This window comes from Necator americanus, chromosome III, assembly GCF_031761385.1.
Source record: "Necator americanus strain Aroian chromosome III, whole genome shotgun sequence".
NCBI classification, from domain to species: Eukaryota; Metazoa; Nematoda; class Chromadorea; order Rhabditida; family Ancylostomatidae; genus Necator; species Necator americanus.
The window spans coordinates 21,802,006-21,923,901 of record NC_087373.1 but is presented as its reverse complement, the minus strand read 5'-3'; the positions used below and the strand labels follow the sequence as shown (position 1 = coordinate 21,923,901).

The 121,896-nt window shown below is 42.5% G+C and overlaps 14 protein-coding genes across 20 annotated transcripts; 5 read left to right on the top strand and 9 right to left on the bottom strand.

The window, feature by feature from the left end:
* Positions 1-5,031: 5,031 nt before the first annotated feature.
* RB195_010442 (uncharacterized protein) lies at positions 5,032-9,849 on the top strand (the record flags this gene model as incomplete). 2 transcript variants are annotated; one of them, XM_064191444.1, is made up of 12 exons in its annotated part: positions 5,032-5,193; positions 5,641-5,812; positions 5,870-6,049; positions 6,165-6,295; positions 7,693-7,794; positions 7,966-8,193; positions 8,257-8,340; positions 8,487-8,699; positions 8,774-8,967; positions 9,034-9,307; positions 9,373-9,560; positions 9,777-9,849. In XM_064191444.1, the coding sequence occupies 12 exons, from the start codon at positions 5,032-5,034 to the stop codon at positions 9,847-9,849; spliced, it is 2,001 nt and encodes a 666-aa protein (XP_064049027.1). The 2 variants fall into 2 exon arrangements, with proteins under 2 accessions (XP_064049027.1, XP_064049028.1); XM_064191445.1 differs by having other exon boundaries at positions 9,031-9,307.
* Positions 9,850-10,310: 461 nt separating this feature from the next.
* RB195_010440 (uncharacterized protein) lies at positions 10,311-64,274 on the bottom strand (the record flags this gene model as incomplete). Of its 2 annotated transcripts, XM_064191442.1 has the most annotated exons (26): positions 10,311-10,538; positions 10,733-10,920; positions 11,093-11,216; positions 11,271-11,357; positions 13,182-13,307; positions 13,369-13,567; positions 13,640-13,767; positions 19,076-19,159; positions 25,376-25,486; positions 26,122-26,211; positions 29,306-29,392; positions 29,455-29,553; positions 29,628-29,738; positions 31,351-31,453; positions 44,003-44,107; positions 44,171-44,329; positions 44,498-44,679; positions 44,818-44,978; positions 45,110-45,231; positions 45,288-45,499; positions 45,556-45,654; positions 54,267-54,407; positions 56,536-56,670; positions 56,740-56,928; positions 62,794-62,909; positions 64,199-64,274. In XM_064191442.1, 26 exons carry the CDS (start codon positions 64,272-64,274, stop codon positions 10,311-10,313), a joined length of 3,462 nt encoding a protein of 1,153 aa, XP_064049024.1. The 2 variants fall into 2 exon arrangements, with proteins under 2 accessions (XP_064049024.1, XP_064049025.1); XM_064191441.1 differs by lacking the exon at positions 64,199-64,274 and having other exon boundaries at positions 62,794-62,895.
* On the top strand, positions 32,498-32,899 carry RB195_010441 (uncharacterized protein; the record flags this gene model as incomplete). The annotated part of the gene is made up of 1 exon (XM_064191443.1): positions 32,498-32,899. One exon carries the CDS (start codon positions 32,498-32,500, stop codon positions 32,897-32,899), a length of 402 nt encoding a protein of 133 aa, XP_064049026.1.
* A 3,877-nt stretch (positions 64,275-68,151) lies between the features above and the next one.
* On the top strand, positions 68,152-87,128 carry RB195_010439 (uncharacterized protein; the record flags this gene model as incomplete). 2 transcript variants are annotated; one of them, XM_064191439.1, is made up of 12 exons in its annotated part: positions 68,152-68,284; positions 71,733-71,794; positions 71,877-71,972; positions 73,799-73,918; positions 77,311-77,499; positions 77,559-77,737; positions 77,834-77,936; positions 80,689-80,790; positions 85,932-86,096; positions 86,358-86,440; positions 86,538-86,651; positions 87,089-87,128. In XM_064191439.1, the coding sequence occupies 12 exons, from the start codon at positions 68,152-68,154 to the stop codon at positions 87,126-87,128; spliced, it is 1,386 nt and encodes a 461-aa protein (XP_064049022.1). The 2 variants fall into 2 exon arrangements, with proteins under 2 accessions (XP_064049022.1, XP_064049023.1); XM_064191440.1 differs by lacking the exon at positions 68,152-68,284 and having other exon boundaries at positions 71,741-71,794.
* A 33-nt stretch (positions 87,129-87,161) lies between these two features.
* On the bottom strand, positions 87,162-112,835 carry RB195_010431 (uncharacterized protein; the record flags this gene model as incomplete). Of its 3 annotated transcripts, XM_064191430.1 has the most annotated exons (10): positions 87,162-87,387; positions 87,445-87,554; positions 87,609-87,711; positions 88,137-88,260; positions 99,025-99,158; positions 99,310-99,458; positions 99,523-99,692; positions 99,794-99,936; positions 106,901-106,975; positions 112,744-112,835. In XM_064191430.1, the coding sequence occupies 10 exons, from the start codon at positions 112,833-112,835 to the stop codon at positions 87,162-87,164; spliced, it is 1,326 nt and encodes a 441-aa protein (XP_064049013.1). The 3 variants fall into 3 exon arrangements, with proteins under 3 accessions (XP_064049013.1, XP_013307538.2, XP_013307537.2); XM_013452083.2 differs by lacking the exons at positions 87,162-87,387; positions 87,445-87,554; positions 87,609-87,711; positions 88,137-88,260 and adding an exon at positions 98,670-98,698; XM_013452084.2 differs by lacking the exons at positions 99,025-99,158; positions 99,310-99,458; positions 99,523-99,692; ... (1 more) ...; positions 106,901-106,975; positions 112,744-112,835 and adding an exon at positions 89,604-89,667.
* On the top strand, positions 92,116-92,349 carry RB195_010438 (uncharacterized protein; the record flags this gene model as incomplete). The annotated part of the gene is made up of 1 exon (XM_064191438.1): positions 92,116-92,349. One exon carries the CDS (start codon positions 92,116-92,118, stop codon positions 92,347-92,349), a length of 234 nt encoding a protein of 77 aa, XP_064049021.1.
* RB195_010437 (uncharacterized protein) lies at positions 92,469-92,939 on the bottom strand (the record flags this gene model as incomplete). The annotated part of the gene is made up of 1 exon (XM_064191437.1): positions 92,469-92,939. The coding sequence occupies one exon, from the start codon at positions 92,937-92,939 to the stop codon at positions 92,469-92,471; it is 471 nt and encodes a 156-aa protein (XP_064049020.1).
* On the top strand, positions 93,989-94,303 carry RB195_010436 (uncharacterized protein; the record flags this gene model as incomplete). The annotated part of the gene is made up of 1 exon (XM_064191436.1): positions 93,989-94,303. The coding sequence occupies one exon, from the start codon at positions 93,989-93,991 to the stop codon at positions 94,301-94,303; it is 315 nt and encodes a 104-aa protein (XP_064049019.1).
* RB195_010435 (uncharacterized protein) lies at positions 95,813-96,181 on the bottom strand (the record flags this gene model as incomplete). Its single annotated transcript, XM_064191435.1, has 1 exon — positions 95,813-96,181. One exon carries the CDS (start codon positions 96,179-96,181, stop codon positions 95,813-95,815), a length of 369 nt encoding a protein of 122 aa, XP_064049018.1.
* RB195_010434 (uncharacterized protein) lies at positions 95,813-97,345 on the bottom strand (the record flags this gene model as incomplete). 2 transcript variants are annotated; one of them, XM_064191434.1, is made up of 3 exons in its annotated part: positions 95,813-96,240; positions 96,671-96,861; positions 97,110-97,345. In XM_064191434.1, the coding sequence occupies 3 exons, from the start codon at positions 97,343-97,345 to the stop codon at positions 95,813-95,815; spliced, it is 855 nt and encodes a 284-aa protein (XP_064049016.1). The 2 variants fall into 2 exon arrangements, with proteins under 2 accessions (XP_064049016.1, XP_064049017.1); XM_064191433.1 differs by lacking the exon at positions 95,813-96,240 and having other exon boundaries at positions 96,591-96,861.
* RB195_010433 (uncharacterized protein) lies at positions 109,013-109,648 on the bottom strand (the record flags this gene model as incomplete). The annotated part of the gene is made up of 1 exon (XM_064191432.1): positions 109,013-109,648. The coding sequence occupies one exon, from the start codon at positions 109,646-109,648 to the stop codon at positions 109,013-109,015; it is 636 nt and encodes a 211-aa protein (XP_064049015.1).
* RB195_010432 (uncharacterized protein) lies at positions 109,981-110,211 on the bottom strand (the record flags this gene model as incomplete). Its single annotated transcript, XM_064191431.1, has 1 exon — positions 109,981-110,211. One exon carries the CDS (start codon positions 110,209-110,211, stop codon positions 109,981-109,983), a length of 231 nt encoding a protein of 76 aa, XP_064049014.1.
* A 3,401-nt stretch (positions 112,836-116,236) lies between the features above and the next one.
* On the bottom strand, positions 116,237-116,584 carry RB195_010430 (uncharacterized protein; the record flags this gene model as incomplete). The annotated part of the gene is made up of 1 exon (XM_064191429.1): positions 116,237-116,584. The coding sequence occupies one exon, from the start codon at positions 116,582-116,584 to the stop codon at positions 116,237-116,239; it is 348 nt and encodes a 115-aa protein (XP_064049012.1).
* Positions 116,585-117,785: 1,201 nt separating this feature from the next.
* Positions 117,786-118,037, bottom strand: RB195_010429 (uncharacterized protein; the record flags this gene model as incomplete). Its single annotated transcript, XM_064191428.1, has 1 exon — positions 117,786-118,037. One exon carries the CDS (start codon positions 118,035-118,037, stop codon positions 117,786-117,788), a length of 252 nt encoding a protein of 83 aa, XP_064049011.1.
* Between the last annotated feature and the right edge of the window lie 3,859 nt (positions 118,038-121,896).

Sequence of the window (121,896 nt, the reverse complement as noted above, 5' to 3'; positions counted from 1 at the left end):
ATCACTAGCAACCGATTGCTTCACTGGGCTGCTCAGCAACTGCATCAGGTTTCAGGTCGTCATGACACGATTATGATCATGGGAGAGGTCTTGTTAATCAATTTGCTCGGAAGACAATTCGCTATCACAACTCGTTGTTCCGTCATATTTAATTAGGTATTGATTTAAAATCCACAGCCGACATCCCGGATTTCCCTCCTTCCATGATTACAAGGTGCCCTCAATCAGATCTCTTTAAAAATTTTAAGAATTTGATGCTCTGCACTCTCACTTTTTAGCACCTAAACTACGTTACTCCGTGTTTCCAACAAAGTGTTTTGTTTTCTTTCAAAGGTGAAGGGAACCTAAGTAGAAAGTTGGGTGAGGTACAGTGCGGTCTAAACCCTTTGATTTCTGGTGCTACATCGCGCCAACCATTAACTTCCACGTACTCGAATTTGCAGATTTTGAATGATGCAGTACTGTAACTGAATAACCACTAGATTTTTTACTCCAAACTCAATAGGTGCCATCCCAGATTTTTGGTATGCTGCCTTTAACTTGATTTAACAATGAAGGATGCATGGACTGGATAACACTGGCAAGTACTAGGTAAGCTCGTATTCGTTGCGCGAAAAACCTCTCTTCGTAGCGAAACGTAGCAGTACTTAATATTATTAACAGCATTAATTGACAACAATATTCAATTCCATTTGATTGTTCACGTCTTCTGAACTTCACATTAAAAGGAGGACTCGTATCCTTTTACCTGGCATTTGATATTTATTTCGTGAGGAATGTTTTTTTTTTTGTTTGTGCATGTATCTGTTTGCTGCATAGCTCAGTCTCCGAGTCGAATGAAACACTAGACATTTTGAACAAGACGGATATTACAGCTTACTTTCCACACAACAGCATTGGTCTTTTTATCGACTGACTTCAACACGCTTCCTGCACGCCACATAAGGTTTTACCACTCTTCAATTAAAAACATTCAGCGGCCAATTAAAGCATGTTGGGATCTCTCCACAAGTAGATAGAATAGTGATGTACATAGCTAAGGACTATGATCACGCTAACTCCAAATTCGACCTAGTAATGCAAAAGAAAAGATGTAAGAAATAGCAAAACACGTGGTTGCACCGGTTCTACGCCGCTCCCCAGTGCCCACAATTCCACTAGTGTAACTCACTCAAATAAGGTGAAGAAGCTGTCCCCGCATTCGCAAAATTGTAGAAGCCAAGGGACTCACGTCGTGCTAGAACTGCTGAAAGGTGATACTGCTGGAAGGTGGTGCAAGTAAGGCGGTTTCAGACGCCTTTTTCTTGATTACAAGAAAGAAATGGGCGTGCTAATGATCATACTTGTAAAATACACCTAAACACCCCTATCTATTCGTGATTAAATCCCGACATCGTCAAATTTGTTGTACGCTGCCCTTAAAGGCATCACCCCGCGAATCTGAGGTGGTGCAGATTTCAGGTGGAGTATTCGTATACGGGATGGGAGACTACGGAGAGGGAGGTGATTCCGTCCATTTCTTGCTAATTGGCGTAAAAAACGGCCCGGAAGATGCGGCGCGGCACAAGACTGGCGCGCTCCAATCGAACCTTTTGTACAAAATGGTGCGCCAAAACGAATGAAGCCGTATCTTCCGGGCCGTTTTTTAAGGCAATTAGGAAGAAATGGACGGAATCACCCCCTCTCTCCGTAGTCTCCCATCCTGTATGCGAATACTCCACCTGAAATCTGCACCACCTCAGATTCGTGGGGTGATGCCTTTAACCACTTCGGACGAAAACATCACTCTTATTGATATCGACTTTTGAGCATTATAGTCCCACCTTCAATAAAAACTTGCTGTCAGGTTTCTGTGGAAGCTGATTACGAATAACATTTTAGCCGAGATAGAGGTTTGCTAAAATGTGGAGAATAATAAATCTATTATAGATTACATTAATCTATTATAGATTACAAATGAATTGTGGTAATCCGATCGATTTGAGCAAATGTGCAGGGAATAAGGTAGCTAGTAAATGGTAATATAACAACGAAGTAGACTGGCGGATAATACAAAAGAGATGCGTGCACAAAAAAAAAAAACTAGTTAGCTCATAGCACCGACGAATATGATCACCTCACCAATTTTTAACTTTTTTCTGAACTCGACATCAATGTCTCCTCTCCTCTGCAGAAAGGAATCATTAAAAAAAAAACTTTAACTAACAGCATCAACACGGTTCGAACCACAACAAAAAAGGTTTTGTTAAGCATAGGGAGCATGTGCAGCAACAACACCAAGCAATAAGCAGCTTGCAATTACAGCAACAACTCCAACAAGAATAGCAATGAAAAACATATTTTGTGACTAAATCCAGCATGATGTTTTGTAGAAGTTTTACACGTATTTTGCAAATGGTATGCTCCGACGAGGAGAGAAGTATTTATTAATCCGTGCGCCACCGAATCGAGTCGAGTTTAAAAGCGTTCAAAAAAGCCGTCTTTTTAGGTAACTCGCTCCCCCAATTACTTGCAAAAGAGTAGAGGATATTTTGTGGGCAGATCCACTAGAAGATCAATATGACGCTTCGTGAAACGTTCACAGTTATTCGATTAGCCTCCTCCTTCCAAGTAACTGGCTAAGTTCCAACTAGAAGGATAATGCTCTCCATGAACCACGTCTTGATCTAAACTGCAAAGAATTTTGTACTCCTTGTTAATGAAGTTTTGTTTAAAAAATGCAAAAGTAAAATCAGAAAGTGGTTAAAGCAGTTAAAGGAACGCAATGTGAAGGATGTAAACCAAGAGACACTAATGAAAACGAAAACAACAACGGCTTGAATGAAGTTATAAGCGACCTTTTGAACACCTTAGAGCGGTGCTCACTTCCCAATAGTCAATGTCGATTTTTAAATATATATGTATAAAGTAGCAAGAAACTAAAAATTTCATTTTAACGGAGTGTTCTCTGCAGTTCCAATTTTGTTAAAGGCATCACCCCAAGAATCTGAGGTGGTGTAGATTTCAGGTGGAGTATTCGTATACGGGATGGGAGACTACGGAGAGGGAGGCGATTCCGTCTATTTCTTGCTATACAAAATGGTGCGCCAAAACGAATAAAGCCGTATCTTCCGAGCCGTTTTTTACGGCAATTAGCAAGAAATGGACGGAATCACCTCCCTCTGCGTAGTCTCCCATCCTGTATACGAATACTCCAACTGAAATCTGCACCACCTCAGATTCGTGGGGTGATGCCTTTAATTCTGTTAAAAAAAACTCGGTTTGAGAAAAGGAACGGACCGTGTAGTACCAGTGCAAAGTGGTAAGATTGTGCAACACCAATAAATAAGAAATCATACTGTAATACAGGGCAGTAACTTCTGTAAATCGCGACTTTTTGATTTTTTAATTTTAGTATAAAAAAGAAAATGGAATTCGAGTAAAAAAAATCTGATTAAGAAGTTAAGAGACGAGTAAAGAAATCAAAGTTTTTCAAAATTCAACATTAAAATTATATTTCGAAATCTACCATAGTTCAACACAGCTGTTCCTCGTATTTATAAATTTAAAGAATGATAGTACCAAATCATTACTGCGGGGTTCTAAGCTTCCCTGCTAAACACTACGTAAGCGAGTTGAATTATGGAGCATAAGCTTCTGCGCAATTACTTATCATCGTTCCCTGCCACTCTCTCTATAACGAAAAGTTGTCGCAGGTGTGAGTTCGTAACGATACGCAACCTTGGTAGCTCAGTGCCTGGAGGCGATTGTGAATGCTGATGGTAATAGTAATGTCTCGACTATCTGTATCTATCCATTTGCAAAAATTTCCGAATGTAAACGTGCATAGAGTACAGACTTTTCAGAGACAAGTCGTGGCTAGTGGGCGATCAATTACCATTTTTCAGTAGAATGACCTTAACCAGACACTACTTACGATGATATCGATGAAACAATAATATTAAATATAGAAATGTTGAAAAAACATGCATCATCTATAAAAGTATATTGTCAATTTCGAGACTCGATTTGTGCTTAGGCAGCGAGTCTAAGGTCCGCAAAAAAGGATCAACTCTCAACTACAATACAGAGTTATCATCGTCAATGTAATTGCTCCAACATGTTTCATGCTGTGATGTTGTTCAAAATACTTTAGTGTCAATGTAATTGATTATGGATTTTTTGATGAATTTGACAGAGCAGGCTAAGGAACAAGTCCTGAGAAAGGAAAAGAAGGTAAAAGAAGAAATGAGTGGCGATCGAGTCAGAACTGCGAGCTTTTGCATAGTTAATTTGTCGTTTAATCTTAACTCTAAGACTGTCTTCATGCATATTTCCAAGAGTTCTTCAGTAGAACAATAATTGAATGGATTCAAAACAATGCCATCAAAGAAATCCAGAAAATCGGTCAAACAAGGTATACTCGCCGTCATAACCACAACTTCCAAATCCGGTTTTTCCAAACCTATATACATAGGAATAATCAAATATTTATTAATGTAATAAAGAGCGCTCTTTAGTGAACGACCTTCAGAAATAGAAGGTAAGACATTCTGGGAGCTACCACAAGGTAGAACATTAAATTGGTTTCGAATCAGTGCGCAGAAGGGAACCATATGAAGCCCCAATCTGCTTCTTTTTCCGAGTTTCCTAGTGACGCCTAAGGTCGGAAGAGAGCTAATGAAGAAGTGAGTGAGAGAGGATGCGAGTGATTGAGGGTGGCAACTTTGGTTGTCAGACCAACAGATGGGTCAGGTGGGCGCACGCGGACGCGTCGCGGAAAGACACCTCCCGCCGCGCGGCTGCGATGCGTGTCCGGCGTGCCTACGTGGCTGGCCGCAGCCGCAGCAAGACCTAGTCGATAGTTGGCTAGGCGCCCTCCCCTGTCTGCTGCTGCACCGGCGTCCTGCCCTCAGGATCTCACACTTCTCCTATTCTCACATGGACGCCGTAGACGGCGGATGATTCCCGTTCGTTCATTCTACTGCTCTAGGACGCGCGGCGGAAGAGCCGCACGCTATCTCCGTAGTTACATTGCGGGAGTACACGAAGATGGCCGCCACGTCGAAGTTGTCGTTCCGCGCCAGGAACCTCGACGCCAACAAGGCGATGTGTGTGTTCTTCGCTTCAGAACTCCCAGATCTGTCCGAATGTGCTCCGATCGCTCGAGCCGTCGCGCAGATGCCGACGGGCATGGAGAAGGAGGAGGAGATGGTGAGTCCGCAGCATGGCTGCCTTCACGCAATATCGATTCTCTTTTACACGGCGACCTATCTTTCGACGCTAAACTTTGCTCTGCTGATTTCCACTGACTAGAATGTTTCGTGGTGTTCTTTCTCTCGTTGTATTGCACGTGTAGATATCCATCCCTACACTCAACTAGAACATTTTGCGTCAAAGTGCCGGTGGTCTTTCTTTCTGGAAAGAGGAACAAGCATTTCTTAGGATTACACAATGTTTCACTGTATTTTGAAAGTAGATTGTGCTTGATGCGAAAATGCATCCGGTTTGAAGCATTTCTTAGGATTTCACGTTGAGGCAGTAGCGTAAACAATTCTGAACTTGCGCCGCGCCGTATATCGATCCGTCTAGTAAAGATTGCTTTTGGCGCTATGAGTGAAATGGAAGAGGAAGGCAAGGAGCCTAAAAGTTCATTTCTAGGAGTCTCACCTCCAAGATGCAATTCTGGCCCAACAAGCGAGCACTTCTGGTGTTCGAGTCGACAACCACGTAATTCCAACCCCCAAAGTTTTTCCAGTAGATGCAAACCGTTATGATGAGATCTATCCTGTGCAACCTCCTCCACCGAAGAACCACCTAATAAAAGTTCAAGGTGAGGCAATGCAATGCACATGTTTGGGACTTACGGTAATATTAAAATCGTTTTCAGCTTGGTTGGCTTTGGATAGAGAAGAAGCAGAGTACGATGTCGATTCTGAGGACGAGTGTTGGTTGGCTGGAAGACAGCACATTGATCCGCGTGCACTTGAACGGATATTTGATACTCTTGAAGCGAAGTCCTCGGACAACAATATTTGCCTGCCGGATACTGCTCGATCTGCTCTCTTAGGTTTGTACTCAGCAGGCGATTCTATTTATTTCTGTAAGATTGTTGTAGGAGGATTTCTTTAATATTTTTTTTGAAAGTTGCGGTTTATATGGTTATGTTTTTATGGTTTTTATAGCATTCGATGAAGCAATTGTCGATGATGTTTATGACTACTGGCTAACGAAACGTGAAAAAAGTACGACAGTAAGATCACTTCAGCTGGGAGTTGGAGGTTTAATACCTCGTGTGCGGACAGAATGTAGGAAAGTAGGTTTTTGATATCTTGTGTCTCATACGGTGAAATGCCTGAGTGATACGTCTTTGCATTTCTGGAGGAGCGGCTGCCAGGAGTCATCGCTAACTATGCTGTGCAATTTAAAGGCATCACTCCACGAATCTGAGGTGGTACGGATTTCACGTGGAGTATTCGTATACGGGGTAGTAGATTATGGAGAGGGGACGATTCCGTCCATTTCTTCCTAATTGCCGTAGAAACGGCCAAGAAGATACGGCTTCGAGCGTCCTGGCGCACTATTCCCCACAAGGAGTTCGACTGGAGCGCGCCAGCTTTGCGCATCTTCCGTTTTTTTTACGACAATTAGGAAGAAATGGATGGAATCACGCCCTCTCCATAATCTACTGTCCCGTATACGAATACTCCACCTGAAATCCGTACCACCTCAGATTCGTGGGATAATGCCTTTAAAGCAGCGCAGTTGCTGGCGCAGTATCCTCATTTAGTCCTGTATTACATCTATCACATACATTTTGATCCAGTGTGGTTTTTATGCTGGGTTGCGTGAAACATGTACTTGTCCTCGATAGTTCAATTACTTTGGAGTTTTGAAAATAAAAGAAGTGTGGTTCAAAATTATGGATGGTATTGCCTTTGTGATCAGGGCTGGTGTGGCGCGGTCGATTAGAGGTCCGTTGTAGCCACACGATCGAGGATTCGAAACCGCTCTAGTGCAAACCAAGCCTTTCATCCCTCCGGGGTCGATAAATTGGTGCCAGTTTTGTCTGGGAGGATAAAAACACTGACTTGATCATCGATTGGTCTCCGCAAGTCATTGTATAGGCAAGTACGCGTTCTGAAACCTCAACCATTACGAATTCCAGTAAAACGCGTTGGCGCATCCCAAGCGGATTGATACGCCAATGACTTTATCCTTTTTTATTGTCTTTGTGAGAGGTTCTATTTAAAAGCATCACCCCACAAATCTGGGGTGGTACGGATTTCCGGTGGAGTATTTGTATACGGGATTGTAGATTACTGAGAGATTGGTTCCGTTCATTTCTTCCTAATTCCCGTAGAAACGGCCCAGAAGATACGGCTTCGAGCGTTCCGGCGCAGTATTTTCTACAATGAGTTCGATTGGAGCCTTGTGCACGCGCCGCATCTTCCGGGCCGTTTTTAACGGCAATTAGAAAGAAATGGACGGAATCACACCCCTCTCCATAATCTACTATCCCGTATACGAATTCTCCACCTGAAATCCGTACCAACTCAGATTCATGGGGTGATGCCTTTAAAAGTAACCCACTATATGTACACTTTTCTTCAACAGCGTTCACTCTAATTAGCTGGTATTTCCTCCCGTATTTTTTTATTCTTCTTGCAGTACAATTCTGTATCTAGCTTATTGTCATATGATTTGCTTCAGGATCAACAAAGTGGAGTGAACCCCTATGTTGCATTCAGAAGACGTGCTGAGAAGATGCAGACGCGGAAGAACAGGAAAAATGATGAAGATTCATATGAAAAGGTATAGACTTGTTTAACTGCTATTTTCTGTTTTTTCTTTTTTTTTCTTGAATTTCCTGCAAAAATCATAATCATATTCATATTTGTTAGGGTGGAGGCGAGATTTTAGGGATAGCTTGCTTATTCTAGTTTTGTTCCTGGTACTACTACTCTACTGTACAGACTGTTTCAGGTTCTAAAACTTGGACATGATCTACGAAAGACCGTGACTTTGTTTGATATGGTGAAGAGACGGGAGAAAACTAAAATCGCTCTGATAGATCTAGATTCGGAAATTCTCGCTCATCGGATGGGGTTGCTCGACTTTGGTTCAAATATCTACAATCAGTTTGTTGCCAAAATTCGAGAATCTGGAAAGCACGTTGCCACGGGTGCGACAAACGGTGTTGCAAAATCTGAAGTCAGTTCTCTTCAAAAACATTTCTTCGACTTTAGTGTACTCTGTTAACCTTTTTGTTTCTAGGAGGACGTTGTCCTCCGAAAGAAAGCGAAGCGACGAAAAATCAGGACAGTAACCACGAGTGTTGACCGCGAGGTTCCTAGCAAGGTATTGATAAAATCCAGTACTTCTTTTTTAATATGAATTTCCTTCGTAGTTTCCGTTTGTGAGTAGTATTACGTCGATTTCCTTTTTTTTTCTGGTTTTCAGTGTCTTCCTCAAATAACTTAGTGATAAGGATCATATGTTTTTAGGCATGGCTGAAAAAAAATGCGGAAGTGTGGAATCGTCCTCCATCCGTTTTCGCACCTTCTGGGATATCACCCGTAGTGGAAGTGGATCAGTCTGCTCAAGCGGCGTGCGACGCGAATCTCGACGGAAAGTATGTGTTTAAAAGGAGACGAGGATGTGTGTATCGCAGTCCGCTAACCTCTAACAACGCACCCGAAGACCAATTGATAACAAAGGTATTTTCATACGATTGGATTCAAGTCTATTTAACGCATGACTTATAGCATTATACAAGTTTTTTTTTTGCCAGATTCCAAGGTCACATCACCTCTACGAGACGTATCTGCCTTGTCAAAATGGAACGATTCGTCAGTTTGGGCTCGCACGTCGTAGATTAGGAAGAGGTGGGCGTGTGGTGTTCGACCGATTTTCGTGCCGCGATGCTCCTCGTTTGCCAAACCCGTATGACCCATACATCGATGACTTCCTTCAGGATAACTCAGTGTTGGTGAAGTTGGGATCAAGTTGAGAATTTCCTTGTGTGCATAATCTACTGTCTTTCATTAGCAGGTGTTTTCGTGCTCGTCTTCGTCCTGCGGGTGAAAGTGATGCACAACGAAAAACGCTTCCAAGCTGGAATCGTGTCACGGAAGATTTTTGTGAACGGCGTTGGTTAACGAGCAGAACCTGCTCACATACCAACAAAAGTCCTTCACAGGACTTCCCCAGCCCGGACAGTCAACCTGTGCTTCCAGTGAGCATATCGTCTGATCCGTCACCCGTCACTCAGTCGGGAAACGGATTAGCGGGCAGAGTGGACCCATCCACCCTCATGTCGACTAAGGTAGCAATTCTTGTCAGTTGTAATTTGGTGGTTTTCGAAAAAAAAAAAACAAAGGAATTTTGCAGGAGTATGAAGCCGTATCAGTGTCGGATGAGTGGCGGGAAGCTAGCGGGTCGCCATCGGAGTCAAACTCCTCCTCGGAGTGGGTTACCCCGACAATAGGCGCACAAATGTACCCCGTGCTGTCAAGCGAGGAGGAAGCGCGAACTGGTGATCATCCAGTTGCGAAGCAGCCACCCGTTAATGTCAAAGGGTGTGTGTTTCTCTTTACATTGTGGTTACTCTTCCTCACCATTCTAGTTTCGGAACGAAGTGAAGCAGAAACAGTAAATAAATAGTGTTACCAATGATTTACGCTATAGAGGAAATTTTCGATGTACAGTGACTCAACCAGGGACGAGTAAGAATTGACTACAGATTTTTTTTAAATGAAAAAAGTTTTGTTTCATAGCGAAAGAGAGGTATTCAGGTCCGTGGTCGGTGCAACCGAGATCGAGTACCGCAGTTCATTCCTCCTAGCGCCGCCTACGGTTGGCAGCTAGGTCTCCGCTCTGCCCGAGCACCTTGTACAGCTACTTTCCCTCTCAGTCTTGTAAATGATCTTCGCTTTCCTCATTCAGTGTTTTACGAGGTCTCCATTGTGTTTTAGAATCTATAAGGTCGTTATCATGTGTCCGTTTTTTTTCAAGGTTTTGCGATGTTCGTTTTAATTCATCTGTATCGTTTCTTCATTTTTACCGCTCCATGTTGACTGGTATCCGAAAATCGTGTTGTTGAATTTAGATTTTGTTCTATCGACTTCCACATGTCTGTGATGAAACACACTAAAAATAATTTTTAAAAAAATCATTAAAACAGCTGGTGTTCGATGGCTTGGTATATAATTTTATCTTTAGGTATCACAAATCTTCTCATATGTCACAGCAATATCTTATGCGCGATACAACCCTACTTGTTACATCTGACTTACACTTTCTTCTCAATGCTTTACACACACTGGAGCTCATTTCAGTACCATGTCAAGGTTGCTCTGTTGGAATGAAGATGAGTTGAGTCGCGGTGGGGCTATCGATGGGCCGGGAGTTTGTTCTCTGGGAGCAACAGGCAGGTGTGGAGCTGTACTGGCCGATTCCGACTCACTCTCCAAGAAACGAATAAATTGTTCGGCTATCGATATATCGCCACCACTCTGTCCTCGATTCGAACTTTTACCGTTGACGGCTTGACGAACCTGAAGTTTTGAATGGAAAATGAAAAGGATGTAGATTCAATTCATTGTTAGAAGATTGTTGATGAATGTTTAAAAAAATGGCCCAGTATTTCTTAAGACTCAAACGGAAGTATGAGGTCTTTCCTAATGAGACATCGCAAAGAACATCTATGAAACAGGAGCTAAAAAGCAGAACACTATGACTGTATGCGAACCTTGTGCATGTCCTCAGCAGGATATTCAAGAACGCTTGCTAGTAAAAGCGCTATATCTGCGCGCTTGTCCACTGGAGCAGTAAAGTAACTCAAAAACAGTTGTCGCAAGGTCGCATCGTCCACGCGATAATTTTCAGCTGAAAGTCGAGAAGACGCCCTCAACTCTTCCAGCTGAACTTCGAGATCTTCTGAAGCTCAAAAAGTTAACAAGTTAAGTTATATATATATATATATATATATATATATATATATATATATATATATATATATATATATATATATATATATATATATATAAATCACCTTCTTGTCACGGCATTCTATACTGATTCAATAGCTCTAATTTCTAGTAAACCTCACCGACAACCTTCTGCCGACTAGTGATCGTACTTTTAGCTGACTCCAGAAGATCTTCGACAGTTTGCTTGTCTAGTGATAGGCGTTCCATCTCACCACGTATATTTTCAATGATCGAAGTTAACTCCTGAGAAATTTCTGCCTCGTAAACATTTTCATAAACGTCGGAAAAGAAACAAACTCGAATTTCATTCTGAAGTTGCGCATTTTTAAGGGAAGCATCAGCCAATTCTCGCTCATGATCCGCCGAAAGCTCTCTCACAACAACCTGAACCGAAATCAGAAGTTCGAGAAAGTTAGTGTAAACAATAAGTTATACAGTAAAACACAAAGTCTGAAGTCTTTGAACAAGTACAACATCAAATATTTGAAAAATCGCCATGATACCACGAATGATATCAGCAGCGTAAGTGCAAATTCAATTTTTTTAAATGCAGAACTTATGGATTTATGGAGTTAAACAGAACTTGCTGCCGAGGTTCTTCACTGGTTTTTCCTCGAGTTTGTGCGCCCTACCAGACTTCAACAGATTTTCGAAAGTCTGCATGTCTATTTGGACTATTATGGACCACCTAGGAGGAGAAATTCCGTCGGAAGCTTCATAGATCTTAGAAGGCAAACTTTAATTTCTTCTTGAAGTTGGTATAATCTTAACAGTTGGACTAGAACAACTGACTTTTCAAAAGATTTTTTTTTCTGATCATGGTCGCTATCAGCAGAGTACCCGTGTAAAATCAAGTTTGAATACTCCTTAAATGTAGCACTGAGCATCTTAAGAAGTGAAATCCGACGTCAGCGGGAGTCGGACTGGTACATATGTGCACATCACATATGTACATGTCTGGAAATATTTCATGAAGAGAAGTAAGGTCAACTCTGGTTGAGTGCTTTTTTCTGGAGATGAATCCTGTTCACATTTGTGCTCCATCGTCGTCAGAATGCGGTAAGATTGCCTGAGATGGGTCCCACGAAGTCGAAAAGCCGTAAGAGTGATGCGACTGTGCCAGAAAACAGAAAGAAGAACCGGTTCCACTACGTCAGTATTGTGCGTCGGCGGCGAAGAACAGTCTGACGTCGTGAGATTGTTCTAACGGTGTCAGATCGGCGGCCAAGCCTAGAAAGTAGAACCGTGGAGTTGTTTGGGCACGACATCTCGCAATAATTCCAAGCGGATTTGTCAAAAAGTACATGAAACATCAAAACTGTTTCTATGTCTGTGATAAGTGCAGGCGTAGGGTTTGAAGTTAAGGTGTACTCCGTTCATATACTCCTCTAGGCTTTCCTCCCATCGTGCTTGTCAAATTCTTGCAATTTAGACGCACGCAAACAGATGTTTAAACAAAAGCTGACACTTTACGTGATCTAAAGACTATATCAGTTTAATGATGATGTTCACGTCATTTTGTGTTACTGCAATATTCCATATCAGTTGCTGTAAACATCAAGAAAGGGTTTTGTTCTATACTTCGAATAATGTTCAAATCATGGCATCAAAAGAACATCAAATCTGGACATTTGTTAATATGATGTACGAACACCTTTAGGAAGGAAACTGCAAAATATTCCCTTTATAAGATCTCTTTTAAAAACCAGTAAGGAACACTCGATAACAAGAACAGTTTTGACCTCAGCAGCCTTACATTAGATTTTTACACAATAAGAACGAAGAACGGAAATTCTTTTGATTTCTTAAGAGTAAGGACCATGCTCGCAACAAAAAAAAAAAAGGAAAGAAAAATGGCACAATAAACTATCTTTCGATTTTGTCTTTATTCTCTCGTCTTTATGACTGCTTTCAGGTACGTCTTCCTCATAACGAGATCATACTATCCGTCAGTTTTTTTTTATTGCTGAGCACGGTTCTTTCAATCTATTATCAAATAAATTCATCTATAATACTCACTTCCACCTCTCCTGTGTTGCTTCGGTGAGAAAAAAAGAAATGAAAGCTCGAATGAGAAACGCAAATAACTATCAGAAGCTAGAAATGATCAGAAAAGTGGAGATAGAATTACGTAGAAGAGTAAAGTAAGGTATCTTTTCCGTTAAAATGCACAACTTTCAAATAGTAGGGAACATCGACACCGAATACCTGCAGGCTCGTCAGCGCTTCACTTGCTTCAGAACGTAGATGTTTCTCTGCTTCAAAACGAGATTTCCACTCCTCAGCCGACTCTTCTGCTATTACAACTCGTTCTTGTAATGCCGACAGCTCTGCCTAGAACCCCCGATAATCGCTATCTGCTCCAGTCACAAAGAATTACGAAAAAAAAAGATACCTTCATATTGTGAGTAGTTTTGGCCGCATCTGAATCAGCGGCTGTAAATGAGTCTTGCAAAAGACGAATCTGCTCTCTGAGTTCCGTCTCTCTTTTCTCTGCTTCCACTGCTTCAGTTGTCGAAGTCTCCTCAATGAGAAGTAAATGTTCTTTGAGCCGCTGAAGCTCACGGGACAACTTCTCTCGCGACTCTTGTTCGCTAAATTTACACCAACTGTGAATTAAGGCAGTGTCTCGCTAGAAATTACCTGCCAACATTTGATTTTCTCACCTAGTTAGCACTTCCTTGGCCTGTCGCTCCTTATCGTATATGTTTTGTTCCAAAGCAGCAACCTGAGCTAAAGCTGACTCTAGACGAGAAAAATATTCCATACTTTCCGCATGCTTCTGTGTTGCCACCTTGAAGATTATTTAGGAATTAGGTATGGAAGAGGAATCAACAATGCGAAAGATCTATTGAATAGTGCCGATTTTAGGAAATTCTGTATCTTTCAAATTTTCATCACAAACTACTTCAGCCTCTATGGATGATTATTATCACCTAGGCACGTCGACCCATCAGACACCTTAGGTCACACAGTGAGCTAAGGTGTCTGATGGTCTGACGGTGCCTGTTACCGCACTGATTACTTCATGTGAAAAGAATAGAATAACTACAGAGAAGAATGTTATACCTGCAGAGTGATAACTTCAGAATAGTCTGGTTCATTTCTGTTTTATTCACTTCATTTCTTTTTGTTTTACCTGCCTTCTTCGCTCTTTGAAATTAAAGTAAAGACGTCAAGTCAAAGAAATAATTATGTTTAAACGAATCTTTCTACGATTACTGGAATGGAGCAAAGGAGTGACGAAGAAAAATGAAGAATCACTGGAGTCCAAATCTGAATAGAAGTATCAAAGTGTGGATTCAGAATTATGTCAAGGATTAGCAGCTCAGGAAGACAGAGCCCCACCCTCACTATCAGAATCTTCAATCTCAAGGGTTTCCAAGGGTTTAAAACAGACAACTCTAAAGCAATTCGCTCTGCAGGTATAATATTCTTCTCTGTAGCTATTCTATTCTAATCAAATGAAGTAATCAATGCGGTTACACAGCCGTAGCTCAATGTGTGCGTGATGAAAATTTGAAAGATACAGAATTTCTTAAAATCAACACCATTCAACAGATCTCTTCCTGAAAAAAACATATCCACTTGATGTTCGGAGAAACTTCCAATAAATTGCAAGAAATAAGCTTCTTGTAAAAACACATGAAATGTTTTATATTTTTGTAGGTTCAAAACTGACCTTAGCTGAGGCATATTTTAGAAAAAATCGGAACAAATCATACATGTACAGAGACTGCTCTCTATTGTGTTGCGCCGACAGATGGCAAATTTACTTTGTTAGCGATTTACGAACCGCCAAAAATAAGAGTAAGAAATGCAAGACACTGAAGTCGTAACTTTAGCTGCAAAAAACACAAAGTCCTTTTGAATTAGAAAATCAAGAGACAAGGCCATTCTACAAGAAATAGTTTCCTTGCAGATTTTGTAAGAAAATAATTTTTAAGCTGGTAATATCGGTCGTTAGTGGAGCTGAAACATGTCACTTCAATCAAATTTACAAAACCTTCAGAGTCATTGAATTATAGTTGCGTGATATCAAATTGTTCGCGATAGTATGTAGATTACGAATGTGTAGCTATCATTTCACTTTTCGGAAAATGTATTCACGTCAAAAATCATATATTCTTGGGGCGCAATTATCTCGGACTCACCCTTGTTAATGTGTAGCCGCAGGTAGTTTTTTCAAAGTGTTTTCTTGATAGGTCTCGAAAGTTCTAATTACATTCAATAGGTAGAGCTTAGGCTCACAAGTGTGTTGATGTATTGGTCTTGTAATAAAGATCAAATTGAAGCGAGTTATGAAGAAAAGACGAAAAGGATATATATATATATATATTGATTTTTCTTCGGTTAAGTCTAGTTCATAGAATGGAGAGTGACGTAAAAAGTGCAAATCCTTTCAAAAGAGAGAAAAAAAACGCTGGTCGTGTCCTCGTTGACAGTTTGGTAAGAGACGGTGTAGGGAGCTGATGGTTTTCGTGAAGAATAGGATGGACATAGTAACATTTGTACAAGCCGCACTTTGCATTAAATGGATCAGGACTGGGCACTTAAACCATTCAGTGATGTGTCGAAGTTTCCTCTTAATCTCAAGCTCAAAATCAGTGAGGTTTTGCCAGCAACCATATTCAAGTAAAACCAATGAATAGGCTAAGGGAACCAACACATACACAAATATACCACTATAAGGTGTCTCGTAGGGAAATTCGTACATGGAGGCCGTTTCCCGCGCCACTTTGCAGGAGTAATAGGGAAAATTGAGCTTGAACACACTTATAACTAAAAACCTACACTTATCTTCTCTTGGGGAGATCTCAAAGGCCTCAACTTTGTGGTATGGTGTCGTTAAGTCAATGGAAGTAAAGCACGACCGGCACCTCGTATTTTCGCGATATTTCTGAGTTTTGAAACGGTGGGTTGGTCAGCCGTGCTAAACTCTTCAGAATCTGCTATTTGTTGTTTCACTCGTTTAGGGTAACTGGTGTGTAGAACGTGTAGATGAAAGATAATAAGCAGATTGTACGATGGTTGTTGATGTCATGTGGATAACCTTTCTTATACGATAAGATGGTCTTGTTAGTCTTCAACTGCTCAGGAACCTTGTATTCTGCCTGATAAAACACGTTAATCCTTTGTTGAAAACGACTGGCGGTAAGTCGTCCAGGTGTTCAGACTCTGTCGGGAACGGATGAAGTACGGTTCTTCACCGGCATGACTTCAGAAATAAGAACCTGTGGGATGACACACCCTTCTTCCTTCAGATGCTCACAAGGGAAGTGGAAGTGGCTGTCAAAGAGGTCCGCGTAAGAGTTGTGAGTGACCTTCCCTTTCTCGATTTGGTAATTGTTCCATCTGGGTTTCAGAGGAAGGTCATCCTCGTTTTACAATTGGCAGGGTTCCGACGGACGTAGCGAATGCACCTTTGCTGCGGTATCAGTGCCAGTATTTTTATCTTCTTAATGCCTTCTTACCAGATTAAGCAGATGCATGCAGAAACAAAAAAAAACATTCTTCATGAAATAAATATTAAACGCCAGGTAAGAGGCTACGGGTCCTCCTTTTAATGTGAAGTTCAGAAGACGTGAACAATCAAATGGAATTGAATATTGTTGTCAGTTAATGTTGCTAATAATATTAAGTACTGCTACGTTTCGCTACGAAGATAAGTTTTTTGCGCAACGAATACGAGCTTACCTAGCACTTGCCAGTGTTATCCAGTCCATGCATCCTTCATTGTTAAATCAAGTTAAAGGCAGCATACCATAAATCTGGGATGGTACGGATTTCAGGTGGAGTATTCCTATACGGGGTCGTAGATTATGGAGACCAGGGTGGTTCCGCTCATCTCTCCCTAAATCACTGCAAGCAGCCGGCCCCTGAATGCCTTCTATTGCAGCGTGCCACTCTTGCACGCGTAGCGTCCCTTACTGCCCATCGGGGAAGTACGAATTGATTTTCGACGAATCGTAGGGCGGAGGCGGCCCAAGGATGGCGTCGTACAAAGCAGCATTCTGGAGACTGCTGTTTGCAGTGATGCAGGGAGAGATGGGCGGAACTACCCCCGTCTGCATAATCTACGACCCCGTATACGGATACTCCACCTGAAATCCGCACCACCTCTTATTCGTGGTGTGCTGCCTTTAACTGAGAGTTACAATTCGTTAATCGGTATTGTTCCGAGAATTGAACGCACAGTTCTCGTAATCATTAAAATTTAGAGAGCTCTCATTCTGAACGTTTAAATTCCCAAGTTAACTCTCTCTCTCTCTCTGTTTCATTTTTTCATTTAAAGACAGCTCTCCACTTGCAAACCTTCTTTTCCCTAGAGAGCTTGTGCTGACTGCTGCATCACTTGTATACTCAGCTTGAAATGAACCATACCAACAGTTTTGAAACTCTTTGAAAGTTAAGCGCATTCGTCACTTCACCACTTGTGCGCATAATCCATAAAGTGAAGCACATAGTGAGTTATCATCGTTCTTTTGTATTCTTCAAACACATGACCATCAACGCCTCCTGTGCTAACACGAACTCCTTTTGGACGGGTAGTTGAATTTTGATAAGGATAAAGGATGAAGTGTTTGGCGTTGATCAATCCGCTTGGTGTGCGCCCCCACGTTCACTTCAACGCTGAATCGTTTGTGGTTTACGAACGTGTAACTGGCCTATACAATGCTTGCGGTGGCTAGCCGATGTGTCAAGTCAGTGTTTCTATCCTCCCAGACAAGTCTGGTACCAATTAATTTACCCCAGAGGGATGAAAGGCTTGGTGAGTACTAGCGGATTCGAACCTCCAATCGATCGCGCAGGAAGCGGAACCGTACAAATCGCACGGATCAAATGGAAAATCAAAATCAAACGGAACCGCTACACTACACTCGCTGACATTTTCTCCTCCTTGTCAGTTGAAAATAGACAAAAATGAAGCTCATAATAACACTATCAAGGAAACCACAGAAATCGCTTACAACAGTTTGCATACTGTCTGCTCGATGTACCCTTGCTTATGCTGAACGCTATCAGGCGTTGCACTCTTTGGAAACCTACGGGCTACGGATTGAGGAACAAATCGTGTATGTTAAATACTATTTAATAGAAAATTTTCTATTAAATACAACTCTACAGAACAATAACGTCTTGAGTTTTTAAAATTATTAAACTGGAGCGCCAAGAGAACAAAATCGACAATTTTCGACACCGTTCAATTTTTGCATTTAATCGGTGACAACGCTGTTGTACCAGATTCGTGTTGGGGGTGATTTGTACCCTCGTAACCAACGATCCCTTCCTATCGACTATCAATAGGTTCTCGTATTCCTCATAATGTTCTTATTGTATTCCTTTTTTAATTTCTTCCTGTTCTTCTTCACGTTTTCACTCCTCATTCAATGTTCTTTAGTGATGGAATTACGATTAAATGCAAGAAGCAACTGGTGCCAGAAACGCTTTGTCCGCTTGATTTTGAAGTAAAAATAGAGCGTAAAAATCAATAAGATAAAAAGCCAATACAGAACGTCCTGTGGAGCAGAAAAATCCTCTTCAAAAAACCCGGCTTAAGTTTCTTTACTTCTGTCTGGATTTTTAAATAGAAACAAAAAACCTCGCATTAGTTCTGAACCGGCACAGTTACATTTTGGAAAGCCACTAAAGTGTACCAAGAGAGTGTCGTAAGCAAAATCAAGTATGTAAAATGTCGAGAAGGAGCATGGAATATTTTATGTCAGACGTCAATTTTTGCAGAAGATAAAACAGCGACAAACAAATGAGGTCTGGACGAGACTTTGCTGTAGATTGGGAAGGTTAGAGAAGATTATCTTTAAGGACGATATATCTGGGTTAAGATGAGTGCAATTGCATCAGGGTGTTGATATTACCGCACCGATCAAGTAATAAGTCAAATATCCGGAAATAAAAATACAGTAGCAGACAAAAAAGTTGTTCTGAACGCCACTTTCTTCGAATGAAATTTGGTTAATAAATGAAGACTATCAAGTAGTAAGTAATCTAATTTAATGTAATGAAATATCCACAAATCTTAGAGAATGATGCAAATTGAGGAGGAATGTGTTAATTTCAACACCACAAATGGTGTAACTAACCTGTCGAAGCTGTTCATTCTCTAGAAGGAGCGATTCCATCACAATTTTCTTTTGATCCAACTTACTCCGGAGATCTACAATCGCCTGTAATGCATTTTTGAAGACTAGTTGAGCATAATTGTCTTAGTTGCAGACATGACTCTTCTTTCTGAACTCCAACAATCACATTGTACTGTAAAATAAGGAACTAAGTTGTCCGATGTACACCTACTAATATCTCACCGACGATATCTTCCAGCAATGATAAGCTCTATCAATATTTTTTTGCATTGCGACCGAGGCAATTCATTCATTCTCCTTCACTAAAAAGCTTTCCAAATTTTTAAAGTAATTTATGGAATTCTTCTTTGATGCGTATACGGGGTCGTAGATTATGGGGAGGAGGGTGATCTGGTCCATTTCTTCCTAATTGCCGTAAAAAACGGCCCGGAAGATGTGGACAAGGCTGGAGCGCTCCAATCGAACTTGTTTTAGAAAAGAGCGCCCCGGAACGCTCGAAGCCGCATTTTCCTGGCCGTTTTTTACGGCAATTAGGAAGAAATGGACGGAATCACCCTCCTCCCCACAGTCTACGACATTACTGAGTTGGCAAACTTGCGCACATTGATTATTACTCTGGTAATAACGTCCTTTTGCTAAGCGTAAGCGTATAGGCATAACCCACCTGAAACCCGCACCACTCCAGATTCGTGGGGTGATGCCTTTAAGTGATGAAGACACTACTAAATAGAAAACGTGCTTACGCTTAGCAAAAGGACGATATTGCCAGAGTAATAACCAATATGTGCAAGTTTGCCAACTCAGTAATTGCTTGTATCATTCTCCGTTATAACAAACTATAGGACATGTTGCAAAGAACTACCAAAACATTCCACGCCGTCTCGTTAACGGAGGTGTTCGAGAAAAAGCTTCTGCACTTCTTACCCTAGATTGTAGGAAATATCATATTGAGGATGATAGACAGTTGAAACAACTTCAGGATTTTCAATCTGATGAAAATGCGAGATTAGTAAACCGATGTTCATGCTATCGGGAGTATCGACTGCACTGACAGTAGTATCTTTTAGGTGAAATGGATGTTCCCCCACTGAAGGGATCACACCGCATGGCTACGTGCAGCGTTCGCAGGTGGCGGATAGGAAGCTAACACCTGACCAAAAGTGACGCTGTACCTGCCCTTGAGAAGCAGGGGACGGACTCCCTGTTTCTGATATGCCAGGATTGACGCAGAACACAAGTCTATCTCGAACACTGGTGTGGCCTAAAGCATGCAATTAGGTGATTAGGAGGTGCAAATGAGACAAAAAAGGAGTCACACAGAGCAAACAAGCTTCATTGATCTGCCACGGAAGGACACGACGCCTTCCAACAAAATCCATGGGACTAGAAACCTACAACCTGGTGATGTGGGTTTTCAAATTATGCGCAAAGACAAAGACATGGCAACAAGAAAGAGTCTCCTGACTCTGGAAGAAAGCCTGGTAAGGTAGCGCCAGGAAGGAGGGGATTGCGGTAGTCATCTAGGCTGCAGAAATGAAAAAAGGACTAAGATGACCATCTGTATGATATATATGCCATACATGAAAATAGAGAACTGTTATTAGGAGCATGCGGCAGTAGAGTAAGTTGATGGAGTTCTTATCCTGAGGCACGGTAAAAAAAGCACCCGTAGAATTCTGGGCGAATGCCTCCGAGACAATACGTCTGCCCTATGGCTATGCTAGCGGTGGGGGAAAACGCAGACATGCCTCAAAGAAGCCACGCTTCAGTTGTTCACCGAGAAGCAGACAACCGTCTTACATGCTGTTTTGGTCATAGAGAAGCGAAGAGCAACACAGTTGAGGAAATATCTAAAGGAGAATGGTAACAGTTGTAATTAACGAGTAAATTTGAAACAATGTACTTAATAATACATAATATTCTGGGTAGTGCCCTACCCTACTAGGCGAAATATGAGCGAATTTTGTCTATATATTCTCCTGAGCAAGTTTAGAAATCTTATCAAATGAACTCTTTTTCTTCGGAGAGGTTAGTTATACGGAAGGTCCCTCCATTATGCATCTACCTTCAATTCAAACGACTAGTTTTTTTTTCTTCTTGCAATGCAGCTTTCTTCTGTTCCGATTTATTCGTCTGTTTCGTGAGTATCATTATTGTACGTAATTTTCGAATGGGAACAAATTAGGCTACAAAAATTTCGAGACATACATGACATCGATAGTCCTCGTTCCTGTTCCTTTGGAGGCTGTAATATTCCTCTTTCAACCAGAATTTTTACATACTTAATTTCCAACTCTTAAATGCATCTTTCTTCATATTTCACGTGAGGATTTGTCTTGTTTCCGGTACGGCAACAAATTTGAGGTCACCTCAGATCACAAAATTTTCCCTCAAAATTTTCATTAGGGAATTCAAGTGGCATATCTGCTTCCCCAAAGCAATTTGTGAAGGTTTCCTACACGTACACTAATCTTAGCAGTTTTAAAATGGTAAAGAAATAAGTGAAGTGGTAGACTTCTGATATTGAACAGAAAGTAAGCACATGGAGCGGAACAATAGACATAAATGATAGGAAAAATTAGGGAAGGAACAAACGAACTCTTTGCAGAGCGTTGAAGAAAGGTAAAAGCGTTTTAATGGAAGAATGGAGGGCGTACTAAACATACTAAACATACTAAACAATAATAATACTAAACACGCCGTTCGCTTCCTCATTTATCCATAGATGATCTTATGGATGCGATCACTTCTAGTCCTTTCTGTTCAAGTAATGCTAAGATCGAACGTTTAAGAAAGAGATTCTTCGCACTAGATTCTTCTTTTCTTTCCATGTTTAAATTGAGTCCTCTAACATTGTCATATCTCTTTGGAACCCCATTTCTTTTGGAATTCATTTCTTTGGAACCAAAACCATGATTAAAGGTAACAGTAAAACCTGGAATAAAATCGTCACAAAAAATAATGTCTAGGAAATATATAATGTTGGAAATGCAGGAATAAATATTTCAATCTATTGCACTTTTTCCACATTTTTCTGTTTTTGTTGTGCTTCCACAGCAGTACCGATCCAGGTGCTGTTCTGGAATTGTCATATAATGCGTAAGTAGGAAGCCTACTAATCAATCAAACACTTCTGTACACTCATTCACGTTTTCTTAAAAAAGGAACTGCGGTTGTGGGGACTTAGTTAATAACGTAAAAAAATGGTTAGTTAACGATAGTTCGGTTAATAAAATTCAAAAGAAACTTCCAACCTGTCTCTATAATCGTAGGACTAATCATTTACACTGTTTTGGAAATTTAGAATTAAACATTCATGTACAGTATACATAAGGTTTATTTACCCTCACTAGCATATGGGAGAAACTAACTTGCCTTATCAAAGTCAACATACATTGCTACATAGCTTTGCACAATGGTGAAAAGGTAGAGTGCTCACCCACCAGGTGCATGGCGATGGTTCGGCACCTCATCGTTGAGGAGTTTCGCATCATTATGGAGTATTTTCATGACACACAGACAAACAAAAACACACACGTGACAGAATAAGCCCGTTATTATATACCAGGCTGAACGTCCAGTTAAAGCCGGACTTCAAACTTTCTATGGTGTTCTCTTCGCTCGCCTTCATTGATCAGTGAAAATTAATTGTAGTGGCATTTTCCGTAAAACTAGAATTGCGTTCTTCTAACAAAGCTTCCTTTTTTTTATAAATATAGGTGAAAGATTTCATAATTTCTTTCTAAACGCTTCAGTTCCACATTTGAAGATTACTCAAACTTCACCTTCCAACACTTCTTCGATTCCAATATAATATAAACACAGTTTGAAAGTATTACTCAAAGTACAGGTTTTTCTTCTGGTTTCTCCCAAGAGTTACCACAGTATGATATTCTAACATACAATGACGTAACGACATCATCGTACTGATAAATATAACGTTCGACGTCAGATCGTGTAAACTGTTGGCTACTATTTAGCCGTTTCCACTTTGTGAAGAGACATATTACCAACGTGAGCCAAACATGGAAGGATATAGATAGCGCGGAGGAGCTATAGAGGTGTAACGCAACGGTGCAGTAGCCATGGGTATGGAACGGTTCACAAAGTTTCATTCACGTTTTGCAACATGCACATGAAGTTGTTGCGCCGTACTACTGCAGCGCGGCGTTCCGATTCCACGGGACCCATGTCGCTCCATTCTACTGCTTTACGACGCAGACGCACCAATTCCACGCCATGAGACCCAAGTTACCTTACGACTCCCTTCCCTTTCTACCCCACGCCACGATAGGAAAATCCCATCACATGCTTGATCTTGGGCCCAGGACTCAAACTACCGGCGGGTGGCGCAGCGAAGTGCCGTTTTCATTGAAACGGTCAGGGATCAATTCCCGACATAAGTGAACTGTCTGCATTTACCGTTACAAAGAGAGGATTCAGTTTTACTTTTTTCGAGTTCCTTTTCATTCCCTTAAACGTTAGTTAGGAAAACTTGAAAAATTTGCCGTAAAGTCTCAACTAACTATCGAAAAAGAATCCAGAGTATCCCAGGTGATATAACGTTTTTACAGAGCAAACCTTCCTCTACAAGAAGCACACTTAAGTATCCTTCTAGGGTTTTTTTTTGCGAAAAGTTATAAATGTTTATTTCAACCTAACAAAATCCGACCTGTCCAGCAGTCCAATCAGGGTCAGCAATGTATCGACCTCGTAGGGATGAAAAGCTAGGTTTGCACTAGGGCGTTTTCGAACCATCCACCGTATGGCTACAGAGGACCTCTAACCGACTGCCGCACCCACCTCAGTGTATAATAACTGAATATAAGACTATAAATTTTCAGCCTTCAAAGTCGTAGCTCAGCTTCGAGGCAAAAATTTGATCGCGATCTAGATAGAAACAGTTTTAAAGACATAGCTTTTCTTATTGATTTGCTTGAGCTGTGGCCAGGATTGGTAATTATATTAATTAACAGCTAAGGTTTCGGCGTTTTCGCCTTCGGTCCGCCCCGTAGATCAAAACCCGCACACATTTTGGGGCTAGTTCGTTAGTGATCGCAATGCGCTCATCCTTCTGTTCATTTTTGGACTTTTGGACGTGATCCAAAATGCCTCTAGTGTTCTGTGTGCTATGATCTCGGACTCGAACGATAGTATAGTAACCTCTACCTCTATTTTGGAGTTTTGATGGCTTATTCTACGGTGAGCTCCGAGAGGGGTGGAGAGTTTAGATTTCGCGAGTCCATCTAGATGTTCCTTGACCCGAACACACAGTGGGCGTCCCGTTTCCCCTATATAATCGTCACCCCACAACCTGCACGTGATACGATACGCTAATCCTGAAACCATGCAATCACCCTCTCTGCCATAGGGCAAAGCACGCAACTGCGAGTTGTGCAGAGTCGGTCATACGCACGATTACGCACCAGCTGGCACTTGAGGTTTGCTGGTGGTCTTTCCACAACCCTCACGTCGTTGTGAAGATCTGCTGTTCGCAGAGAGCTCCGTACCGTGCTGCTCATATCATCAGATATGTAAGGTAAACAGAACGGGATCTTTTCTGGGTCACTACGTTGGATCTTCGAGAAGGTTGTCGTGCTTGTCGAGCAAAACAGTCTTCAGCTGGGATATTGCCACTTTAATAAATAAATATCAATACCAATCTTGGCCACAGCTCAAGCAAATCAATAAAAAAGCTACGTATTCAACATGCCAAGATTCAAGGACAGTCGAACATGGGCAATTTTAAAGACATCAAACTGAAGGCGAGTCTTTTGCTTTGGTAAACACTAATAAGAAAGCAATATCTGGTTTACAAAGATACAAATAATTCTATCCAAGCTGTTCCAGAAATGAGAATTATCTACTGCTATTAGTAAAACTCATAGTTGAAACGGGTCTTTTTTCTTGGAAGATCTTAATGGAGCCTAACTCAATTATATTTGCCCAAAGGGTATTTTTTCGTTTTGAACAACTATTAGAGGCAGCGCCAAAACGTATGACCACCAGTTGACAAAAAAGAGGGAATTTTTACGACTCTTCAAGGTTCAAAACTTGTTCCGCCTTGAACTCCTGAACTTCTCCAAAATAGGAATAATAGGTTTTTTTAGAGGAAAGTTTCAAAGATTTCGAGCACTCGCATGAAGTATATATGTAAGTGTCCCAGACGTTTTACTTTCGGCGAATTGTAAAAATGACTACAAATGTAACTCATGGAAGCGTGAGGTACATGTGACCTTCTCACTAACTCAAACACAACATAAGGCATTTAGTTCAGCTTGAAAAAGAGTAGAGAATTACCTCCTGTGATGGCGAATTTTCCAACTCAAGACGTCCCATTTGGTCAACTTGTTGTTTGGTCTGGACATTCTCAGCATTTGTTGAAGAACCTTGCATATCACGAGAACAACACTGAATCAAAAATACCTTAATTGTGTGCTCTCTTAAAAGGAAATGCTTATATTGAGTTGGTAAATAAGTCGTGATGTTCTTTCAAGTGAAAATTTTATGTGAAAAATAAAATGCGTTGGCTACGCGTCTCATATTATTCGGTAGAAAATAATGTGCTCTACAAAACAATGTATTTAGTTTTTTTGTTGCAGACAAACTTTCTATTCTTAAACTGATGAAATTTTTAGTCTTCTATTAAAATGGAGTATCAAGTCCAAAACAGTATTATCTGCAGATATGGATTTGAACAAGCTTTAAATACTTTCCAGTACTGCCGCAACCTATTTGGTACGTACGTTGTACTTTGTTGCAATACCGTGCTGCTAACCGTACAAAAAGTAGCTAACTTTACGTTATATTAAGCAAAACTATCACAATCGTAATTTTTCCCAATCGACTTCAGTTTGTGAACTGATTGGTTGTCGCCGTTTACGTGCACTTGAAAAAACGTCGGCAATATCTTGCGCGGTATAGTAGGAGGACAAAATGTAGACGATATCATTAAAAACGTTGGAGTGGAGGCAAAACAAAGAAAATACACATCCACTCCCTTTCGTCTCATAGCAACATTAAAATAATGGAAACGCAAAGTTTACCAAAACCAGGTCAGAAGGATCTCCACGCGGATGTACGGATAATTGTTCCGCTTTTACGAGTTTGCTTTCTTCACGATCTGACAAGGTCTCCTGAAAGCGAAGTCACAGCGTCGACAACGTATGTAAAAAGTCTAAATTTTTAACGCTCTCTTTTGGTTGTCGCCTTGTAACGTAGCGTTGTAACGTATCCTCCAGTACGCCTCTTCCAGTTCAAGTTATCACACCATAAGAATTCACTTCTCCAACCGACCAGAAAAGGGCTAAAATTGCTGCGCTTAGCACGGCAGCCGTATCACCATGACATTATTCTGATGAATAAGACCATGTGATGAAATTATCATAATAACACTAGGATGCAGCTCTCATAACTCGTATATCTCGAAGAGAACCGTCTTCGTCGAAAGAAAGCGTTTCCTGCTGGATACAGAGTCACCTCGCTGGTCACGTCATGTGCTCTTTCCTTCTATACGTTTGTGGATTCTTAGCAGTTATCCAAACTCCTGCGAGCAGCAATTTCGATCTCGTACGATAGGATAGTGATCGCTATGCTAAAACGAGCATTTTTAATGTCATTGTCTCGATGAAATCCAAGAACGGTCACGGTTCTCGGACAAATTGACAATATTTTTATTTACTTTACAATTTTTTAAACGATAACTGTAAATCATTTGAAGTATGCCCCATTGGCATCGATGGTCTTCTGCCAACGTTTAGGCAGATCGTAGATGCCCTTGCTCCAGAACGCTGGGGACTGCTCCTTGAAGAACCGCTCGAGTGCCTATTTGATGTCGTCGCGGGTTTGGAAGTCTTGACCATCCAGATAACGTTGGAGATAGGAAAAAAGGTGGTAATCCGAAGGAGCCAGGCCTGAGGGATACACTACCCTGGGTGTGGTAAAATGGTCCAGCCGAATTTCATCAGTTTGGCCTTGGTCGTTCTTGCAATGTGCGGCTGAGCGTTGTCGTGCTGGAAGTAGACTTCGCGCTGCTGTGGGCGTGCATTTTCGAGATTTGTCTTCAAATTCTTCAGTTGTTCAATGTAGACGTCTGCGGTCACTGTACATCCCTGAGCGAGCAACTGTGGTTTGACTCCTCCCAAGAGCGATTGTCAGTTCGCGAGTGGTTTGATACGGATCGGCTTCCATCTGTCTACGCAGCAGGTCCAAATCCAACTCCACCTGGCATCCCGAACGATCTTCATCTTCGATGGAATAGTCGCCCGACGCGAGCTTTGAGTGTCACTTGTAGGCTGTACTTCTTACTGGGGCGTGCGCCTTGTAAACTTCCTTCACATTTCTATCGATATCCGCGGGTTCTTGGCCAGATAGATGGAGAAAGAGTATGACGTTGCGGTTATAGAGTGACGACGGCTTGAAATTGCGCAGCATGGTGGCAAGAAAAGATCTAGCCCAGTGTAACTGTTAACCTACGCTTTGAAGAGCCTTTTACAGTCTATCAAACAGTAGCTAACACATCCATTTTTGTCGGCTCTTTGCTGAGTGATGATCTCTAGAAATCATCACTACCACATTGTCTGAGAACTTTCGACTAATAATAACCTAATAACCTGATATTAACCTAATAACCTAATATTATGCAAACACAAAGCGATCGCCCCTTTGGCTCCATGAAGCGCTCCGTACGCGTTTTCCGTGGGATATTATGTAAACTACGCCAGGATCCTTAAGAGTCGCCTTCCTCCTTGAATAGACATATCACGCAGTTCGAAGTGAAGTGGAAGTGATCGTTTACTCTACTGCGAATTATGCTTGAAGTTCGCATACGATAGTTCACCAAACCCCTCTTTGGTCCTCGAGGCCTAACCTCGTATAAGACGTTGTGTGCGCGGTAAATTGGCAGTGAACCCTGTTGGAATTGGCGACCTATTGCGCTATATTTAACGGATTAACACGCTTACCCTCACAGCTGTACTAATCATGTTAATAATGACTGATTTTTTAGTAGTCGAAGGTTGAGCGAAAAAGCAATAGGCTACTTTGGTCTTAACACTGGGTTTTCGGAAACATCTTGCACTCATCGCAGGACCAATGTATTGCTATGTTAAGAAGGGAAGGCCATCTTTCCCTGGATTTGTTGCGTATGTAAAAGTGCCGTTGGTTTATGAATTCAAAGCAAGTGTTCATTACGTCTTGAGTGGGACATATAATGCAATAGTTATCGATATAACTACAGCATCGGAAAAGAATTCTATTAAAGCGTAAGTGCTTCGACCTTCAGCACCGACGGAATAGTTAGTGCTCCACGTTCCAGCCCACGGAATATGGAGCACTTTACGCACTTTTGAAAAAATCATCACTTTCAACTAAAAAAAAAAAACTGGTGTGAAGAGTGTTCCGGTGTTTGGTGAATGGTTCGAACATAGCTTTCTTAGCAACACCGAATGGGATGTTAGCATAAAGGGAACTGGCAAAGAAAGATCAAATGCGCCGCTGACGCGAGACTTACTGCGTAGCGTGAAAATAGAACAGTGGAAAATTTAAAAAAAAAATCTGTCTGCTTTTCATACCAAATGAAGTAAAGTAATACAAGCTAATTTGGCAAGGCGCGTCTCTGTCAGCACAATTCTATCTCGAAAACAACTGTGAGTCACAAAAACATAAATGCAGCTAAAGCCGTTCTGGATAACTGCTAAAAATCCAAAAATGAAAAGAAAGCAAGAGTACATGGTCGTGACCAGTATCTTAGACCCGTATCAAGCAATTTTTCGCGGTTTTCGATCTACGGGGTCGTATGGAAGTCGCATCCCAAATAATATCAGCAGAGGAATTCTATCAAATGATGGTCCAGTGACATCGCACCAACACAACAGCCACAACGATTTAACTTCTTTTCTTTTTGATTCAGAACGTGATTTCTTATGGGATGGTAACTTGTACAGGATGAGACAATTGAGAAAATACGTTACAGATGTGACTGACTTTCCACGCTGCGGCGAAGGCGACGACACCGAAAAGTTAGCCGTAATAAAGAGTGTTAACAGTCTTGGCTCTTGCTTTACATCATTAACAAGACAAGTCATGCAGAATTAAAACAAGGTCGAACCTTCACTTTTCAGAACGCATAACATATCTAGATCAAATATGTCACATGTTGATCATCAACTAATTGAAACTGGCTCATAATTTAGTTTACAGTTTCTGTACTAAAAAATCCAAAGAACAAACATTTTCTGGATCTGAAACAGCTGCATCAGGTTGTTTTCGATTTAGCTCATGGTTCAGCGTATTTATAGACCGGTCCTTTTCCAAAATCTGAAGCAGAACGAAAATTACAGAAGACAATAGCATACAAAAAAGAGAGTATTGCGGAAAACCTGCTGTTTCAACTGCATGTTGGTTTCAGCGGCGAGCTGAAGTTGCACCTGTAAGACATTTGTCTGTGCTATCATTTCATCTATGCAAGATTGCCGTACCTGAAAAAGTAGCATCCGTTAAAAAGCAGCTACGAGACACGTTAATGTAATTTAAGAAGAAGGAAAGAAAGTACCGTCACTTCTTTCTCCAAGTCGTCGGTTTGCTGTCTGAGCTTTTCGCATTCCTCTGTCTTCTCTGCATTAGCAGCAAGGGCTTCTCGAAGTTGTGCAGTGAGAGCGGTCACCTTATGCCACTTTTGAGTTTTACAATGACAAAACAAATAATTTTGGACCCGGGTAAAAAAGAACAGAAAAGGAAGAAGAACAGAAAAATGAGTTGTTAAATTAATTGAAAAAAAATTAGTTGAAAAATGAGATACATGGCTCCAACATGAGCAATCGGTACTTCCTCTCTTCCCGCGATCATAATGCGTCAGTCAGCTGGACATTACAGTGCTGGACCTCCTAACATCTCCGGACTAGGACGACTTCTTCTCTTCAACACAAATATCAATGTGTTGGAAAAGGCAGAGTTTGGAGAAATGTGAACTGTCGCTTGTACAGTGCGTGACAAAAGGATAACTTGACCCAAACACAGAATTTCGCCATTGGGGAAGAGAGGATGCGAAAAAGATATAAAAATCCGAACGTGGCCAAAAACTTACTGCAGGGCATGCGTGGACATTAATTTTCCTACTGCCGAAAGCCTTTGACAGCAGGGATAAGCGCGTTATTATGTACATTATTATATCATATACATATACAAGCAGAATCAAATTCCATCAATGGTACAAGAATGATTCGCAGAGACGATATCTTCAATGCTTCAGACATGACAGTCTAGAAGAGCTTATCAGATTTCAAACTCTAATCAACAAACGATAAAATTACTCCCTGCCTTAAATAATTCCATGTCCCATGTCCATGAATGGGTTCAAATCGCAGACGATCAACATGTCGACTAATGATTTTAAAAGGTAGCATTCTCAGAGACGAAAAAAAAACTGACAAGGTAGACGTATTTGGAATGATGACACAAGCACAGGATTTTCAAATGGAACATCGAGAATGGATCTATAGTGGATCTGGGCTCTTCCCACCAGGATCACAACACGTAACCTTACTGATACAAAGATGAACTATCGAAAATGCTAAATGCCTATTTGCTACCATTCTTCTAATAACCCAACAAAGCCTTCCTAACACTTATGGACGATACCACACTTTTAAACTTCGACTCAATTTTTTTAGAATCTTGTTGTTTCTGTAGCTCTCTTTCGTCATGTAATGCTTCGCTTATCTGTTTCTGTCAGCACTTATGGACAGTCGATGACATACGCAAAATTCTTGGCCACACTTGGATTTTGACTGAACTCTTTTGCAGTCTTACCGTCTTCAATGCATTTCCCTTGCTTCGCATTTTTTTCATAACCACTGACCTGTCGATTTTACTCCATTTTTAATGCGAAATAAATAAGAGTCATTTAAGGGAGTAGTGAGGCAAGGAAAGCAGAAGATCAACCGTAGACTATGTGGTGAAGATTGTATTAAGGCGATTTTTTCGATAAGCTTGGAAAATGGTTCAAGCAACAGAAAAACTTTCCTGCTGTAAAATTGAAATTGATATAAAAGTGTGCTCCCAGGCCTACAGGGATGCAGAATAGGTTGGATAACTGTCTTGGGCTACTCGGTGACTTGAGAGTAAGGAGTTTTTGTTACGCACTATACTGACTTATCCAGAAGGAGAAGCACGTTACCACATATTGCAAGAAAGTGCAACCATTAAAAAAAAATAAACAGAAGTATAGAACGGAATAAATGCACGATCCCGAGACGTAGGAAAGCACAACCTACTACCTCTTCGTTAGAAAAAGTGCTCTGATTGGAGTGATTTCGGTCAACTTTCTCTTGAAGGTCGCGTAGTGAAGCTTGCAATTCTTCTCTGTGCTCTTCTAGGAGCCTTAACAAGTCGTATATGAAACAATATAAGAAACAGAAATTACTCAACTGATTAAATTCGCTATCAGAAAGCAACTGAGGAGAAAAAAAAAACAAATAAGCAAGGTGAATAAAGATGCAAAAAAAAAACATAGAATACATAGAATATAACGCCCATTACAAAAGTTTCGCAAATAAGACATCATTTCTGTCTGCTTACCATACTTTGCTTAGAAGGAATTATGAAACGAAAGCATCTTCACGAGAGCAATATAATGAAGGATGGGTTTTTCTGTGGGACAAAATGATCCACATAACTATAGCTTTTCAGCTCATCTACTCAAAATTGCACTTCAAGGATTTATATGTATTGAGAATAAAAAAAACAAAATCCAATCACTAGATTCAAAAATATCCTTCCAATTCCCATTTCTATGAAACTTCTGATTTAGAACGGAGGAATTCTAGCAGGTTATTCAAGAGTCGGATGGGTACCCAAAAAAATACCTTTTTCTTACCAATTAGTGTTATTAGGTTGAACGAGAATCAGTAATTGGTCAGTACCAAAACTTAGAAGTTAATATGTCCAGACAAGACATTTTTCAACAAATCTTCTTCAACGAGCTCAAGCTGGGAAGTCTAAAGCAGAGACAGCTCGGAATATCAACGCTGTTTGGGGTGAGGGAAGCCCCACCGAATCCACAGTACGGGCGTTTTTTCCAAAGGTTTTGTTGTGGCCTTGACGATAAGGAAGGTCGTGGCAGCCCTTCTGAAGTTGACGGCTACCTACTGAAGGCACTCACCAAAGACGATCCGCTTAAAACAACACGAGAAGTGGCCTAAGAACTGGGCGATGATCATTCAACAGTCGCCCGCCATTTGGAAAAAAATTGGAAAAGTGGAAAATTGAACAATTGGGTGCCGCATGAACTGAGCGAGTCCCAAAGAAACCGCTGTTTTGAGATCGCTTCTATTACGCAACAAGAACGATCCATTTCTCGATCGTCTTGTTACGTGCGATGAGAAGTGGATCCCTTACGACAACAGGAAGCGTCCTGCTCAAAGTATGGACAAGGATGAAGCTCCCAAGCACTTCCCAAAGCCGAAAATACAGCCGAAAAAGATAATAAGGACTGCGTGGCGTTGGGCTACAGGTGTAATTCAGTACAGCTTTATGAAACCTAGCGAGACCATCACTACTGAGAAGTACTGCAAAGAACTGGACGAAATCCACCGCAAACCCGAGCTTCTTCGCCCCACGTTAGTGAAGAGAAAGGAAACGATTTTCGTGCACAAGACCCTGAAACACATTACAAAGGTGACGCTGCTGATGTTGAACGAGCTAGGCGACGAGGCTCCTCCTCACCCACCATATTCACTGGACCTTTCGCCAACCGACTATCACTTTTTCAAACATTTGGACAACTGCATGAGAGGTAAGATTTTCCAAACCAACATGATGAACTGAAAAGAACTTCCGGAACTTCGTGGACTCCAAAAGCTCGGAATCTCATGCAGCGGGAATAAGCAAACTTGTGTGTGGCAAAGATGCGTGGACAATGTTCTCTTATTTCGAACCTAAATTTTTGATCCTTTTAAGAAATCAACCTGCTGTGAAAATCATTAGATTTGAGGGCTGCAAAATTGTGGGGTATTATTTGATACAAAGGATAAGGTCATTTACTAATTAGCTAATATGTACTTGAAGGGGTCCAGTGACAGCTATTGAGTGCTTTCAGCCGATGGCGTAGTGCTTCGTAAAATTAGTGCAAAGTAGGGTCCACGAATAATAATAAGTTGCTGAATAACGACGCTCACAGTAAATTTTTTGCAATGTATTTTTGCCTGGTTGCACACGCACCATTTGTCTGTATTTGAGCAAAATTTGGTCTTTATAACTTTTTTTTAGAAGTTATTATGAGAACTTTGGCAGCTAGGAGAACAATGGCAACGCTCTCCTTTTTTTCTCGGCTTAGCTTTTGAGAAAACCAGGATAACTGCAATGGTCAAAATGAACAGTCAGGAAAATTTGCAGGATATTCCTTGATGTTCTATCAAAATATGGCACCGGATTTTCGAATCGCATCACCATTCTTTTAGAGAAAAAGTGCAAGATTTCAGATTTTCGGCTGCGCATCAAAATATGTATTAGTTCGAACAAAGTCCAGTAATTCACCTCGTCGTTTACAAAAACAATTCGGTTTGGAGTATGCTGTAAAGGGCTCTAGCTACCAGAATTTTTCACAGCTTTCGTTCCTTCTAAAGTCAGTTGAAAAAAGTTTGCTAAAATTCTCTCAACTCTTTCTCAATTAGCTTTAAAAAAGGAAAAAAAGAGGGTCTCAAAAAAGGTAGTTTGAATGTTTCACAATTATTCCTCTACAAAAAGTGCACTTTTTTGTCCTTTTTCTCTTCTGCAGTCCCTTAGTCCCTTGTTTACTTCAACCTGAAAAAATCCGACAGCAGTTTCCAATCAGGACCGATGTTAATCGCTGAAGTTACCCCTAAATCACATCTAAACGCAGGAAATGGTGCTTTCAATACAATATCAGAAAAATTACAGGTAAAATCTTATACTCGGTAATTTTTTTTTCCGTTTTGCAGACCAAGAATCACGGGGGACAATGAACTACTTGTTACGAACTTGTTTCGGAGAAGCAGACATATCCACTTGAATTTCCCGATGAAAATTTTGAGGGGAAATTTTGTGATGTGAGGTGATCTCGAATATGTACTCGTAATAAAAACAAGAGAAACTCTCACGTGAAATATAAATTAACACGATTTGTTGAAGATATAAGAACAATATGTTGTCAATATAGCATAGTGCTCTTTCATCTTTTAACAAACATTGAACAATTCAACAGCGGTAGAAAATTCAGAACCGTTATTTTTCTTTCCTAGACCTCCTGGAATAATTTTGACCTTCCCGACATTCAACCCTGCAATCAGCAGCACCGCGTGGAAATATAGTGGGGTCAAAACGGAATGAACCACCGTGCAGATGCGTAGGCGGCTGCACTCGAAGCCGCGAGGTCAGCGCCGTGGTTGGGATCGTGGTGGAACCCCTGGTAGCATCACCGACTGCTGCAGTTCGCGATGGTCCCAACTCGATTCTAATCTCTGTCTCACTGTGCCTCTTCGAGTGCAGCCGCTTGTGCAACTGCACCGCACTTCAATTCGCATTGACCCAACTATACGCAAGACCTACGTTGTCATGTTACCACTTTATACCTCGAGTTTGTTTCATTTTGTCTTGATCATCATGTGCTAATTTTACCTACTGCCTCATTCTCCGTTCCTCTACACTATCAAGCATGCTTACCGCCTGACCCAAGCAATACTCTGATCCAAACATTGTTTCTAGTTCGGCGTCAAAAGCTTTGATTATGAATGTGTAGGACTTCTTCTTGCATCTTACTTATTTCCTCTAACTCTTACTAAAATTCCCCCAATTTGGACCCATCGACTGCTGAAGTTGAGCAGTAGTTATTGATGGATTTTTTTTGGCACAGTGATGTGAGACAAGGAATGGCTAGACGAGGTGACAGTTCTCGTCACCTGACAATCAACGAGATGGACGACAGATATGTGAGTGCACAACCTTACCAACGCCCTTCACTTCGTGACGAGATTTTTCCTCTGAAAGTGACGAATGCACAGTCATTCATCGCTCCCCCTGCGCTTGGTTTCCTACGGGGCATTTTATGCGCTGCAGCTTCAAGATGGGCACGTTATGGGCATCTGACAATACCTTGGTTCAAAATCAAAACAACGTGAGCAATCCGAAAGTCCCCGTCATACCGTCTATCAGGATCCAGGGTGCGGGATAGTGAAGAAGAACGAGAGTCAAGTAAGTATTTTTTTACAATTAGCGGTCCCAAGGATCATCTTCATTAGAGGGGATTATAGTTGGTTAGGTGCGAGACCATGTGGCACGCCCCAGGTGCCGGATAGGGTCTAATCGCGGACCAAAAGTACCTGCCCTTGAGAAGCAGGTGCATCCAGGTGACGGACTCTCTGTTTCTGATGTGCCAGGACTGACCCACAACACATGTCTATCCTGCATACTGGTGTGGCCTAAAGCATGCAATTAGGTGATTAGGAGGTGCAAAGGAGACAAAAATGAGTCACCTTCAGCAAATAACCTTCATTGATCTGCTACGAAAGGACACGATGTCGTCCAACAAAATCCATGGGACTAAAAACCCACAACCTGGCCATGGTGATGTGGTTTTTCAAATTATATGCAAAGACAAAGACATGGCAACAAGAAAGAGTCTCCTGACTCTGGAGGAAAGTCTAGTAAGGTAGCGCCAGGAAGGAGGGGATTTCGGTAGTCATCAAGGCTGCAGAAATGGAAGAGGAGTAGGATGAGGATCAGCATGATCAAATCACGTGCACTTGTATCGGAAGCGGCAACTGAATGTCTGGTGATGCAAGCCATGAAAGTTAACTACAATGTCAATCGGACTGACTGAGACGAGATGGCCACACAATAACGAAGCCATACATGAAACTAGAGAACTGTTCTTAGGAGCAAGCGACAGAAGAGGAGCTGAGGGAGTTCGTATCCTAAGGCACGGTAAAAAAAAGCACTCGTAGAATTTTCGGTGAATGCCTCCGAGAGGCTATGCTGGGGGGAGGGGAGGGGGAACGCAGACATTACAACCGTCTTAGATGCTGTTCTGGTCATAGAGAAGCGAAGAGCAACACAGTTGAGGAAATATCTAAAGGAGAATGGTAAGAGTTGTAATTAACGAATAAATTTGAAACAATGTACTTAATAATACATGATGTTTTGGGTAGTGTCCTCCCCTACTAGGCGAGAAATGAGCGAATTTTGTCTAGACATTACTCTGAGCAAGTCTAGAGATCTTATCAAATGAACTCTTTCTTCCAAGAGGTCAGATACACAGAAGGTTCCTCCATTATGCATCTATCTTCAATTCAAACGACTAGTTTTTTTTCTTGCAATACAACTTTCTTCTGTTCCGATTTATTCGTCTGTTTCGCGAGTACCATTATTGTACGTAATTTTCAAATGGATCGATAGTCCTCATTCCCGTTTCTTTTGGAGGCTGTAATATTCCTTTTTCAATGAGAATTTTTACACACGTGATTTCCAGCTCTTGAATGCATCTTTCTTCATATTTCACGTGAGGATTTGTCTTGTTTCCGGTACAGCAACAAATTTGAGGTCACCTCACATCACAAGATTTTCATTAGGGAATTAAATTGGTATATCTGCTTCCCGAAACAATTTAGTAGCTCGTGAATTATATCCTATCAGCTATTTACGAAACAATGACGATGGATCTCCACAGGACGCGCTCACGCCAGGCAGGGCATACTCGAAAATCTACGAGAACCTCTTTACGCGCTCCCTATGAATTCATTGTATCCAAAAATGCAACCGAAATAGTCCCACCTAGAAGTGAAAGGTCAGAATTACGACAAAAACTGACAATATGGCGTTCACCTCTCTTAAAAAGGACTATTTTCTAACTTTTGGAAATGTTCCTCACTTATCGCTTAACCTACAGCAGTGCTGGCTCTTATCAGCGTTATGGCACTTTCGCATTTTTACATGTACACTGCACTGGTGTCCTCGTCAACAGATATGAGTATGGCAAAGAACATCAGCTCTTTCTAGCAACTTACGATCCGAATCGGACGTCTGTGGATGAGAAAATGTGGAAAACGAAAAAACTCACAAAAACTCGCCATTCCATGAGTCTTATTCTTTATGCCAGACGTAGGAGTCACCCAGCTGAGGGTACATAACAAAATAGACCACGTCATTGTCAGAAAAAGGTTGGACGGATGTTGCAATTGTACCAAAGTTCTATACGGGACTGATGATGATCGACTTGTAAAACATCTTCACGACTGTACAAGGAAAGCAAAGAGTTTTAAAACAAGCAAGAGAAGCCAGTCTCCGAGAATTCTAAGAGCTAACGCTATCAAGCTATCGTGGAACAGCACGAGCCGCAGACAACCAAGAAGTCACGTCCTAGCTCGCAACCCTTTGCAGAGACCTTGATGAAAAAACAGCAGCAGTTAGCTTAGTTAGCTGAAGCTAGAGGAGTGAGAAAGAACACTCCCTATGCCCGTCGAGACTTCGCGAATCGCAAAACGAAAATGAGAGCTTTCTGGAACCCAATAGGTATAACCACTGCATCCAGAAGGGAAATGGAGGAAATCTTCGACTACTTCTACTCTGCCCTCTTCGACAGTCATGCCCACTTGCCTCGTCACCATTTGAGGGAAGACGGACATGCCAATCCGGAGATTCTCCTGTCCGAAATACGACAGGTAATCATGTTAGAAGGAAATAGAACGCACCCAGTCCTGATAGGGTAAAATCTGCGCATCCGAAGAATCTTTCGCTAGTTCTTATAAACAGTCTGGCGAGGCTCTTAACACGTAACCTACCGTAATCCAAAGTTTCTAAACAGTGGAAGACCAGCATGATTGTGTTGTTGTATTTGAAGGGAGATCAACATGACATCGGGAATTATCGCCCAATCTGCCTACTATCCGTCACCTACGAGGTCTTTACAAGAGTGATCCCTAATAGAATTGAAAAAGTGTTAGATGAAGGACAGCCATGCGAGCACACAGGATTTCTAAAGGATTTCAGCACGAGTGGCCACGTCCAAACTGTTTCAAAACTCATCGAGGTATCGCTGGAGTACAAGGTGCCGCTCTGTCACACCTGCATCTAGTTGAAGAAGGTCTTCGACTTAGTTGAGATGGAAGCGGTCGCGGAAGCCTTGGATAACCAAGGCGTCTCTGCTCAGTATATAAATGTAGTGGGGGAGTTGTACAGTAACATCACCACCAGAACTTCACCATTCTACAAGAATATTATCATGACCAACGTGAAGGATCCAGCGAGGTAACACAATTTCACCTAAAACATCCACGGCCACTCTCAAGAACGCAATGCGAAAGCTGGAATGAAAAGACATGGTAGCCGAAGGTTGATGATCGGCAGGTACACCATCTGCGCTTTGATGACATCGTTCTGATAACATCTAGCATTAGCCAAGCGGAACAAATGTTGACTGAATTCGACCAAACATGCGAACATTGGTGTTCATCCGAATCTGTGAAAGACTATGTTCATGAGAAACGGATGGGCCTCGTTTACGTTCAATGGAGTGAACATATCCGATTGCACCCATTAGCCAATATATTTATTGCAGTTTGGAAATGATCAAGAAGAAAGACCTGACCGCCGCGCTAGCAGGAGGAAATGAACGGCTTGGGTATTGTATAATGGGACCGAAAAAATGGTGCAAAGTTTTTGAGAAGCCGTCAAATTTGACAAGGAGAACGAAGGTCCGCCAGACACGTGATGTATTTCATCGACAACCGTTGGAAAAAAGTCGTGAGCATCTGGAAACGGCTGGCAACGGCGTTCGTTAACTGCGCTGCGTTTGCCTTATGCTCCGCCCATCACGTCGTCCATCTTCGGTCTTCATCGTCTAATGAGGTGCGAAACATGCCCCGCGGAGACACGCTATCTCTGGTATTGCTGCTGTACGGAGTATCGGTCGCTTACGTATAGAGGTACATCGAAAGACTGCACACGAAGTCCCAGAAATAGAAAATAATGGTGTTTCATTTGTGTAGAATAAACAAATCGAAACTTTTACAAACTACTGCAGTATCTTACGTACATACATACTCTGTATAAATAGAGGTATATCTATATTTGCTATATAGTTTTTTTCCAATCAAATCTATGTTTTCCAACGACCAGGTTCTCGTTTCACACTTTTCAGCCTTTGTTTTGGAACGTTTTAAGCTTCATTTATGTTTTCTGATGTTGTTTTGTTTTTGTACAAGTCTTCTACGCTTTTTCCCACGTTCGTACGCTACTTAGTTTCCTTTGTGTACGTAGTTGTCTTTTTGTTCTTTGAATCTTCCTAGAAGTCGATTCTATCACGTTATTGCAATTCAAACACGAGACATGACCTCAATGATGTGGTGATGGATGGACGCGGCTTTGTGATCAAAGCTAGCCTAAGATATGCCTGCTCTGCCCTACCGGCAGCCTCTTCTGCGGGCACTTGTGAGGCTGCAGATAATCGGTTGCGGGTGCCTAACGACCGCCCCCAAATCTGGCCTACCGACAGCCCCTTCTGCAGGCACTTGTGCGGCTGCAGATAATCGGTTGCGGGTGCCTAACGACCGTCGAAAACTTTGTTCCTGCTAGATACGTTAGAACGCGACATTCTTAAGAAACGCTCCGGCTCCTTCAGCAACCTATTCAATGGTTTAACTCGAATGAGTTGTTGAGGAGACCTCTTGAAAAGCTCGCTCGAGGGTAAGGCGCATGCACAGGAGCGGTGCGTTTTCACGTAGCTCGTAGCTGTTTCAGCATAGCCTCATCAGTACTCGTAATTTACATCCCGAACTCTATAATTGCCAACGGAGACCACAACGTCAGTTTTGCGACGCCAACGAGATGGGGTGATGTGTTCGCATCACGGATGGAACAAAGAGGATACTACTCAAGCATCTCTTCTGAACGTCACTCATGGAACTTGTGAGCATTATGGATGACGATTCCAAGGAAAAGGAACGGCTGGAAACCAAGATGCCAGGCAAACACGATCGAACGTGATGCGTTTGCGTTTCAGTGACAATTGCTGGACAAAAACAGTGAGCAACTAAGCCTATGAGATAAAAACACACTATAAGGAAGGTCACAGATCCGGTGGTCAAATCTGCTCAGGAAATTTTTTAAAGGAAAATTTGATGTTCCGTACCAAGTGAAGGGGAAGCCACTGCGCATCTCATCCATGCGTAGATTATGGGCTGAAATGAAGTACTGCATGTCCCTCAATTCGAAACTGAAGATCTCACCTCGAATAAATGGAATGTGGAACTTGATGGCGACGGAATTGCTCGCTTTATCGCGTAGTCAATTGCATCGTAGAAGGGACCGGAGTAACCAAGCCTATTTTTCACGCTTTTTTTTGTACGACTATGCGGAACGACATGGTCATGCTAATAGTCGTGAAGTTCACCAATCGTTGTCTATTCGTGGAGAAATCTCAGCAACGTCAATTTCGTGGTCTGTTTCCTTTAAGGTAGAAAAACATTTAAGAGCAAGCGCTTGATAAAATTGAAAAATGCTTTCCAATGTACTGCTACGCCAATCAGAGTTAAGTATGATTAGGCATTTATATTATCGAGTTTGATAAGCTGTACACGAGGTTGTTAAACAAATTTATTGGCTAACGTTTCGGCTATATCGCCTTCTTCAGAGCCTGAAAAGGGCGGTATTCAATCTACAATTCAAACGACCAACCTCTCCACAACTAAACTGATAGACTCCACGTCTACTTTCAATCACAAATTTAGCGACTACACTGAATGCTCACCTTATATCGGAGACGCCTAGCGTGGACCGCTGACTGATCGATCACGAGGGCGAATGGTTCGAATGTCACATTCGGATCGGACAAACCATACGAGATATGGCGCGAGTTCCCGCGTTATCGACAGGCATTCACCCTTGCGGTTCATTTTAGGGTTTTTGGCTCGGATCCAAAATGCCTCCAGCGATTTTCGAGCCAACGTTTTAGTTTCGTGCGTTAAGATTTGGACCCTAATTTCAAAATCGGCTCCGTCCTGTTTTTGTGTTCTATGGGCACCTAAAGGTGTCCATCCTCGTAACCTATTCTTGCCGCTCACGTGCTCTTTGATGCGGACATACAGCGGTCGTGCCGTTTCACCGATATACTCGTCGCCACAGTTCGTGCAAGAAATCAGGTAGACTACCCCGGATCTCAAGCAGTCTCCTGATCTACCTGTGGGACAAATAATACAGTTCGGTGTTGTACAGATGGTATCGTATAAACGATTCCAAACTAATTGACGTTTCAAATTGTTCGGTGGTATTTCAACGACCGAAACGGAGCTATCCAAGTCTGCTCTCCTCAGACACCGCCTAATGGCAGCGCTCACTTCATCGGAGGTGTAAGGAAAGCAGAGAGGTGTCTTATCTGTGGTGGGGTTTTCCACTTGCCGTGCTCGTTCACTTCGGTATCGTCTCGTTTCAGACGTTCGGACTTCATAACTATTCGAAACAGCAATTTCGTGAGCTAAAGTTAATGATTCCTTTCTCTCCTCAGGTCCACTACAAACGGTTCTTGCCGTGCGAAACATGTTGTTAAGCACAGCTTTCTTCCTATGAAATGGATGAGCAGAAAGAAAATGAACCAAGATGTTTTTGTTACTGGGCTTACGATACCATTTCGTTTGGTACGTACCGTTTGAGATGCAAACCTGGATGTTCAGAAAAGGAAGCCAGTTGCCCTGTGGTTTCTCTCTAGCAAGTTTTATGTGTTCGGACTGTCGGTTCAACAAGCCAAAACATTTGTCCATCTCCGCTTGGGTGGCGCAAATGACAAAACAATCGTCAATGTACCGGGAGTAGAACAATGGACGTAGTTCTAGAACAGGTGCTTCAATTTTGGCCATAAATGAAATAGCTAAGGTGGAAGCCAATCTCTGCCCCATAGCTAAACCTCTAAGCTGTGCAAAGTAATTCCCGGACCATCTAAAGATATTGCAGTCGAGGCACGCCTTGAGAAGAACCATCAATTGGGAGATTGACAATCCGTGTAAATTGATGGTTCTTATGTTTTCATTCAGCAGTTCGAACATAGCCTGTATCGCAGAGTCATTAGATACATTCGTATACAGGGCTTCGACGTCAAAAGACTCCATGACACAGTCTCTTGTCAGGTGTGCTGTGCGTAAGTGGTCTAGGAACATACGGGTATTTGTCAAATGGGCAGGTATATGGCTCAATACTTGTGCAAATATTGTGTTTAGGAACCACCCTATCCTATCCGTAGGACTCCCTACACTACTAATTATAGGTCTTACTTTGAATGTAGCAGGGTCAGTGGAAGCCAGATCGCTGCTGGACTGGAGTTTGTGCGTCTTGATAAGGAGATAGAGCACTGGACAGGTCGGCAGGTCAATCTTAAGGCGAGCAATTAAAGAAGGATTTTGCTACCCTAACCCATTGCTCGTTTAAAAAACGAGATTTCTTCATGAACTCACTAACGGAGGATAAACGATATAGTGAGATATCTTGCAAGTGTCTTTCTGTTATTGCAATATCCAGCTGGTGTGGAATGACCACAAACTCCCCACCTTTATCACTTGTGGATAACCTTATTTGTTTAGAACTAATCAACTCTCGAACTTCCTTAATACCTTGCTTTTGTGCAAGAGAAATGTTAGACTTAGTTCTGTTCTCACGAAATCGAGCTACCGTTTTATATATATCGTTTGCAAAGAGCCGGAATTTCGCATCTACAGCTGAGTTAGCGACTTGTTGTTTGAAGAACACAGACGGGAAAGGTATCGCGAGACTTTCTCTGAGTGATCTTTGGTCTCTTTCCCTGTTGCTAAAATTAGCTTTTCTGCGGAGCCTACCTTGAACTTCAGAGAGCAGACTTGGATAGCTCCGTTTCGGTCGTTGAAATACCACCGAACAATTTGAAACGTCAATTAGTTCGGAATCGTTTATACGATACTATCTGTACAACACCGAACTGTATTATTTGTCCCACAGGTAGATCAGGAGATGCTTGAGATCCGGGGTAATCTACCTGATTTCTCGCACGAACTGTGGCGACGAGTATATCGGTGAAACGGCACGACCGCTGTATGTCCGCATCAAAGAGCACGTGAGCGGCAAGAATAGGTTACGAGGATGGACACCTTTAGGTGCCCATAGAACACAAAAACAGGACGGAGCCGATTTTGAAATTAGGGTCCAAATCTTGGCGCACGAAACTAAAAAGTTGGCTCGAAAATCGCGGAGCCATTTTGGATCCAAGCCAAAAACCCTAAAATGAACCGCAAGGGTGAATGCCTGTCGATAACGCGGGAACTCGCGCCATATCTCGTATGGTTTGTCCGATCCGAATGTGACATTCGAACCATTCGCCCTCGTGATCGATCAGTCAGCGGTCCACGCTAGGCGTCTCCGATATAAGGTGAGCATTCAGTGTAGTCGCTAAATTTGTGATTGAAAGTAGGCGTGGAGTCTATCAGTTTGTGGAGAGGTTGGTCGTTCGAATTGTGGATTGAATACCGCCCTTTTCAGGCTCTGAAGAAGGCGATATAGCCGAAACGTTAGCCAATAAATTTGTTTAACAACCTCGTGTACAGCTTATCAAACTCGATAATATAAATCCAACTGTGCCGAGGTTCATTGAAAGTCGAACTTTTCAACTGCTATGATTAGGCAGTATAGACAGCGCTGTACCCAGGAATTCCACTTTCTTTTTTTTTCAAGAAAGTTTACATACAATTACGAAGATGGATTTAAAGTTACTGCTCTGAACAAATACCCTTGAAAACTCAAGATAATGCAAAATTCATCGATAATCACAAAATAGGTAGGGATCATCTGGATTATTTCATAATCCTTCCACTAAATTAACGCTATCCCAAATAATAACATTGCCTACACTCAGCAGAAAATCCAAACACGGTTATGCGACATAACATAAATGAAATAACATACGAAATCTTCTCTTCAAGCAATCGCGTTCTTTTGGAATCTGTTTCCTCCTGTTTTTTCATGTGAGCGTTTACTTCAGCAAGCAATCTTGACTCCTCCGAAAGTAATCTGAAACGAGAAATACGGGGGAGTGTTCCATTTCACACTATGCATGTTGTCAAGATAAGATACCTATTCCGTTCCTGTAACATAGCTATCTCTTCACGTAATTCTTTGTTCAAGTTCTCAAACGCAACAGAGTGCATCTCAGTTAATGGCTGAATCTCTAAACCTGGATCTTCTACTCGGCTTCCATGGTGAGTACTAGAACTTTCGAGCGCGTTGTTGTAACTAAAATTGATACCATAGTGACCCTACAAAAAGGAAGAATGCTCTGACAAAAACAATAATTCGATAGTTCTCCTCAATAGTTCGACTCAGTTCCGTGGAATCTGATAACATTACAGGAAACAACATCGAACTATCGAGTAAATACTTCATCATTTGTTAAAGTTTTACCGCTCGATTACAGCTGCCATTCTATCGTTTTCTTGAGAAAGGCGCTGATTTGACGCACGAAGAGCATCTAATTCCGCATCGATTCCTTCAATTGTAGCGCGAAATTTGTCAACATCAGCACGGAGGCGATCTCTATCTTCTTTCGCTTGTTCCAAAGCGTTGCGGAGGCGATCAACTTCGACCTGAAACTAACATATTTCTTGAAAACGCCTAGAAATGAACTTCTGACACTGAGTGTTATCGAAAATACCAACCTGAAACGAAGAATGACAACGATTGGATGAACGAATAATTGACAATGAAAAAAAAAACATACTCACACACATGTCTGAGTCTTTCTGATCACGTACGTCTGCAAAACCTGACTTTAGCCGCTCAAACTCTCCAGAAAGCCGTTCAAGTTGGGCTACTGTTTCGAGATTTTCTCGTTTACACATTTCATAACGCTCTTCATACTCGATCAAATTAGCTTTCAAGAGATCTGAAATAATCTAGTAGGAAGCGAATGCATAAGAAAGCATCTCATAAAAAAAAAAGAAAAATACAACAAACATGCCCAAGAAAAATGAAAATCTATAGATTTGCCTCGTAATAAAAAAAAATCAGTCACACCTATTCGTCGGGTCAGGTCTTGATTGTTGTTGTCTTGACTATTCGTAGCCGTAATTTCTTTGTATTTCTCGAATTCCTCGTTGAGATCGTTGTATGCTTGAGCTAATTCTTTGTGTTGAATCCTTAACAAAAATAACCTTCCTAGCTGTTGTAGAGAGGAAGGAGCCAAAGACAGTACTTTAACATCTCTGATTCGGCAACTTTCATCTCTAATTCATGTGCATTAGATTGAAGCTGCGCAATGACGGACTGAGCGTCTCGAAGCTTCTCTTCCAAATCAGAAACATCCACTGTCGTCCTCTCAACTAAGTCAAGAACAACTAGTCGATCATCTGCGGCCGTAACTGAAGCATCTGCAGTCGACGGACAAGCGCTTTCCCGTTGTTTTACCTAGGTACAATATTCGGCTGCAAAATAGTGGAGGAAAACCTGTCACTGTTGCTCACCATTTCCTCTAATTTTCTTTTTGTTTCTAATAGCTCCTCTTTTTCCAGTAGCACAGCGTCTAGCAAATCCGTATTGCTGGTTGACGAAGATGCCACCCCCTGAAACATTCGAAAGTTATTCTTTTTTTTCCTGTTCGCATATAGAAGAGCGGTCACGAACATCAACGAGGCGTGGAGCGAGAACACCACTACCCTACTGCATATTGGGTCCCCGAAACATTCAGCTGTTGCGGCAGCTACAACCGAATAAATACCAGCTGAAGGTCCTCCTCTCCTGCATCTGGGACACGTAGAGAATGCTGTGGTGGGAGTTGCTGATCGAAAACCAGACGCTCGACGGCTGGACTACAGGCTACAGCTCCGCGAGTTGGTCGCCGCAATCCAAGAAAAGCGACAGAGACGTCCCAACGTTCACCTCCTCCACAACAACGCGAGCCTGCATTTTGCTACGGTGGTTCGCGCCCACTTCAAGACCTATCTAATTACTAATAAACACGTTATATAACTTGACCGTTATTTTGCAGATTCATTTGCAGGTTAGTCTTTTCTCATCCTTCGTCGTCAAAAATCAGCCAGTATTCCATTCGTTCTTCTTGGGTTGCGCTTACTGTTATATAATGACCCTATCAGCAGAGAATGCGTGAGTGCCAATCACCTATATTCACACCATGCTACTGCAATTTTTGCATTAAATACATGAGTTAAGATGAAATCATACCGAAGCCCTCTCTTCGCCTCGATGATGACAGCGTAGAACATAGGAATTGTCATAGTGAAGTAGCCGCTTTACTCAATAAAGATCCTAACAGGTTGAGCAAAACATCGTGGTCTAGTTTCAGGAGGAAAGAAGTCGTATACAACGACTGCGTACTTGAGGACTCTTTGTTCCAAGGTGACCGGCACATCGAGGAGGACCTAAACGTGGACTACGAGCTGCTGCTCAGAGGCAGCCTGTGCCGAACGTGCCTCGGAGCCGCGCACGACCAACTTGGATCGAATCACAAAGATGACAAGGGAATTGTTGGAAAGAAGGACTTTGAGTCTTGATCCGAATGCATCGCACATTGAGTGGTTAGTAGCAAACACTAGCTGCAGAAACGCGTTGCAAGAGGATCTTTTGAAATACAGGCAGAAGAAGATTCTCGAAACAGCACAAAGAAGAACGAGTCTAAAGAAGTGCCGCAGGGACCTCCGCAAATACAATATTCCGCTAGCAGCTTTGCTGAGCGAAAACGAGACTCACACTTCTTCTAGTTGTGAGAGGGAAATCATAACGGTGAGGTTCTACTCGAACTTTTTCCATTCACCAACTCCTGTGTCAAGCCTGATCATCCCCACTGGTGAAGCTCCACCACGGATTCTCCCTTCGGAAGTACGAGTCGCTATCAAGAGCATGAAACCTGGCACAGCCCCCTGATTTTATATCACCAGAATTTCTTTGGACCGGTGGCCATCCATTTCATGTAATCTTAGCGGCGCACATGACGTCCCAACTTCACAAAGAAAGGATCCCGACCAGTGGAAGACCATGCGAACGGTTCTTATTCATGAAAAAGGTGACTGAGAAGACCTTTGAAACTACCGTCCGATATGCTACTGAGAGTGTAATATGAAATATTCACTAAAACATGTAGGACGCATATCTAGGACGCAGGATGAAGTCCACCCTCAAGAAAAAGTTGGATTCCGTCACGGGTTCAGCTGCTTCAGAAAGGACAAGGCGATGCTACATCCCAGAAGCTGTTCACGGCTGCATTACAATGGATAATAAAATCACTTGCCTAGGAAGAAAGGGGCATACGTGTTGATGGAAAATCGAAAGGAATTTCTCTCGAACATTCGTTTTGCGGACGACGTCGTTCTCTTTTCGAGAACTACTAGTGAAGCAGAAACGATGCTCAACGAATTTAACGAAGCAGGGAAGAGAATAGGACTGCTTGAAATTGACTTCCCAAATTGTGGGAACGTCGTCATACGTCTACCCGGGACGTTCTATGAGTATGGAAAACGACTTGAAGGAAGAGTTGAATAGAAGGATGAGAGCAGTATGGGCAGCATTTGCACCCGTCAGGGAAGCCACGGATCAACTGGCAGACCAAAATCTCCGAGCCCATTTGTTTGACTCGACAGTTTTTCCAGCACTTTGCTAGGCAGCATAGACGCGGGCAGATACCGCTGCACTTTTAGGAAACTACTCACTATCCACAGAGCCCTTGACAGATGACTTCTAAAGTATGATCAGAGCACACAACACCCAGGAAGGGTTTTTCACCTTCGACATAAGAGCAATGAACCTTCTTCGCGACCCAGCGGAATATATATCGAACGCGAAATATACATGGCCCAGTCACATGCGAGCAATCGACGACAAATGGACCAAAAGAACGCTAGAGTAGATCCCAAGAGATGCTAAACGCCCTCGAGGGAGACCGCCAACGAAATGGGGTGACTTGTTCGCTACACGGATGAACCAGCTGAGAGCTCAGCTGGATACGGCTCAATGACCTCGTCAACGTCACTCACGAAAGTTGAAAACATTTCGGATGACAATGGCGAGAGAACGAAACGAGTGGAAGAGATGCAGGGCCCCGCACATCCAGTGAAGACCGGTCATCTAAGCATCTAAGTGTTATTTACTTTAATAAGTATTTATAGATACTTCGTTGATTTTAGAAGTGGAAATATTTCGACACCAACATTTTAACAGCATTTCAACAAATTTGCTTCTACAAACTGGTGTTTCTTCGCCTTTGTCAGTTACCGAATTTCACATTTGGCATTCGTTCCTCACGTAACATTCGACGTTGTTTTCGGAACAATGAAAATTTCGAAAATATTGAATTTACTGAATAGGCAATAACGGATAACTGCCGTAGTAACGTTGGATGTAGGAAGAGTAGAGGAACGGTCAGTCGTTTTTTTTTTACGACGATTAGGGAGAAATCAGCGGAACTACTCCGGATCCTGCTATCTACAACCCCATCTCTAGCCCAAGGTCAAGCGTGTAGTTGGGAAAAAATCCTCCTGATAACGACCTCCTCCATAGAAGACCCTCCAGATAACGAACTCTTCTTCCTCATTCTTTCTAGTATAGCCGCTCATATAGCAATGAAAAATTAGTTACAATAAACAGAATTAAACAAACAAATTGGACGCTTAATAAATAAATCAAATAATATAATAGAGCAAATATTAGTAAATAGTGCTATAATGGCTATTAGTATAAAGTGCGGCAAGTAAAATAAAAATATGATGGTCATAATCATGATGTATAATAACGAGTTTAGTCCGTGTGTGTGTTCTCAACTTTTCTTAACTAGTTTTTGAGAGAACGAAAACTATCTGGAAGAAAGTAAAAATTAATCAAGATACCAAAAATCTTCCTCTACAATATACTTCAAACCGAATTTGTCTTTATAAACTACGAGCTGAGTTACTGCACTTTGTTTGAAGTCACACAGACTTTGACGTGCTACCGAAAATATGAGATTTCGCACTTTTTCCGTTGCGCTATCACGGTAGCACGGTTGAAAAATTCGATGCCATATTTTGATATGGACATAGAGAAAAACTCATAACTGCAAATTTTGGTCTCTGTGGGTGTTATGGTTCTCTCAAAAGCTATTGGGTTGTTCTGAAAGTAATTGGAATTTTTGAAAATAATTTCTTAAGCGCTTGTTTCTACATGTTTTTGCCATTATTATTTGTTCTTATTAGATATATATTACAAGTATGTACTTGTAGTTCTTTTAAAAAAAGGTACTTCATTTCCATTTGTATTTTCAGGAACAATTTAAACATGGACTGTCAGAAAGAGCATTTTCGGCATTTTTACTTTCACTTCCGTGGTGGCAAAAGAGCTGCTGTTCCTTTTCACGATATATGTAAAACATATCGTGTTAATGCCTTATCACAGAGCACATGTGAAAATTCATTCACAAAATTTCGTTCATGTAATTTTTCACTTCAAGATGGGCAACGTTCTGGCAGACCAGTACCAGTAAGCGATGATGATGATCATTTGATGACATTTATCGAAGCTGACCGTCATGTAACCGCACGAGAATCTGCTGAGAAGACCAAAGTATCTATTGGAACTGTTCACGAGCATCTCAAAAAAAAAAAAAAAAAAAAACCTGGACTAGTAAAAAGCCAGATGTTAGCTAGGCGAAAAATAGACTGTTTACAATAATGTTACTCAACTAAACTATCATGGTCAAAAGCGGATGAACCTGCTCAAACGATCTCCAAAGCAGATCTCCATCAAAAGAAGGTCATGCTATCAGTTTGGGTGAGGTGCTTCCAAGGAACCAAAATGTCAATTCGGAACTTTACTGTCAACCACTGATGGAAATAGATGCAGCAATTAGAAAAAAACCGGCCAGAATTAGCGAGCGTGTTCCAGTGTTCGACCAAGACATGCTACGCTAGACAGCATACATCTTTGGTGACTCGGCAAAAATTATTGGAGTTTGGTTGGGAATTGGTGTTGCGTCCACTATATAGCTCTGATCATGCGCCACCCAACGCCAACCCTATTTCGATCGTTGCAGAACTCCTTGAATGGAAAAAAAACCAAAAAATCCCAATTACTTTCCGAACAACACAATAGTTGAGAAAACCTAAAAATTTGGGGCGAAATTTAGAATTTTTCTCAACTATGTTTCAAAAAAAAAATCTAGGAAAACAAGAAGGAGCAGACTTTGTAGAAATATAGAAGAAATCTCTTTACAAATCTGCGACAGCATTATTGCGTGCAATTTTCAGAAACTCGTGGAGCGTGAGAGTTTGCACTAATTTTATTTCTAATTGCGCCTGTAGATGTCTTTTTTCGCATAGTAACAGCATCGAAATTGCTTTTCAAAGTAAATAATAAATTCGTCACTGTCGGATGAGAAACGTGCTCTTTTAATTCTCGTACACTAAATGCAAAAATCCCACTTCCCTCAGGGATAACCCCTCATAGTCGCAATAAAAGCTTCAACAGATCACGTGCGCCATCGAGTGTTTTACATCAGTAGCCTAAATCGACCTCAATCTTCATTTTATTTTTTTTTATTTAGTACCAGTCTGAACGTCCGGCTAAAGCCGGACTTCAGACTTTTTCTAGTGTTCACTTCGCTCGCCTTCACCGATCAATAGGAAATAACAGTAGCGACTTTCTTTTGCGAAATTACTACTGTTTTTTCTTATCAACCCTTTCTTCTATTTTTCCTTCAAAAATTTAGGCACAGATGGGAGATTTCATGATTTTCTTCCTAAACGCGTCACTACTATATTTGGAGAACAATCAAACTTGATTTTACATCTATATTTTTCTGAAATCTCCGGAAATTGGAAACATTAGTCGAAGTATGAGTTTCCTCCGCTCTCGAAAATTAGCACAGAATGATGTGCTAACATGAAATGAGGTGAATATCATCATCATAGTGATGAAGATAAAACTCTACGTCAGACCACTTGAGCGTGTGCTGGCTTGTGTTGTATCTAAGCAGCCGTTTGAAAGTGTGTTTCCACTTTAGGAAGAAAGGATGTTAGCAGCATCAGGGAAATATGCTTGGAAATAGATACGCGAATGAGTCACAGAAACCCATTCTACCGTTGGGGCTCCCGCGCACCAATCCGAGGCAGTGGGAGCCGTCTCACCCAATCCCATGGTTTTCTGGGTCAGGGGCACGAATTCGACATCGTAGGACCCGTCCCACCTAATATTACCTCGCTGGGGCTCCAGCTCACCAAACTGACGCCATGATGATCCTCTCCCTCTTTTTAGAATTTCGTGACTGAGACACACGCATACACAGACGCACACACGTGACAAAATAGGTCAGTTATTACATAGCATGATAGTTTGCAAATTTAGAAGTGTACATTCACATAAAAGTTTTTTTACCCTCACGAACGTATGACGGAAACTAACTTGGCCTATCAAACCCAACAAACATGAAAATACACCTCTGGACAATGGTGGAAAGGTAGAGTTCTCCTCTATCAGGTGTACGGCCATGGTTCGGCACCCCACCGGGGCAGAGTTTTGCATCATTATGAAGTATTTTCGTGACACACAGACAAAAAAAAAAAAAAAAAAAAAAAAAAAAAAAAAAAAAAAAAAAAAAAAAAAAAAAAAAAAAAAAAAACACACACACACACACACACACACACACACACACACACACACACACACACACACACACACACACACACACACACACACACACACACACGGACTAGGCGCGTTATTATATAGCATGATTAGGCTGGACAGAAAGTCTTGTCACCATTTGTCACTTTTTCTGCTTTATTTTTTTTACTCAGCTTACAATAAGAATTAATCAATAATGTAATCACCATTATTTACAGCAATGTCCCACCTAATGTGTAGGCCAGCAATACCTTTCTCCCAGAACTGGGGAGACTGGGAGTCGAAGAAGTCGCTGATTGCCCGTTCGACGTCTTCAAACTTGGTGAAAATAGATGGGATGATGCATCGTGTCCCAGCCTAACTCCAGCTTTTCAGGGGTCTCCTTAGTTACATGGGGCCTAGCGTTATCGAGGAGGAGGTGCACCGAAGCTCGTCACAGCCGTTTTTCTCGAACGGCCGATGCGATCTTCTAGAGCTGACTACCTCATATAGAACCAGTGTGGCCTTGAGGAAGCAGCTCACAAAACAGCATCCCCCTCGAATCCCAGAAGCAACAAAGGTGACACTTCTTGGGGTGGAGGTCCAATTTGGCTTGCATCGGCGGGTCTTCTCGGGAGAGTCACACGACACGGTGCGCGTCAGAGTTGTAGAGGATCCAACTCTCATCTCCAGTAATAATATCATCAGGAAGCTCCTTTCGATGCGGGTGAAGGACAGATTGACAGATAGATACCCGAGTAAACCGGTGCCATCCGTCAGGGTCTGAGGGATCCAGTGAACTAGCACTTTTCTGTGGCCGAGGGCTTGGAGGCGACTGACGACTGTTGAGTGGCTACACCCGAGTCTTGTCGCAAAACTGCGAGCGTTGATCTCCGGATCCTCTTTCGAATGGCGGAGTCTTCGACAGTGTGGGAGCGTCCCGAGCGGGACTTCTCTTCGAAGTCGGTGTCTCCGCTTGCGAAGCGAGTGAACCAGCGCTTGACAGTCCTGATGGTAGTGGTGCCGTCGCCCAATCCGCTGTTGATGTTGCCAGCTGCTGCCGTTGCTCCAATGCCGCCACGCCATTCATAGAAGATGATAGGTAGAAGTTGATCTTGCGTAACTGACATCGTGATTAAAGTTAAGGAAGGCCTCGGCTATGTATACCTATTGTGGAAAAGCTTCGAGAATGTTCTACAACTACAACAAGAGTTTCTGTCCAACCTAATGTTTTCCCAAACGAATCCCGGACCAAAAGGTGTGAAATTACACTAGCAAAATATTCAAAAAATACTTCACGCCATTTATTTTTCTAACATTTTTTAAATTTTTTCTGCTCTGCTAACAAGCCTTACGACCCTCTCCTTCTCCAACACCTCTTTTGAGAAATTCTCAACGCATGCCTGACCCTGAAAGGGGGGTCGCAACTGGAGAAGGTCGTGAACCATCACCACCCTTGACCCTGCAGATTCGTTCCATTTTGAGTGAGTCCAAACGCAAAGTCGTGGAAGCATTATTCGGTGGTAATCTTGGCGCTGAATTAATTAAAAACGTCTTATTCGATGGTCTGGCTCTTTTTGTGAAACTTCAAAAGGCCATGAATAGCGCCTGCAGTTCCGGCAGAGCAGATCAAAAGCCATCATTCTATTCATTTCGTTAATATTTCTTCAATCTTAGTTACTGGACGATCTTAACATTTAGTGTTCAAATGAAATACTGGGCGAATTCAGAACTATCCTCGTCTTCCAAGATACTAAAAATCTTATTTTCACTGTTTTTGCACCCTTCACAGTTGATATAAACAAATTTTCAGGGGCTTACTACTTAGTTGGGGTAGGTGTAGCTCAGCTGAGCAAGAGCAACGGCTATTCACTTTTTTCGTTCACAAACCTCAGACGATTTTGAGCTGCAATCGAACGCGTTGACGCTTCCTAAAGAGACTGATCGACGCCCTGCACTTCATCTTTTTCCCTTCATTAATTACGTAATCCTTATCCAGGACTACCAATGGGTGTCAAGAGAACCACATAGATGTCCTAACGGAAGAATAAAAGAACGAAACGATGTGCCTAACCCGACAATCCATTTTCTATTCTATGCACAGTACGCAGCACGCTATCTCATACGAATATCCAAAACTAAACATGAATTTCTAGGTCACTACCTTTGATAATACGAAAACTCCATCAGTCTGTTTTACACAACTGAAAATGAGGAAAATCGCAGTTTAACAAAACAAAACAAACAACATCAACGTCCCACATCGTTTTTCACTGAAAATGCTAACACAAGACTTTCCTACCGCTCTGCAAAAATCTTCCCCACTTGCTGGAACGAACACTAAACGAGGTTTATAAAAAAGAGGTGATGTTTGAAGAACAACAAATTTTATGAGGAACGTTTGCACAGCGCTGCAACCCGCGTCTCTTTGGCCGTAAGGTTTGAATATAAACTGCTATAGCTCTCGCCTCCACGATCACCAATGCCGTGTTGCTGGCACTTCTAAGCGTGATCAGACTTCAATTTTGCGTTTTGATCAAGAACACTTTTGGGTGTACAAAACTAATACGTCAATCGTGATTAAGCAAACCTCTAGGGCGCAGATGCGTTCTTCATACATCTCCTTCATTTCATTCATGTTTCGAGTGTGCATCTCAACCAAAGACGCAATTTCTTGTTCTTTTCGTCTTCGTTCTTCCTCAAGACGTTCCTCCATTTCCGCAAAAGAGACCTACAAAGAAAGGTAAATCTACCACGAGAGGAAGAGATGTTCGAATCTCAACTTAAAACTTATAGTAATGAAAGACGGAAAGATCGTTACCTTTTTGTTCTTGCTAAGATCTCAATAGCATACGAAGAAGCGCACAATGTCTAGTCAGTAAGAAAGCATCTATACTTAGGGTGATTAGTGATTTCGAATAACTCCATCCTATGAAACAAAATGGGAGCCCATCCTCACTCACTCGCAAAAAATAAAAAGAACTGGAAAAAAAACCAGGGAAGCCAGGAAACACAAAATGTCATCTGCTCCCTACTATGAGAAAATGTGAGCGTAAAACGACTTCTAAAATGAGGCAACAACACATGAGATTCGCAGTCAAGTGCTGTTGGATTGTTCACTGACACAGTTGCATGTCGAAGTACGAACGCGAGCAGCTCTTGGACGACATGTCTATCTTCAGTCAGATGGTTTGTCATCATCCCAATCGCTTTTTTCTTAGCTTCGCCGTGCCAATTCGAGCGCAACGGTGTAAACACCTGGTCTCTGTTTCAACCTAGCTATTCATAATGGGTACAGTTGTGATATACTAGCTAAGCGGTTGTCGAGTGTACATATCGGTTCCTGCAATTGTTGTCTGCACTTATGTATTTTTCGACACGTTTATAATTTCGTAAAAAGAACATTTTTTGTGTGCCAAGCTGCTGTTGATAGCCATTCATACTGACCCTAATCTTCTAACCGGTAATAGAGGTCGCCTAGTCAGATGAAATGGAAATCGAGTGGGTGCGTATCGTTAGGTAACCGCAGCCTCACCGACAATCTATCCTTCGGGGAAACGACTGGCAACGGCGATCTTTTATAACGCTGCACAGGAGTTAATAGCCTCAGCAGAGCATTGCGCTGCGTTTGCCTTATGCCCCGTATAAACACTGTATAAATACAAATATATCTTTATCTTCTGTATAATTTTTCAATCACAAATCTAAATCCTGCAACTACCAGGTTCTCGTTTTACACATTTTACTTTTATTCTGTTTCTGTTTTCAGCTTCATTAATGTTTTCTGATGTTTTATTCTTGTACAAATCTTCTACGTTTCTGTTTCATTTTCTGCATTTTCATTTTCCATGTTTTTTTTTCGCTTTCTATGTCGCTACTTTGTTGCCTTTATGTTCTTTGAACCTTTCTCGAAGTGAATTCCATCACGTTATTGCAATACAAACGCGACACGTGACCTCATTGACATGGAGATGGATGGGCATGGCTTAATGATCACAGGTAGCCTAAGATGTGCCTGCTCTGGCCTACCGACAACCTCTTCTGCAGGCACTTATTCGGCTGCAGATAATTGGCTGCGGGTGCCTAACCACCGCCCCCAAATCTGGCCTACCGACAGATCCTTCTGCAGGCACTTGTGCGGCTGCAGATAATCGGCTGCGGGTACCTAACGATACGCACCCCGGACTCTCGGCACTTCTCCTAGGCTCCGTATTGCTGTCCCTCCTTCGCACCCTTTTCACGCTTATATAGAATTCTCAAATCAAATTGGAGGTACAAACTAAGAATACACTCAATTCTTGTTAATCGACATAACAGCAGTGTCACCGAGAGCTGTTAAATTAAATAAGTAACGAGCATAACGATCCACACTACCCTCTTTCACGGACATTTTAACAATTATGAACATATAAACAATAAATGACAGAACCTTTAAGTAGAGATGGAGTAAAAGAACGAATTCCTATCATTTAATTTGTTAGGAATCATAGAAATGGGATATTCAGTATTAGGAAAGGTGGAAAAGTCCCCTCAAATTTGGAAAGATTTAGAATTACAAGTCTGTCTGTCTCTAACTAGAATTAGTCGACTCAAAACACGCCTGAAACCTGGCTCAGTTACGTAATCGCCTACGCTAATGTGACACGGCGAAGCCAATTAGGTGGCACTTTTGGTAGCTCCTAATCCTAGTCCCACTTCAATCTCAACAGTTGGCTCCACCGCTTCGCCGTAGCCACTGCTGGAGCAGGGATCAAGACGCTGTGACCAAGCTACAGTACCTTCATTGCATTAACTATTCTGATCAATTCGAAAAGATATTGGAGTTTTTTTTTTAAATAATGAGAAGCAAATACCACCACCTTTCTAGAGCCTGTTTCCACAACTGACTTCCAGTGAGCCACTTCCTTTTGCAAGTCCGCTACCGTTTGCTCCAGGCTGCCCGTGTCAACGTCTGTAGACGACCATGCACTGAGCTGCTTACGCTCTAATTCAGTCTATAATTTTTCAACAAAAATTTCACGCAATCAACGACATATCTGTTAAATGGACACATATTTCCCAACCTTTAGCTTCTTGATTTCGTCATCCCTTGATAATAACATCGTTTTGTACTGTTCCGTAACCATATCAATTTCAACTTGATAAGCTGACAGGTGCTGCTCCTGCTCAACTACTTTCTCTTCCAATTTACCGACTTTCGATTGCTCTACGAGAAGATTGCGTTCCGCTTCTGCAAGTTTTTTCTTGGCAACCTGAAAGTTTTTTCCAGCCGTAACTATGGGATCAATTCAGGTGCTACGATAGAGTGTTGGCTAAAATAATTTGCAGGTGATGAAATTTGCATGAAGCACCGAAGCGTTATAACACCACATATGAGGGTTAAAGGCACCACCCCACGAATCTGGGGTGGTGCGGGTTTCGTTTTAGGTTTTGGTGTGGGTTATGCCTGTATGGAGTCGTAGATTATGCAGAGACGGGTGATTCCGTCTATTTCTTCTTAATTGCCGTAAAAAACGGCCCAGAAGATACGGCTTCATGCATTCCGGCGCGCTATTTTCTACAGCGAGTTCGATTGGTACGCGCCAGCCTTGTGCACGCGCCGCATCTTCCTTGCCGTTTTTTACGGCAATTAGGAAATAGACGGAATCACCTTCCTCTTCATAATCTACGACCCCGTATAGGAACTCTCAACCTGAAATCCGTACCACTCCAGATTTGGCGTGGTGTGATGGCTTTAAATTGTTATACTAGCGAAGGAAAAGGTACAGCGAAAAAACAGTTATCATGAGTTACTTATTTGAAAGTCCATATTTTCACGTAGGAAGTGGTTAGAAACAACTGCAAGGGAATTAGAGAATATTCACAGTAATTTGCCTTAAAAAAAACTGGAAAAATGACTACTGAAGGAAGACAAAGGCAGCTGAATAAGCCAATCCTGGAAACTTGCTACTTTTCTCCGCTACATTTCTATTTCTAAGAAGAGAGCTACCAAGCACAGTGTACACTCCACTTCACGTTTACCTACACCTACATGCATACCTCATACTAAACTGGATTTACATCTTGCAGTTGTAATAGGATAAGGCTGTTACAATTTGTAATTTTAACTCTTTTCAATTTCAGTTTTCACAAGTTTCTACCAAAACGATTGGGTGCAGCAGTATGATTTGCAAGATTATTTATCCTTTGCTGCTACTTTAGCATTTTAGTGCGATTCATACTTGAAACAGAAACAGATGCTGGTTTAAATGATATTCTTTAAAAAACGAAGCCCCCATCGGTCTTTTTTCAAAGCTCAAGTACTAACATGAGAAAGCATTGCGAGGTTACAAAAGGTCTAATGATGAAGTCAGTGAGTAAGAATGTTCATGAATTACTATTAGCTTGAGACAAAATTTCTCGGACAAATTGACAATATTTTTATCTATCTTACAATTTTTAACTATAATTATGAATTAAAGGATAAAGTGTCTAGCGTTAATCAATCCGCTCTGGATGCGCCACGACGTTCACTTCAATTCAGAATCGTTCGAGGTTTAGGAACATGTAACTGAGCTATACCATAACAACTATAGAACTATAACTGAACTGCGGGGGCTAGCCGGTGTGTCAGGTCATGTGGTTTTATCCTCCCAGACAAGTCTAGTACCAATTTATCGGCCCCGGAGGGGTGAAAGTCTTGGTGAGCACTATGGCGGTTTCGAACCTCTGATCGATCGCGCAGGCAGCGGAAACTCTAACCAACTGCACTACACCCGCCCTAGCGCAAACTACTTACGCTAACAGACTTATTTGGGAGGAGTCTCGGGCGCAGTCTGTAAGAGATTCCCCTATGACTGTGCGATCGATCGGCGGTTCGAAACCAGCTCAGTGCCAACCAAGCTTTTCATCTCTTCAGGGTCGATTAATTGGTGCCAAACTTCTCTGGAAGGACAGAAACACTGACTAGACTCCTCGGCAAGCCACCACAAGTCATTGTAAAGGTGCACGCGCGTTCTTAAACCTCAAACGAAGTCTGAGTTGAAGCCCAACGCATAGGCGCATTCCCATAGGAATAGATTGACGCCGTGCACTTTTCTTTTAACTGTGAATTATCTAAAGTATCTCTCTCACTCACTCTCTCTCTCTCTCTCTCTCTCTCTCTCTCTCTCTCTATACGAGTACTTCTTTGATGTTGTCGCGGGTTTGGAAGCCTCGACAATCCAGATGACGTTGGGGATAGGAAGAAATGGTAATCCGAGGGAGGGGGTAATGGTAAAGAGGCTCCTGGACGATTCACAACGATTGCCTCCGAGACATTTTCGGTGGGTATGCCAGGAGGTAGGCGAAAACACCTCGGCGAAACCACGCTCGAGTCGTTTATGGATGTAGATCACCGTCTTAGATCTTCTGGACAGAGAGACGCAAAGAACCATATAGTTATAAGGAAACCAATCTGAACGTCAGGCTAAAGCCGAACTTCAGACTTTCTGTAGTGTTTGCTTCGCTCGCTTCACTGACCAACGAAAATTAATACTAGTGCCGTTTTCTATAAAATTGGACTCGTGTATCTCCATAATCTTCCTTCTTTTTTTGTACTATAACTGAAAGCGAAAGATTTCATCTTTCTAAAAGCGTCAGTTCTACATTTGGAGAACATTCGAACTTCAGCTTCAAACACTTCTTATCAATATATTATAGAAAAAAATAATATTATTATTCGAAATATAGGGTTTCCTCCTGTTTCCCCCGAACAGTTCTCAAACAATGAAACGTGAAACACAATATCCTACTGATAAAGATAACATTCTACGTCAGATCACGTAAACTGTTTGCTACCATTTAACATTCTACGTCAGATCATGTAAACTGCTTGCTACTATTTAAGCAGCCGTTTGCATGCGCTTTTCCACTTTCTGAAAACGGGATGCTACCAACTTGAGGCGAACGAAGAAGGGAATAGACATGCGGAGAAGGCATAAAGGTGAAAAGCAACGCGCCCAGTGGCCACGGCTATGAAACGGCTGCAACCATTCATCTTTTGCGACATGTACATGAAGTTATTGCGCACCATTTCGACACTGCGGGAGCCGTTCCACCCAATTTTGTAGTTATCTGGCGCCGGTCGCCGGTGGACCCGTCGCACCCCATTTTATAGCTATCTGGCACCGGCGCACCTATCCAACGCAGTGGGACCCGTCGCACCCCTTTCTTCGAGTTTCGTGACACACACACACACACACACAGACACACACACACACACAAACACACACAGACACACATACAAACACACGCGCGCGCATACACACACGGACTAAGCTCGTTATTATGTATCATGATATGTAAAGAAGAATGGTGAGTGTGACTTGCAGTTTGCTGCTGTAGTTGTAATTGCTTAATTTACTCGATAAAACGTGTGAGTTGTATCGAATAAATTAAGGATTAGTGTAGCTAGAAAGGCATATCATTTTGTATGATGTTTTAAAAGAGAACGGGAGCGCATTTTGCCCAGATACTACCTTCAGAAAGTTTTATCAGATAAACTTTTTTTCTTTTCTGAAGTTAGAGACACAGAAGGTCCCCCTGTTCGGGAATAAATTATGCTACAAAAAAGCTTTAGACTTGCAGGATTACGATAGTCTTCATTTCCGTCACTTTGAAAGCTGTAGTGGTTCCTGTTTTCAACGAAAATTTTTATATACGGAACAAAATTCCAGTGGATGTGCCTGATTTTGCAAAACAATTTAGTAGCCAGTGAATTATATCTCAGCCAGTGATGCAGCGTCTGATTAGCGATAGATATGCAGAGTTAGCTAATTAGGTAGCAACAAATGTGAATATCCTTACAGGATACGCTCATCGCTGGTTGCTCAGCCGAGCCATGATCGAAAATCCGATGGGACCCTATTTACACGCACAACTTCTGCAGGAGTTTCATCCCGACCCATGCAGTTAAGGATACTGGGATGAGGAAATACCGGAGCTTAAAGGCAGCGTATCACGATTTTGAAGTGGTGCAGAACTTACAGCCTGTGCCTTACGCGCCACCCTTCTGCACGCGTCTCATTCAATACGAGCAGTCAAAGATTAGTTAATTCTTTTCACCAGCCTATTCAAGTGAGACAAATTACTAGCCTGCCGAGGGACCAGAACGTGTACATAGAAGCGTATTTTAGCGCACTTCATAGGAACTAAAGCGATTCTCACGCCACTTTTTTTCATAAACGACGATTGGGGAAAGATGAGCGGGCGCACGCACGCAGACGCAGACGCGCGCGCACACACACACACATGTATGCATAGAAGTCCGCGTAGTCCTGACTGTCCTTCCTGCGGTGAGCTCCGGTTTAATTGTCTAATCCTGAGGTTCACTAGCTGCACAGCTTGCATGTTTACCTTCATCCCTTCTCCAGTTATCTTGATACATTGAGAGAAAAGTTGGTACATCTACGCGGACAGTGATCGTGCACAAGTAAAGTCAGCGCAGCCACTAATATAGCTTTGAGCAGAACAATTTTTCCAATATGTACAACCTTACGATTCCCTCTTAGCCATAACGGGATTAAGCACCAGTCACCACGTAGTAAGATTTCGAACACAGTATACGATGAAGCTGTGTTGGAAGGCCAGTTTCCACAGTTTTTCCACAGTTTTGTGATTTCTTTAAATTATTTATGGACTTCTTTTGTCTCTTGATTGTGGAGTATTTTCTTTGTTGCCTCTAAATAGTATTTATCCTAAAATATTTTGCCAGTAGGTAGGTTTATTAGTTGGTTGCGGGGGATGATAAAAAAAAATCTTCCTCTTCAAAAAAGCACAACCTCAAGCGGGGGAAACCTTAACTATGTATTCAAATGCTTTTGGCAAACTGTACTGTGAGTAAGGACATTCTTTTAAAACTCACATTGTACTCCTCGTTGTAAACACAACAAATCTATGGTGCTGAAGAAGTTCAAATTTACACTGCGCGTTTTTATTCAACAGTATCCGTGCTACGAATAGCAGTTGAAATAAAGAGGAGAGAAAATGTAAAAGGACGAGAGGTAGATGAAGGAAGGCGGAGAAATTATCAAGCTGCATGATATGTATGAATTTTACTCTTTTTAGCATACAATGCGCAAAACACCTTTAATACATAGATAAAACCAGTGGGAACAGAAAACTTTGACGCAGGATGAAAGTACAGCGAGCGACATACCTGGGAAAGTTCCCGGAAGATTGTGCCAGCTGCGCGCAGCGACCAACTAACGAAAATAAAAACATGCCTACGGCTATTCTCATCAGTTTAGAGCAGAATGCCACTATTCAGTTAAAGGCAGCGTATCGCGAAACTGACGATGTTGGAGTCTCTGTGGGCAAAGATGGAGTACGGACTACAGATTGGGAAAAGAAATTAGCGTGGCCCTACTCAATTGCTCCTGATCGTCCTGAAAAAGGCGTTAGAGAACGGTGTATACTACGAAGTGCGTTTGGACGCGCCCTTGAACACACTCTAGTCTCCCCAGCAGCTTATTCATTGGTTTTACGTGAATAGTCTGTCGAGGAGACCTTATTGATCTTTGACCGCTCCTTTGTGGATGCTGTGCGTGCGTAAGGATACCGCGTTTTTACATACTTCGTGGGAACAAACGCCGGTTCCCACGTCGTTTTTGTGGATCACCAGAGGAATTGGGCAGGGATGCGCTCATACTCGTAATCTATGCTACGATCTCTATAGTCAGGTCCAAACGACATGAAGCACGGTGCAGTTGCGAAAACGGTTGCACTGGAAGCGGCGTGTTAGAGCTGGCGGTTGAAATCAAGGTGGGACCATCGCAAATGCAGCAATGAACGATGGTAGCAGGGGTCCTCACTCGATCCTAACCGCTGCTGTTCACCGCACCGCTTCGAGCGCAACCGCTCACGCAACCGTGCTGGCTTCATATCGTTTTGACTTATAACATATTCTCCCATAAATACCACAACATTGTCAGTTACGCGATATGCTGCCTTTAAGAGTCGTGTACCTATGAAAAAAGCTTTGTAAATTAAAGAACTCAATGAAATTATGCTGATGTAGCGTCTCACTGGTAGTCTAATATATACTATCCTGATATTTCAGAAAAAAAAAGAAAAAAAAAAGAAAAAGGAAGCACTACCTGTAATTCGGACTCAGGATCAGGGACTTCATCTGTCGCTTCGCTGAGGACTTCACTGGCTAGCTCAGAAAGTTGCCCTTGCAGATTCCTTAGCCAACTCATATATTTGCAGAAGCCTGGAACGTGTTGATCTACATTCGATTTTCGTGCTGTAATATGACGCAATCGACCAGTCACGAGCAACGCGGTTTTCAACCGTTTGTGGGTGACTGCAAGAGTCTCACAGCAGCGCAGCTAGTGAGTGGCCTCCACACCGAAGTTGAAGTTAAGCGACGATCACGTCATACAAGGCTACTGCAGGTTTGCCAATGGATGGACAGGAGATCGTGGGTTTTTGATTGAAGGAGCTACCACTGGATACGCGACGAATGGCTTTAATTTTCGAAAATACGTAGACTCGTTCTTCCCTGGGTGACTTGTAGAATGTTACAGCGCACGGCTTTAGTGCGCATTACTAGCATCCTTATTGGATAATGATAACGCATCGTTATTTATTTCTTGATGCGGAGAATCGCACAGTACGGAGAAAAATCACTAAGCACGCAATAAACAAGCATTTCAAACAAAAAAAAAATCTGCCAACTTCTCCGTAAGAGCTTCTGCGGGCAGTGCACGATTGATGGTTCGTAATCGCTCTAGAGCCAACCAAGTCCTCCATTCATCTGGGACTACAAATACTCCCAGACTTCTCTGGGAAGTTAAAAACACTGACTTCATACATGGACAACAGGTCATAGTATAGGTTGCACACACGTTCATAAACCCCAAACCTTTCTGAGTTGAAGTAGAACATACAGGCACATCGCCAGAGGATTGATTAACGCCATACGTTTTAACCTCCTTTATCCTTCAGATGCATAATGCAAATTTTCGAGAGGCATTTTACGAGCATTGTTCCAAAATCTGCTTCGATATTATGCAGTCCAAACAAAGGCTAATCGCACATCTTAACTTGGTGTAAGCGGCTTCATATACATGAAACGATAAGAAAAAATGAAAACAATTTTTCGGAGTGTGAAGCTTTTGTCTTATGCAATCAGTAAGGATATACTAATACAAGAGACTAGTAAGGGTTCGCTAGAAGTCGCGATAAAACTACACCTACAACAAGAAACAACAGATTCAGCTACGAAATCAAAGAAAGACTCTGGGACGTCTCTGTCTATGACGCTTCGAGGAACAACCCGTCCAATCAATCCGGATTCGATTCGCCCCGCTGTTAAACGTGCGAAGGAGACTATGAGTCACTAAATGCATGAATTAGAAACAACGAAAAGAAAGCTTGAAAATGCTGCAGAGTAGAGGCAATGCAATACTGAGCCCGTGTTACCGGAGAGTGGATGTATAGTGAACGACCGAAGCATTTGATTTCTCTAGCTTTGAACCCAAATATTCTCCTACTCACAAGAAAGTAGTGCAGTTTCTGTGAAGGTGAAGAAAATCAAGGGCAAGTCAACAACAGGGATATGCTGATCACTCATGGCATATCAGAAACTAGAAGATCTGAAGATGCATCATACTTCACCAAAGAATTTTCATTTATTCGAAAAGTGCGACACTTTTACCGCAATTGCAGATGTTCGCCTAGTTCACCTTAGTAATTCATGATTTCACTTTTCCTTTTACCCCTGTCTGATAATACGTCTGCGTTCGTGAGTTGATTTAATTAATAAGGGTGATTAAAAACTGCAGATAGGCTTAACAATTACTGCTGAATTTATCCTGCATGTTGCTTGTCTTGTCGGCCATGTGTGGGGGTTTCACTGCTTACTTCTTTTCATTGCCTTTTTTCTTGTCAAGTTATCTTGACGTTGTAGGTTTCTTTTCGAAGAAGAGTCGTTTCTTGCTGTTGTTTTTCGAAAACTAAATATCAAAAAGGACATTTTTGAGCAACGAGGACAATGTTATGTTTCATAAGTGCTACATTCCCCTATGATTCCTAAAGCTGCCGTTATCCTGCTCGAGTAAGTGTACCACTTATCATCACCGTCGATCGGTGTTCTTGGTTTCTACAAGTTTCGTCTTGAACATTTAGTGGTGAGTGTTGTTAAGCTTTCGTCTACGATAGGTAATCGCAATGAAGGGTTGTCCGTACCCTCTACTGCAACTTTACTGAATGACATAGAGGAGTTAAGTTAGCCACAAGAAGCAGTTTTGGCTGATTTCATTTTCTTTTTTGAGAACATTTCAGCTATTTGATTTATGTGCTGAATTAATTCTCAGCGTGCGAAACAACTCCAGAAGTACTCCCTGACTGCTCGATAGTTAGAAATATTGGAAAGGTCGGACTCCCTCCACGAACTGCTGTTGTACTGAAAGGCTTCGTCGTTGGTAAGCATCGACAAGCGATAAGATGTTGAGAACTTCATATAAATTTCCTTGGCTTGACTAATGCATACACATTACAACTGCAGATCTGTTCGGTGTACCTTTGATTTCGCATGTGAACACTCTTCAAGCAATAGTTTCCTCTAGCTGTTCTATTTCAGTTCACTTACTAGCATTGACTTACTAGTTTACTAGCATGCCTATATGCTGTTGTAGATTGTGGGGGAGGAGGGTGATTCCGTCCATTTCTTCCTAATTGGCGTAAGAAACGGCCCGGAAGATACGGCTTCGAGCGTTCCGGTGCGCTATTTTCCACAAGGAGTTTGACTGGAGCGCGCCAGCCTTGTGGGGTGATGCCTTTAAGCTAATGTAACCACAAGCGAGATCAAGCATATCAGTGAGATAACGAGAGACCCTCTTTGCCTGATTAAAACAACTTCTTGACCTTCCACGCCTTCGTCCATCTACGAACAACATGTACGTAACACATTTTTGCTAGTTGAATTTTTTGCGATTATTTCCTTGACAAATTCCTGTCATTCGCAGGAAAAGGTTCGATTTCCGTCGAAGCCGAAATATTTGTAAGGTGCAAAAGAATGGTTACTTGTTGTACAGCTGGTGAAAGATAGAAAGGACAAAGAATAAAGTCACTTGCGACCAATCCACTTGGGATGCTCCAACGGGTTTCACTGCAGTTCGTAATCGTTGAGGTTTTGGAACGCGTGTTGGCCTATACAATGACTTGCGGGGGCCAGCCGACAATCAAGTCAGTGTTTTTATCTTCTCAAACAAGTCTGGTACCAATTTATCGACCCCGGCGGGATGAAAGACTTGGTTTGCATTAGGGTTTAGAACTGGTGAAGACTGACAGCAATTTCAAAATCCAAGTTAATTATTCGGAATAGTTTTTGCTGTGATTCTAGCAATTCTGCGATCGTTCAAGTCTTCATCAACACTTTAACTTCAATGGAAAAAATTTTCGGTTGACAACCACATCGTTCTTTTGACGATAAGAAAACAGTTGGACGTACAGTAGGTAAAACGTTTTATAACATGGTGACACAACACGTCCTCGATGAAGGTGTGCATAGAGCTCTCTCTGTACGGAAAACCTCCCGGAACTTTTTTCTTGCTTTTCATAATTGCCGATAAAATCCTAGCTTGTAGGGATTCAATTTCTATCCCATTTTTGTATAATTGGCATAGGTGCGATAAGGAGGAGAAGGACTCTCCTTGGGTGAAAGGGATCTAGCTCTTGGAGTGCTGAGATGAGGATGAAGCGAATAGGATCCCTTTCCCAATCGTCCAAAAGTGAAGGAGGCCGGAGCACCAGCTCCTACTATCGCATGTATGATAACTGTGCATGATTAGCGTTTAATATAACCGGAATCGTAGTAAAAGTCCAAGATGCGTACTATAGGTAAGCTAATTAGGCACAATTACACAAAAATAAAGATCCAATTCTTGTAAACTGGCCTTTGAGGAGATGCCCTGAAATCAGGAGAAGCTTCTGGAGTAATGAAGGGTTCTCTCCGTATTGCGACTAAGGAAGATGGAAATCGTACGCAAATGTACAAAAAATGGGTCAAAATTCAAATCCGTATAAACTATGGTCTTAGAGACACCCTAGAAAGAAAATAAGATAAAACTGATAGAAAACGACTTCGCTAAGACTATGTAGTCTTATTCATGTGCTATTATACAAAAAAAAATGAAAACCCGCATACTGTAAGATGAGGTGCGGGCAGTTTTCCGCATACTCTGGAGAGAGCTCAATGTAGAGCTGTCCGCAGAGTTCACAGCTGGGCGAGCGGCGCCGCTCGCTCCCGGCTGTTTGGTGGTTATTGAGCGCGCGATTGCGGCCACTCGGTAACCATCAAGTGCAGACCATGCGGCAGTGAACTCTGGGGGCAGGCTAAGCTTTCATCTATGACGCGTCGCGTCCTCATGTTACACCACGTCTTACGTAGATGTAACTGTCGAAGAGTAACTATTGTGAATGACTTTCTATTTGGGGGTACAATTAAGTTTTGAGGTGTTTTTGTGACTTTGAAGCTTTATTCAGTGAAGTTGGTACAAGTATTTCATTCAAAGTATTGTCCATCTTTAGCTACGACTTTCCTCCATGCTTCACCCAGCATAAGGGTTCCGCGTTGAAAAAAATCCCCGTCTTTTGAGGCAATCCAAGAATCAATCCGATTTTTTGTTGTGTTTGCTGTATCTGCCTTTGTTGTAGAGATCTGTATCGTATTTGCTTTTGAAATTTGGTTCGCATTATTATTGGATTTATTTCTATGTCAATGTTCTTTTTTTGTTTCTCCTTCCTTACCTTTCCTTGAACAACTCTTGCAACTGAATTTAGGTCTATATCGTATCTGTTCGTTCTTGTTCTTAAGTTATTGTATTGCTCTTGCTAATGTTTTGCTTTTGAAGTTTGGTTCAAAGTTATTATAGTATTTGTAAGGGAGGGAGAGTAAGCGAAGGAAAAAAGTAAAACAACACCAACATAAATAAAATGAAATAGGTACAACTTTGAACCAAATTTCGAAAGCAGATACAATATAGATCTCTATAACAAAGGAAAGAACGAAACGCCAAAGATAACAAAAATACGAACGAAGGAACATAAAGACAAAAAAACCAGAGAGAAAAGAAGAGAACCCAAAAGAATGAAAATAAACAAAAATTGAGGCCAATGTTCATCCAGATGACGTCACCTTACAAAATTTGGCAAATTGCCAAGCAAAGTTACCCAAGCCGTCCTCCAGCGGTCAAGAACGCGACGGCGATAACACCCACGGCGCGACGGCGATGACACGCACGATGCAACCACACCGCGCTTTATGTCGTTTTAACCTGACTATAAAACGGTATTTTCGAAGTTATAAGTACAGTCGACAGTTAACAGGACCATCACGTGAGACCCTCGCAACATCCGAGAATTCTTACACCTGAATACAAACGAGTGACTGGATAGATGAACTACCGTCTTGTACGACCTGAAGCTCGTTGCAGACCCAGACTGCGGCGATGAGTGGTGCTAGCGAGGATCCCCTTCCATTCCAACCGTTACACTCAGTGTACCTCTTCGAGCGCAGCTCCCTATGCAGCTGCACTGAGCTTGAAGTTGTTTTGGCCCGTCTCTATCAATATCAGTACTCGGGTAAGAATAATAACGATGGGTTGTTTTTTATTTCCCAAGTTAATCTTATGTCTTTGGGGTACTAATTTGTCCTACATTATTTGATGGGTGTTGAGATGTGGGGGACATCTAGGCAGGGCACTCAAAAAATAATGGCTAACCAGGCAGATTTCTCGGAGTCGGTCACTAAACAGGGTTGGTCAATCTGGTAGTTACTTCCTTGGACTTCGATGCAAGCTTCAGCCACATAGTAATCAGAGTGAAACCACGAAGAAAACCGCAATCAACCTCCATCCAATATGAAGCCACAACGAATTTCGAAAGATTTTTTTGGCTATTAGGCCTATTTATTTTATTAAGAATTTACTATTACTATTTATTATTACTTTATTGGGAAAAACAAAGGCAAAAAGTGAACACAAGCGTCGATGAAAGGGATGAAATGGTTAAATTAAATATGATAATCTGCTGTTAGATGTCACAAAAAAAAGAGGCAATAAATCAAAACATTTCAAAGAGATGCGAGAAAATTCACAACATAGGCCAAAAAGAAGATACCTTGAGCATAACCTAGCAGGCGAAAATGAATAAGGCACAACTTTCGCGCACTCTTAGCATTTTCCCTAGGTTTCTTCCGCCACCATTCCTGTTCTCGTTTATTGTCATGTTTCGTCCCGTGTGTTACTCTTCCGTTGTTCTCAACAAATGCCCTGCTCCTTTAAAAGCATCACTCCACGAATCTGAGGTGGTACGAATTTCAGATGGAGTATTCGTATACGAGATCGTAAATTATGGAGAGGGGGGTGATTCTTTCCATTTCTTCCTAATTGCCGTAAAAAACGGCCCGGAAGTTGCGGCGCCGCACAAGGCTGGCGCGCTCCAGTCGAACTCCTTGTGCAAAATAGTGCGCCAGAACGCACGAAGCCGTATCTGGAGTGATGCCTTTGAGGATAGCATATTGCGAATTTGAAGTAGAATTTGCGGGGAACGCTAGGAATGGGGTTGTGGATTGGGAGACAAGGGGTGGTTCCGCTCATCTCTCCCTAATTGTAAAAAAACAGCGTAGGATCTGCTTCAATTCCATTGTGCATGTTTCGGTCCATTTAGCAGCCTATTCTTTGGTTTTACTTGGATAGGCTGATGAAAAGACATCATTGATCTTCAGCAGCTCGCAATTGATCAGGCTCGTGCACGAGGGTGGCGCGTTCCAATTGAAATGGTAGGAAAAACGATTAGGGGAGATGAGCAGGACGACTCCGGATCCAGCAATCTACAACCTCGTCTCTAGCTTTTCTCGCGGATTCCTTCACCATGACAGTTTCGTTGTAAGTTGCACATAAGGCTTGGCTTGGTTTACTACTTATATGGTTTAACTTGACCCAATTTTTTCGTTGTTGCTTTGTTCCCTTGAACATTTGGCCGACTTTGTTTGGAGGGAAACCATTATATCAAATGCATTGTAATATAATCGCCGTCGCAAGCTCGTTTCTCTTAAATGCGTCCATGTACGAATAATCTATGCACGATCTAGATTTCAGATTGCTTGCTTAACTGACCATCTTTTTGATGCTGTCGCTTCGCGACGAATTGAAGAAAAAAAAAACTTGCAGCGAATCCCATCGTTATCCGTAAGTGTTAGGCTTGTGGAATCCGAAATCGTGTCAAGGCGACCTGAACCCTCGTGTAGTTGCACTACACTTCTGCGGCGTTGAAAGCAGCGCGATGGAGCAAATGGTTGCGATTAAAATGTCTTCCTTGCTAACTCCAGTTATTTCGGATCTCGGACAGGATAGTCTTAATGCGAGAACTAAGGGTATAAAAATAATGGCAAGGATTCTCCGAGAGAACTTCTAAAGTAGCAAGTGTGTGGTTTTTACGTCTTTGTAGACCTTCATATTGGAATCCATAATGGAATTGAACAGTTCTTTAACTCCTAGAACACAACAGCAGGTTATTGAAGAGGAAGGTTTGGAAGGATGTATCCCATACTACGACCAAACACTAGTGAATGTTGTTTCCAAACGTTAAGAAGAGTCATAAAGTCAGGAAAGTGACTATGACCATGACGATGATTTGTGAAAAGTGTTTAAAAAGGTTCGTTCGCAGTTTTTTGGCAGAGCTAATTACTTTTCAAATAATTGCTTGCATTTATTTCTTATCTCTATATATCTCTATCCGTGGTAAATATTGCACTGAGTTGGTCGTTGGGGTTTTTAGGTCACAATTTGTCAGATCTCTACATTTATTCATCATCCTGTTTTGTAACATGCTATCACGCTCATCTTATTTATGCCACTTTCAAAAAATAATTGGTCGAAACTGGTGTCAAACGTCCTTCATTTTGTTGGCTGAAACAAATATAATTAATGATAATGTAATATAATGCAATATATTTGGATTCGTTACCAGTCAAAAGGGAAAATTTCGGAAGAAAACTAGAAAAAATATGCAAGATAACGAAAGCTAAGTGAAAGCTCCCCTTTTTACAGCCGCGCCCTGACATCAACATGCAGGCTAGAAAGACACTTTTCGAGAAATGAAAGTTGCGCGAAAATTGCCAAAAGCCGACTTGTAGAAGATAACCTAGTGCAACAGTGGCGAGAAACGTAAGCTGGAGGATCTGGCTTTCTGAGAGAAAGAACTCTTTCTGATAATTGTTACTTTCGGGGTTTGAGTTGAGATAGTTAGAATAACTTCAAGAAAGGTTTCAAAAGGTTGCAATAGTTGCAACTTCACAATTTATTGAACTAATGCTGATGCTGAGACTTCCAACATACTAAAAACACTCTCCTCAATCTTCGCAACTTCAATTTGCCATAAACACAATAGAGCGAAAAGTTCTCACATCCTATGTTCGGCACTTCAGCAGCAAGACGTTCAAGGCCTAACCATAAGATTTTAAAAATTGACGGTGTCTTCCAGCTCGTAACGTAATCTCATATGTAGTCGGGTATGTTAAAGGCAGCATACTACGAATCTGGGGTGGTGCGGATTTCAGGTGGGGTATCCGTATACGGGGCCGTAGTTTATGGAGACCGGGGTGGTTTCGCTCGTCTCTCCTTGAATCACTGCAAGCAGCCGGCCGCTGAATGCTGTTTTGTACGATGCCTTCTATTGCAGCGCGCCACGCTTGCACGCGTAATGTCCCTATCGGGGCAGTCCGAATTGATTTTCGATGAATCGCAGGGCGGAGGCTGCGCAAGGGGTGGAGCGTTGCAATAGATGGCGTCGTACAAAACAGCATTCTGGAGGCTGCTGTTTGCAGTGATGCAGAGAGAGATGAACGAAACCACCCCGGTCTCCATAATCTACGACCCCGTATACGGATACTCCACCTGAAATCCGCACCACCTCTCATTCGTGGTGTGCTGCCTTTAAGATGCGTGTCCAGTCTAGATAATGAATCCGGACCGCAGGCTTCTTGGATCGTTCAGTCATTATACAGGAGATCAAAAATATTTTGATTAAGGTTTGTACATGAACGACGGGTCATCAAATGTTGCACTAATTACCGAGGATGTTGTTGAACAGGTTTGGGTTTTGTATCAATATTAATTACCATATGTGTCACCTGAACATCTCTGCACAACCATTGCTATTCTTTTGTTTTTAGGATTGTTCTGAGGTGCGATCCGCTCCGTTGTCGCCAAATTCAGCCTTGACTTGCGAAATGTGCCAGAATTATGAGGTTAACTTAACGCTGATTCAGGTGAATACGTGGATATATGCAGTTGGACCTGCTGTGTTTTCTTGACGTGTTACATCTTCGGCGGAGGCTAGTAGTGGTAAATTCGGATCAAAGCGAGCTGAAGCTGAGCGCATTTGCGTAGGCTGCTTGAGATGGAACCATCCCAGACTTTCCTCGGTCTGCTGCAATGAGTGGCACTAGCGAAGGCTCCCCTCCATTCCAACAGTTAAAGGCATCACCCCACGAATCTGAGGTGGTGCAGATTTCAGGTGGAGTATTCGTATACAGGATGGGAGACTACGGAGAGGGAGGTGATTCCGTCCATTTCCTCCTAATTGCCGTAAAAAACGGCCCGGAAGATACGGCATCATTCGTTTCGGCGCACCATTTTGTACAAGAGGTTCGATTGGAGCGCGCCAGTCTTGTGCGGCGCCGCATCTTCCGGGCCGTTTTTTACGGCAATTAGCAAGAAATGGACGGAATCACCTCCCTCTCCGTAGTCTCCCATCCCGTATACGAATACTCCACCTGAAATCTGCACCACCTCAGATTCGTGGGGTGATGCCTTTAACTCCATCGTGCAGCTTCCACCACAGCCGCTTATGCAAATGCGCCTAGCTTCAGTTTTGATCCGACCATACTAACTACCTCCATTTACCGATCGATGAATGATGATCAGTAGGACAACAGCCGAAATGATTTAGATTTTCAAATTACTTTGCCAATAATACTCAATTGCTGACCGAAACATCAATGCCCTGATCCGGAGGCCAGAGGAGGCTAAAGCTTACTGCATCGCTTCCGCTTTATGGATTTGCAACGCTGTTCACCGCAGTCAAGAATGACTGTATGCGAAAAATTCTGTATTTATAAGGCATAGAAAACAAAACAGGAACCAGTACGTCTGTGTTCGGTGACAAGTAATTATAATATTCTAGTCAGCATGTTCTAATGTTGTAAAACCCCATAACTTCAGCTGGTGATTAATGATCATAGTGATCAAGCTTAATTTTAAAAAACGCAAAAGTCAATAAGTAGGTGAAGATCGATGATGATATTTTCTCTTGAAGTGGTTACAATTTCGGTGATTGCCATTTGTAAGTAATGTTCCAACTTGTCTACATCTGTGATCATACAGCAGGCTCTCTGTTTTGCAGATGTTCCTGGGTCGACTTCCTGTGGGGCAGTTCCGTGACCACCGCGCTTGCCTGATTTGAGTCCCTGTGACATTAACTGTACGGGTACTTCGAAGCCGAGGTTTTCAAACATCCTCCCCGGTGTTTGGAGCAACTTTAACTTCGTACTTCTGGATTTGAGAAATAAAACCATTTTCATGATACCTTGTGCCATTTTTTTTCAATCTCCTTTTGAAATAGATTCGCGATCTGCACTCTCGAACGCCTCCAACCCGCAACTAATTCAAAATTCTGCCTGGGCAATAAACGGTGAAAGATTGTATCCGTTGCACAGGGGCATGATGTATTGATGATCAGTCCAGTCACTCACGTTTGAGATACCTTTCATCTTTGATTGTCGGATGAAGTTACGCGAACAGGTCGAATCTGTACCTTACAATTATATAGGTTATAGTACGATTCAGTTATGTAAGAGTTGACGATTTTATCATAAGTCCTATCAGATCAAAGTCCAACTTCCATCATTGTTATGTACGCAGGCATGCGTAACAGCTAAAACTGTGTAATCCCGAACTTGAATAGAATCTTTTTTTATTGTCTTGCGTTGTCCTACTTACGGTGTTTAGCGATTATTTTCTTTTACATTGCTTACAATTTAGCTGTTTTACAGTCACCTTATATATGTTACGTCTGGTTATTACTTGTTTCCAGGAAAATGAGCGTAAATTGCGTGACCAGCTGAAAGCTGTGAAGTCGTTAGCCGAACGCTATGAAAGCGAGTTATCTGAGGAAAGGAAATACAGGGAGGATGTGGAGAAAAAAATGGTTGAGGTAGTTTCTTTAAAGTATTTTTTGGTTACTAGCAACTTGGGGTCGCTAGAAAGTAGGATTGGGACAGCCACCTGAAGCTGCAGAAATCTGTCTGCTATTATTAGGTCATTATAGTGCTAGTTTTATTTATTGTTATTGTAATTATAATATCTTGCCGAACCGGTAAACATCGTCTGTCCTTGAACTGCACATCTAGCAAAAGACATACACCGTTTTTAGTGAAGAACCGCAAGCAGAGTAGGTTTCTATTCAAAAGATGAAGGTAGAAAATCTAGCGGATACAATGGAATTAGCGCAGAAATGCTGAAAACTCTTCTTCTCGGAATTTGTAAGATGATGAAGGTCATCAAGTTTAATATAGATTGACGAAAGGATACTTGACTAGTGGAGACGCTATCATAATTCCTTTCTATAAGAAGCTATCTGTCCATGTCCAGGGAACCAATTAACATCACTGCTGTGTATAACGTACAAAATTAGGGAGCAGTTCATCCGGATCTATTTATCAAACATCGCGAAGAAACCTTCGGTAAATGACAAACAGGTTTTCATCCTAGTCTAGTAAGATCGACGAATGACCAGGTATTTATAGTATGGAGAATCATCGAAGTGTGGCATCGGTATTCCAAGCCTATGCAGTTGGCTTTTCTAGGGTTCGTTTTCGACCCACCGAAGGCGTCTTCTCAGCTCGGTTCGCACTGATGAAATTCCAGGAAAGTTCGTGACGCCGACGATGTAGTAATATTTCCTTCAAGCAGCGCGAAGTTACAACATGTTGTTAACCTTCTGTCGAAATTAGCTGCAGCCTATGGGATTGCAACTCAGCACTGACAAGTACAAGCAGATGTGTTTTTTTCTCGGCACCCTCAGCGGGAGTAAGGGTGAACGGACAACCTATTGAACTCTTGGAAGGGTGTTGTAACTTGGGCTGCATGCTGAAAAACGATGGAGATTTTCAGCAAAGATGCGCTAAAACCGTCTTCGATTCTTTGGTTTCGTTCTAAGGAGACCATCTGATCGCACTCTCCAATTTCTATTGAAGATGCTCCCAGAATCAAGCTAGTAAAAGCCTCTTGGTGGTAAGAGAAAGTTTCGGACGGAATTGGTAAAACAACATGTGAGAACACTTGAAACTCGCAGGTTATGGAGTAGCAACGGATGGGTAGGGCTCTAGCTGAAGATCGAACAGGATGAGATTCGATAAGTTCAAGGTCGTCATACTCTTGCGAAGATGCGGAATATTGCGTTAGAGCGAAACATCCGCCAGCAGTTTAAAGGCAGCGCATCACGAAACTGACGGTGTTGACGAAACTCATCACGATCACGAAACTTTTAATAATGGGACGGGTGTACTCCTCGAGCCAATCTTGAAAGTGGACGACTTAGCATTTTCTTGCTGCTCTAAACTGTGTACTTGATGACGATGAGGTCCCTTCACTAGCTCAAACCGTGCAAAGTCGTATCCGGTTTTTACAACCAGCTGTCAATTTTAGGATTATCAATTAATTATAAATAATGTGAAGAAAGTTTTGAAGGTAACGAAACAAATAAAAAATAAAAACGAAATCAAAATTCATTTAAAATGATTTATTTATTTTCGTTTTTATTTTTCGTTTATGATTGTAATTATTTCATTTATAATTATAATTTTTTTCATTTGGGCGGGTGTAGTGTAGTTGGTTAGAGGTTCTGCTGCCTGCGTGATCGATCAGAGGTTCGAATCCGCCCTAGTGCTCACGAAGCCTTTCATCCCTTCAGGGTAGATAAACTGGTACCAGACTTGTCTGGGAAGATAAAAACACTAACTTGATTGTCGGCTGGCCCCCGCAAGTTATTGTATAGGCCTGTTACACGTTCGTAAACCGCAAACGATTCTGAATTGAATTGATCGTGGCGGTGTATCCCAAGCGGATTGATTAACGCCAGAAACTTTATCCTTTATTCTTTATTTTTCATTTGTTTCGTTACCTTCATAACTTTCTTGTAATGATTCTTGGTGCCTAAGGATTTTAATCGTTCTGAAGAATTACTTTATATAAGAGAAATAGAACTAACCAGAGGTGACTTCGTATTGAGTACTAGGTAACCGTAGGAGACAAACATTTCCTTCACTGCTCCATTACGAGCAACTCGATATATTGAAGATCCGCCTATTTAATGAGATAGCTAATGTGTACTTTGTTGAGAGATTCAGTGACAAACGCGCATGGTATAAGTCCATGACGCCGCTTTTATTGAAGAGAAGGGATTAATCTCAATTCAACATAAAAGAATTAAATGAGTATGTTTCTCGTCCAACAATGATGACTTTGCATATTATTAGTCAAAAAAGAAGAAGCAATGTCATCACTATCCAAAAAGAACATCTACAAAAAAAACTGGAAATAGGGGTAAAACTGGAACTCACAGTAAATTTCTTCCAGTTCTATTTTGCACGGGTGTAGAGACAGATTTTGTTTTTACTGTTGCAAAATTTGGTATTTCTTTCCTGTTTTTCTTTGGAACCTAGTTGAGAAAAATAGCAATTTTTTCTCTTATTTTTGGATTTTATCCTACTAGCGTGCTGAGCTGTTTGCTGAGATGGATATACCTCCAATGTTGCAAAAACTCTTCCCAGCTGATATGATTCTTCAATCGGCTGAGCATCCAGTGCTACGGTGATCATTGTCACTTACTTTAATCGATCATTTTGGGGAGACACACTGCGGCGTCTGTGATACATGCTACATTACTCGAGAAGCACAGCAACAGAATCATATTCAAGAATTGCATGAGGAACTAGAAAATTAGATGAATAACATCATTACTTCTAATGTGTTACAGCGGTCCGTATGATAACAACTGACGAAGTAACGATTCGACATCTCGTAGTCTTCACTTAAACATGTCGGGGATAATCCTAGCAGTTGTAGGCGGCCTGATATAGGTATAGTTGGGTCGAAACGACATGTAGCACGGACAGTGGCGTAAGCGGCTGCGCTTGAAGCGGTGCGGTGGAGCGTAGCGATTGGGATCTTGTGAGGATCCTTGCAACCGTCACTAATCTCTGCAGTTCGCCACGGTCCCACTTTGATTCCAATCGCTTTCTCCACCGTACCGCTTCGAGCGCAGCCGCTTACGCAACTGTCCGTACATAATGTAGTTTTGACCCGACTATATGTAGTTTCGGAACGAAACTGTCTTTTAATTTTTGAAATACCTTTGTCAGCTGAATGACGAATGTTCCCCATTATATACCTCCACATCTCTGCAGAAAACAATTTTCGACTTTAATTGCTATCCCACATCATTGGCTGACATTACGACTTTTGGCATATTGACAGTAGTCATGGAGTACGAGGTCTCAAATTGTAAGTTTGTGAACAGCCTTGTTGAAAAGAAATTCATTTCAGCTTTCTGCACAATTTAACGATGATCTGAAAACTGCTTTTGGTAGCAACACGGCGCTTGAAGAACGTATCAAAGAGCTCTCCCAAAAGCAACAGAAAGAAAAGGAAAAATGCATGAAACAAGTGCAGGATGTCGATCATATCTGTTCAGTCTTGGAGTCAGATATAAAGAAATTAGCTGCTAAGTATCAGGTAATGTTTCAACGTTGTGTCTTTTATAATCTGGGGATCACTATTATAAGACTCTTAAGGAACTGCTCGGTTCAAATCGCGCCACTGCGAGCGAAATGAGGGCTGAACCGATTGACCTTCCACAGAATGCGGATCAGTTGCAGTTCCTTTGTTTGCAGATGAGAGAAGAGTTGATAGAATTGAAGTCTGCGCGACAACATGAGCAGAATGAGTTGCGAGACGAAATCGCTTTATTAAGGTGAAGCATAGCACTGAATACAATATTTCATAGGAGGCAGTGAATGTAAACATGTTTGTAATCTGCGCATAAGATGTTTCCATCTTATCACTTCAGAGAGCAGATTGGAGAAGAACGAAATGCTAAACTTGCTCTTGAGCGTGATCTTCTTGCTCAGGTCAATCATCTTCAGACACAACTTGGCATTGCAGCTAGTAAAGTGAGTAGCTTCTGGAAAGGAAACGTCTGAGTTTCTAGCATTTGGACATCAGTGATAGGCTCGTTTCTTGCTGTATTCTTGGGGTGCAAAAACTATAAGAAGTGTTTGTTCAATATTTGGATTGTGAGGTCTTTGCCATGTAGTGGCATTATTGGATCGGGCATTACTGACTATAAAATTATACTATACCAAACTATACTAAACTAACTACTATCTATACTAATAAACTACATGTCTTCACCAAATCCGTTACTGCAGATAGCTGTGATCCATTTATGAATCATATCGTAGACTAGTTGAAATGAGAAAAATATGGCATGTGCTTGCGTATAATCTTTTACCATTGACTGTGTTGTTAATTGTATAGAAGTCGTACAGCTTAGCATTTCGTGAGGATCGTACGACATCTGCGCATTCCCACTTCACTTCTTGCAGTTTAAAGATACCACGAAATTGACAGTGTTTCGGTCTTTTCACCAAAAGACAGGTTAGACGAGGTGTAGATTACGAGTATGAACGTGACGACGCTCAATTCCCTCCGAATTCGCCTTGTGTTGTAGAACGATGGGGAAAATGGCCCTTTTGTGCGTTTTCTCCTCAATTGTACATTACAAAACGCCGTTAGCGAGCGGGGGGCGAAACCAAGATGTTTCCCAGCGCTCTACCAAGCAAAAACCAACCAAGCGGCAAGGAACGGGACGAAACAAAAGGCAAACGCCCATGGAAAATCACACAAGAATTCGTCCAGACGCCTTTTCGAACGATTCGGGGAATCGACGTGTCAATCTGACTAATAATCCCCAATCCGTCTTTTCGAGAGATTCCAACATTGTTAATTTCGCTGTATGTTGTCCACAACCTTTCCTCCAACGAAATAACACTCTTAATCAAAACAATTAATTTCTTTGAAAATTGGCTGATACTGCCATTATTATTCAGTACATTATTTCATTATTTGAAGTATATATTTCCACTCGTCTCTGTTGTCACATACTGGACCATGTTTTAGTCACGTGTTGTTCTTCGCCGTAATAGTATTGCTAGATAATATATATCACAAATATTAGCTGGCGTGTGTGTGGTGTGTGTGTATCCGCCCGTCCGTCCTTCCAACGACATTAGTTAGGTGTGCTGGCGCCGCAAAGCGAAATAATTGAGACCGGTTCCACGGTGTCGAATTATGCGCTGACGCCTATAACCGTTATAATGGGGTTGGACGGGTCTCACGGTGTCGAATTAGTCTGCCTGCACTAGAAAACGGCAAAATGGCTTAGACGAGTCCCACGGCGCCGCGACGCAGGAGTATCGCAAGTGAATTTGTCAAGAAGTGAACGAAACACTGTGAGTCATTGGCCATGAAAGCTACTGTGTAGAGTTTCACCCATATGCACTCAACGGCATGTCTATCCCCCATTCCCGCACGTTTCTCTCAGGTTGGTTGCATAATTTCTTCGGAAATTGAAAACACGCATGCAAACTGCTGCTTAAAGAGTAGCTTATAGTTTATATGATCTGAAGTGGAACCTTACCATTATCAGATCGATGATGACGTTAATGTCATTTCACGTTAGCACATTAGAAAGGATAAAGGATAAAGTCACTGGCGTATTAATCCACTTGGGATGCGCCAACGCGTTTTATTGGAATTCGTAATCGTTGAGGTTCTGGAACGCGTGTTGACCTATACAATGACTTGCGGGGGCCAGCCGATGATCAAGTCAGTGTTTTTATCCTCCCAGACAAGTCTAGTACCAATTTATCGACCCCGGAGGGATGAAAGGCTTGGTTTGCACTAGGGCGGTTTCGAACCCTCGACCGTGTGGCTACAACGGACCTCTAACCGACTGCGCCACACCCACCCTGAGGTGAGGCGCTGTCGGTTAGAGGTCGTTGAGGAGAGAGAACAAAAACCCATTCAAATTTTGTTTCCAAATTTTTTTCGGAATCGAAGGAATATATTTAGATGTAAAATCGAGTTGGTGTACTCTCCAAATGTATATATTGAGGAACTTAGGAAGAGGACTATTAAATCATCACTTCAATTCATGATCAGTTCGTGGATGCTTAAATTTCTAAAACGAAAGAAGCTTAGTTTTTCAGAAAATGCCTCTACATTTAATTTCTTTTGATCGGTGAAGGGGGACGAGGCGTGCACCAGAAGTCTGATATCCGGCGTTAGCCAGATGTTCAGACTGGTTACTTAGTAAACCTGAAAAATCAGTATCGCTATTCTTCATAATTCGGCTTTTACTATTTTGAAGAATTAAATCTAACAGACAATTTCTCGCTTTACACGAGTGGTTTAATTTTTTATTTTATTATTCTTATTATTTATTTTTATTGCTTTTCTTTCGGACCATCATAGTGTAGTATTGAGTGCAGAAAATGAAGAGCTTTTGAGATCATTTTTTAACATTTGTTCGCGACAATGAGGCCGCTGAAGTTTTTAAGTGGATTTTGTGAAGGAGCAGTGCTTGAAAATACTAGTTATCACACTCCAAAAATACGAATTTTGACATTAAGAACGATTCACAGGTCACTCGACCAATTACCGTAGATTGAGGAAAAAAAAAACCATTTTTTCCAGTCTTCTTTAAATAAAAAAAAACCATGCGAATTAGCCAATACTATATCCTCCGTTGTTCTCCTACCTATCGCCCCCACTTCCCTTCCCACTTCCCACTGATCATTCATGATGTCAGTAAGGATAGTTAAGTCAACATATGTGTGCGTACCTTCAAATTAAATTTAGCTCTCTTCTGCCGACGCTGTTGTTATGTCTAGCGAATCTCACTCAAGACAAATACGAGATCTACAAAACACTGTAGCTGAACTCGAAGCGCAAGTGAAGCAGGTTAGTGATTGTCTTTTGTTATTCGTAATAAATTAAGCACAGTACAGTTTCAATATTTCGTAGAAGATGAGCCTTGTGAATGGTAATAAAGAAGAAACCGCTATTCATATCATTGTGCGCGAGACGTTTATTAAATTGGAGGATAATATAAAATCAACAATGAATTCTAGAGTTGTTAACAAACTTTAACTCTCGTCCTTTTCTCGTTCTTTGAGCTGGTCGAGCGGGCGCCAGTAATCCTTCCATTTGTCGCAGATGTGCCAGACAGTCGCCCAATGATTTCTTCTTTCACGTGGGATACGAAAAGAATCGAACTTCTCTTTCAAAGACTTTGTGAAGAAGTCCGACCAGTGGGTCGGTGGTCTTCCTGTACTAATATCGCGTGGAACCCAGTCGCTCACGGCTCTGGTGCAACGGTTGTGGTTGAAGCGCATCACATGTCCAGTCCACCTTATTTTGCTGTGCTTAGGAAATGCGGCGGCGTCTCTGGTCCTTGATCGCTGACGTAGGACAGAACTTCGAATCTCGTCTCTCAATTGCCTGAAGCGAGATACTTCTAGCATCACTCTTTCGATTGAGCGTTCAATAACGATCACCGCATTTTTTTCGTGCGTGTGGAGTGCCCTGGATTTCTGAAGCATAGATCAGAGCAGGAAGTACTGTAGTGTTGAAGAAGTGAGCACGGAGCCGGGTACTGCTATTCTTCTTTACTACATCTCGATGATCTTGTACGCGTTCCTCAAGCTGTTCGTTTCGTCCTGCCCAACTCGGCGGTCAAGTCGTTCTTCATGTTCATTTCCCGACCCAGATAAACGTAGCTGGTGGATTCCGATATGTTTGTTCCGTTAAACGTGAATTGGGCCATCCAAGATTCATCCGTTACGCATGAACATTGTCTTTTCAGATTCAGCTCAGGACCGATGGATCCACATGTTTCGTCGAATTCCGTCAGCATTCGTTCCGCTTGGCTTATGCTTGATGCCGGCTGATGTTATCAGGACGATATCACTGCACAACTCTCGAAATACCTTTACCGATTAAGGACACTCTGGTTGTCCATGACCGCTTCCGTCTCAACTGTGTCAAAGGCCTTCTTTAAGTCGAGAAAAGTGATACCTAGCGGCTCGATGGGTTTCGAAAGTGTGTGTGTGTGTGTGTGGTGTGTGTTGTTGTTGTTGTTGTTGTTGTCAATCATGCTGAATCCCTTTCGAATCCTTGCTTGGTCAAATGACTGTCCTTCATCTAGCAGTTCCTTCAAGGAGCACTTTTGTGAAGAGCATGTAGATGAAGGATAATAAGCAGATTGGGCCATAGTTCCCGATGTCATCCCTTCTTATGGGGGGCGGTCTTAGGTACTACTTCTTAGGTACCCGCGGCCGAAAACTTCCTGCTCTAGCCTAACGACAACCTCTTCTGCAGCCGAATAAGTGCCTGCAGAAGAGGTTGTCGTTAGAATAGAGCAGGCACATCGTAGGCTAGCCGTGATCACTAAACCACGCCCATCCATCACCACGTCACTGAGATCACGTTCCGCGTTTGTATTGCAATAACGTGATGGAATTCACTTCGAGAAAGGTTCAAAGAACATAAAGGCAACAAAGTAGCGACATAGAAAGCGAAAAAAAAAACATAGAAAATGAAAATGCTAAAAATGAAACAGAAACGTAGATTTGTACAAAAATAAAACATCAGAAAACATTAATGAAGCTGAAAACAGAAACAGAATAAAAGTAAAATGTGTAAAACGAGAACCTGGTAGTTGCAGGACGTAGATTTGTGATTGGAAAAAACTATATAGAAGATATAGGTATATTTCTATTTGTACAGAGTATTTAATGTACGTAAGATACTGCAATAGTTTGTAAAAGTTTCGATTTCTTTATTCCACACAAATAAAACACCATTATTTTCTATTTCTGCCATTTCGTGTGCAATCGTTCGATGTGCCTCTATACGTAAGCTATCCATACTTCGTTAGAAGCAATACCAGTGATAGCGTGCCCCAGCGAGGCATGTTTCTCACCTCATTAGACATTAGACGATGAGGACCGAAGATGGGCGACGCGGGCGGAGCATAAGGCAAACGCAGCGCAATGCTCTGCTGACGCCATTACCTGCTGCGCAGCGAAATTAGCGATCGCCAGTCGTTTCTCCTAAGGATAGGTTGCCGGGAAGGCTGCAGATATCTAACGATACGCAGCCCCCCTTCTTATTCAACAACGCGGTCTTGCTGGTCTTCCACTGTTTAGTGACCTTGCATTCCGATAGGTAACGTGTAGAGAGTCTCTACAGAGTATTGACGAGAACTGGCGGAAGATTCTTCAGATGTTCAGATCTTTTCCTATCGAGACCGAGTACCGTACGATTTCTTACCAACATGATAACACGTCGTACTTCAGACGGGAGAACCTCTGGAATGTCATGTCCGTCTTCCCTCGGATGGTGAGGAGGCAAGTGGACATGGCTGTCAAAGAGATCAGAGTAGAAGTCGTAGATGATATTCTCCATTCCTCTTCTCGATGCAATTGTTGTTCCATTTGGGATCCTTAGAGCACTCATCCTCGTCTTCAGCCAACAGTTCTGCTCTTCTCTCCTTGAGGTCTTCATTTATTGCCTCTCTTCAAAGCTTTGCGAGCTCGAACGTGAATTATTTCTTGCCTGCGGCTCGTGCAGCTCCTCGCTGACGTATCAGTTCTAGAGTTCACGGAGGCAGGTGTCTCTCGGTGATTTTAGAACTCTGACGCGTACTCGTACAGTTATGAAGATGTTCAACGAGCCGATCGTACCTCGTCGAGCCATTGCGAATCTTTCGATGAGCCAGCTAATGGTGCGAAAAGATCCCAGTTAATGGTAATTCTGGGATTTCGTTCTCTGAACTTCGCGGCTTTCTCTTCTCTGCGTCTGAACGAAAATCTTCCTGGAGGAGACGATGGTCCGATCCCGTATAAAACAGGCAAAACCTTTTACTGCCGATGATGTAGTCTATTTCAGTACGGTACCCATCACCGGGTGGCTTTCACGCCTAGAGAGGAGGGCTCCTGGAATTGTGAGTTCCCATGGATATGATGATATAGTCTATTTCAGTACGGTACCCTTCACCGGGTGGCCTTATGATAAAACTCGGAAAGCCTCTCCTCTTGTTTGTTCCATTGGAGACCGTGGGTCCTTTTGTGATTTTGCTTAGGCGTTCTTCTGGAGCCAATCTTGACGTTAAAATCAATGACATTGTAGAAGGCTTTGCTGTAGAAGTTCTCCAGCCAACTTCGGTGTAGAAATAATAATATATTCGATACAGAAAGCCTCGACTTCTTCTTTGTAGTCTTATGTTGGAAGGTATGGCGACGAAGATTGTCAAAGCTGGCGTTGGACCACATCTTTATCCCCAGACGTCTGATTTGAGTGGTGAGTTGATCAAAAGAGTCGATGTTCTTTGCAATACTCGTGTTGCGAGGACTCCACCAACTCATCTCGCATTTTCTTAAGAAGTTTTTCGTCGTTCAGTACATACACGTCGTCCAGTGGGTGGCGTCGTCTCGTCTCGGTCAGCCCGATGACGCCTTCGATGCAAGCGCACGTGCTTTATAAGTACAGATCGCCGTCCTAGTCTTTTTCCGTTTCGGTAGCCTATATGACTCCTGCAACCCTATTTTTCCTGGCGCTACCGTACCAGGCTTTCCTTCGGAATCAGGAGACTCATTTCTATTACTGTGACATGCGTAAAATATTAAAAACCATGGGCAGGTTGCAACCCTCAAGTCCCATAAGTTTTTGGGAGAACGTTGCGATCTCTCGGATGGACATGTGGAGCTTATTTGTTGGAGGTGACTTTAAACGACCTCTCTTGCATCTCCCACTCACTTGATTGCAGGCTTTGGCCGGACCGACGCGCGGGATACAAGTCATATGTCATATGTCGTATGTCCTGAGTCAGTCCTGGCACAGCAGAAACAGGGAGTCCGTCCCCTGAATCCAACTACGCCTCAAGACAGGCATAAGGTCGCTTTTGATCCGCGATTAGCGCCCTATCCGCCTGGGAACGCGCCACGTAGATTCGCGACTAACCGCCTGTGATCCCTTTAGTGAGGGAGATCTATGGCTTCTAGCACATACTGATATAATATTAGGTGAACTAATAAGTTCTGAGCGTTTTTGCTAGATGTATTTAGCGAGCCATATGTGACATGTAAACATAAAATGGGGTCATACTACTATTTTAATTTGACATTACGAGAACAAAAACGGGAAAAGATCATGGTTCAACCACGGTAAGCCTGCCCAAACGATCGCTAAGCCCGGATTAATAGTCAAGAAGGTTTTGTTATGTTTGGTTGGAAGAGAATCATCCACTATGAGCTATTCCCATCGGAAGCAAACACTCAACTCGGACCTGTACTGTCAGAAGTTGACTAGATTGAAGCAGATGGTCGACCCGAAGTGGTCAGAATACACCAATAGGGAAGTTTGGGTCCCATCAAGACAACGATAAGCCGGACACATCTTTAACGGCGCGTCAGAAGCTCCGAGAGCCTGGATGGGTGGTTCTACCACACCTTCCGTATTGCTCAGACCTGACACCGATCGACTATCAAATTTTCAAGCTTTCCAAAATTTTCTTGATGGTACAAAACTGACCTCAAGAGAGGCTTTGTGAGGTGGTCAAGTTTTTGCTAATAAGGACGAGGACTTCTTTAATCGCGGAATTATGAAATTGGCATCAAAATGGACAAAAATTATCGAACAAAACGGCGCATATTTGATCTAAATCGATTAATATTAATTTCGTTAATTTAGTCGTCGAAATAAAGCGAAAAAACTCAGAGGTTTTTACTTCACCTAATGTGATATACTTCCTCACTTTCTACACCTCACGATGAATTGCAGCAGCTTGATGCGATATGTTGAAATACTGTTAAAACACGAACACGAGGACAAGTTAATTTCGTGACTATAAAGCATTTTGGAAAAAAAAATATCGGTTTCTATATCGGTTCAAAACTCTACTTTTAACCAGTCAGGGATGAATTTTCAAAAAATCCCATGAGCTTTGTAGAATTGGCTCTATTAGAGAATTTCACTCCGCCTCATTTCATTTAGATAATTTGGTTGTGATTGTGCCGCAATTATATCTTGTCTCAATTCAGGTCCAAAGCGAACGTGCTGCAGTGGAAATGACTGCACAGAATTATAAAGCACGGTGTACCTCATTGCAAAGCGAATTGGACACATCAGAAGCCGTTCAAAAGGACTTCGTGCAGCTTTCTCAAAGTTTACAAATTCAACTTGAAAAAATTAGGCAGTCTGAACAGGTAGAGAGTTGAATACTCGACTATCACACATCACTATAATGAGAATAATGATAATTTATAAAGAGAATATGATGTCATAATGAAATTCAGCATCTCACTTACTTCTTTATAAATCAATCATTACCATTTTTCAAACATGTAGAATCATTCTTGCCCAAGGTGATTTTCACATAAGAACAGAACATACACCTAAAAGCAATTCATAATCCTTCAGTAATCATAATCATGATTTCACGGGCATCAAACTACTACGTTTTGCAGGAGGTACGATGGCAGTGGGAAGATGACGTTGAGAATTGCTCCGGTTGTGGAATGTCAGTAGTAAAATTAAAGCCACGACCTAGGTATGTTATCCGAGGTTCACGAGATGAGACTATAGACTTAATCTGATTTGCATCTAACTGCTCCTCAGAATCTACTGTTTCTATGTTTTGTTTCAAGGTGTTTGCACTGTTGTAAAATATTCTGCTCAACATGTGTGCAACAGACAGTTCCTAGCGGACCAAATCGAAGGCTTGCTAATGTTTGCCATGTCTGTCATACCCTGCTTAATAGGTGCGATTTCTCAATTTCGACATTATTTATTTATTATTCGCTCTGCACCTTTGATCAGTCAAGCCCCTCATGGTTGAGCATGATCTGTATTCAATTATTAGTGTGAGCAGATGCGGAAGATAATTAGCACTTAACTCATCAAGGGCAGTCTAGGAACCATATGCATATCTTTTCGAAAAGGAGTCACAGGGAGAAATAAAGAAGAGGAACGTTGTGGCTTTTTAAATACACGGTCGGAATTGAGATATTATCAGTATAACGGTTTCTGTTTTTTCTCTCTCCCTCTTTTAACCCGACTATAATGAGCGTAATTTGATTCTCGCTCATATCGGGTGTATTCAGTGAATTGCACCTGCACTCACTGTGTACAAGAAAAATCCATCTTTCTAAAAAAGCTCCGATTCCTTTCACAAGATTTTATAACTCTCCTCTTTTAGGGATTCAAAACCATTCTTTGCCGTGGATCCTACAGACTAGCTCTGCATCAGATCATTCATTAGCTGCGTTTCTTTATATAAATATTTCTTCAACTGTTATGTCAAATAATAGACAGTCGTCTGAGTCATCAATACAGATGTGCAGAGAACGAAGGTGGACAGCATCTCTGATGGTTACAATGAACTCATTTCCGTTTCTCATTGCGTCCGTTAAAGTTTCATTTATGATGAGCTTAATATCTCTTTCTGCATGAACAGTTATTCGACATCCTGAGCAGGAGACATCGAAATAAAACAATCTGAAAATATCTGTTGTCCGATAATATACTGTAAATGTCGTATTGCGTAACGGGTACCTAGTACAACTGCCTTTACTTAGGAGAACTCCTCCATTCTTAGTCGGGACTGGCTGTGTGAGTGATTGAGCATAGTGAGGTTGAAGAGAAACAGAGTTTAGTCGGAATCTCTGCAAAAAAAATGTTAGTTTGTCTCCTCTTGCCTCCAGCAGTTAATGACGTACATATCCTCCGATAACTTTGGTGAATCCAGCACGAAAATCTGAGGTAACTGGTAGTTCCAGAATTGGTCGGGCTGGCGTGTAAGGCGCAAGCTTTTTCCAGAACCTTAGAAGAATTTGTGTGCACATGCATGTTTCAGTAGTCAATTTAAATACTGGATAAGTCTTATCAGATGATAATAAGGACTCCACGAGGATGGGTGCTGGAACTAAAAGAAGACAAATGGAGTTTCTTGTTCTGCCGTTCTGGCGAAAAAAAAAAAACGTCTGATCGAGCTTGAATGACGTTGGTCAAGATCGCGAAAAAGCAGAGGGGAAGCGCCAAAAATTTGTCATTGTATTGCTGTTTTGCTGAGAAAGGGCGTGCACTGCAGCCGAAGTATCACGTTCACCCGGTTAATGACAATCGCAATAGCAGGTATCACCTTCTTCAGATTTAGTCACTTGTTTGGCTATGGTAAAAATGAAAAAAAAAACTAACTTCTTTAGGTATTAACATGACTTTTGGTCGTACACATTAGACATGAGTACCTCAATCCGTTCTCTATGGGATCTGCGTTGGGAAATTTTTCAGAGATCCATCCTGGAGCAAATAATCCTATAGACATACGCAATAATTTCACCTTTGCAAACGATTTGTGGCAATCCCATCCTCCTACAAAAGCAGGTTTATTCACAAGAGAGCAGTTTGAGTTCCGATATAATTAGGAATTTATAAAGTGTGTAAAGTATCTGGCGCTAATCAATCCGCTTGGGATGCGCCACGACGTCCACTTCAATTCAGAATCGTTCGAGGTTTACGAACGTGTAACTGGTCTATGTAATGACTTGCGGTGGCTAGCCGATGTGTCAAGTCAGTGTTTTTATCCTCCCAGACAAGTCTGGTACCAATTTATCGACCCCGGAGGGATGAAAGGCTTGGTGAGCGCTAGTGCGGATTAGAACCTCCTATCGATCGTGTAGACAGCAGAATCTCTAACCGATTGCGCTACCATTCATTTTTACACTGCGAAAGCTGTTCTTGCAAATGGAAACACAAGAAATAAATACAAAACTGGTTCAGTGTAATGCAAAATAGTGAAAGTAGTATTTGATTTCAGTCTAAACTTGTTAATGTATGAACCGTGGGGTGTGACAAAATTTGAAGACGAGTGATATTTCCAGTGAATGTGACATTGAAATCCAATGAAGCAATGGCGTCTGATTTCAGAAAATGCCAAAATTATGTATGCATGTCGCTGCTATTATCAAGAAAAGGACATTTATTCTTAAAAAAAATTCTGATTAAGAAACCTGTCTCTGATTAAAAAAAAGCAGATGGCACGCGAATCTATATTACTTAAGATCTTGAGCGTTGAACTAGAGTTTAAAAGTCCTTTAATAACTTAATTCTTAACTCCTTTAATATATAACAAAAACGTGATGTGTGTGACTCTGTCCACGCAACTTGTGTTTGAATCACAAGCCACTCCTATGAAATTTATTTGGACCAGATTTTGCACAAAGACTCGTTGCGACAGCACGCAAACGTTAGGCGTCTTTTAGAATCATAGTACTGACCTTTTAGCCGATTATGCTATCTTGTTAATTTTTGTTTGCTTATGCTTTACAGGAAACTCCTTCAGTCCATTATCTGATCCAGAGATGGGATCATAACCATGTTAATGCTTAGGTTCAGAGTACATGCAGAGCGTGGGAGGCAGCTACTCGAACGAGGTTTGGAAGAGAGGAGAACGGAGAAGACGAAGAAGACGACCAACAAGAAGAAGAAGAGCTAGAAGTGAGCCAAGCAACATAGGTTGTTAATGAAGCTTGCAATGAAAATCCAAACAGCAGTGGTAGCCTAGGGTTGTAGTATGTTGGACTCGCGTGAAGAATCTTTTGGTTCGGTCCCTCTTTGAAGTTGGTTTTTTTTTGCATTTCTTCTTTCATCATGTTTTTTTTGTGCTATGATCTAATATTGAACTCAGATAGTATAGAACGTTTTTGTACAACCACCTTTGCGAAGATCTGGTTCAATCAACACTATACACAGATTCTGTAGTAAGAGTGTACCTCCCATCTTGCAAAACAACCACTGAGATAAAATGGGAAGATGGCAGCCAGTACCACATGTTATTGGTTGTTTAAAAAAATGGAATTAAAAGAGTTGAAAATTGCGATAGAAAGGAAGCATATCATTAATGTGACCTGTTATGGATTTCTCAGATTTCTTTAAAGCTTCTCTACTGAGTCCGCTCATCTCTCAGTGTTCGTCGTAAGAAACGAAATGGGAATCCCTCAAGTTCCTACGAGCTGCATCAGAGCGCGCGGATATATATATATATATATATATATATATATATAAAAATATATATTATATATATATATATATATATATATATATACTTTCTGTCCCCTTCAACAGTCCATTTATTAGTGAAAGGCATTACCCTACGAATCTGGGGTGGTACGGGTTTCGGGTGGGTTATGTCTAACCGGGGTCGTAGATTGTGGGGAAGATTCCGGGAAGGGTGATTCCGTCCATTTCTTCTTAATTGCCATAAAAAAAACGGCCCGGAGGATGCGGCGCGTGCACAAGCGTGCGTGGCGCGCTCCAACAGAACTCCTTGTAGAAAATAGCTCCCCGGAACGCTCGAAGCCGCATTTTCTGGACCATTTCTAAGGCGATTACGAAGAAATTCGCGGATCCCACCCGTTCCTGCAATCTACGACCCCGTATAGCCTTTGACCATCGGAAATCCATATCACGTCGGATTCGTGGGGTGATGCCTTCCAAAATGAATAGGCTGGTGAAGAGGCTTTATTAATCCTCAAAGGCTCAATTGTTAATGCGACACGTGCGCAAGGGTGGCGGATTGCAGTGCAAACCGTCGTAAAATAAAATGCTGTTTCCAGGGCGTTTTTACCGCAACTACGGAGGGATGACAAAAACACCTTGTTTTCCGCAATTTCCGACCCTTTATAGAAGCTTTCCATGAAAAGTCCATACCACGCTAGATTCGTGGTATGCTGCCTTTAATGGAGCGAGTAAAAGTTCGAGACGATGTGGAATTAGCAGCAACAGGGATTAGAGAAAAGTGATATGAAAGAGCTGGAACAGGAGAGAATTCTCTGTTTTACTGAACACCAAATGAAACCGGAGGAATAGATCAGTTATCTTTGTATTTTATTTTCGTAAACCTTACCTATGTTATTAGTACAGCTACAGTTACTAACTAAACTAAGTAACCAAACTGACTTGCTTACTCTAGCAAATATACGTCGTCCGAGTCCTGATATTGAGTCATTACACACAAAAAACATCTTGAGAGAAGAGATACAAAATGGTCACATCTTAGAAGGACCCAATCAAAAGACATTCGCCTCTGTCCAGCACAGCATTCACTACCTCCGCTGCGTGTTCTACTTGTAATTGAAAGCTTTATTAACCAGGCCATGGCCACGTTTGGCTCACTTCCAGTGCCTTTTATCCTCTTCAAATTTCGCATAGGCTGCTGGTTCCCACGCTCTCTCTCCATGTACATAAGCATCGACATGGTTGTTGGGTATATCTCCGGATCAGATACTGACCTGAAATAGTTTCCTGATTAGGCGCAGTAGAAACTTCGCAACTGGTGTTTCAGCACACTCCGACTTCGAATATGTTTGTTTGAGCGAAGACATCGATTTTCCTTACAGAGCTCTGTGTAAAAGTTTTAAGAAAAAGTATAACTTTGTCCAATAATTGGAATGTTTCGAAATTGTTGGAAGTATGGAAGGAATATGGCCGTGAAGTTTGCAAATGGTTTTTTTCCTTGAATTGCGACACTAACACTTTCAGAAACAAGACTAGAAAACAAATATGGTCATCATTCTGAGGTGAAATATTTGATTGAATTTATAATTTTATTTTTCTATTTCTATTTGCATTACCTCCACAACGGTTTACCGCCTCATAGTGGAGTGGAGGTGACACTGGGCGTCGATCTGCGATGCAAGGAGGTTCGTCTTCCCACAGGATCCCCCAAGCTGAGTATGAGTTCGACACATCCGACATTCAGACTTCTCGGAATCGGAAGCGTAGCTAAAAGTGAACCACTGCTGAGATTCGCCACCGTCTTAGCAAAGTGTCGCGAGGAGGTTCCCTGATCCATATAGGTTGGGCGAGGATAGGTGGTAAAAGCTAAGCTCGCCATGGCAGCACTGCTCAGTTTGGGAAAAAAGTCTCCAGCATATTCACTGCCTCAGTATCCTGCACATTGAGCCCTGCCGTCTCAGACGTCGGACGGTATGGCGACCGGTGAGAGGCGATCAAATATCAGGATGCTCAGGACGTAATTGATTCTGGACCAAGGCGACACACGCACGACGCGCCATGGAGACTGTCTCAGGCTGTGTACGTACAACGCGAGAACAGTGTCCACAGACGCTGACCTACATGCCATTTTCGGAGCTCCAAAGCGTATCAAATTTCACGTGATTGCTCTGCAGGGAACCGAGTGCAGAAGGAGCGACGTACAACAGATGAATGACGATACACTCGTCATTCGTGAACAGAAGATTTCGTCTCAAAATGGTTGGTGTCGGTTTTGTTGTGCACACATGTGTCGTCCATTTTGTCGATTCTCACGAGATCTTGTCACGTTGCCTGGCCACTCCTCGCTTCCGTCCTCTGCGTCAAAAGCCTATTGGCATCATCAACTGCTACTCACCAACATCAGCAGCTGAAAAGTCTGAATTGGACGATTGGAATTGGAATTGAAATTGACCAGCCGGAGGAAGTGATCCGCAACGAGGTCTTTCTACAAATTCGTTGTCGGAGACTTCAACGCAAAACTAGGAGAGGCCACAGAAGAGGAATACAGGATTGGAAGATTTGGACTAGGGGACCGGAATGAAACTGGCAATCGCCTCGCCGGGCTGTTGTCCGCCGCTCGCCTCTTTCATGGGAACTCTCTTTTCATGAAAAAAGATCATCGTCGGTGGACATGGGAATCGCCCAGTGGCGCGGCTCGTGCGGAAGTCGACCACATACTCTCCAACCGAAGGTAGCGTGTGCTCGACGTCTCGGTAGTACCATCCTTTTGTAATGCTTTTGATCGCCGTCTCCGTCGCGCGGAAATACGACTTAGCCACACGATGGAAAAGAACATCTGCTATCGGCAACGAAGGAGAAAAGAAGTCGTTTATGACGATTGCGTACTCGAGGACTCCTTGTCCCAAGCTGACTGGCACATCGAGGAGGACCCAAACTATGAGATGCTGCTCACAGGACCGCGAGCCTCTGCTTAACGTACCTCGGAGCCGCGCAAGACAAACTGGATTGAACTGGGATTGAATTTCAAAGGCCATTAAGGAGTTATTAGAAAGGACTCTGAGACTTGACCCGAATGCACCGCACATTAAGCGGTTATTAGCAAACACTAGCTGCAGAAAGACGTTGCAGGAGGATCTTTCGAAACCCAGGCAGAAGAAGATTCTGGAACCAGCACAAAGAAGGAAAAATCTAAAGAAGTGTCGCAGAAATCTCCGCGAATACAATATTCCGCCAACAGCATTGCTGAACGAAGACTGATCCGCATCTCTTCTCGTCATGAGATGGAAATCATCATGGAGAGTTCTACTCAAACCGTTTCCGTTCGTCCACTCCTGTGTCCACCCCAATCATTTCCACTGGTGAAGCTCCACCACGGATTCTCCCTTCGGAAGTACGATTCACTATCACGAGTGCGAAACTTGGCTCAGCCCTGAAACCCCCGGACCTGATTTTATATCAGCAGACTTTCTTCGGGCTGGTGCCATCCGCTTCATGTAATCTTAGCAGCGCACAAGACATTCTACCTTAGAAAGAAAGGATCCCAGACCAGTGGTAGACCTCGCAAACCGTTCTTATCCATAAGAAAGGTGACCGAGAGGACCTTCGGAACAACCGTCCGATATGCTTGCTGAGCGTGTTATACAAAGTATTCACCAAGATCATCCTCACGCGCATATCTAGGATGCTGGATGAAGCCCAGCCTCAAGAACAAGCTGAATTCCGCCAGGAGTTCAGCTGCTTGGACCACATCCAAACCGTTTCGGGGGTCATATAAACTTGCCTGGAATACCGCCTGCCCTTTGTTATAACCTTTCTCTATGAGAAAGCTTTTGACAGCGTAGAAACTAATGCATACTATCAGCGCTGATCGATCAATGTGTAGACGCGTGGCATGTGAGGACATTAGCTAATTGCTACGACCATTGCATCATTTACCGAAGCTGTTCACGACTGCATTGAATAATGAAGGGGATAATGAAATCACTTGCCTGGGAAGAAAGGGGCAGACGTGTTGACAGGAGATTCCTCTCAGACCATCGTTTTGCTTGGTCTCTTTTCGAGAAGTACCAGTGAAGCAGAAACGATGCTCAACGAATTAAACGAAACAGGGAAGAGAATAGGACTGCGAATAAGCAGGAAGAACACTCTGTTAATGACGAACGCCTACTGCGAGGACGGAGGAATACAACTTGAAGGCTCCCAAATTGTGGAGACGTCGTCATACGTCTACCTGGGATGTTCTATGAGTTTGGAAAACGACTTGAAGGAAGAGTTGAACAGAAGGATGAGAGCAGTATGGGCAGCATTTGCACCCGTCAGGGAAGCCACGGACCAACTGACAGACCAAGATCTCCGAGCCCATTTGTTTGACTCGACAGTTTTTCCAGCACTTTGCTAGACGTGGGCAGATACCGCTGCCACATTTAGGAAACTACTCACTTCCCACAGAGCCCTTGACAGATGACTTCTAAAGTATAACCGGAGCACACAACACCAAACCGATCTTCGCTACTCCGACTTCGACGATGAGCAATGTCCCGTCTTCGCGACCCAGCAGAATGTATATAGAAAACAAAGCATAGATTGGCCGGTCATATTATAAGAAGGATCGACGATAGATGGACTAAAAGAACGCTAGAGTGCATCCCAAAAGATGCTAAACGTCCTCGGAAGAGACCTCCGGCGAGATGGGGTGGCGTGTTAGCTGTACGGATGGACCGACTGAGAGCCCAGCTGGTTACGGCGCAAGGACCTTGTCAATGTCATTCAGTGAAGTTGAGAACATTTTGGATGACAATGGCGAGGGAACGAAAAGAGTGGAAGAGATGCTGGAGTCCGCACGCCCAGTGAAGACGGGCCATCTAAGTATCTAACTAGATATTTGCTTTATTTTCCTGCATCCTTTTTCTACGCTTAGTAAAACCTTCGCACCGTGGTCTCTCAGCCTTGCGGTGCTGCATGAATTTTATGTAGTGCAGGCGAATAAGATGTACCAAGATGTGTTGGAGATGGAAATGTAATGTAATTTGAATTCGAATTACGTTTTTCAAAAGCACAACACAACCCTGCGTCAGTCACCCATTTGGTAGTGAAGTTCTACCAGTGGTAAGGAACGAGATTCTACTGTTGTAAACTGTTCAGTACTACTGCTGATCGCACATTCTAATGCTACTTGGAACACTCGCTACGACTCCTGCAAAGGGATAGTTCTGATCATAAGTACAACAGTCAAACAGAAGAGTTTGGGTGAGCCTCACTTCAAGTATCCTAAATCTATTCCTACTTTGCAACAGCGGCTATAACATACAAAAATATTCTGTCTGAATTGGCAAGACCTCTTACTTACTTACTTACTTACTTCGATACTTAGATGGCCCGTCTTCACTGGACGTGCGGGCCCCAGCATCTGTTCCACTCGTTTCATTCCCTCGCCATTGTCATCCAAGATGTTCTCAAGCTTCGTAAGTGAGTTGACGAGGTCCTTGAGCCGTATCCAGCTGAGCTCTCAGCTGGTCCATCCGTGCAGCAAACACGTCGCCCCTTCCCGTTGGCGGTCTCCCTCGGGGACGTTTAGCGTCCTTTGGGATCCACTCTAGCATTCTTTTAGTTCATCTATCGTTGATTCTTCTCATGATGTTACCGGCCCATCTATGTTTTGCTTTCGATACATATTCCGCTGGATCGCGAAGACGGGACATTCCTCTTAAGTCGGAGAAGACCGGCAAGGTGTTGTGTGCGCCGGTTAAACTTCAGAAGGCATCTCTCAAGGGCTCTGTGGGTAGTAAATAGCTTCCTAGACGTGGCAGCGGTGTCTGCCCACGTCTAGAAAAAAAAATTACGCTGCGTAACAGAGCGCTGGAAGAACTGTGGAGTCGAACAGATGGGCACGAAGATCTTGGTCCGTCAATTAGTCCGTAGCTTCTCTGACGGCTGCGAATGCTACCCATGCTGCTCTCATTCTTCTATTCATTTCTTCCTTCAAGTCGTTTTCCATGTTCATAGAACGTCCGAGGTATACGTATGACGGAGTTTCCACGATTTGGGAGCCTTCAAGTTGTATTCTTCCGTCCTCGCAGTGGGCGTTCTTCATGAACTGTGTCTTCTTTCTGTTTATTCGTAGTCCTATTCTCTTCCCTGTTTCGTTCAATTCGTTGAGCATCGTTTCTGCTTCATTGGTACTGCTCGAAAAGAGAGCGATGTCGTCCGCGAAACGAAGGTTTGAAAGAAATCTTCCATCAACACGTATGCCCTTTTCTTCCCAGGACAGTGATTTCATTATCCATTGCAATGCAGCCGTGAACACTTCGGCGATATAGTATCGCCTTTTCGTACCCCCTTTCCAATGGGTATGGTGAAAGGGCGGTGGAAAAGCTGTATCCTAGTCGTGCATCGATCGTAGCAATTGGCTAATGTCCTCACATACGACGCGTCCACACCTTGATCGACCAGCGCTGACGGTATTGCATTCGTTTCTACTCTGTCAAAGGCTTTCTCATAGTCGACGAAGGTTAGAACAAAGGGCAGGCGGTATTCCAGGCAAGTTTATATGACCCCCGAAACGGTTTGGATGTGGTCCAAGCAGCTGAACCCCTGGCGGAATCCAGCTTGTTCTTGAGGCTGGGCTTCATCCAGCATCCTAGATATGCGCGTGAGGATGATCTTGGTGAATACTTTGTATAACACGCTCAGTAAGCATATCGGACGGTAGTTCCGAAGGTCCTCTCGGTCACCTTTCTTATGGATAAGAACGGTTTGCGAGGTCTACCACTGCTCTGGGATCCTTTCTTTCTAAGGTAGAATGTCATGTGCGCTGCTAAGATTACATGAAGTGGATGGCCAGCCCGAAGAAAGTCTGCTGATATAAAATCAGGTCCGGGGGCTATGCCAGGTTTCATACTCTTGATAGCGACTCGTACTTCCGAAGGGAAAATCCGTGGTGGAGCTTCACCAGTGGGGCTTGATACAGGAGTTGATGAATGGAAAAGGTTTGAGTAGAACCTCTCCGTAATGGTTTCCACCTCACGACGAGAAGCCCGCGCGTCCCGTCTTCACTCAGCAAGGCTGCTAGTGGAATATTATATTCGCGCAGATCTCTGCTGCACTTCTTTAGACTCCTTCTTCTTTGTGCTGCTTCCACAATCTTCTACCTGTATTTCAAAAGATCCTCCTGCAGCTCTTTCCTGCAGCTAGTGTTTGCTACTAACCGCTCAATGTGCGATGCATTCGGATCAAGCCTCAAAGCCCTTCTTCTTTCCAACAATTCCTTGGTGGTCTTCGAAATTCGATCCAAGTTTGTTGTGCGTGGCTTCGAAGCACGTTCAGCACAGGCTCGTAATCCTCTGAGCAGAATCTCGTAGTCCACGTTTGGGTCCTTTTTGTCCTTTTCATTTTGCGCGAATAGAGGTCTTGTCCTCCTCCTTCGAGGAGGAGGACAAGACATCTATTCGCGCATAATGCTGTAGAAGAATTCGGGTTTGATTGACGATTAGGTGAAGCTAAGAAAGAGCCCAGTATCCATCTTACCTCCAAAAGTTGATAGGGTTTTGTCAAAATTAACGAGTTGTAAGATCATCTTTTTTTTGATCGAGTCGAATACTGTTAAATATGGTTATGAAACAACCTGCGCAGCAAGCCAAGTTCCCGTTTTCTAATCTCCTTTAATGTGCAAACAATCAGAGACGTCACCAAACTGAGATAAGAAGTGACTGACGTTTTCGCAACTAGGCAACATTTTTTACGATCCTCATCGAAGCTTCATGCAGTTTCCTATTTTTCGTGCTTTTTCATGAATCTGCAACTGATATCATAACAAGTTCCAGTCTACGTACCAAATAATAAATTTAGCCCATTTTGCCTGTTATGAAAATTTCATTCCCGAAAATGATTTTACAATCAGCACTCTTCTTGCCTATTTTGTATGCCTTCAAGTCATTGTATAGACTACATACGCATTCTAAACCTTAATCGATTGAAGTGAAAAGCGTTGATGCATCACAAAGTGATTGACTATACCCAAAAACAGTCAACATAAAACGTGTTGTAACTTGTTGACGCCGATGCGTCCTCGGTGAAGCTGTCCACTGAGACCTGTCTGCAGCATGTGAAAAACACCACGAACCTCTCTTTTTTTGCTTTTCAATTTTTTTCTTATAATGGTGTGTGGATAGGATTACTTAGTTTAAGTAAGGTCTGCTTCAATCAGTTTTCTGGTTCGTTTACTTAGTCTAAGCAAAGTCTGTTTCAATCAGTTTTCTGGTTCGTTTTAGTCCTTCGAGACCGCTAAAATTCTAATTTATAGGCACTCAATTCTGGCTCACTCTTCTCTGTAGTTGTGCACGATCGGCATCTTTCGTAGTCCAAGTAGTACCAATTAAACTCATTCGCTCCTGATCGCTACACAAAAACGTCCAGAACATCTGGACTTTCAAAGACTTTAGCTCACAGCTGCCTTTTTTATGTAGTTGCGAATAGTTCGCCTTCTACGATGGATTTTCAGACTTTACTATGACTCCGATTGCAACAAACTAATCATACAAAATTACACATAGTGGGACAGGCAAAGCTAGCGACAAAACTAATGGAAAAGGGTTCCGCTTAGACTGTTTAATCCCACAAGCGTATTGTTACACGAAAAAATGAAAAAAAAAACACATTAAATACAAGAAAGAAAAGAGGTCCGGGGAGTTTTCCATACAGTGGAAACCGCAGTGCCTTCACCGAGCAAACCTTTTACAACGCTTTTACGACCACTACTACGTACTTCATCATGTATTGCGAGACTGAAGTTTTAGTCCTAAAACCTTGAAGCATCTTTGTGGAATGCAAATGTAGATTAGAAGCAAAAATTATTGCTAACAGAAATTCTCAAGAGTATGACAAGAGTATTTTAGTTATATAGTCGGGTAAAAACAACATGAAGCGGTGTGACCATGGAACAGAGATATTTGGCGGCAGCGAGGATCGTTACACTATCCCAACTGCAACGTTCTACCGCGTCGCTTCAAGCGCGCCCGCTTACGGAACTGTCTGTGCTTCATATCGTTTTGACCCCACTATATTCTAAGCAACTAGTTCATCAGCAAAAAAAGAGAAAAATTGCTTTCATGAGCAATGACTAACCGACGCAACCTCTCGCAAAAACATCAACTCCGACAAAAATCCTGTTAATAGCCCCAAAATCAGCACTATTTAACAACATTTCGTCGTCCCAGTTGTAGTTCAAATATATACCATCACAGCTGTCGTACCACTCTCTAAAAACCTATACTCAAACTAATATTAAGTTAATGAACAATTACAAAGTATTCTCAGCCTTTGATATTTCTGATCACAGAACTGTCATTTCTAAGTTTGACTTCAGTAAAAGCATTGTGAGAAAAATCACGTGAACAACAACAGTATTACCTGTTTAGTTCATTGAGCTTGTTCTGCCAAGAAAGTTTGCCTGTCACAGTGACGGAGTCGTACCATATTACGCGAGAGGACATGCACGACACGTGCATACTGTCTGTTAGTGAGCGAAGAAATGTCTTCAGATTATTAATTTGTTTGACCTGGAAGAGAATTAGATTGTAACTTATTGTAACTTCACTGCTTTTGCACACTCATCTAACTTACAGGTACTTCATTTTCTATGTTGACCAACCATCCGTCGAATTTGTAATGGCGTGCAATGGCAACCAACAACTGAACAGTCCTCCTCACACTATCTTCTGAGGCGAGGAAATGCTTGCATAATGCTGCTCCTACTTCCCATTCTGTGATGAAAGTTCCCAAAACTAAGCAACCTGAATAACCACTGCGTTGTTTTGCTTAGTAATATGAAAGCGTTGTTTGGGAACAGCGTAAATACACAACAGATTGAGTTCAATTAACTAGAAAAACCAACCATGATCATGAGCAATATTTGTATAACTGGTGGGGGGAATAGTGACAAAATTGTGAGAGAAATAGCAAAATATGTCGATATTCCACCAGTTCAGAAACACGTATGGATTACTTGATTCGGGTGCGAGAAAGATTCCTTCATCACTGAAACGAACACGTTTTTGAATTGAACGTTTACACTTTTTCCACTTGTAAAAACTTCTAGCAAGCCTTGCGGACCCAATGCTCATGCGGAGCAACTAAGCTCATATCCCTTCGATTTGAACATGGGGAGCACTCAAGCTGGTGGGAAGAAAATGGAGGAGCTTCACTAAATTCCTTCATCTTCGAACCACAAGCCACAATGCTGGAAACTACCAGGTTTATAGCAGTCTTGTCAGGTTTTTTTTGAAAAATCCGGAACTTTCTAAAGCGTACAAGTCTTCTTTGAACCTTGGCATAAAGATTGCAACTTCTCGATTGCCAGATGGAAGCAAGAGCCAACAGTGTTAACAAACTTCATTACGGCTAACGTCTAGGCGTCGTCGCCTTCGTCAGAGCCTGGGAAGTCAGATCATTTGTAATATATCTTCTCAAATGCCTCATCCAGAACAAGTCATCATTCCATGAGATGCTACATCTAAAATCGGAATCAAAAGATCCCTAATCGTTGTGCTTGGCTAAATAGTCGCATTGGCGTGATAATAGCGGACCTCCGCGTGATAAAATAGCTCCTTTAATACTAATTAGGATGCGACCCGCATATGCCCCCGTAGATCAAAACCCGCAAAGGTCTTGATACAGAGCTAGCACGCTGGTCACCGCCCTGCACTCTTCCTTTCTATTTAGTTTTAAACTTTTGCTTTATCTACTTTATCGCCTTCAAAGTTCTGCGAGCCACAATTTCGGGTTCGTATGATAGATCGTGGCAGCTATGCAGAAAGGAGCATTTTCATGACATTTTCTACCAGGTGGGTTGCTGCATTTCAATATTTCATCCCATCTAAATGTTCTTTAGTACGAACACTAAGAGGTCACCCTGTTTCGCCAATATATTTTTCACCATGTTTTGCCGCGAAATTAAATAAACTACACCAGAGACCTTGCAGTCGCTTTTCCAGAACTTATGATGTATCATGAGGTATTTGTAGAGCATTCTCGAAACTTTTCGGCAAAAGTTAGATATAGGGTACCCCTCGTTACCTATTAGCACGATGTCAATTTCAAAAGAACAGGTATGTGCCATTACCTTCGAAAAAAAATGATGGCGCATTGGGGAGAGATTTCAATGACTCACTACCATCAGGACTATCCATCGTCGGTTAGCTCATTTCGCACAGGAGAAACAATCTTCGAAGACGAGCTCCGGTCGAGACCCCTGCTCTGCTGTTCTACGAGATGCTCCCGCAAAGAAACGCGATCACTGCTGTTATTTACGTCACTTAGCTCCAGAAACTCGCGGAAGTTGTTTCAGAAATGCAGGCGAGACGACCTTCGGTGCATGCCTTTCATGATAACGCGAGACCCCATATAGCTAAGCAAACCCATCGAAAAATGAAAGAGCTATTCTAGTACCTCTCCTTGCTTAGCCTCCTCTGGTTATAACCTATTCCACCCACTAAGGTTTTTTTTTTATCTGAGAAAAGTTTCAGCAATTTCGATAACATTAGTTAGGCGGTCGCCGACCTCTTCGACTCTCGGTCTTCTCAATTCTGGGAGAAAGGGAACGCTGACCTCCCCATTAGGTTGAGCACTGTAGTGACTTCCAATGGTAATTATTTTGCGACTGATTTCTATTGTATGTTGAATAGAAAATAAAGGAGAAAAAATCAACAAGATTTACAAGACTTTCTTACCAACCTAATAGAAAGCAGTGAGACAATGCAAATTAAAAGCTGCTTAGATTAAAGGTGTTCTAGCACATATTTCAAGCAGGGTAACAAGTTTGGAAACGAATTATTTTAAGACATACTGAATCAAACAAAGCATATGTAATCCATTCTACTGGAAATTTGTCGAATTTTTTTTTTGTCTCCTTGATACTCTTCTTTAGATCAGAAATACATAAGAAATTCCTAGATGAAGTGGGACCTATGAGTTCTTTGTAAAGCTGTACTAAAAGGACGAGGTCACAGCAAAATGTGGTTGTACTTCTTGTACACAGATGCTAAAATCCGCTGTTTGTAACAGTGCAGAATTAATAGAAAGATCGAAACAATGATCACCCCGAGATATCTTATCCAATTTTAATATAGAATATTCATAATTTCACATATGCGGGTTTCAAGGATCTCTCGAAAGCGCAAGGTAAGCTTTCTGGAAGGACGTAGAAGTTGATAGAATCCCTCATACCATGAATAGAGAGAAATCGCATTGCAAAAGTTTGCTTATCTGATTTATTTGGATAAATCCCCGCAAAACACTAGCACCTTGACGGTCATGAGTCGTGCTTAGAGATGTGATTTCAAGAGTGAGGAATCGCTTGTGGACTTCACAGTTTTCAAGCTTAAGGATAACTTTGCTGTGCTTTGCCATGTCAAACACTTCTGAGATATCTACTGAAATGATACCAACTAGTATCCCTTTGTTTACTTCAATTATTCAAACATCGAAAATAGAGAAATCGTAGACGACCACTGTTTGAAATCGTTGTTCAAAAGGAACAGCATTTTTGCTTGACAGCCACTTGAGCAGTTTAATGTTGCTTTTCCTCCAAAACTTTGCTTCCATAAGAAACAATATTGATAAAGAAAAGGTGAGAAAAAACAACGGAATTGCTTCCCGTTTGTATTGCGGTTTTCAAATGAATAGAATTCCACTGAAGATTTTTGATACATCATAAAAGTAATCAAGAAATCCCAAACATCTCCCTATTTCCTGCGAAACACTTAATGAGAAACACCGTTTTGTTATGGGATAGTGATCCATGCACTGGAAAACAGCTAGAATTGTTAGGATGGATGCCGAAACCTGAATATATTTTAGTAACGTGACTGGTAACTGAAAAAGTAGCAGAATGTGGAGAATCATGACACAGGTATAGTGGATACTTTGTAGCATAGAAAAAAAAACAAGATAAAATAGAAAGTCGATGGACATGGTGACTCCTCTGAATCGGATTTCATCAATTCTGCACCCTGTTAATATGTATTGCAATTTTTGGGCCCATGTAATTGACCAAGAATATGTTGAAAACCTCTGGGAAGAATCGGTCTTTTTTTGTGCGACAAACAAAACCACATTTCTCACAAGGAATGTTAATCAAATGATCAACGAGCTGAAAGAATATTTTACCTTTAAACTTCATTTTGAAAAGATAAATGTAGTAATACTACTGATTACAGCACAGACAGGACTGTGCTGAAACTGACTGATACTCATTTGAAGGTAGGATACCACCAATCTCCCACAACAGTTTACCGCCTCATAATCGCGTCCTCCGGCAGGGTCCCAAGCTGAAAAGGAGTTCGACACATCCGACATTCCGACTTCCCGGGATCGGAAGACTAACTAAAGCTGCCCTCAGAGTTTAGAGCCGCGAGGGCGCGTGGATTGGCGGCCCTGCGGTTTTGGTGGTTATTGAGCGCACTGTTGTGAATAGTAGATAACTACCAAAACCGAAGAGCCGCCAAACCACGCGAACGCACGGCTCTCAACTCTGCGGGCAGCCTAAGAGTAAAACACTGGTAAGAATCACCACCGTCTTAGCAAAATGTCGCGAGGTAGCTCCCTCTTCCATATTGTTGGGCGACGACCTGTAGTGAAAGCTAAGCTCGCCAAGGCAGCGCTGCTTAGTTTGGGGAGAAAAGTCTTTCGCCACTCCAGCATATTCAGTGCCTCAATACCCTACATACTGAAACCTGCCGTCTCAGACGTCAGACCACGAGAACAGTGTAAACAGACGCTGACCTGCTTGGCCTTCTCGAAGCTGCAGAGCGCATCAAATTTACGTGATTGCTCTGCAAAAGACCATGAGCAGAAGGAGCGACGTACAACAGACGAATGACGGTACACTCGTCGAATACAAATTGGAGTTGTAGGAAGTGACCCACAACGAGAAGTCCTTTTACAAATTCGTTGTCGGAGACGTCAACTAAAAACTAGGAACACCGAATAATACAGGATCGGAAGATTTAGAGTAGGGGACGGGAATGAAAACGGAAATCGTCTCGCTGATTTCTTGTCCGCCGCTCAGCTCTGTCATGAGAATTCTCTTTTAATTAAGAAAGACCATCGCCAGTGGACATGGGTATAGCACAATGGTACGACTTGTGGGGAAATCGACCATTTCTACTGATGAAGTCTCACTACAAATTCTCCCTTCAGAAGTACGAATATCAAGAGTATGAAACCTGGCTCAGCCCCCGAACCTGGTTTTATATCAGCAGACTTACTTCGGGCTGGTGGCCACCCTCTTCATATAATCTTAGCGGCGCACATGACGTCCTATCTCCAGAAAGTATCTGAGACCAGTGGAAAACCTAGCGAACAGTTCTTATCCATAAGAGAAGTGACCGAGAGGAACTTCGAAACTCATAAGAGAGGTGACCGAGAGGAACTTCGAAACTAAGTCCGACATGCTTAGAAACGAATGCAATACTGTCAGCGCTGGTCGATCAAGGTGTGGACGCTTCGTGTGTGAGGACATTAGCCAACTGCTACGATCGATGCAACACCAAGATACAACTTCTCCTCCACTCACTATACTCATTGGAAAGGGGTATGAAAATGCGATACTATATCGCGATACTATATATCCACTATAATGCATGCCATTCCATTACAACGAAGTCACTTGTTTGCGGAGAAAGGGACCCATGTGTTGACGGGAGATTCTTCTCGAATCTTCGTTTACCGACGACATCGTTCCCTTTTCGCCAAGTACCAATGAAGCAGATACGATGCACAAGGAATTGAACGAAGCAGGGAAGAGGATAGGATTACGAATAAATCCAAATGAGACAGTTCATGAAGAACGTCTGCAGGCAGGAAGGAGGAGTACAATTTGAAGCTTTCTAAGTCGTAAAAACATCGTCATGCGCATGCTTTGGACGTTCTATGAATATGGAAAACGACTTGAAGGAAGAATTGAATAGAAGGACGAAAACAGTGTAAGCAGCATTCGCACCCGTCAGGGAGCTACGGACCAGCTGACGGACCAAGATCTCCGTGCCTATCTGTTTGACTCGAACCGCCAGCGCTCTGTTACTCAGCGGAGACACCGCTGCCACGTCTAGGAAGCTACTCACACCAGAACCCTTGATAGATGTCTTCTGAAGTTTAACCGGCGCACACAACACCTATGCGGTCTTCGCAGCTCCGACATATGAGCAATGTAATGTCTTCGCAACCCAGCGGAATATATAATGCAGCAAAAACAAAGCATAGATGAGCGGATTACATGAGAAGAATCGAGGCAGACGGACTAAAGAAACGCTAGAGTGGATCTCAAGAAACGCCAAACGCCTTCGAGGGAAGTCATCAATGAGAAGAGGTGATGTGTTCGCTGGATACGGCTCGAGGACCTCATCGACGCCACTTACGAAACCTGTGATTGGAAGATTGTGGGATCCAAAGTGGTTGCGCTCATCTCATCTGAAAAATAGCATGGGAACCGCTTTTGTTCCTAGGAGGTACGTTAGAACGCCCCTCTGCGTATACTTTCTGGTCCTCTTAGCACCCTATTCATTGGTATCTCTTGAACAGGTTAGCGAGAATATACCACTGATGTTCGACAGCTTGAACTTGTATGCGATATGTGCACAAGGGTTGCAGTTGAAATCGCCGTAATATTTCTAAAAAATTCACGACGATTTGGGAGAGGTGAGCCAAAAATCCCGGATCCTGCAGTCTAAAGCCCTATCTCTGGCTTTTCACGCGGATTCCCTTACCTCTACAGTTTCCTTGACTTTAAAAACTTTGAGCCAGTCTACACTAAAGAAATCTCCAAATTCAGGATTCAGTCCCAGCAGAACATTTGTGTTGCAACATTACGTAATTGATTAGTGAACTAGTGTGTAGTGTGGACCGGCTTCCAATTACTTTTTTGGTTTGTTTCCTCATCAACCCATCTGAAACGATTTTTTCATCGAGCTTTGATAAAGACAGTCCTGTCTGGCGTCCAATGATCCGAATCCGTCCAATGATCTGAATCTACTCAAACAGCTGCATGGGCAGCAGCATGAGATTGTTGCATTTTCTACCGTGTTCTCCTTTTTGAGCGGAGTGAAGCAGTTCGGTTAAAACCACGCTGTGGTTTTGTTCTGGTTTGAATGTGGGAATTCCGAACTTGAGCATCCAGTACAGTAGATGTCATAAGACCCTACATTGTCAATGTGGTGTTGTCCAGCATAACTTCATTAATCGACAGAGCGCACAGCATTGATCAATCCCTATGCGGATGTGTTTACGCGTTCGACTTCAACTCAGAATCGTTTGAGGTTCATGGACCATGCGTGCAGCCTTACAATGACTGGACGGCTAGCCGATGAATCAAGCCAGTATTTTCATCCCCTCAGACAAGTGCGGTGGCAATTTATCGAAACTGGAAGGATAAAGGGCTTGATTGTCTTTAGAGTCGTTACCAACCATCGACTATACAGTCACAGCCAAACTGGTCCCGACTACGCTCGCCACACTAAGCTGCTTCTTCTAGAAGTACTTGTTTTACTGCGAGTACAGATGTATACTCAACCCCTACTCACGTTAAGCCATTGTCTTAAATATGCCGTTAGAGATGAGTTGCTTTTGGAGCGTGGGTAAGGCTGGTTGTATACTAGCTTTAAAAAGATTCTCATACTACACTTTCGACTAATAGCTTGCCCGCTAATAGCTTGCTTGATGGAATGCCCCAGAATAGTAGAAGAGAGATTAACTTTACTCTTAGGAATCTACCATCGCTGTTTTTTTTTCTCGCAGTTTCGTTGAAGGCCTTCATGCTTGTAAAGAGGTACGACAAATATGACGGAGAAAAACTCAGAAAACTGAGGAACAGAAAAGCACAGCACAGCTTCAGTTCCACCTGTGCACGAAATATGAAAATAACAGACAGAATGTAAGCAAAGAACAAAACGGTGGATTCCAAAAGATTTTTTTCTACAAAGCACGTAAATTCTGAGGCAAACACAACCTTTCTTCTTCAAGGTATCCTCCTTTCATGTCATGGCAAATAAGTGTCTCCGGTCGACCTTCGGTAAGTTTATCTCTGAAGTGACAAATATGTGTATAGTCGAAAAAAGAGAAAGCAGAAATCGATGTTACAAGGGAATGTAGGTATTGGTATGAAAATGTGAGCGGCACTGAAGCACATGGTGCGACTCGTTATGTACCCACAGCTCCAACCACAGCTTATCTTCAGCGGAAATTACCGGCAACGACGATCGTTAATTGCGGAGCAATTAGCTGCATCAAGAAACCATTGCGCTGCGTTCACTTTATGCCCCTCCCATACATCGTCTATCAACATCCCTTATCGTCTAAGAAGATGTTAAACATGCCTCGCATGGCCATGCTATCTCTGCTATTGCCTCTGTAAGGAGTATCGATCGTTCACGTTCAGAGATATATCAAACGATTGCATACGAAATGCCAGAAATAGAAAAGTAGAAAATTATTTTTCGTGTAGAACAAGCAAATCAGAAGTTTTAAGTATCAAGGCTTAAGAAGATAAACTGAAAAGATGTATCAATCAATACCACATATTTTTTAAGGCTTTGTTTTGTTTGATTTCAGCGAATCGGTATACTTACTTAGACCTTTAGGTTTCCCGTCTTCACTGGACGTGCGGGCCTCAGCATCTCTTCCACTCGTTTCGTTCCCTCGCCATTGTCATCCAAAATGTTCTCAAGTTTCGTGAGTGACGCTGACGAGGTCCTTGAGACGTATCCAGCTGAGCTCTCAACTGGTCCATTCGTATAGCGAACATGTCACCCCATCTCGTTGGCGGTCTCCCTCGAGGGCGTTTAGCATCTCTTGGGATCCACTCTATTCTGTTCTTTTAGTTTTAGATCCGCGTTCTTTTAGTCCAACTATCGTCGATTCTTCTCATGATGTGATCGGCCCATCTATATTTTGCTTTCGATACATATTCTGCTGGATCGCGAAGACTGGACATTCCTCTTAAGTCAGTGCTGCGAAGACCCGCTAGGTGTTGTGTGCGCCGGTTAAACTTCAGAAGGCATCTCTCAAGGGCTCTGTGGGTAGTAAATAGCTTCCTAGACGTGGCAGCGGTGTCTGCCCACGTCTAGAAAAAAAATTACGCTGCGTAACAGAGCGCTGGAAGAACTGTCGAGTCGAACAGATGGGCTCGGAGATCTTGGTCTGTCAGTTGGTACGTAGCTTCCCTCACGGGTGCGAATGCTGCCCATGCTGCTCCCATGCTTCTATTCATCTCTTGTTTCAAGTCGTTTTCCATATTCATGGAACGTCCCAGTTAGACGTATGAGGAAGTTTCCACGATTTGGGAGCCTTCAAGTTGTATTCCTCCGTCCTCGCAGTAGGCGTTCTTCATGAACTATGTCCTCTTTCTGTTTATTCGTAGTCCTATTCTCTTCTCTGCTTCGTTCAATTCGTTGATAATCGTTTCTGCTTCAATGGTACTGCTCAAAAAGAGAACGATATTGTCAGCGAAACGAAGGTTCGAAAGAAATCTTCCATCAACACGTATGCCCCTTTCTTCCCAGGAAAGTAATTTATGGTGAGGGAGCGGTGGAAAAGTTGTATCTTCGTGGTGCATCGATCGTAGCAATAGGCTAATGTTCTCACATACGATGCGTCCACACCTTGGTCGACCAGCGCTGACAGTACTGCATTCGTTTCTACGCCGTCGAAGGCTTTCTCATAGACAAAGGTTATAACAAAGGGCAGGTGGTATTCCCGGCAAAAATCTATGACCCTCGACACGGTCTGGATGTGGTCCAAGCAGCTGAACCCCTGGCGGAATCCAGCTTGTTCTTGAGGCTGAGCTTCATCCAGCGTCTTAGATATCCACGTAGGAATGATCTTAGTGAATACTTTGTATAACGCGCTCAGCAAGCATAACGGACGGTAGTTCCGAAGGTCCTCCCGGTCACCTTTCTTATGGATAAGAAGTTAAGAGGTTCGCGAGGTCTACCACTGCTCTGGGATCCTTTCTTTCTAAGGTAGAATGTCATGTGCGCTGCTAAGATTACATGAAGTGGATGGCCACCAGCCCGAAGAAAGTTTGCTGATATAAAATCAGGTCCGGGGGCTGTGCCAGATTTCATGCTCTTGATAGCGGCTCGTACTTACGAAGGGGAATCCGTGGTGGAGCTTCACCAGTGGGGATGATCGGGCTTGACACAGGAGTTGATGAACGGAAAAGATTCGAGTAGAACCTCTCTGTAATTATCTCCATCTCACGACGGGAAGACCTGCGAGTCCCGTCTTCGCTCAGCAAGACTGCTAGCGGAATATTATATTCGCGGAGATCCCTGCGGCACTTCTTTAGACTCGTTCCTCTTTGCGCTGCTTCCAGAATCTTCTTCTCACTGTATCTCAAAAAATCCTCCTGCAACGCTTTTCTGCAATCCTTTTTGTTTGCTACTAACCGCTCAAAGTGCGATGCATTTGGATCAAGCCTCAAAGCCCTTCTTCTTTCCAACAATTCCTTGGTGGTTTTCGAAATTCGATCCAAGTTTGTCGTGCGCGGCTTCGAGGCACGCTCAGCACAGGCTCGCGTTTCTCTGAGCAGCAGCTCGTACTCCATGTTTGGGTCCTCCTCGATGTGCCAGTCGCCTTGAGACAAAGAGTTACAATTGTCGTATACGTCTTTTTTCCTTCTTCGTTGCCAACAGCAGATGTTCTTTTCAATCGTGTGGCTATTGTATTTTTGCAAGGAGTCGGTTATCAAAAGCATTACAAAAGGATGGTACTACCGAGACGTCAAGCACAAACCACCTTTGGTTGGAGAGTATGTGGTCGACTTCCGCACGAGTTGCGCCATTGGGCGATTCCCATGTCCACCGACGATGATCTTTTTTCATGAAAAGAGAGTTCCCATGAAAGAGGCGAGCGGCGGACAACAGCCCGGCGAGGCGATTGCCAGTTTCATTCCGGTCCCCTAGTCCAAATCTTCCAATCCTGTATTCTTCTTCTTCTGTGGCTTTTCCTAGTTTTGCGTTGAAGTCTCCGACAACGAATTTGTAGAGAGACTTCTCGTTGCGGATCACTTCCTCCGGCTGGTCAATTTCAATTCCAATTCCAATCGTCCAACTTAGACTTTTCAGCTGCTGATGTTGGTGAGTAGCAGCTGATGATACCAATAGGTTTTTGACGCAGAGCGCGGAGGCGAGGAGTGGCCAGACAACGTGACGAGATCTCGTGAGAAACGACAAGATGGACGACAGATGTGTGCACAACAAAACCAACACCAACCATTTTGAGACGAAATCTTCTCTTCACGAATGTACCGTCATTCATCTGTTGTACGTCGCTCCTTCTTCACTTGGTTCGCTGCAGAGCAATCACGTGAAATTTGTTACGCTTTGGATCTCCGAAAATGGCATGCAGGTCAGCGCCTGTGGACACTGTTCTCGCGTTGTACGTACACAGGGTACTGAGGCAGTGAATATGCTGGAGTGGCAAAAAGATTTTTTCCCAAACTGAGCAGCTCTGCCATGGCGCTTTCACCACGGGTCGTCGCCCAACTTATATGGATCAGGGAACCACCTTGCGACATTTTGCCAAGACGGTGGTGAATCTTAGCAGTGGTCCACTCTTAGCTTGGCTTCCGATTCCGAGAAGTCGGAATGTCGGATGTGTCGAACTCCTGCTCAGCTTAGGAGACCCTGCCGGAGGACGAACCTCCGCTGTGCATCGCAGTTCGACGCCCAGAGTCACCTCCACGCCACTATGAGGCGGTAAACCGTAGTGGAATGAATCGGTATAAATGTTGTCAAAATTCGAATAGTTATTGCCTGATGAATTCAGATTCGCCCACAATGCACACACAGATTCAATTTAAAATTTAATTAAGGCGTGAAGTGGTGAAAAATGCTTTTGAATGTACCGTAGTGCACTGTTGGTTCAAAACGTTGTTGACTGTTGGATTCGCCTTGTTGACACCAAGTTGGATTCCGTCAAAGAAAATGTCAAAAACAAGGCTTAGAAAATGTCAGCTTTTTGCATAAAAAATGATTCTTGGAAACTAGTTTTTAGGGCAAATCATCAAGAAAGCAAAGTGCTCGAGACATTGATGAATGTCTGATGTTATGTTGTATGCAGATGCAGGCAATCTAGGCAAGCATTCTCAGCTTTTTCATTTTTAAAGTTTCCACTTACGGCGGCTACGTTTTTTTTTTGAACCCCGGGGAAGCCAACTGAAAGTGTGATTGAAACCGGGTGGACGTGGCTTAATGGTCACAGCCCAAGATATGCCTGCACTGGGCTACCACAGCCTCTTCTGCAAGCACTTATTCGGCTGCACATCACCGGCTGTGGGTACCTAACGGTACCCACACTCTCCTCATCTCGAAAGCATGGTGGCGTCGTCAAGGTTAACACGCAATATTTCCAGTTTTAGAATACAGTCTAATCAAAGCGATATTGTAACATGGCGTAAACCGCCGTGCTTACAGCCGCTCGCAGATGACTGCGACCGTATCATTGCAACGCAGCAGACGACTGCCTTTCATTTCGAGGCCAAAGTTTAACGACGGTCTCCCCACGTCGCTTCGAAAGCAATATCTTACATCAGAACTGCATGGAATTACTCCACTACTTGTCGATAGTCAAATTTAAGCGACAGCCAAGATTGTTCACAAACTGTATTATTACGTTTCGAGTGTTTAGCCGTGACCAACGGGTTGGCTCTGTATCAAGACCTTTGCGGATTTTGATCTACGGGGTCATATGTGGGTCGCATCCTAATTAGTATTAGCGGAGCGATTGTACCACGCGGATATCCGCTAACATCACAGCAACGCGGCTACTGAGGTAGGCACAACGATTTGGGCTCTTTTAATTTTGTTTCCGGATGTAATATCTTAGGGGATGATGACTTGTTCTGGATGAGGCATTTGAGAGGATATATTGCAAATGTTCTTACTTTCCAGGCTTTGATGAAAGTGACAACGCAGAAACGTTAGCCGTAATAAAGTTTGTTAACAATATTGGCTGTTGCTTAAATATGACTATCGAAAAGTTGCAATCTTTATGCAAAGATTCAAAGGAAGGTCGAACTTTCGTACTCCACTACTGTTACTCTCTATAACATAGATCAAGCATCCTGATCAGTGTATAGCTGTAGCCCCTGTAGGCCTACATCTTATTGAAAACAAAATACACTCGAGTCAGGACGACAAAATTCACGAGTGTAGTTGTGGTGCATTTGCGTACGCGCTCTAAATGGCTTGGTAGAGGCAGCAGTGGAACCGAGACGGGGCCGTCGCAAATTGCAGCGATGGGTGGTGCCAAGAAGGGTTTCACCACGCTCCTAGCTGCCACGCTCCACCGAGACGCCTCGAGAGAAGCCCCGTACGCAATTGCGTACGTGCTTCATGTCGTTTTGTCCCAACTATAGTATATAACTAGTAGTGTTAACCTGTGTAAATTGTCGAATGAATTTCGAAAAATGTGTCGCCGTCATTCTCCAAGCCGCTTTCATAGCTCTGCCACCTGTTGCCATATGGTGAAGAACAAAGGAGCGGTGTACATGGCACGGCAAATAAGACTTTTCGGAAACAACACGTGGTGGTGGTTGCACAGTTTTTGCCGCGCGCGGACTCCCCGCTTCATTTTGCGAATCCTTGCCAATGTTCGTTGCCGCTAGACAGATTAAACTCTTCAAATTTGCTCATTACATTATTTCTCGCATTTCTCGCAAGAGGAGCGACTAACTTACTATAATTTGACATCCCCCAGATAATGAATACTATAATTTGACACCCCACAGATAATGAATATGAATGGATGAATAATGAATAGATTTTCGTAATACCGTAAATAAACTACCTGAAATTTGCTAATCGCCTAACTTGTACTGCTTCCGCTCTTTCCGGTTCCCATTCCCAGAGAGCTTCTAAGCTGCAGATAGGTTTCACCATTTGCTCTGAAGCAGACGTATATCACATTAATACTTACACTGGGTAAATGACTATATTTTCGAGTTCAACATGTCCTGCTCTCCACTTTGTGCCCAAGATTTGAAAGACCCATCACAGCCAAATAAAAACAACACTTCATTTAACACCATGTGTACAGTCGGCGTAGAGCATATTGCATCAGGGTTACACCTCGCGTCTTCGGTGAAGACGTGCACTGAACGCGACATAGTCAGAGCTTTCTTCTTTTCATAGTTTTCTCATAGTTTTTTCTCTTTGTTTTTTCTCATAGTCATGTTTTTTCATTATTTTATTTGTAAGACTACATAGTTTCAATACGAAACCACGTCCACGAGTCTGATTGGTACCCGCTCGCGATGGCATGTTACTCAGATATAGCAAAAATGTCCTGTCGTCCAGCACACTTATAGCACCCACCCCAAATAAGTGAAACATCTCGAGAGAGCATGGAATGCGATAACGCTGAGAAGTTATCTGTTAATGAAGATAAATAAATCTTGGCTACAGCGCAAGCAAATAAAGAAGAAGCTACGTTTTCAACATGCCAGGATTCAAGGGCAATCGAACATGGGAAATACTCCGAGATATACCAGCGGGAGCATGGAATTTTTGGCAACATCCATTTGGTTCCGTTAAAGTGCCGAAAATTATCGACCAGAAATTACTCAGGTCGCTCGGTGTCGATAGGAACTTCACACGAGACACTTAGTTTCGCAAGGTATGGAACAGTGACGAAGTAGTTGATTCTGTGAATACGTAATTTGAATCTACTATTAGGTAGATTACATCGTTATCTCATTTTTTACGTGAGGATTTCTCTTGCTTCTGGTACGATTACTAAATTGAGATCACTCACCCAAAATTCAGTGATGTTATGATTCTCCAAAACAATTTAGTGGATAGTGAATTATATCCTAGCCGGTGATGCAGCGTATGATTAGCGGTAGGTAAGCAGAGTCACCTATTTAGGTGCTAACGAAAGTGAATCTCTTTAAGACACGCACCATCGCTAATTGCTCTGACGAGGCATAAACGGGGCATTCGCGAAATTCCGCCGGGACCCTCTTTACACGCACCCCGACAAAACTATACTGAAGGATGACACGCCTCGACAAAGATGAGGGCAACTGCGTCAGGCGACAACACCAGCTCGCCAATTAGGTCATTAAGTTATTAATTATATAAATCCTAGTAAAGTCCTTTTCTATTAGATTTGATGCTTGTTCTGCTTCCATGACGCATCTAAATATTAGCTTGTATGGGATTTTGATTTGTTTCCCGTTTTTCGTGCACTTATGAACAATCAGCATTCTTTACAGCAATAATTCTAAGTAAACTTTTTTTCTCTTATCTAGTGGTTCTTTCTGATTCAGTGCATCTCTTCTAAGACATATCCTCATAGGGCTTGCATTTTTGTCCTTTTTTTTAAAATAGTTTTGGATAGCTGGCGTTCTTCTGAGACAGGTCGTGAAATATGGTTACGTTTGCAAAAAAAAAGCTAATCACTGACATTTGAACAAAGAAATGGGGGAAAATTCAATATCTACAAACTAAAATAATTAGTGGTGTCCTAGCAACAAACCAGACGATAAACCGCCAATTAAAAACTGTTGAGATTGCATGATCCTACTTACTTTTTTTGTTCTTTTGAAAGGAGTGGGAAACATGGAAAATGAGAAGAAAAGAGCTACGAGGAGCTTTTCGCCCTCTATGGACAGTGCTCTGTGGAGAGCCAATGCGCGCCTTCAACGAGGAGGTGATACGTCACCCCGAGACAACACGTATTGCTCTTTTTAAACAGTATTTGCCATAGTTTTCACTCGGTTGTTCATCTTCTATGTAGTAACAAAGTAGTAAAACTTTTGCGAGTAAAGTGCAGATTAGTGCAATGAATGCGAAGTAGAAGTAAACTTCCAATCAGTCCCCAAACACAAACTATTTCACAACTAGGTGGAATTAGTTAAAATGCGGATATGTGGGCAAAATGGCCGTTCTGAGAAGCCTGAAGCGCTTGTGTACGCTAGGAAGACACACCGTCATTAAAGACTTGATTTACGCTCATGTGTGTTCCTACAAGTCTTCATCCCAAACAGCACAGAAGAAGCAATAATAAAGAATAGTCATCTCTCGCGTCTAGAACTTGAAAACAGCGTAATCTTGAAAAGTAGAAGAGGAACTTGTGTAGTTTGAAAACTTTATGAGTCGTGCTGCAATTGCAGACCCTGCATCAGAGGATACGGACAACAATGGGAACGGTCAAGCGAGTGGTAATGAGACACGACCCTCTCGAAACATCCCCGCTACACCTCTATAGTGTTGCTACGACAGTTCTCCGTTACTTACCTACTTAGATACTCAGGTGGTCCGTCTTCACTAGACGTGCGGGCCCCAGCATTTCTTCCTTTCCTTTCGTTCTTTCGCCATTGTCATCCAAGATGTTGCCAGGTTTCATGGGCGACGTTGACGAGGTCCTTAAAGGCAGCATACCACGAATCTGGGATGGTACGGATTTCAGGTGGAGTATTCCTATACGGGGTCGTAGATTATGGAGACCGGGGTGGTTCCGCTCATCTCTCCCTGAATCACTGCAAGCAGCCGGCCCCTGAATGCTGTTTTGTACGACGCCTTCTATTGCAGCGCGCCACCCTTGCACGCGTAGCGTCCCTTAGTGCCTATCGGGGCAGTCCGAATTGATTTTCGACGAATCGCAGGGCCGAGGCGGCGCAAGGGGTGGAGCAGGTTGCAATAGACGGCGTCGTACAATTCTGGAGGCGGCTGTTGCAGTGATGCAGGGAGAGATGAGCGGAACTTCTCCCGTCTCCATAATCTACGACACCGTATACGGATGCTCCACCTGAAATCCGCACCACGTCAGATTTGTGGTATGCTGCCTTTAAGCCGTACCCAGAGCCTGATCTCTAAGCTGGTCCATCCGTACAGCGAACACATCATTCCATCTCGTCGGTGGTCTCCCCCGAGGGCGTTTAGCATCATTTGGGATCCTCTCTTGCGTTTTTTTACTCCATCTATCGCACATTCTTCTCATGATGTGACTGGCCCATTTATGCGTTGCTTTCGATATATATATATATATATATATATATATATATATATATATATATATATATATGTTCCGCTGTGTCGCGAAGATGGGACATTGCTCGTAAGTCTGAGCTGTGAAGACTGGTTAGGTGTTGTGAGCGCCAGTTAGACTTCAGAAGACATCTCTTTAGGGCTCTGTGGGTAGTGAGTAGCTTCCTAGACGTGACAGCGATGCCTGCCCATGTTTCCGCTGCGTAACAGAGCGCTGAAAGAATTGTCGAGTAAAACAGATGGACTTGGAGATCTTGGTCCGTAGCTTCCCTGACGGGTGCGTATGTTGCTCACACTGTTTTTATTCTTCTATTCAATTCTTCCTTCAAGTCGTTTTTCATACTCATAGGACGTGCAAGGTATAGGTATGACGAAGTGTTCACGATTTGGGAGCTTTCAAGTTGTACTCCTTCGTCCTCGCAGTAGACGTTCTTCATGAACTGTGTCTTCGTTCTGTTTATTGGCAGTCCTATTCTCTTCCCTGCTTCATTCAATTCTTTGAGCATCGTTTCTGCTTCACTGGTACTTCTCGAAAAGAGAACGATGTCTTCCATCAATACGTATTCCTCTTTCTTCTCAAGAGTTTCATTATACATTGCATTGCAGCCGTGAACAGCTTCGGTGATGTAGCATCGCATTCTCGTATCCCCTTTCCAATGGGTGTGGTGAGAAGGCGGTGGAAAGGCTGTATCTAGTGGTGCATCGATCGTAGCGATTAGTTAATGTCCTCACATACCAATCGCCCTCGCCTTGATCGATGATCACGGTCTGGATGTGCCCCACTAAGATTACTTGAAGTGAATGGCCACCAGCCCGGAGTAAGTCTGCTGACATAAAATAAGCTCCGGAGGCTGCACCAGGTTTGATAACGGCTTGTACTTCTGAAGGAAGAATTCGTGGTGGAGCTTCACCAGTGGAAATGATGGGAGTTGGCACAGGAGGTGACGAACGGAAACGGTTCGAGTAGGAGCTCTCCGTAATGACCTACACATCACGACGAGAAGAGGCTCGAGCCCCGTCTTCGCTGATCAAAGCTGTTAGCGGGATATTATTATCGCGGACGCCCCTGCTACACCTCTTTGGACTCGTTCTTCTTTGCGCTGCTTCCAGAATCTTCTTCTCACTGTATCTCAAAAAATCCTCCTGCAAAGCTTTTCTGCAATCCTTTTTGTTTGCTACTAACCGCTCAATGTGCGATGCATTTGGATCAAGCCTCAAAGCCCTTCTTTCCAACAATTCCTTGGTGGTCTTCGAAATTCGATATAAGTTTGTCGTGCGCGGCTTTGAGGCACATTCAGCACAGACTGGCGTTTCTCTGAGCAGCAGCTCGTACTCCACGTTTGGGTCCTCCCCATCCTGTGCCAGTCACCTTGAGGAGTTGCAATTGTCATATACGTCTTTTTTCCTTCTTCGTTGCCGACAGCAGATGTTCTTTTCAATCGTGTGACTATCGTATTTTTGCAAGGAGTCGGTTATCAAAAGCATTAAGCATCAAAAGCAACCAAAGGATGGTACTACCGAGACGTCGAGCACAAACTACCTTCGGTTGGAGAGTATGTGGTCGACTTCCGTACGAGCCGCGCCACTGGGCGATTCCCATGTCCACCGACGATGATCTTTCCTAATGAAAAAAGAATTCCCATGAAAGAGGCGAGCGGCAGACAACAGCCCGGCGAGACGATTGCCGTTTTCATCACACTCACCTGGTCTAAATCTTCCTATCCTGTATCCTCTTCTGTAGTCTTTCGTAGTTTTGAGTAGAAGTCCTCTACAACGAATTTGTAGAAGGACTTCTCGTTGTGGATCACTTCCTCCGGCTGCTCATAAAAGGCGCACAATTTAGACTCTTCTGCTGTTGATGTTGGTGAGTAGCAGTGAATGATACTGATGGGTTTTTGGCGGAGGGTAGAGGCGAGGGGTGGCCAGACGACGTGACAAGATCTCGTGAGAATCGACAAGATGGACGACAGATGGGTGCACAACAAAACCACCGCCTACATTTCGCGACGGAACCTTCTCTCCACGAATGACGAGTGTACCGTCATTCACCGTCAGCAGCCTGCGATTTGATCGCCGCTCACTTGTCGCCATACCGTCCGACGTCTGAGACGGTAGGGCTCAGTGTGCGGGGTATTGAGGCACTGAATACGTGGGAGTGGCGAAAAGACCTCCCCAAACTAAGCAGTCCTGCCATGGCGAGCTTAGCTTTCACCACGTGTCGTCGCCCAACCTGTATGGATCAGGTAACCACCTCACAACATTTTGCTAAGACGGTGGTGAATCTCAGCAGTGGTTCACTCTTAGCTTGGCTTCCGATTCCGAGAAGTCGGAATGTCGGAATGAATGATGTGTCGAACAATTCGGTAGCTGACAAGAACTAAAAACACCAAGTAGCAGAAGCAAATCTCCCGAAATGTTGTTGAGGTACTAGTGTTGGATATTTCAACGTTCAAAAATTCATGAAATATCTATAAATACTGATTAAAGCACATATTAGACAACAAAGAAAAGAGTGAGGTGCACAGGTCGGATTACAGAAGAACGACGAAAAAGAAAAACGGAAGAAACCAAAGGGACCTTCTTTTTCATATTTGGATGGTTGCCCAGATCCCCATCCTTGTCCCTGTAGAGGATGCATCCACTATTAGCTGGTACAATTTCACACCTTTTGGTTCGGAATTAATTTAGGAGAACATCAAACAGGTGTAGAACATTGAAACCGGTATGAATGCGAAGGACCATGAACAAGTCGGCAAGTAGGCAAGTAGTCAGGAAGTACGAATAACGCAGTGCGTCCGCGGTTGAGCTTCAAACGATTGCTTTATAGTTAGCATTTGAAAAATTTTCACCAAGAAAGTGAATTACATTGAATGTGTGATGAGGACCCAAAGCGAGTAAGTATCCGGTATTTTCAGTCCGCTGTCAACAGAGAAGAAAACATGAAAACAAACTGTTGAATACTTGAGTAAATGTGATGCGTTATAAGTAACGTGTTAAAGGTTAAAAATAGTGGAAAGGAAAGTAAGTTGTTTCAAAAACATCTAGCTACCCAGAGCTTCTGATCCTTTTGGAAACACCTGCTGTCACAACCATTAAAATTTAAGCATTATAAATTCTTGTACAATTATTTTACATAAAAGAAACGGATCTGAAGGACAAAGTGTGTGGCATTAATCAATCCGCTTCGGATGTGCCAAGGGATTCACTTCAATTCAGAATCGTCTGGGGTTTACAAAGGCGTGTTTAGCCTATACAATGGTTGACATTAGACTTCTTCGGGGGTACAAACACTGATTTGCGGATGCTATCGGATGCATCAAGTCAGTGTTTTATCCTCAAAAATAAGTCTAATTCCAGTTTATCGATTACGGAGGGATCAAAAACTTAGTTGGCACTAGAGCAATTTCGAACCTTCGACCGTGTAGTCACAGCAGAACCTCTTGGCTACTGCGCCACACCCACTCCGAAATGAAACTAACCAGAAGTGACTTTGTATTGAGTTTCTAGAGATCGTATCAGGCGAACTTCACTTCCCTCATAGTTGGCACAATACTTCTGTAGTAATCGGTTGCGGACCATCCAAGAGGGGATAGGCGTGGCGCAGTCGGTGAGAGGTTCTTCCGTAACTTCACGATCGATGGTTGGTTCGAGACTCTTCTGGTGTCAGCCCAGTCTTCCTTATCTACCACTAGATAAATTGGTCTTCTCCTTAATCCTCTTTCAAAACATGTGACGGATTTTTTAATTGCATTAGCTATTCACAGCCACGAGAAAAGTGAGAAAATTTGAATTTTCGGCTCCGCATCAAAATTTGTGTGACTTCAAACAAAGTTCTGTAATTCTGCTCCTACATTATATTGACTCACTCTATTTGAAGTATGTTAGCTGTGGATTTTTCTTACAAGATTCTTGTTTCAATTTTTCACATCTCTCTTCGTTCTCTCAGATGTTAGTAGAGAAAAACTCGGGGAATTTGCTAAAATTCCTAGCTTTTTTCAACTAAGTTGCAGGAAAACTAGAAGTTCTTTAGAAGCTACAAACTAAACGTCCTGCAGCTTAAATCTTCCTGTTCTGAACGCACCTTCGTATGCCTATCTAGTCTTTTTCCCACTATGTTTTAAATATTTGCTTCAACGTTCCAAAATCCGCAACAGTCCTGCTCTTATTCGCAATCAAGGTCCCTGTTCATCGCTAAAATCTGCTCTAAATCGCGCGTAAATGCTGTAATTTCATTTCTATCAATTTTTGTTAATTTCGCATATTGTTCATTAAATTGTTTCATCTTTATATTGGTCCATTCGTCATTTTTTTCCAGAGTGTTTTTGGTAATATCTATTTTTTCTTTTTTCTTTACTACATGAGCGACTCTATTGGAGAGAATGAGTGAAGGATAGTCGTTCTTGAGATGATCACCTTCCGCCTACAAGCTAGAGCTGCTTTCAGCTGCACAAGGCTTACTGGATAGATGGGGAAGGGAGAGGAGGAAAAAAAAGGCTTTTGCTGAGGGCTTCGCGGAAATTATGGAAACGATATAAAGGAGCGATCGGGTGGCCGATCTTGATATGGAAGAACCTCTGACTATGGTATGAATAGATTCGAAAGGGGTTTACGCTTACTGCTGTACACATTTTGCTGCTCCTCACTTTATCAGCACAGAAAAACTAGAAAATAACCATTTCAAAACAATTGAATATTGCGGTTTATTTGAATTCTTGACAAAGAAATTTCTCCAGTGAACAAAAAAAGTAATTGCCACATACAGTATCTGTTCTTGCTACCTTGGAAATATAACACATGACATCAAAGCAGTAGCTCACTGTAGTTTGAAAATCAAGAAGATAACGGTCAAGTCACAAAGTTTTTCTTAACCACAGAATGGTGAAAACGCCGACATTTAACTGAGTTCTACGTGGACACAATAATCTAAATAAAATTTAGTTGCATAAATGTTGGTTCGTCTCACACGATCTCTTGCATCTCATATATAGACTTTTTTTGCATAAGTACAGTCATAAGCCGTTACGAGATCCAGCACTGTCTTTGCGAGGGTCGTTCAGACGTCTAAATTTTCACTATATGTTTGTCAACGCCGTCGTTTTGTGACGTAACGACTGCAGTCCCAAATCGTTTTAATATTGAAAAAAGTTCGGATAGGAGGCCAACGACTATATAACATTTCCCAAAATGTTCCTACGTATATTCTTTAGAATGAAGTATATTCCACACTTTTGCAATTTCTCCAATTTGACTAGTAGAGAATGAACGTTACTTCCAAAAAATTGAAAAAAAGGTGTTTCCTTAGTTCATTGTTTTTCAGGAGCGAAAAGATTGTGGACAGTTGTAATTCTTAAGCGCTCTCTCTTGATCAATAATACAGATTACGTGTATAAATGCGTTCAGGACAGGATAAGTATGTGAACAACATGGTTCAGCACGTACCCAGGTGGTTGGGAAGTAATGCCACGTCCCTAGATAGCATAGAAGAAGCATTTGCAGTATTCGTAGACCTGGTAGATGTTTGCCTCGATCAGCAACTAATCTGGGAGATGCAACTTTGATCGTTTACGTGAGTAGGCCTTTGATACCAAATGCCACAACCTTTGAAACCTTGAAACCCAACCTTGAAAATTCGGCCTTGTAAGCTGAATTTTCAGTCAACAAGCGAACTAACTGCTAATGCTGAACTAAAGACATAGTCGAGCTCTTGATTTTCAAGTTTCGATTCTCCGAAATATTATGAAATTGGCATCTACCCTTCACATATTTCTGCTTCATTTATATTTTTATCTGAAACGTGCGTAGGAAGCTTGGGAAATTTTTGAATAATTGTTATTTCCAGTAGTAATTGTGAAATTAGTAGTGAAAATCACATTGTCAAAGTCGAATACGTTCAACAGGATGAGCGCAACGCGTCTCTGTTCTGGACGCTGTTTCTCTTCATACCACGTAT